The sequence below is a fragment of the Mugil cephalus genome, chromosome 17, assembly GCF_022458985.1.
Source record: "Mugil cephalus isolate CIBA_MC_2020 chromosome 17, CIBA_Mcephalus_1.1, whole genome shotgun sequence".
Taxonomy (NCBI): Eukaryota; Metazoa; Chordata; class Actinopteri; order Mugiliformes; family Mugilidae; genus Mugil; species Mugil cephalus.
The window spans coordinates 313,139-457,317 of record NC_061786.1 but is presented as its reverse complement, the minus strand read 5'-3'; the positions used below and the strand labels follow the sequence as shown (position 1 = coordinate 457,317).

The 144,179-nt window shown below is 40.3% G+C and overlaps 7 protein-coding genes and 1 long non-coding RNA gene across 15 annotated transcripts; 4 read left to right on the top strand and 4 right to left on the bottom strand.

The window, feature by feature from the left end:
- Positions 1-6,818: 6,818 nt before the first annotated feature.
- On the bottom strand, positions 6,819-12,079 carry osr1 (odd-skipped related transcription factor 1). Its single transcript, XM_047611444.1, has 3 exons — positions 11,793-12,079; positions 8,720-9,400; positions 6,819-7,734 (listed from the first exon to the last, which is right to left on the bottom strand). The coding sequence occupies exons 2-3, from the start codon at positions 9,370-9,372 to the stop codon at positions 7,623-7,625; spliced, it is 765 nt and encodes a 254-aa protein (XP_047467400.1). The 5' UTR covers positions 9,373-9,400; positions 11,793-12,079; the 3' UTR covers positions 6,819-7,622.
- Positions 12,080-20,023: 7,944 nt separating this feature from the next.
- On the top strand, positions 20,024-22,325 carry fam241a (family with sequence similarity 241 member A). The gene is made up of 2 exons (XM_047610705.1): positions 20,024-20,412; positions 21,185-22,325. Exons 1-2 carry the CDS (start codon positions 20,275-20,277, stop codon positions 21,479-21,481), a joined length of 435 nt encoding a protein of 144 aa, XP_047466661.1. The 5' UTR covers positions 20,024-20,274; the 3' UTR covers positions 21,482-22,325.
- Positions 22,326-22,976: 651 nt separating this feature from the next.
- On the bottom strand, positions 22,977-35,106 carry LOC125023433 (jnk1/mapk8 associated membrane protein). Of its 7 annotated transcripts, none has more exons than XM_047610704.1 (8): positions 34,964-35,065; positions 34,227-34,258; positions 33,154-33,233; positions 31,700-31,857; positions 29,065-29,271; positions 28,602-28,783; positions 28,411-28,487; positions 22,977-24,087 (listed from the first exon to the last, which is right to left on the bottom strand). In XM_047610704.1, exons 4-8 carry the CDS (start codon positions 31,759-31,761, stop codon positions 23,869-23,871), a joined length of 747 nt encoding a protein of 248 aa, XP_047466660.1. In that variant the 5' UTR covers positions 31,762-31,857; positions 33,154-33,233; positions 34,227-34,258; positions 34,964-35,065; the 3' UTR covers positions 22,977-23,868. The 7 variants fall into 7 exon arrangements, with proteins under 7 accessions (XP_047466660.1, XP_047466659.1, XP_047466656.1 ...); XM_047610703.1 differs by having other exon boundaries at positions 31,700-31,854; XM_047610700.1 differs by lacking the exon at positions 34,227-34,258 and having other exon boundaries at positions 34,964-35,106.
- Positions 35,107-43,522: 8,416 nt separating this feature from the next.
- On the bottom strand, positions 43,523-48,988 carry LOC125023776 (G-protein coupled receptor 135). Its single transcript, XM_047611286.1, is given in 3 exon segments — positions 43,523-43,648; positions 43,651-44,706; positions 48,782-48,988. Coding segments are annotated over 3 exon segments (1,389 nt in total).
- Positions 48,989-71,783: 22,795 nt separating this feature from the next.
- On the bottom strand, positions 71,784-80,733 carry rrh (retinal pigment epithelium-derived rhodopsin homolog). 2 transcript variants are annotated; one of them, XM_047611404.1, is made up of 7 exons: positions 80,495-80,733; positions 79,609-79,799; positions 76,478-76,577; positions 75,631-75,784; positions 73,898-74,073; positions 73,380-73,558; positions 71,784-73,210 (listed from the first exon to the last, which is right to left on the bottom strand). In XM_047611404.1, the coding sequence occupies exons 1-7, from the start codon at positions 80,595-80,597 to the stop codon at positions 73,205-73,207; spliced, it is 909 nt and encodes a 302-aa protein (XP_047467360.1). In that variant the 5' UTR covers positions 80,598-80,733; the 3' UTR covers positions 71,784-73,204. The 2 variants fall into 2 exon arrangements, with proteins under 2 accessions (XP_047467360.1, XP_047467359.1); XM_047611403.1 differs by having other exon boundaries at positions 73,905-74,073.
- A 3,804-nt stretch (positions 80,734-84,537) lies between these two features.
- On the top strand, positions 84,538-89,678 carry LOC125023770 (gap junction alpha-10 protein-like). The gene is made up of 3 exons (XM_047611275.1): positions 84,538-84,709; positions 86,049-87,522; positions 89,201-89,678. The coding sequence occupies exons 2-3, from the start codon at positions 86,086-86,088 to the stop codon at positions 89,237-89,239; spliced, it is 1,476 nt and encodes a 491-aa protein (XP_047467231.1). The 5' UTR covers positions 84,538-84,709; positions 86,049-86,085; the 3' UTR covers positions 89,240-89,678.
- A 14,487-nt stretch (positions 89,679-104,165) lies between these two features.
- Positions 104,166-143,525, top strand: gabrg1 (gamma-aminobutyric acid type A receptor subunit gamma1). The gene is made up of 9 exons (XM_047610882.1): positions 104,166-105,304; positions 106,418-106,578; positions 112,779-112,846; positions 138,245-138,465; positions 138,774-138,856; positions 140,815-140,952; positions 141,149-141,301; positions 142,151-142,347; positions 142,456-143,525. Exons 1-9 carry the CDS (start codon positions 105,228-105,230, stop codon positions 142,732-142,734), a joined length of 1,377 nt encoding a protein of 458 aa, XP_047466838.1. The 5' UTR covers positions 104,166-105,227; the 3' UTR covers positions 142,735-143,525.
- On the top strand, positions 133,161-137,735 carry LOC125023547. The gene is made up of 2 exons (XR_007114639.1): positions 133,161-133,611; positions 137,467-137,735. It is a non-coding gene; the product is annotated as an uncharacterized LOC125023547 (long non-coding RNA).
- Positions 143,526-144,179: the final 654 nt, after the last annotated feature.

Below are 144,179 nucleotides of genomic sequence, written 5' to 3'. Positions count from 1 at the left end.
TAACTTTGTAGCTTCTTCATTCCAACAGCATAGTCAGAGCACAATTTGTGAAGGAGCAACATTCCTCACAGATTCCAGGCCTATGAGACATGGAAGTGGTTCTTGATGAAGTTAGCTGTTTGAGGGTGTTCTTTCAAATTTAGACAGACACATTTTTTCTCTACTCTAAACAACTCTAAACAGTAAGTAAAGTTCTCTTAAAAATAAAATAAAATAAAATAAAATAAAATAAAATAAAATAAAATAAAATAAAGAGTTTCCCTAGTATATGTAGCCATAGCTGCAGCAAGTTTTTCTGTGTGAGGTAGAGGTTGTAAACGCACAAAAGACAGCACATAGTCATTTAAAACAATGCCTTCATGTATTACAGAATTAAAAACTACCCTAATCTTGACTTACTTCCTAGGGTGGTTCCTAAACCCCTTTGTGTGGAATCTGTTTTATGATTTTGGTTGCATCTGCTGTCTCTACAGCACGAGATAAATAAAGTATCTACTTTTCTGTCCACAGAAGACACCTTAATTGATGCAAGGAAAATGTATTGGTAGCAAGACGTGAGTAAAATGGATGGCAGCATGAGAGGAAAAGTTGAAAGGAAAAGTACAATTCAAGACTGGGTGCATGTCACAAGAAGATTTGACTCCTTGTCCTTTCAATTTAATTCTGTTTCATTTCATTTGCATAGTATCAATGACACTCCAAGTTGTCTCAAACACATTACAGAATCAACATTTACGACATAACATCTACATGAGCTTCGGTTAGAATATTGATATGGAATGTGAAATAAAGGGTAGAGGTAATAATGCTGCTGGTGGATGCAATAATGTTGGGCTTACGTGATGGGGAAGACCTTGCAAGCTAGCTCCATCCATACGCCAATAATTGTTTCTGTGGAAACATTCACAGTGGGATACTTATGAGATAAATTGAAGGATTATCTTAGCTTGTCTTAAATGTTCTCTAGCAGTCTGTTTGTAGCAGAAGGGAATACACAGAAGGGAAGACATACATGGCCTATCCTCAAGTCTAGAAATCCAGGTTATGCGAAATCAGACCATCAGATTAAATTTTCTCTTGTGTTGTTCAGCTCTAGTGTGTCATGCTCTGAGTCTGATTATGTTGAGGTGGGAAGTAACAGCCATGATGATTTCAAACCTTTCATCATCGGGTTTGTGTCAATGTGCGACAGTGGGGTGAAGGTGCTGATTAAAATTTTGCATGACACAGGTTCAAGACATTCATTTGTGTTAGAACACCAGCGTCTGATACAGGGGACACTATTCTGATGAGAGGAATGGGGATGCATATGTTGCCCCTACCTGTCCATAAATTGTGGCTTGTATCAAAGCTAGTTCAGAGGGAGGTTGGCATTGGTGTGCGTCTTGCATTGCCTGTTGAGGGGGTGGCTGACAGCAAAGTCTGGCCTGATGTGCCAACAGCCCCTCTGGTCACGACTATGCTGTTGGTGGAATTGTGTGCGGTCAGGCACCCACAGGGTGTTCCCGACGTGTGCAGGGACACATGCTCATCATACTGAGTTATCAGTTCCAGCTGTCTCAGAGTCAAGTCAGTGTTGGGATTTGGAAGCTGTGGGTTTTCTGTCTGTAAAACAATGTGGTATTCATCACCATTTGCTGAACACTTTTTTTATTATTATTATTTTTATTATTTTGACAACTCAGAGCTTATTTTTTATCCCACGTTGCATTGAATGCAGCATCAGCTGCAGCTGGATCTCAACCAAGCTTTCCAATACCCATCCTACTACCACTTGTCCTCAAGGGTCATGGGTGCTGGAGCCTATCTCAGCTATCACTGGGGTACACCCTGGACAGGTTGCCAGTCTATCACAGGGCTAACATAGAGACAAACAACCATTCACATTCACAGTCACACCTATGGACAATTTAGAATCAATTAACCTAACAAGCATGTCTTTGGATGGTTGGTGGGAGAAAAACCAGAGTAACTGGAGAAAACCCACACAAACACAATAAGAACAGGCAGACTCCCCACAGAAAGGCCCGAGTTGGACTCTCAATGTTTTTTAGTCATATAAAACAACATCACGAAACCCAATTCTTTCTGTCTGCTGCATACGGAGGACTGATAGATCAAGTGGGTCCTGCTAATTTGAAATTTGATTTGTTGAAGGGGTATTGGCAGGTCCCACTCTCTGTGCATGCACATGACATTTCAGCTTTCATTACACCATCTGGGCTCTGTGAGTATACAGTCATGAGCTTTGAACTAAATGCGACAGCAACATTCCAACATCTAATGAACACGGTTGTTTCAGAGTTGGGCAATTGTGCAGTCTATTTGAATGATGTGGTGATCTACAGTGATTCATGACAAGCACATGTTTGGGTTAGGCACAGGTTAGGGCTCTGTTCGATAAGAGTCATATCTTATGACCAATCTGGCCAATGTGAGTTCCCCAAGGTCAACCTTGGCAGAGTGGTTGTGTAGGGTTCACATGCATCCTATGCAGGAAAAAATGTGCAGAAGAGAGGTACGCTCCCTCCACCACTAAACAAAGATCTGATGAGGTTTCTTTGGGTTGTTGGCTACTACTGTTTATTTTTTTTTGCAAGAATTTTTCCACTGTGATTGTGCCGTTTACTAACTTGCTTAGAAGCATGGCTAAATCTGTGTAGTCCCCCAAGTGTAAAAGTGCATTTGTGGTGTAAGGTTGCCAACAAAGGCCAAACGGATGGCAACGACCGAATACCTCTCAGTTCGAGAAAACAGCTTCAAGTGCAGAAATGATGCAAAAGCATAAACTCAAACACAAGTCTAAATGAGATACAAAATGAGGAATGTGGTACAAATGAAAAAACATGCTGCAAAAAACAAAGATGGATGCATCATCATAAAACGCGCTGCAAATAGAGAAACGATGCAAATCATGAACGATCTGCCAACCATGACCGTTCCTGCTGTATTTTCAGGCACAGTGGTTCAGCCAGCTGTTAGTGGGAATTTTGGTATTGATCCGATACCAAGTAAATACTACGCTAGTATCGCCAATACCGATACCGATACTTTTCTAGAAACATCATTGAGTAATTTTGTAATTTTTAATTAATTGATTATGATTATGATAAAATACAGGACAAATATTTAGGCAAATAAACCATTTTTCTTAACTAATTACAGGATAAAACAACTTAACAGTACAAAATTAAAGTAATTCCCCTTTTACTACATACAATTGTTTTACAATTGTTCTAACCCCTAACCCCAACCCTAACCCTAACCCTGTTTAAGTACGCGTTTTTGAATTACCGCAACTCACAATAGTTTGCATTATTGACAAAATTGCATACGATACGAACATGCATGTAACAAAAATATAAATATAACAATGTCAACAACACAACAATGGAAAATTAAGTCAGTAATAGTAGTTAGTTGAGCAAATAAGTAATCAAAAGCAATGATGTAATAACAAATATTAAAAATTGCACAGAGAGGGAAATGTTGGCTCATTAATTTTCCACCACAGAAGTGAGTGTTTCCCGAGTAGTTGACTTCTCAAGTACACGTTGCATTTTAATAAGGAATAAGTTCCAGCTGTGTGATACTGCTGTGATGCTAGGATTTGAGTATCAAACTCTGTCCATATCCACCTTTTCCTACAGGTGAGGAAGGAGAAGAAGAAAAATCTTTTGTTAACAGTTGATTAGTGTGTTTCCATTATTTGTTACAGTTGAAGAGCCGGGTCGTAACAGCCTGCTCAAAGTGTTATGTCTTTCTTGTGTCTTTTCTTGAGAAGTTTGGCATCATTAAGGAGTACTTGTGAGTTAAGACATTATTTTATGGCCCAACTAAAAAAAAAAAGACAATAGGGGACTCTATAACAGTCATCTAGTAATTCTGCCCAATTTGAAAAATCCAATATTTTTGCCAAAACTCTTGAATTAAATCTTATGGAAGAAATAGGGTGACCCATGAGAAACAAAATAGAGGAGGTAGATTTATTTATCATACACTTTGAGAAAATAGTCAAAATTTGAGAGATAAAGTCACACTTTGGATGGTACTATATGCTTACAGTACTGTCGGTTTGAAGGTCTACTTTATGACAGTGTATTTAGACTTTTTTTGTGCATGATAAAAAGAAATGTACCTTCTCTAATTTTGGGGTTTATTTGGTGGCCCTAATACTCTTCCGTAAAATGTGACTCTGCAGATCAACAATCCAGATTCAATAAAAGTTAACAAAAGTTAAAATTGTAAAATAAAAAATTCAAATGAAAATATAGCCAACTGTATTTAATAATTACATCTAATATATAGGTAATATGTATATTGTAAATGTATAATATACAGTGTATACTAGAAGCTCAGGGAACAGCGGGACCCTGTGGTGTCAGTCAGCTATGCAGTGATTTCTAGATGCAGTGCATTGAAGAACAGGCTGGGCCTCCCGCCGTACTTGTTGGGGTCATTGGAACTGAGACTGAGACTGGACCGAAGGAAACGCCCCTTCAGCCTCCTGGCTTGGAAACAATGGACATGGTCATCTCTTCCTCTTCGGCTGGAGTGAACTGTCGAGACAGGACGTCAGGTTTCTGATTCTTTGCTCCTGGCCAATGTCTTAAATTTAAATTAAACCGGCCCAGGCAAATATTTAGGCAAATAAACCATTTTTTCTTAACTAATTACAGTATAAACCAACTTAACAGTACAAAATTTAAGTAATTCCCCTTTTACTACATACCATTGTTTTACAATTGTTCTAACCCCTAACCCCTAACCCCTACCCCTAACCCTAACCCTAACTCTGTTTATGGATTTTTTTTAATTATTTTTTTTATATATATATATATATTTATTTGATATACCATCAAATCTGAGTTGATTTTTTTCACTGAATAAATATTATAAAATCACTTATTTCACGTGATATTCAGTTTACTAACATTACTTATAAATCACTTTCACAGACAGTTCTTTTTGGAAATTGTGTAATTATATTGACCATGACACTCCTTTATCTTGCACTCATCTCAGTAAATGACAGTTTGTAAATGACAGATTTAATATTGTAGTCCAACCTCCCCAACTGTTTTCCGTTCATGTATTTTCCTTATTCACTGTAGCTCTACACAGATGCTGAAACTTTGGTTTCTGTGAGATTAATTAGTTTACAGGTAAGTGGCAATCTAAATTCCCTATTGTCACCTTCCTCTGTATTCTGACATATGGTATGTTTCAGTTGATGGGTATGCTACATTTTGGGGTCAGAATTGGTAGGGTCAGGGTCACTGACCTATGCAATAGTCATGCCACCAGTCTAATAAACAAAGGCTTTCCTTCCCCACACATTAGGCTTTTTGATGTCTCATTAGCATTTGACCTCCAGCCCTCCTTTGTCTCGTACCACTATAGGGTCACTTTCTGTCTTTGGAAGAAACATACTGTTCTGTGGTGTGACAACTCTGACTTTCTGGGCTGATACTGTATCTGTTTACTCTGATCAGAAAGTTGACCTGTTTGCCCAATTAGTATCACAGTGTATTGTTTTCCTTACAGTCACCATACTGTAAAGTTTTGCATTTGTATGTATTTAATAAGCAAGTCACGTACACCATCCCTCGGCATCTCAAGCCGCCTGTCTATGAGTGTGTGTGTGTGTGTGTGTGTGTGTGTGTGTGTGTGTGTGTGTGTGTGTGTGTGTGTGTGTGTGTGTGTGTCTTCCTGGCATTTCAGTGAGTTGATGACAGAGTGATGAGTTCCTGACTATAAGAGAAACTGCAAGCAGCAGGCTGGCCATCCGCTAAATTCTTCTCCTTTTCCTCTGGAAAATCAATGTTCTTCCTGTATGGCATACTAAATATGGCAACAAATAGACACATGCACACTTGTCTGCTGAGTTAAATCCAGATAAGCTATACCTGTTCACTTACTTTTTAGTCTGACTTCTTGGCTTTGGTACTGTTAGCAATAATCAACCAATACAGTATATATACACAGAACATACATAACATACATGACTACTACATGACAGGAAAAGCGAATAACATCAACTATCTTGTGACAATTTTCTGCTAGGAATCATTTTGACCTGGAATTTCTTGGATGTTAGTTAAACATGTACCAGTCCAGGCACCCCCAACCCATAGCAATGACAGTCTTTGATGCCAGCATCTGTCCCCAGCAAGATGTAGCCATAATGTATATATACATAATATTGGGTTGTGATATTATGACCACCTGCCTAATATTGTATAGGCCAGAGAACAGATATAGTTTGGATCATCCCACAGATACTTCAGCAGTTTATTTAAGTGGTTTTCATTGATTTATTTTTTTATACATCAGGTTGTTTTGTGGTAATCCTTGACTACTAGATGCTTTTGTTATTAAATGTTTAGTCACATTCATGGTCTTCATAGAAAGAAACATGGTTAACATTAATAGTGTGTCTGATGCTGTACTGTCCTTCCTGGGACTTGCTGCAGTCCTGATGATGGTTGCTTTAACTGGGTATTTTAACCTCAGTGCTGTTTACTGTACCTTGTTGAATATAACATGCAAATGGAAATAAGTAAAAACATGCAGATGTAAGAATTAACTTGACCTGGAATAAGGACCTCTTAATCTCATCTTTTAATATATGACTGTTCTTACTGTTGGCCTGAAAAGTTATGTAACTTCTACAGTCTTCCATTTAAAAGTGGAAGAAATAAGGAATGTAGTAAATAGTTGATCTATCAGTATCATGATAGATGATTACCTCCATTCTTGCCTCCAAGAAAAACATTTCACTTCATACATATAGCAGTCACAGTATAATATTTTATTTAAAAATGATTATTTATTTAAAAATAAAGAATAAAATCCTGTGATATATGTACAGTAAATAGGTTAATAATCACTGTAAAGTGCAAAAATACATTTTGATATAATACATCTATAAGAACATAACACATGTATGCTTTTACAAATAATGGAAATGTACAGTTTGTAGTTAGTAAGACTTTGATCATTCTTATTTTTAAATTATATAAAGGATAATATATCTTTACACACACACACACACACACACGTTTGTATGGCCATCTTTGTGAGGACACTCATTGGCATAATGCATTCCCTGGCCCCTTACCCTAACTCTAACCATCTCAACTAAATGCCTAACCCTAACCATAACACTAACCTTAACCATAACCTTATTGTAGCCTTTACCCTAAAACTGAGTTTTAACCTTCAAAACAGCCAAAAAATGAGGCCAAAAAAGTGAGGACCAGCCAAAATGTCCTCACTTTACACAAATGTCCTCAATCTGATGGTGTAAAACTTAAACTGGTTCTCGGAAAGATAGCTGTACAAGTACACACACACATACACACACACACACACACACACACACACATACACACACACATAGTTGTACTCTTGTAGCCTTTTCACATTTCAAGATTTTAGGCTACAGTAGCTGGGATGTGTATTTTATATTATTCCTATATGGGCTGAAATTAAGATCTCTACCTTGAACAACTGAAATGAAAAAGCTTTTGGCTGAATGTTGTTGCCTTTGGCAATATTTTTCTAGTGTCCTGCTTCGTCCCCTGTTGACCGAATAAATCACTTGATCTTGACTGGTTTCAGTTCTTGATCTGCATGTGCAATGTTTTGTGGACGGCCAGAGTCCTGGACTGACAGAAGCCTTTTCCACACTCCTGACATTTGAAGGGCTTTTCCTTGGAATGAATGTACCTGTAAGGGAAACACAAAGGTGTGGCAAATTAGGAACAAATGCAACAAGACAAAGCCCAAAATGATTCTTGAAAATGTGCTTCTCTCTGGTGAAAACTGTCAATCATCATTAGCTATTCCACATATTCTTCTGTCCATTATCTCTAGTTATTACACAAGTTTATGTAGAGACACAGTAGTCCCAACTTCACTGTAACAACAACTTCAGGAAGCTGTGCACATTAGTTATTGGTCATAGTAATAATAATGAATGATTATTACTATTAGCGTTTCACAATTACATGTCCCTCCATCAAGCCTTGTACAGTTACAGTACATTTGTACAGTTGCACACACATCTGATAGTATATTATTGTAAGCTTGGCTGACACATTCTCAGTTGACACAGACAGAGACACAGACAGTTAACACAGCCTGTGTAGATCTGAGAGTCAATATTTTTCTTTGATTTTTACTTTTACAGGTAGCACCATCTAAACAATCCATGTGATGGATGATATGAATGTTGACCGTGCAAACAACATGTCTTTACTAACATTAAGACATGGACCAATAGACATCCAGGCTTTATTGAGCCTACACAAAACACATGTTGTTGTAGAATATGGCATAAAGCATAAGCAATTTCGTTTGTGGATGATTAAAGTCTAAGTCATGCTGAATAAAGAGACATGGGTATACCAAGCACTGGCCAATTTTACCAACTCAGTGTTCCTCTTGGCAATGTGAACGGACAAAGATCCAGTATACAGTTGAAAGAATAGCATCTCAATGGGGAGTTACCAGAACTATTTGATTTGAGAGTGCCTGGACAGCAGGTTGAGACACAGTTAACTATGCAGTTTAAATTCTCAGGATGGTAAAGCTCATCAAAGCTAAAACCAAACATAGTTGGTCTGGTTTTAGTTTTCCTTGAAGACATCTTCACCACTCATACAAATAGCTTCTTCAGTTCTTAAACATATTTGTAAAGCAGTGCTCTCACCTATGGTCCCTGAGGTGGTCTTGCCTCCGGAAGGCCTTGTGACAAATATCACATGTATATGGCCTTTCGTCTGTATGCGTCCTCTCATGGATCAGAAGGTTGTAGGACTTTGTAAAATGTCGACCACAGAACCTACAGACAAATTCTTTTTTGGTTTTGGAGAGTAGTCGACCACGACCAGACTTGTGCTCTGATGAAGAGAGTTTGGTTACATCCAGTAGACATCCCATAGTGGCTGAGGTCAACTGAAGAGATGAAGCCTGTGCCACACTGGCAGCAGTAGCTGCCATGCTCAATTCCTCCACTTTTCCATTATCCTCCTGGGTGGCTGCTACTGCTAGGTTGGCAAAATCAAAGCGAGGCTTGTGTCTGGAGATATGTTGCAGGACTGCTGAGTCCTGTTTGGGCTGCAGGAGGGTGTGGGGTGACATAGAGAATTGAGGAGGCACCTTGGAGATGCAGCGGGGCAGGGAGAGAGGTGGGTAGCCGAGGGTCCACTGATGAAGGTGTATGGTCTGCAGGGCAGTGAAGCTGTATAGACTTTGAAAATGATCTACTGGCAGCTGTAGACCTGTAGTGCTTTGGAAGAGGGAGCAATTGGCCAGCTGAAAGGATGGGTGGACAGGGACTGCTTGCAGAGCCTTGCTGCTCATGTCTGCTGCACCAAATCCAGCAGGCTATCTAATTGAGACAGAAAATATAAGTGAATGAAAATATGCAACTTCCTGAATGAATTACATTGAACTGTTAATGAAGATTACTTAAGAGACAGCAACAAACAAAACAATACTTATGACAATAATTTTTATTTGTCCTGCAGAATTGGTCGAGGATTTCGTAGAGGTTATCAGAACGTATTCATGAAATATTAATCAGATTAACTTAGCTTCAATGGGGAAATATCCCCTCCTTATTTTATATTGTGTGTTGATGAAAAGAAAAGTTACATTTTTATAGGAATAACAATTAGTCTCAATAGTACCTAACTCATTTAATGAGACGTCTGGATATATATATTTAGACCTTTAATATGCTGTTAAATAAATCTATTTCTGTTTTTAAGGAATTAAACAAATTTTAGATTTTTTGCATGAGGTTGGCACCAATAAACATTTGGTGTGCTCAATCATTTCTGTAAAAATAGTTCTAATTCCAGGTTTTTTCCAGAGTTTTTTTTTATGTATATAAATATATATATATACCTGACACCTACTATGGCTGTCTAGTGTCTTCTGTGTTTTTATAGATGAGAGGAGCTCAGTGCATTAGGTGGTCAGACAGACTGATGAAGCTGTTCTACAGAAGATTATTTTCTGCCTTTAAGGGGTGTTCATGAGACTTTGCTGCTGGTTCAAGTTTACACAAAAGTGTAAAAATTCATCACCTTTCCAGAAACTTCTTGTCCAATGCAATTTTTTGTTTGTTTGTTTGTTTGTTTTTAAGTCTGACCCTCTGTAATTGCATATAGTGAGTCATAGACTATTGCATGAATAAACCACTCAAGAAAGAAATGCAAATATGGAGAGAAAATTGGAAAAAATACATCTCTCCCATCACAATCCAGCGATTTCAAGCACTTAAAATATGGTTGCAACAGGCCCAGAAATGTTAAGGATAGTAAACTGGTTCTGTCTGTACTGTACAGCAACTGTGGAGCATTTGGAATCGCTTGGCTTAGATTAGAGAAGAGAACAGCAGTGGTATACAGTCTTAAACACATTTATTGGTTCTTACCGGCAGTGCTATTTAACAACACTAATATGTAGTCATAATGAGAATAAACAAAATAAGAGAAATCCTCTTCAACTTTGGTGAACCCAAAAGTGAATTTGTTGTAAGTTGTACAAAATGTTGCTCAAACAAATATTGTCTATTTAATAAGAATTTAATATTTTCTTAATAAACACTAATAATATTGTGAATCACAAGAAAGTTTGAAGCTGCTAGTTAACTAGTGTATTTTGTTTTCTTCCTACCATAGTTTCAAATATTTCAAAACATCTCTGTGTAAGGCCAAGTTGATGAATAGAATTTGCCAGACAATGGACAACAAGTTATTTCTGTTATAATGTGGTCCTGTAGCAATTATTGTAGATTAATATACAAAGAGAGAAGTTAACATTCTCTCAGCTTGCTATTTTTTTTCTTTTTGAAATAGTTGTGATAAAAACATTCCTGAGTTCACTCATCCAACAAACTCCAGTGAAGTGGGTTTTAATGCAGAGCAAAGGCGTTCCACCAGCCCCCGATGGTCTGTTCACACTTCAAACCATTTGATGTCTGCATCCAAGAATTTCAAGCTTGTGAAATTTTGCAAAAGGGGATTGCCGTGAAAACCGAAATGTTGCTTTTCACCTTCGCTTCATTTAATCAGAATCACAGTTGGTGTAGAAGCCTCTGCATGGCATATCCGAGAAAACAGTGTGAAAAAAACGCATGTCTTCTGATTTTTATTTGTTTTTAAATATTTATTCATGTTTTGTTTATTTTATTTTTCAATGACTTCATTATATTTAAATGTTACCATAATTATTTGTCGGTCAAATAAAACCGGTTGTGTATCAACATTAAAACCAGGCTGTTGGTCTGAATTCTGGAGACATGTCTAGGCCAATATGTAAATACTGGGCTATGAGTTGACAACATAAGGGAAACTTTACTTTGATAGACTAACTACAGCGGTGGTCTTTCTGAAGAACCAGTTTAGATAGAATATTAAAGAGCCAACGCAAACTTCATCATTTACAAGGTTTGTAATAGAGATACCTGGACATAATACCGAGGTAATGTAACTTTTAAATTGGCCAACGAATGACACCTGTTGCGCTATTATTCAGAATATCTACATTTTAAACTTATTATTTTTTATTTATTTAAAATAATAATATGGGAAATGACACTTCGTGGCTCTGGCTCATCGAAACAGTTTAGAGACTTTCAAATGTCCAACTTCAAACAACGCATGGGACGCACTGACCGATAAAAAAAAAACTCTGTAAACTTCAGGTTTGGGATGTTGGAAAAATTTCATTGCATTTCGATTTTCATCAATAAATAAATAAATAATACTTACCAATAAAATGTATTCTAAATTGCTGTGTCGTCGGACGTTCAACCCACTGAGCGGACTTGTTTACACTGATAGATTAGTTAGTGAGAAGGCCCGAGTGGCAACATGTCCGCCGTTGTAGATTTCTCAGTCACACGGACAGTCACGGATCGGACTGAGCTAAGAATGCACGGCGGTGTGGGTGTTAAGGCTGGGACGACTCTCTTCTACACTGCTAAGCGGCCTCTGCTGCCTCTGGCTCTTTATTGCAGCGGTTTATCCGACGCCTACTGGCGCGTCACAGAACCAGCCCACAGTACTCCTGCTACTGCAAAATGATGCTCTGCTGGCAGGCAGGGAAGAAGTAGTATAGAAGTTCTACAGTATCTCTCCTCCCATCAAAATTTTCCTTCAGCAAGAATTTGATAAATAGTGTATGATGCCTACGCAAAAGAACTGTTTTTAGGATACATTTGGAATACTAGTCAAGTAATTTTTGTCTCAAGTAATAAGTTAATGAAAAGAAAAAATACATTTTCATAGGAATAACAATTAGTTATCTCTTTAACATGCTGTTAAATAAATCTTTGATGAAATATATTTCAGCCTACATTTTTCACACAAGGTCACCAATCAATATTTCACCAATCAATATTCGCTGTACTCAGTCATTTCCAATGTCTTCTTCTTGCCATGTTTCTGTGGATTTAGGCTATCAAAGTGTTTTCTGAGTTTTCTGAGACTTGTGCCATCTGATACCTACTCTTATCTATCTATGTTCTATGTGAGTCCTAAACTGAATGTAAGGGTGCCTGAAAAATGTACATAACTGTGTCTTAGTCAGCTTAGTTGTTTTTCACCATTTTTGCTTTTCTGACAGCAGTGCTGAAGCTGCATGGACATCAGTGCACAACCTGATATACCAACCAACACGATCTGACAATGTTCCAAATAGCTTCTTAGGGTGTCAGTAATGTCGGCTTTTATTAGTCCTCAATTGTTCAATGGGTTTGAGATAATGTGAGTGTTAAGGAGAGTCAATAATGGCAATAATCCAGTCTGTCCTCTACATGTCCATCACCATCTGGTTTGGATAAGCCACCATCACTACAGATCCATTACACCCTAGATGTACTCTGTTTCAATTCCTCCCTTCTGGTAGGTGCTACAGAACACTGTGCCAAAACAGACAGACATGGGAACACTAGATCAGCACATGACAGTCGGACATGTAGCATTGCCCCCAAGAGCAAATCACATACTGTACTTCTACAACAAACTACTCCCATATTTACGCAGTCAGGCATAACATTGACCACCGAGTAATAAATAACATTGACCATCTTGTTACAATGCAATGATCTGTTGGGAAACTTTTGGATCTGGCATTCATGTTGATGTGGCATGCACTATCCACCTAGATCAGACCAGGCAAACCCCAAACTCATAGCGATGACAGTCCTTGATGGCAACAGCCATCCCCAGCAAGATGCAGACTGACACAGACATACACACAAAACATTTGCAGAAGAAAACTAAAAAAACAACCACACATGAAACAGCACAAGGTGTTGACCTCACCTCCAGTTTTCATCTCATCGCATCTTCTACTACCACTGATTCTCACTAGGGTCGCAAGGGTTGCTAGAGCTGATCCCTGCTGTCATCATGCGAGAGGCGGGGTACAGCCTAAACAGATCGCCAGTCTATCGCAGGACTAACACAAAGACAAACAACCATTCACACATACACCTTGGTTCAGTTTAGGGTCACCAATTAGCCTAATGAGCATGTCTTTGGAAGTGGGAGGAAACTGGAGTATCTAGAGAAAACCCATGCAGACACAGGGAGAACATGCAAACTCCACCCAGACCTTCTCGCTGGGAGGCATTAGTGCTAACCACTGACCCACTGTGCCGCCCCTCCAGTTTTTTACATACACAATCTCTATTTCACAAAATCTGTGTTGGAACAAGCCTGATTCACAGAGGCACCTCCCCATAGGATCCATATAACCCAAAGACCCCCACTAACAACATTCTGTTGCCAGACACCATGGGAAGACCCTCAGAAGGCCCATGCCCATTCTTTTATGAGTCAAACAGGTTATGAGTGTATATTGTAGTTTAATTGCACTGACCTTGTCTTTTAAACTTATTTTAGTTGTATTCCCACTTATTTGCATTGATTGCACTAATTGCTGTTACATGTAGATTTACAATACACTTATTTATCTTGCTCAGATTTCCACACATTATCTTATTGTCATGATTATGTCTTGTATCTTGTTTTGAGTTTCCTGTTTTATTTTGTAAGTTTCTGGATTTCCTGTCTGTTGTGCTTCCACATGTGTCTCTTGACTGTTTATTGGTTTTCTCCCTGTGTGTTTCTGTCATGTCATGATGTCTGTCTGTGTCATGTTTTGTGTTTCCTGTTTTATTCTGTTAAGTTTCGTAGTTTCCTGTCTGTAGTGCCTTCTTGTTTTTCTCTTGATGAGTCTCACCTGTGTCTTGTCATCCCTCAGCCCTGGTGTGTATTTATAGCCATGCCTCCCCTTTGTTCCTGCTTTGTCCCCCCCCACACACCCCTGGATTTCCTGCGTCATCATTTGTCCTGCATTTGGGTCATTACCTCTACAATATCCTTGATACTTATATATAACAGTTCTGTCCATATTGTACATCTCCCTTGTGTTACAGTTAAACAGTTAAATTCTTTGTATGCATATGCTTTATAAAGATACAAACCAGCATGTTTCTGAAGAATACAGTCTGACATGTTTTGCTAATTTTCCAGTGCACAAAACTTCCTTTAGAATTTTGGGGGGGAAAAACAACTGTTGTTCTGAAACTGAATGCCAAAACACACTCTCAAACCTGTGGCTTTTCACTGTGAACCAATGCAGAAATGTGCTTGGTAGAAGTTGGTTGCGTTTTTATGTGTCATAGCCATGTTTTAATTCAGCTGTCCACACTGAACATGTACATCCCATATTTGTATCACTATATTGCTTGTGTCAAGGACTCAGGAGAGACAAGTGGTCATTTGACAACTGGCATGTGAAGAAACCAGTGAATCACAAGTGTCAAGCTCAAACGAACTGCTCGACTGTGATGGACCTGAGGCTATCCAGCTCCATCTACATTTGGACTAAGCATTTTCTGTTGAGTGCCAGCTGCACAGTAGCAGAGGGTAAAGCAGTCCAGAAAGTTGACATTACTGTCTAGAAGTTTTTATCCATACCTTCTTAAGTGTGGCTTGTTAGACGAATTAAGTCAACACTTTTTGGCTTGTGAACAACTTTTATAATGACCAAGTCAAAATGAGGGTAGGTTGATCATGGTCGACATATTGGGCATCCCTGAATTAAACCCATGCACCAACCAAGCACAATAGCACCTCAGGGCCAGTGGAGGTGCAAAGGAATAACACCATTGTTTTCACCACACAGTTACAAGTGCAGCCCTGTGATAGCCTGGCGACCTGCAGGGTGTACCCCGCCTCTCGCGCAATGACAGCTGGGATAGGCTCCAGCAACCCCCACGATTCTAGTGAGGATTAAGCGGTAGTAGAAGATGAGATGAGATGAGTTACTGCTAAGTCTTGAACTCCTTAAGAGGAAGGGGCCTTGCAAAAATGTGAAATGTCTTGTGAGAGTTCATTTGTTTGTTATGTATATAATAATTTTGCTGTTTATATTTTCACTGACATCAATTTCAGTTAATTTCAATTCACTTTTTGACAATAAAGACATTCTGTTCTATTCTATGTCTTCCACTACAAAGCCGGATATTCATACAACGGCCTACCTAAGCACCGCCCCCTTTAAATCGCTATTTCCATTGCTGGAAAGTGGGCAGAACGAGGCCAAATGGATACTTTTCTGGGTACTTTTAAGTACCTCCTCTGTGGTCGGTCCGAAGTAAGTGAATTGGGGCCGAAAAGGTGACGTAAAACGCTGCTTACTACTGATTGAAAAAAAAAATCAGTGCCAGGTACAAACCCGGATGTTTTGGTTTTGACTAGTAGTAAGCTGCTCACTTTCAACTTTCTGCTTTCGTGTCGGTACATTTTTAAATGATGACTAGAAAAGTAATGTCCTTCTGGACCAACCCGGAGGTGAGGGCTTTTCTGTCCTTGTTGGGAGAAGACACTATGCAGCGAGAGTTGGACAGGACTTCTCGGAACGACAAGGTTTTCCAGGGGATTGCGGCTGAGACGGTCAAATTTTGCTTTATCAGGATGGTAAAACAAAAGAAGGAGAAACTGAAAATTGGAGGCCAATTATCACACAGCCAAGGGGCACAACAATATGAGCGGTGCTGACCGAACGGTCCCGAAATGGTATGAGGAGAGCCTTGGTCATGAATTTCAGCCAGTCAAAAGGTTTCTCTAGCGAGCTCTACTGAGAACAGGCTGCTTCTGTGTCTGTACCTTTAAATTAAGGATGTCCCGATCAGGCCAGTAATGTGCTTTTCGGAACTGCACTCCTAATTCTTACTCTCCTCCTCTGGCTTCACAGAAGGAAATGTACATTTTTCTTGATGAAAACCAACATCTCTACCTTGCCAGGTTTGAGCCTGTTCCTGTTCTCATCAAGGATGTTAGCGACAGCACTAAAAAGTCTCTCACTGTCACTTTGAGCCTGTGACTGCCTCTCTTGTAGGATTTTCTCAAAGCCGCTGTCCTGGCAGCTGCATGATTCACACCGTGGTGCCTTGCTCACTGGGTCTGCTGAAGAACCCTGCTTCCTCTGGGACTGAACTGGACACCCTCGCCCCCTCTATCTTTGCCACCTCCTGGATGAGATGTTCCTTTGCCAGTGTCAAGTTGGCAGACTTTGTGAAGAAGCTAAAAATAGATAAATGTAACACACAATTCAAAACAACAACATAAGATAACAGATAGCACAGCTCTTCAGTTAGGCAACTGCCTTACACATGTACTCAATTAATAAACAATTAAAAATCTAACCATAGAACCAAATCTAAATTAAAAGGGAAATAAAAAATAAATTGGCCTAATACTGGTGTCTGGTGATGACTTGACTTTATATGAACATGATGTACAAAGGGTGCATTTTAATTTTACTATACTTGCCCATCTTTGTATCTGGGATCTAGCAGAGTGGCAATGTAGAAGAGTGGCTCAGTTTCAACATTAGCAAAGCACTTCTCCACAGCCTCCAGGAGAGTCCTCTTCATGGTCTTGATGGTCATCGTCCTCCTCCCGAGACAGAACACGTCTGAGGGCTAATGAATGAATGAATGCATGCAATGATGGTTTCTTTCAAACAATATCAATAAATGTTACAATATAAAATAATAAATAAAAATACAAATTACCTGATATGGCAGGGATCACATCAGCTGCAGTTGCAGTCTCACGTTCCTGGTCAACTCTTCAAAGGGGGCTAGCACATCAGCTGTCTTCTTCATCAGCTCCCACTGGCTGGCTGTTAGTGTTGCTGGTAGAGTGCGCTCAGCTGCAAAGACACTGAAAGCCCATTTTTGTTCCAGTAGGCTCTGCAGCATGTAGAGGCTGCTGTTCCACCTTGTCTGCACATGAGAAGAGAACAAGATTCACTTTATTTTTGTGCAAATTGGCATAACCAGGTGCAGTGCAAGTAAATCATGAGTTGCCTACTAAATAAAGTGCATGGGAATAAATAATGGAATGATAAAAAAATCAATCATCACCTGCACATCTTGTTGTAGGCGCTTGATATCCATATTCAGGTCCATCTGGATATCTTCAAGGCGAGAGTAGGCCAGCGGGGAGTGCTTAAATGGCCTACAATCCTCCTCGCGTTGGCCAGGATGTCTGTCACACTCCGCTGGGAAAGCAGGCCCTCATTCACGCAGAGTTGGCAAGAATGCGCGGCACAGCCCAAAGTCTGCACTCCCATATCCAACCACAGTAAGAATCGGAGAATTGGATTTGCAAAGAAGTACAGAGATGAGCCACAAAAGTTCTGGAACACAATCTTATGGACTGATGAGATGAAGATTAATCTCTGCCAAAGTGATGGAAAAGCCAAACTGTGGAGAAAGAAAGGAACTGCTTATGATCCAAAGCATACAGGCTCATCTGTGAAGCATGGTGGAGGTAATCTCATGGCTTGGGCGTGCATGGCCGCTTCTGGACCGGCTCATTAATATTTATTGATGATGTAACTGATGATGGTAACAGCAGAATGAATTTCGAAGTGTACAGAAATATTTTGTTTGCCAATTTACAGAGAAATGCATTAAAACTAATCGGGAGGAATTTTATCATGCAGCAGACCCAAAACACACTGCCAACAAAATCAAAGACTCAGTAGGTAGCAGGTGGTCCATGAACTGAAGGGTTAGCGGTTCAATCCCCCAAGTGTGCCATATGCTGAAGTGTCCTTGAGTAAGACACTGAACCCTCAGTTGCTCCCAGTGCAACTGGCATTGGTGTGTGAATGTGTGTGTGCTTGTGTGAGCGAATGGGTGGATGTGTCTCTGACTGTAAAAGCACTTTGAATACCTGGAGTAGGTAGAAAAGCGCTATATAAGACCATCGACCATTTACCACCAGGGGAAAAAGTGGAAGGTTTTAGACTGTCCAAGTCAATCACCTGAACTTAATCCAATTGAGCATGCATTTACCTCCTGAAGAGGAGACTGAAGGGAGAAACCCCCTGAAACAAACAAGAAGTGAAAGAAGCTGTGGTAAAAGCCTGGAATAGTATCACAAATGAAGATTGCAACAGTTTGGTGGTGTCGATGGATCGCAGGCTTGAGGCAGTCATTGCAAGCAAGGGTTATGCCACCAAATATTAGGTTATTTAATAATTATGTGAATAATTCAAAACTAAAACTTAATCACACCAATAGGCATGCAACAAAAACTTCAAGTTAAAAGTAAAAAGTATCAGTATCATATGAGATTGGCCTGGCTCTTATCTTCCCTTCTCTACAGGGTGTGTCTTTTTGTTATGAGACTGGTCTTCGTGCCTTTACTATGATTTATGTATGAATGGTTTCATTTCAAGAGCATTAAATAACGGTTGTACTTCTCACAATGTTAAACTCAGAAGTAGGATGAGAGAGACATGAAATCAAACACTTTCAATGAAATATCATGCCGGCATGAAAACACGTTATCAGAAACATTTATTCATTGCTACGACTTTCCTCAATATCCTAATTCTTACAACTAAACAATAATAGTAAGCAACGCTAATATCAAGAAGAAGAAAGGCTAGGCTAACCAGTGTTGCTTTGTAGAATATGGACCTATTAAAACGCTATAACAGTATTACTTGTTAGAATTACATTCCAAAGACAGATCCTTAACTAGCCTCTGGATGGCAGTATGGTTCCATGATAGAATCTTATGATTAAAATACTCAAATACTAACTTTTTAAATTTTTGGCCTAGAAAGACGAACACAACTGTAAATTGACACAAATCACGAGCTGGGTATAGATTAAACATTGTAATTTTGGTTACAAGTGTACATTTCATAGTTTGTAGTTCTAGTCTAGTTAACAGGTGGTCCAAGATGCCTGTTAGTCTGGTAGTTCTTATATTTGGTGCCTGAATGTGGATTGCATGTAAATGGGAGAAAAGTCTTAAATCCTTGTTCATTGGCACAGGAATGTGCTTAAAAACTTGTTTTATGGTCTCAGAATCAGAAATCTGCAAAGGACCAAAAACAATGCCGGCCATTATGGACTGTCTGGCGAAGTGGCCTCTCCTGTTGGGTCAGGGGAGAAATCTGATGTTTTCCTACATGCATTTAAAGTCAAATGGCTTATTGAATTTTGTTAAAATTGGAATGTCTCCATTGATAAAATCCCACTTTAAGTAATGTTCACAAACAAGCTGTCTTAGCATGGTTATTAGTTTATAAGCACGAGTGCAGTCCTCATTGGTACTATATTTGGAACAACAAGGATATTGTACATAAAAGGAAGTTCCTGTTTTGTCGCTCATGGTATGATAACAGAATTTTGCTTAAATACCAATTATTAAATAAGAATAGCATGTTAATGTCATATTCAGAATACTCATCCAGAAATTCATAATTACAATCACACCTGTAGAATATACTGTCGTCTTCAATGCAATTCCTGCATGTCCTCTTTTATTTTTATATACGTAAATAAGTATGGGTGGAAGAAGAAATGTTCACCCTCCGATACAGTAGGGGGCGGCCTCAAACCTCTAATATACGACTTTGAGCCATTGACTATATGCTCTGAACCATAGACAAACGCATAGAGTGACTGCAATGCATTTTGGGATACAGTACAACTGTATACGCGTGTGTCGTACAGGATATTTGGCCAGTGCAGTAAATAATGTCGTCTGAGTGTTAGTGACTTAATGGAGGTTTTCAAGTTCGTCGCATCCTTATTCTTGTGACTTCTGTCAGGTTAGATAGTATGTTATTTCGGACTGGATTCTTAATCGCTTCCCTCGCATGTTTTGAGTCTTGAAAGTTATTAGTAGTTGATGTACTGGTAGAATGTCTACTGTAACGCCGCATTTAAATGAGCCAAATCATTTTCAGCGAAGTGAATTCGAAGATTCGCCATCAGGAAACCAGAGAAGACGGCGTACTGTTGAACGAGCCGACGGAGAAGGGCGGATACCGCGACAGCGGGTGAAGCAATAATGCTACATGTTGATTTCCTTGTCGCTAGTAGGGCCGAGTTCTTCTCTGGGTAGTACTGGGTAGTTTCTGGGTTGAAATCAGAGAGGTCTCACAGCGCAAAGCTTTTTTCATATTGTAATACGATTGCTCTATTTTGATCCGCTCCCGAGTTAAAGAATGAGAACGCTCACGCATTCTACCGTGTCTGACATAATACACGAATACTTCAAACAAGTAATCCAGAAGAACAAAGTGCTGAAAGTGCCTGTTGGTACCCTGCTGTGTAAGGGGAAGGCGGAAGCAATGTCAAACCAGACTCCTATTGCCTAGTAGAACACAAGTTGGACAGGAGGGGCGTTGTCTAAACAAAGAAACGAGCAAAACTAAACACGTAACATAGACAGACCCACGGAACGCAATGGGAAGAAACACTCAAGTTAAGGACTTTGCAAAGGACAGTGGTATGCGGAGCACCAAGACGTTATTTCTACTAAAGAGGGCAACACTTTCTTATACAACCACAGAAAGATAATAAATCTGTTAATATGTTTGCTTAATATATGATGGATGCTAATTTATCTTGTGTAGTTTGTCAAGTATATGGTAGGGTTCAGTTTTTGCATATGTCAAAAGCCAAAGGGTTTTCATGGGATGTTCTTACCCTTTTAGATGAATATCTTAATATTTGTATTCTATTTAAAATTATGTATATTTTGAACAGTTTTCCTATCTGAGAACCCTAAAATTAAATATAATCTTTTGTTAAACTTTCTATCCATAGGTTGATGTTGGTCAAACCAGACATCGACCTCTAAGTGATTCCAGTGTTGGATGGCCCCACGTGGATGGACCCATTACCAGACAACCTCATTTGGATGACTGTCAGCGGATGGGGACTCTGTTTGGGATGCTCAATAAGTGTTTAAGGGGAATGGGCTTCAGCCAGATGTACTTTGGGGACAAGATTGTCGAACCAGTTGTGATTGTGTTCTTCTGGCTGCTGCTCTGGTTCTTGGGCATTCAGGCTTTGGGACTGGTGGGAACACTGTGCATCATCATTATCTACATTCAGAAGTAATACAGATGGTCAGCGTTAAGACTGCTGATTTCTTTGCTTAGTGCTTGCACATGTGAAATTCATTACTTGCTAATGACTTTATGGATTGTGGAATCTGTTATTTTAATGAAACGCTGGAGAAGGCTGCGCTTCTGTGGCGGTGGTGGTTCACGGATATACTATAGGTGTCACAATGCTGTTAAAAAAAATTTCAGTTATAGAAACAGAGCTTCACAGGGTTGTCCGATATGGGGCTTCTTTGACCTCAGTAGCGCTGTCCTGGCAACAGAGCAGAAGTTACGAATTCCAGCACTCAGGAAACAGAGCTGCACATATCTGCATGGAGTGATTAACTTAGAACTACTGAGTGTCTGTTACTGAGATGTGAAAATGCATAAGTAATATGACTGCAGTAATCATAAGGAACTGAATGTAAACCCTAACATTGTACTTGCAGTATGTGTTCATGAAACATTTTTGTAGTAAAATGTTTAATTTGTGAGAAACTAGGGAGTTCTTAATCACTTGAGCAGGTTTTGTGGAACAAAACTTGTACACTGGATACAGTCAACTTATTGTATCAAACATACCTTTGCTAGTGTGACAAAGCTTCATTGTTGATGCTGCACATAATTTCATTGGTATGTTAAGTATCTGCTGCTCAAATGTATCCATAGAGCTGGTTAATATACTGATAGAATGTCAGTATTACCTTAACAGACAGGAAGGAGTGGTTAGAGGCCATGATTGGAGTTTTTGCACTTGTTAGCTCTTTACAGTCTTGCTAGATGAAACGGCTAAAAGGAACACCTAAGTGTTTGACAGTATCTTCAAACTCAGAGGTTTTTGTTTTGTTTTGTTTTTTGTTTTTTGTTTTTAAAAAAGCACCATATTTTATGAACTATAACGGGTGCAAAATAAAAAGCCTAAAACAGGAAAGAAAATTAAATAAGTCTGTAGTAATCACACAATAAACTGTGTTCACCATTGACACACTTCAAAAGGTTTTCTGTTGCCTGTTTAAACTTTAGAACACATGGACATTAAACTAGCACAGTGCTTGTTTTGAGTTCTGCCAGACTTTTATTTTAATGAAAACTTTGTCTGTGAAGACCAATGTTAATGGACACAACATACAAGGTCCCAACAAACATGATCTATAGATATCTGGCTTGCTGAATAAAAACCCTCAACTCTGAAATTATGCAACAAATCTGTTTTAAGTTTTTACTGAATGAGCATACCCACAAAACAAACTACAAGTATATGGGTACAGGTTTCTGACACAGGTATGTGTGGCTAGAGATGGATTACATTTAAGATAGGTAATAATGTCAGTGGATTCCAATAATATCAGTATGACTTGAAAATCTTGGATTTATGAAACCATACTGTTTGGCTGTGGCAGATGATATATATTTATGGGACGTGTTAAGGTGATTCATAAATAGTTGGTTTGAACTCATTCTGACAGGGTGCACTTATATGATTCAATAACAATTTCTATTTCAAGAAATTATCCAAGTAAAGGCTTTATGAACTTAAGGGCACTGTTTTTCAAAGTGAAATCTTAACTTGCAATTTGAGCTTGTGTACATGAAGCAAATCTTACAGAATATTCACAAGGATACATATATTTACAAAACAGATAGCACTGACAGTTTCACATTAAAAGGAAATCTGAGAAATTACAGCCACACAAGTCCAATAACAGATATGTGCAGTTACATACACCAATCAGGAATAACCTTATGACTACTGTTGAGTAAATAACAGTGAGCGTCTTGTGACAATCCAATGTTCTACTGGGAAACTTTTGGACCTGGCATTCATGTGGATGTTACTTAGACATGTACCCCCACCCCATAGCAATGTCACTCCTCGATGGCCGCAGCCATCTCCAGCAGGATGCAGCCTGACACAGTCACATACAAAACATTTTTAGAAAGAATGAAAAAAAAAAAAAAAAAAACAAGAAAAACAGCACAAGGTGTTGACATGGCCTCCAAATTCACATTCTGTTACCAGGCATCACAGGACAATCTCAGAAGACCCATTGAACTGTTATGAATGCATAAGGAAGACCTACACAAAATTTGGGAAGGTGGTTATAATGTATGTGTATATTTTATCTTGCTTAATTATCCCAAAACAGAATCTGTAGTATGTGACTAAGTCAAATAAGTTTTCAGCTTCTTTACAGTGGTTTCTTCGTTTTGTATCACTGTACATTGACTCTCCAACTGGATATGGACTGTTTGTAAAACTAAATATCGCATTTGAAAAACATCATTTTGAACAGTGGTAGCATGGCGTCACCCACTGTCATTGTCTACTTTGGTGGGAGAACAAAAAATGTATTTAATATTAATCTACTGAATTCCTGCTGAATTCCTTCTTAACCCAGATCAGTGTCCGTTGCCGCTCTCAGACAGGATGCGGCTGGGCTCAGTGAACTTGGCTGTGGCGATGTAAAACAGGGCAGGACCTGGCACTAGGGCCAACATCGGTAGGTCCTGGTGCATCTTGTCCAATCGGGAGATAGAGATGATGCCATAAGCGTGGAGCAACCAGTGACTGAACAGGACAACCAGACGCTTCTTCTTGGCAATGAGATTCTTAAAACACTGTGGTGGTGAGGAGTGAGGACACAAAAGAAAACATGTAAGAATTAAGATTTCTGGGAAAGCGAATGCCCAATTGTCTTTGTACCAATGGCTTTACATTTCTCCCTACAGTAATGTGAAATCAAAAGCCACTGAGGTGGCACATTTTCTGGGAACCACTCTCACAGACCTACAGCACTTTACTGGATCTCTTAAATGAATGTCTTTCCTGGCAAGCACTTGACTCTTGTAGTTAATAATGCTCTAATAGCCAAATGTGAAAAACAATGTTACAATTACACAATTTATGAATTGGTCTTAAAGGGAGGTGTTTGCATAATTAAAAACTGATTTATGTGTTAATTTGTAGGGTTATCCTGAATGATTACACTGAAAAACTTAATATTTAGCCCTATTCACAGAGGACTAGTTTGACCTGGTGACCTCTAGTCGTGTAATATTAATCCTGTGCAAATCACCACACCCGTAATTTGTTACATAAAAATCACAATGCAAATTACCTTTCATATTTGTCCAAACAGAGATGTCCTCTTATCATGACAGACCAGCTGAATGTAATAATTTGAATAGTAATGTCAAGTTGGACAATAATTTAAATTGAATTCTGTAGACCTGAAATGATACAGTCTTCACTGAAATCCCAGCTCTATTTGTGCTAACACATTTAGTTCACCTAATTGTAATTCAGTTTTTGTTTTTATTTCAATCCTATTTTATCTTTCTTTTTACATGTGTTTTTTAGGAGTGTTACTTTTATGTGCAGCTAAGCTACAGTAACTTCCATTGCAGATTATTAAAGTCTGCCTAAGTCTAAGTAATTCAGATGCAGCTCTTTATTCAATTGAACTGCCCATATCTACACTCTGCTGCAGTGGTCATAGCAAGAGTTGCTATGTCAACAACATGCATAGCCTCATCTCTACCTGCACCCACAAGCAAACAAAATGAGACTGCATTGCTTCCGATGATATTGGGGTAGTATTGACTGATGATGTGGCAGAAGACAGAAGCCACCCTAGGAAGTCCAAAGTGTATAGAGATTTACTGTCAGCTCAGATTAAGCCCAGTGAAGCAAAGTTGATTGTATATTTTTTATATTTGTTTATGTTTTGTATATTTTAGTGTGTATATGTTCATGATTTATTTTATTTTATCTTATTCTACATTTTTTAATGCAACAAACACCAAGACAAACTCCTTGTATGTACAAATATACCTAATAATAAACTCTTTTCTGACTGGATGATGCTTCTTCCTCTAATTTAGCTGTGAATACATTTAAATTTAAGGTTAGAGCCTGCCCTTTAAACTCATATGTATTATGTAACCATAATCTTGCAGAAAATTGTGTCTGTATCCAAAAATATATGCACATCCAGTTTAAATTTCAATTCAATTTTAAATTTAAATATTTTTTATCTAATTCTCTTTTTCAATGTAATTATGAAAGTGAAACCATACGAATTTAAAAAGCGTGATTCAATTTGATTTCGTTATGCAATTATTCAACTTGAGAAATTCCAATTCGTCTATAAATAATTAAAATTTTAAGTGACATAAACTTCCTAAACCTCCTACACCTCCCTAGAAATGTAACTATGCATACTGCAAGAGCTGTGATTGCTCCGCTCAGTAGTAGCACGTTTCCACTGTAGTATTTCCAACTGCTTTTCCATCTTCACAATTTTTGAATTGATTGTTTTGGATCAACACAGATGGAACACACTGAGGAAGGGTTAACTGAGGAGGTTATACAAACATTTGTATAACTCGTCTTCTGCAAAGTTTTGGCGAAAGTTTTGAAAAAAGTTTCACGCGTCAATGTTGAAAGTAAAGCAGGAAGTAGAAACAAAAATTAATACGACTGCTAAAAAATACACAGCAGGGATAAGTGGCACGTGCACGTATAAAGAACTTGCACCGGTGCAGGCTATGTGCTGCAGTACTCTAAAGAGCATTCAGGCTTCATACCAACCGCTTTCATTTCATCCCTTTTCTTTTTTTGAGTTTGTAACAAATCACATTAGCCTAACAAATGCACTGTGATCATGTAAAACAGGCTCCAACTGGCAGGTTTTATTATTATTTATCATTTGGCTACTTGATGCCGTGGTGAGCAGACACCTGTTGCAGCAGCTCCTGAGTGCGTGCTTCTTGTGTGTGTTTTATCCACCTTTTTCCGTACTTTTTTTGTACTTTTGTGTCTACTTTTTTACCTAAACTGGAACTAAATACTGTGCAGCAATGGTTTTTGTGAATCTCAGTTTTTTCCTTTCACTTTTACTGCTACTTTCGTTACTCTTTATAACGGAGTGTTATGGACAGAGAGGCATGGCCATTGGTTACACATGCGACCAGCTGGTTACGCTGTGTAAACCTGTACTGCCGCCTGGAGCCAGGCCTGGAATCCCTTACGAGGATGGGCGAGCAGGGCTGTGAAGAAGGTGAAAGCTAAGAAGAGGAGATACAAGCCAGCCTGGGATCATCATGGGTAACGTTCGCTCTCTCGCAAACAAGACAGACGAGCTAGTGGCGCTGATCAACACCCAGAGGGATTTCCGCAAGTGCAGCTTATTGTGTTTTACAGAGACATGGCTGCAGTCGCACAATGCCGGACCGCAACATCGCAACATCTGGCTTTGCACCTGTGCGGGCGGACATTGACGTGACTTCTAGGCGTAAGAAGGAGGGAGGTGGGATTGCGCTGTATGTGAATGAGTGGTGGCGTAACCCTGGACACATCTGCGTGAAAGAACGTCTCTGTACCCCAAACGTGGAGCTACTGGCTGTAGGGTTGCGTCCTTATTATTTGTCGAGGGAGTTCACATCCGCCATTCCGTCCACTTCCCCCCCATCAGCCGACGCCGAGGTGGCTGCTGACGTCATCAACACCACTGTCTCCCGTCTGCAGACATAGCAGCTGAACTTGTTTATGGTGATCAATTGGGACTTCAACCACGTCACCTTGGACAGAACATTTACAGACTTCACCCAGTATGCTGATTGCCACACCTGTGACAACAAAACACTGGATCTGCTGTATGCAAATGCCTGCAATACATACAGTACAACTGCTCTACCCCCCACTAGGCAGGTCTGTCGTACCCCCCCGACTGCCCTAATAAGCCATGGATCACCAGCAACCTGAAGACTCTGCTGAGCAACAAAAGGAGAGCCTTCAGGTCTGGAGACAAGGAGGAGCTAAGGAGGGTACAGCACCAACTGAGGGACAAGCTGAGGGAGTGTAAGGACTCCTACAGGAGGAAGCTAGAGGCCAAACTCCAGCAGAAGAACCCCTCCCCTGACTGGCCAGGTGAGGAGACAGCTGGAGAGGCTGAACCAACGTAAGGCTGCAGGCTGGTGATTGACTTCAGGAGGAAGTGAACAGCTCCTCAGCCACTCAGCCATCCTTGGCAGGGATGTGGATGTGGTGGAGGAGTACAAATACCTGGGAGTGACCATCGACAGCAGACTGAACTAAATGACCAACAGTACAGCTGTGTACAAGAAGGCCTGCAGCAGACTCTAATTCCCGAGGAAGCTGAGATCCTTCAACGTGTGATGCTGGAGATCTTCTACCAGTCTGTTGTGGCCAGCACCCTTTTCTCTGCTGTGGTCTGCTGGGGGAACAGCATTGCAGCCAATGATGCCAACAGACAGAATAAACTGATCAGGAAGGCTGGCTCTGTCATTGGCTGCACACAGGAAACGTTTGAGGTGGTGGTGGAGAGGAGGACACTTAAACTGTTATCATTAATGGATAACCCTGACCACCCTCTCCACCAGATGACAGACAGACAACAGAGCTCATTCTCCAAGAGACTCAGACAACTTTGTTGTCTCAAAGAACGCTACAGGAAATCTTTCCTGCCTCAAGCCATACACCTGTTCAACTCCTCATCTGCATGTGACAGATAACACTCTGTACATTACTTATTTTCCCTCCTTGTATACACCTTTTCCCCCAATTCACTTATTTTTATTATTCTGTAAATAATGTGTATATAGTAGACTGTGTTTTTCCTGTTATATATAGTACGTATGGTGTTGAGTGCCTGTACATTGCTACTGCAACGGTGAAAATTCCCAGTTTGGGATTAATAAAGCAAGCATGCATCCATCCATCCATCCATCCTATTAATTACACTTAGCTTTCTCAAATCAACCTGCAAAACAGCTTTTTATTTTACAACATGTGTGCTCTCTGCTGCGTGTCAGACAGAATTAAGAGGCTACAAGCTTCAGAGAGCCTTCAGAGAGGTGTAAATTTTGGACCATCTTTAACAGTGTCACAAAAACCCACAATACTGTAACTACAATTACCTGAATCTCTGAGGCAGACATGTACACAGCCAGTGTGACCAAAGACATTACCAGTATGATGTAAGGAAATGCGTAGTCTGAAAGACAAAAAATGCAATGCACTGTTTTGCAAAAAGAAAGCACAAAGAACTAAATATAACTAACTATAACTAACTATAAGCTATATTTATCTGTTGCCACTTAAAACTTACAGAGCAGTCCTCCTCCGACAGCCTGCAAAAGAGTGAGGATGGGGAAGAAGTACAGAGCCGCATAGATGCTCTTAAAACGGTCAGATTTGCCCAGACCGCATGCCATTTTCTTCACCAACAAAGGACGCAGCAGCATCATCAGTACCAAGCAGAATGCATAGTAGAGTAACACAATTGTGTAGCTGCAAAAGAGTATATTTGTAATGACAAAGTCATTAACAACATCATGGCAAAATGAGTTATTTTCCATTTCCTGTCACAAAAAAGTCACAAACAACAATCTTCCATTATATTAAATTTATGCTAGATGTTAAAGACATTAAGAAGACCCTCAAATCTTTTGAAAAATCTGTGCTAATAGCTGTTTTATGTAGCCCATGTTTGTGTGTTATTTGTTTCATTCTTGTGCTAGGCGCACAGGTCTGTCTGCCCAGTGTCTTAAATTCATGATGTTAGTACTTACAGTGGGTAGACAGCTTCCTGTGTGCAGTGTAATGTGTTGACATAGTCTGGACTGGGGTTGTACAGCATGGTGTACCAATCTGAAAGCATCTGAACTCGACAGGAACGGATACTGAACATTCCCACTGGTTCTGTGACCAGCAGAGTGACTACAGCTGACAGACTGCATTCCAGCATAGCTGTCACATGCTGCAGCAGAGCACTGGAACTAGATAGATGACAACAGACAGAACAGCACAAGATTAGCGGTGGACAGTATGAACAGTATAGAAGGTGCACTGGTGTGAATTTGCACTTAACCATTTACATGGTTAAGTGGCAATGACATACAGCTACTGCATCTTTGGTAATGCACACATACATTGTTTTCCATATACTAATGCAGTTTTACAAAATAAATGTTTCTAAAACACTTCTATATTTTGTGGAATGCATCTTGGTAATACAGTGCAGTAATAGCTCCCATGCAGTGTCCATAAACAATTATATTGAAATTTTATGAAAAGCAAATACACAAAAAGCAAGTACAAAGGTAAGTACTGAACTGCCAGAGGTTAAAAAAAAAAAAAAGGTTTGGTTACCCAAAACTGAAAAATAATGTACATTTCAGAATTATACAAAAAGGCCTTTTTCAGGGAACACAAAGTGAGTCAACAATTTAAAGCTGTTCTGCAGCAATGAAGGTTGAATCAGCCTTTAAAGCTGGTGCTACTAATTCCTAAAAAGCCAAGCAACCTACCAGTGCCACACATTTATGGGAACTTCTGCAACAGACTTAGATTATTTGATTTCTATTGTAGAAAGAATGCCACAAGTGTGTTCAGCTGTTATATCTGCCAAAGGTGGCTACTTTGATGAGTCAAAAGTTTAGAATACATTTTGGTCTATAAATTGATTCCATGATTTCTTTTTCAACTCAAATTGCTTATTTGTTCTATGCTTTCATTTCAGAGTGCAATGACACAATAAACTGAATAATTTTCAGTAAAAAAAATGGAAAAGGTGTGGTGTTATAGAACTTTTGACCGGTAGTGTATATTGTAGTATTTACTATTACTGTGTTTCATATAATACTGTAACATACAGTACCAGTCAAAAGTTTTGGTTTAGTTTGTTGCTTGGCTTTCACTCTTCTGTCCAGTTCATCCCAAACCAGCTCGATGGGGTTTAAGTCTGGAGACTGTGCTGGCTACTCCATGTTTTCAAGCTTATCATCTTGTTCTTTTTTCCTGAGGTAGTTTTGGCATAGCTTGGACTTGTGTTTTGCATCATTTTCTTGCTGTAGGATGAACCTCTGACCAACTAGGCGCATACAGAGGGTACTGCATGGTGCTGCAGAATGCAGTGGTAGCCGTTTTGGTTCAGGGTGCCGCTCACTCTGTACGAGTCACAGACCCTGGATCCAGCAAAACAGCCCCAGACCATCACACTTCCTCCTCCATGTTTGACAGTTGATGTCACACACTGTGGAACCTTCCTCTCGCGTATTCGATGGCATACGAAGATCCTGCGTGACGAACCGAAGATTTGAAATTTTGATTCATCAGTCCATGATACCTTCTTCCAGTCTTCAGTAGTCCAATGGCGGTGTTTCGTGGCCCAGGAGAACCTCTTTGTCTTATTCTGACATCTTAGCAATGGCTTTCTTGCTGCAACTCATCCTGTCAAACCTGCAGCTCAAAGTCTTCTCTTCACAGTTGAAACTGAGACTTGCTCACCACGACTACTATTAAGCTGTGCTTGAAGCTGTTGTCCTGTAAGCCGCTTATCACACAAGCTGTTAACCCTCAGAAACTTGTCCTCTGATTCAGTTAAGGCTTTGGGTCTGCCAGACCGGTCTCTGAGCCTTTAGATGGTGAAGAAAACTGTACTCACTGACACTTGACTTTCTTTGCAATTTCCCCGTAGGAAAGACCTACATTTTTAAGTGTTATGAAGGTCTGTCTCTCTTCCACTGTAAATTGCCTTTTTCTTACCATTTTTGTAGCAACACACTACTTTCTGCAGTACAGTACTGTTCACCTGATGCTCATGAGGGTCTGGTACCACAGTGTGTTACAACACACTGCTTTTATGCAGACAGAGGGGGTTGTAAGTAATCCAGAAAAGTTGGAACACCTGTAGGAATTAGCAGCACCAGCTTTCAAGGCTTATTCAACTTTCATTGCTGCAGAACAGCTTTAAATTGTTAAATCCCTGAAAAAGGCCTTTTTGTATAATTCTGAAATGTACATTATTTTTCAGTTTTGGGTAACCAAACATTTTTTTTAAAAAAAAAAGCTCTGACTGTTCAGTACTTTAGTACCATTTCAAGCTATTCATTGGGCTTGCATGACTTGAATTGCAATAAATAACTGGAAAAATTAGGGTGTTCTAAAACTTTTGACCGGTAGTGTACATTTTGTGCCAGTCCGACAAGCCCTATACAAGATCAAAATACAGAAATACTAAAAAGATTATCCTTACTACAAACACATTCTAAAATGCATTTTTTTATTTGAACAGACCTCAAAGTAACACATCAAGAGAGAAATATTAATAATATTACAGCAAAAATAAGCAGTCAAGCCAAAAGCAAAAGAGAATTTTAGTTGCATGTTATATAGCAGCTGGAAGTGTGTGTAATCCTGGCTCACCTCTTCTTTCCAGAGTACCACTCAATAAAGAACCAGTGAAGTACCAGAGGTAACATGGCCATGAAGCCCAGATACAGCCAGTCATAGAGATCGGGAGATCCAGTACAGAGTTCACACACTTTTTGAATGTTGGCTCGTTCTCCACGGGGACAAACCTGCTAAGACAGACAAATGGTGATTTAAAATTGTTACTTAAGAACTCATTGCATGCCCTAGATCCGCACTGAAATTTCCTTGATGAAAAAAAGAAAATGGTGGGAAAAAAAATTGGAAATGTAGGTTTTATATTTTTTGCAGCTCTGCCTTGCTTGACTTATGAGATCAAAGGGGCCCTGTCTTGAAAAACATCCCTTCTATCAGGTTACAGCTCCTCTCACCCGATGCCAGCTGGGATAGACTCCAGCAACCCCCGCGACCCTAGTGAGGATTAAGCAGTAGTATGAGATGAGATGAGATTAATCTTAGTCTGTTAATGGTTGTTTTTCGTCTGACTTGTTGTTGTTTTTTTCTGTGCGTTGAATCAGTCAAAATGTTTTTTGGTTGTTCTTGTCTTTTTGTGCTGTTTTTATTTTGTTGCTGGCTATGTCGTTGGCTGTGGAGTTCAGCAGAGCAGCCATTGTGTCCGTTGGTGTCTTACAGAGATCCACTGAGCTGCCCGAAGTGAGGCCTAAGATTCCAGCTGAACTTCAGAAGAACCGCTGGGGGTGTCAGGCTTTGTTAGATGTTAGAAGTTAGATGTGGCGGAGCGGCAAAGGAAGTGGTCTTTGGCAGCTGAATGGATGGACTGTTTCCGCTTGATGGGACCCAGGGGGAGTGTGTCATGAGAAGTGCTTTGGAGACCTGGTTCATACTGACCACAGTACGTCTGTGCCCGGCTTCGGGACTCTATGTGTTGACAGACTCCATTCCAGCAGGAAAGGAAACATCATGGGACACGATCCATGCCACTGTTGCTATGCAACTGGCTAAACAACCACATCATCTTGGACACCGTTTTGCCAACTTTTTTTGTACATTTGTTCATAATGCTAATTCTGTAAATTTTTTGATTATCTAATTTTATTTTATCTTTCTTGTAGTTTTTATGAGTGTTTACTTTTATGCGCAATGTAATGACAAAGTAATTTCCCTCATGGATCATTAAAGTCTGTCTAAATCTAGGTCTATAATAAGCCCACGGGATACTGAAGAGCAGGTCTGAAGTTAAGACATAGAGTGCTTGACCCCACCCCTCTCAGATAATCTAAAAATGACCATGATAGTTCTACTTAATGTTTAATGAGTCGCTGACCCTGTACTGCCATATATAAAACTGGAGACTAATGTGAAACAAAATCTAAAAATCTAATTATTACAATCCCTCTGTCTATGCATACATAAATGACACACAGCCCTATGTATGATGTAAATAAACACACAAGCAGTCAGGCAAAAAAATTATATTTAGTACTCACACCACACTCCCCCTCCACCGATCCATTGATTATCAGTCTGCCACAGTAAAGGCCTGGACACGTTGGACTCTTGGCCACAGCTGTAAGGGGAAAAACAAACTTCTTTATTTATTTTAAAGATACCAACCTATGCAAAACTAAAAACAAAAAAAAACAATGTAACGCAGAAAATATCAAAACCCCTACTATAACTGTATAAGTGTACATACATTTTCATGTTAAGATAAGATAGTATCGATAGATAGATAATCTCTATAACAAAAAGTAAAACACCAAATTAATACAAAAATAAAAGAAAATCAAACACTATAGAAGTGAAGGGCCACAGCCCATTAGGGCACACACACAGCCCCCCAGTTGCATCTGTGACTAAATTATTATACATAAACTTAACTAACATATATTCATACTAATGCATCTGAGCTAAAACAAAATCACAAAGTCAATATTTTAATTTTAATCATTTCAATAACCCCCTAGGTCCCTTGTTAAAAATGGTTTGGTTCACAGTTCGCTCTTCCTCATGACGTGATTTAAGGAGGCGCGAGCAAGTGAACTCCAGCAGACAGAGAGGAAGATCAATTAAGATGATGGACCCAAAAAACACAAATCTGAACACCAGGAAAGACTTGAGAGGGAGGCCAATAGTAGGAGCAGCAGAAACCCAGTTGGTTTAATTTTTTGTTTCTACTCCCTGCTTCACTTAGAATAATTGTTACTGAAATTTTCAATGAAATTTCACCAGAGATGAGTCATACAAATGTTTATTCCTGAAATCGTTCACTCACTCCCTATTCCGTATGAAGGGTTGCACTATATAGTGCACTCTGACAGTATATATCTTCTGCTCAAATTGTTCCTCCTGTTCCATTAGTACTGATTCAAAACAGTCATTTCGTAAAATGCGGAGATGGAGAAGCAGCTGAAAATACTAAAGCAGAAACACACTACTACCAAGCGGACCAATCACAGCTCTTGCACTCTGCGTCGTCAAGGTGCGTAGTTTCATTTCTGGGGAGGTGCATGTCAGCTACAGCTCTAGCGTCTACGTATGCTCTACGATGCCGCCGTACCTTCTGCATCAATTTGAAGAAGTCTGAACCACCTATACACAAAAACAGCTGTGAGTTGTAAAAGAAGTAAATCAATTCTTTTAGTGTTGTAAAAGAAGTTAATAGTACTGGTGCCTCAAAGCACCATGTTTACTGTTGTAAAAGAAAAACAGTATATATTTTACAGTCCCAGAATTGACTGTTGATGTCCAACTGTCAAATTCTCAATTATTCCTCTCGCTTTATATGTTAAACTGTCAAATCCGTTTCATTGTAACTAAGGCAACAATGAAATCTCTGCAAAATGGAATAGCCTCCTGCACAATTTCACACTTTCACATTCAGCCTTCTTAGGATTGATGTTTTTTCATTTCCACCAAAAAAATTATGATGTGTTCGATACTTATTGTACCCGATGTATATACACGCCTTATATACGTATAAACGTACAGATTTGGTGACAAGCAACAGCACAGTGATTCAAAGGTATGCTTGATGTCCGTATTGCCAAGTAAGCTTTACATAGACAAACACCGAATCCTGGCAACTCGTGTAGACAATTACTTTAACACCGGTCTAAGTTGAGACTGACATAGAGACAAACATCGGTTTAGCCGGCTAGTTCAGCGGTGCTAGCTACTTCTGCGGAGCTATAAGAGAAAGAAAAGCATGTGCCACACTACGGTCAGTTTGTCTTGAAAAAAAAAAACTAGTTATCATTACACAAAAACTCAAAATTACACGCAACTTCAACTTACACATCATGGGCCGAACAGCAACTTTATGTGTGCTATCTTGCCAAATCAACTGTATGTTATTTTAACACCGGAAGAAGGCAAATAAGATAGACTTCTTCTTTTCGTTGGTAAGATTACCTATTGGCGTACTACTGCCCTCTACCGCTTACACTCCTCTTTTGGCTATATCCTCTTCAAAAAAAAAGTTTTTATTCACGACACTCTAAGGAACACGGAAAGGAAAATAAACAATTGAATTCATAAAGTCAAGCTAAGCACACATGAAGTATAGACGAAAGAAGAAACTAACAGACTGTCAAAGACAAATTATAAATTAATATTATATTCCTAACTAAAGCATACAGCTTTGCAGGGCTTCAGCAGGAAGCAAGCAGTAGGAGAATGATACACTTTTTTCTTTTAATATAAAATAACAACTAATGTAATTAGAGGTAAAATTATCGTAAAATTGACATCTCAGAAGACGCTGAGGGTTGCCTCAGTAATGTGCTCTCTGGTACTAATTGCTTTTTTAGTTTTTTCCTATTACCATCCTTAACAGGACCGTCCCCACAGTTGATTCATTCAAGATTCCTAGGATCAACAATCTCTCGGGACCTGCAGCAGCGGCATCGTTTGGGTATGGCAAGGTATGGCACTTGCATTACCTTGACTTTGGTAGAAAACGTATGGAACGGAGTATGCTACTGGCTATTCTAAATTGTATACCCTGGTGTACCGGGACGTACTCAGTCCTGTTCTAATTCTCTCTGACCGATTTGTGATGATGACGGCTCTTCCACACTGAACGCCGCTGCCACTCCTCCGTTCTCTGCTGCTCCTCTCTGTCTCTCACTGAGGGGCGGGGCTGCCCCGCGCTCAGCGCTCTGCATGCTCTTTCCATGCATCCATGGCTCTCTGACATGTACGTACGGCGTGCACGCCGCTGCCTCGTCATACTGTGCTGCAGACAAAAGACGTGCAAAGACGTGCATGTGGACCGACTAAAACCTTTGTGAGCTATAAAGTCATACACGACTTAAACAGGCTTAAATATTAGTCATATTTCAAAAAAATACCCATGCCTGTTTGGTTAACACTACTTGTCAATCAGAGCACAATGAAATGAAAGCTTGAGAAACATTGTGAATCTGTTGCAGTCAGCTTGCTAAAAACAAGCTAATGACAGCTGCCTGTGGATCCTGATCATCTTGCAACAAATCACAAAAACTTCTAGCTAAGTCAAACCAGCCCCAACCCCCTGTCTAACATATCACTCATTTAGCTCAATCTAGGTGAAAATTTTAATTTGTTTCCAGATACAGACTTTATTCTGACTACAGATAAGGATAAGGAAAGGTTTAGAAGGATGGTACTCCCCTCTGATATTCCACCAATCGGAGAAATAGGCAAGCAATGTGATGTTTGCCCACCAAGGTGGAAAGAGGTTCAGGAGATGGTGAGGCACGCAAGAGCCTCTTCAGCCCCGGGATCTAATGGAGTCCCGTATTGGCTGTATAAAAGTGCACCAGATGTATTGAGATTTCTGTGGAAATTGATGAAGGTAGTGTGGAAGAAACAGGTAATCCCCAAGGCATGGCGTAGAGCAGGGGGGATTTTCATTCCCAAAGAGAAGGACTCAGTAGAGATAAGTCAGTTTAGACCAATTAGTTTGCTTAATGTTCAGGGGAAGGTGTTCTTCAGTGTTGTGGCACAGAGGCTGTGTAGGTACGTGGAGGAAAACGCGCCCTGAGCGCGCCCTGAGCGTTCCACAACAGATTGATACTTTGGTGCAAAAGCCTGGAATCCCCAGGCACCAAATCCAGTTAGCAAAGTGAGAAAAGAGAGACCTGCATGCTGTATTTCTAGACCTGGCTAATGCGTGTAGTTCAGTTCCTCACACGATTTTTTTAGAGTTCCAGGCAGTATTAAAGGCCTAGTCAAAGCATACTTTGCAGATATACAGCTCTGCTTTACTACAGCAGAGTATACCACAGCATGGCAGCAGCTGGAGGTAGGCATCATGGCAGGTTGTACAATCTCTCCACTAGCCTTTACAGTGGCAATGGAGGTGATTATTGGGGCCTCGAAATGGGTGGTAGGTGGAGAAAAGCTGCATGGAGGGCTTCGTCTCCCCCCAATTAGGGCCTACATGGATGACATGACGACTGTGACGTCTACTGCTCCATGTACTAACAGAGTGCTGGATAAGCTAAACAGCAACTTGCAGTGGGATAGGATGAAGGTGAAGCCAAGTAAGTCTAGGAGTATCTCAGTTGTTAAAGGAAAGGTAGTACATAAGAAATTTGTTATAAATGAGGAGGTGATTCCCACAGTGATAGAGAAGCCAGTGAAGAGTCTGGGAAGGTGGTATGACGCAAGTCTCAGCAATGTAGCACAGTTTGAGGGATTGAGACCAGATATGATCCAAGGCATTTCAAGCATAGACCGACCAGGGCTCCCAGGAAAGCTGAGATCATGGTGCATGCAATTTGGGTTATTGCCATGACTAATGTGGCCACTGACAGTGTATGAGGTCCCTCTGACAAATGTTGAGAAGCTTGAAAGGATGATTATTTCATCAATTAGGAGATGGCTTGGTGTCCCAGGCTAGTAGGATTAGATTTATGATAGGGGCAGTTTATGATGTGCTGCCATCTCCCCAGAACCTAAACCAATGGCTAGGGGAGGATGACATAACCTCATGTCATAAAGTGCTTATGAACATTTGTCATTTCTTTTAAACTAGTTGAGTGGTTCTTGTCATGATATGCTGCCTGCCCACTTTGTTCTTGTGCAGGTACGCTCAGCCACATTTTGTCAGGTTGTAGGGTTAGTCTCTCCCAAGGTAGATACACCTGGCGCCACAACCAGGTTCTGAAATGCTTAGCAGCTGCAATTGAGGAAAAACGTATTGAAGCAAATTCCTCAGCTGCTAGAAAGGAGAATAAGCATATTATGTTTGTTCAGGAGGGAGATAAGGCCAGATCAGGGAGGCGCAGGCATAATGTAGGGCAGCTACGTGTGGGCGGAGCCTGGGAGCTGAGGACCGACCTAGATGGCGCCCTGAGTGTTCCACAACAGATAGCCTTGACCCTTAAAAGACCAGACGTGCTGTTGTGCTCTGAGAAAGAAAGGATAGTGTATTTTTTGGAGTTAACTGTCCCGTGGGAAGACAGAGTTGAAGAGGCGAATGAGCGCAAGACAGATAGATATGCGGAGTTGGCATTGGAAGCGGAGCAACGAGGCTGGAGTGCCCATGTGCGCCCAGTGGAGGTTGGCTGCCGTGGATTTGTGGCAAAATCCGCCATTGCTCTCCTGTGTGAGTTGGGCATTCACGGAGCCAGTGGTTGTGGCTACAGAGGAAGCATGCTAACTGGGGAGCATGCTAAAGGTAAGGCTAGCTATGTGCTAACATTAGGTAGCAGTTGTAGTTAGATTAATCTTATCTGTTGGTTGAAAGGCACATGGTGGCGCGGTGGCTGCATTGAGGGGGGTGACTCCGGGACGCTGGAGCTCACTGTTAAGCCTTCTTGAGGTGACGTGGGCCTAACTTAACGAAACATTTGTGAAGGGAAGGTGCCCACTTGAAAACCCCAGTGATGTGCGGCACACTGCACACTGCACACTGCCTACTGTTGCTAAAAGGCTCGTTCACTGGTGTTTTCTTGTGTGTAACTTCTGATCTTGGCAGAGGGGAGGAATGTTGTTTGAAGCATAGATGCATGTCCCATCATTTCTTACTTACTATTGGCAGTTAGGCTAATTAGCTGGTGTTTTTATTTCTGTGGTCAGGTTAATTGTATCTCATTTCTGACATAGGCAGAAGGATGAGATGTCCTGGTCTGAGTGTAGTTGCATTCCCATCATCTCTATTACCTACTGCTGGTGTCTAGGCTAATTAGCTGGTGTTTTTTTTATTTCTGTGGCTAAGCTGACCACTGGTCTGCTGGTGGGTTGTCCAGTTGGACCTGGCTTCTAAGGGAGTTTTGCCTTAGATCATAGCACAAGGGATTGTAACATCTCGTCCTGTGTATTAATGAATATTCATGAACCCCTAATTCCTTGTGTTGTGGCAATTTTGGTTTTGGAAATTGTGTTAATTTATTGTGAGCCTTCCATGTTGGATTCCTTTTTTAGGACTCTGTGTTTCTCTTGGTCCTTCTCAATTTCTTGAAAAATTGCTACATAAATCTATTGTAACTACCAATTTATGAACTGATGAATTTCCCCATCGTCCTTACTAGGGATACATTCAAGATGATGTGATGCAGTGAAAACAGAACAAACTTTTAGTGACATGTTAGATTCATATTAAACAAACACACATACACAGATACAAATACAAAGTAATATCATTTATTTTTACAGATTTTTTATTTTTACATATTGGAAGCAGATGAGGCCAGCATCTCCACAGCTGTGCAACGAGAGGTGCACAGATTCAAGGCACCTCGGGCTTGGCTGACAAGGGATGCCAGTCTGGCTGCATACCGACCAATACTGTGCTGGAATCCAAGATATTCATTGTGAATACAATGAGGGATATATGCAGTGGAAAACTGACATCAGTGAAATTGTTACTGTTTATTTATACATTCTAATAGTGTTATTAGTCTTGCACTGGAGGGGAGATGCTCTCTCCAATTTCATTGTATGCTGCTGAGATATACAATGCCAATATTCTATTCTATTTAAAAATGCTCAGTTAGCGGACACCTTGAATAATTGACATGACAAGCGATAAAAGACAACCTGAAAAGAAAAGTTGAAGTGCACTACTATTGCTTATCTTGTATTATTGGAGGACTTTGAGAGCCATGCGTTTTCAAAGAGTGTTAATTAATCTGATCTGTTCAACACCGCATATGCGGCATTTTACGGCCGATACTAAGCAGAATCATTCTAGCAGAGTTGGATGAAATAATTTCTCTGGCCTCAGTTTACAGTCACCATACAGATATCACAGACAAGCCCAAATTAAACGAGGATTTCGGGCCATTGTCCGATTCCCAAACATAATTTAGAGCCAGATTGACCCACATCGCAATAAACTACACAATGAATTCAATCAATACACAAGTAATGGGAGATGCAACCACGTCTCTATTAAACATTTCTGTAGAAATGCATTTCAATGTAAACATCAAAAACTCATCCAAACTAGAGAGAGGATCATACAAAGATTTTAGGTCAGTCTGCCTGTTAGCTGGTGTTTGGAATGTGAGAAATTTCTCTTTATTTTAATTTGCTCTAATTAAATTTATTTAACATTTAACAATATTTTCGGTAAAGTGTCTGCGATGTTGGTCAGATGATCCCTTGTTTCATGTATGGATTTGATGGGGTGTCTGTGATTTTGCAACAATGATTTTCTTCCAACTCCTCCACTGCTTCCAGCTCCGGCGCGCACGAGTCTGGTGGTTAAGAACAGGTGGGAGTTATCATCACAAATTACTTATTAATGTACGTAGGACCGGTGTCCGCACGTTAATCTGGATTTTTTTGTACTTACACACATTCTAAATTTCATTCCTACGTCAGAATTTAGAACCTTTTACATGCAGCGTTTGATAAATGAGGCCCCTAGTCTTCATTTCCTCATGAGAGCCAGTTTCATCGTTTAGTTTTTACTGCACTTGAGGACATGTTCAAAGTTTGTGAAACTGACATAACCTCATGTCATAAAGTGCTAATGAACTGTCATTTCTTTTAAACTAGTTGAGTGGTTCTTGTCATGATATGGATTAGAGCAACAGTCAAATAGGGTTATTCAGTATAGAGAACTGTGTACCAACTACACAAACCACAGACAGCCTATGTGTCAAACACCATCAACCAGTAGGCAGGAAATTCCACAAATTCACTCTTGACAAGACACAACTGTTCACTGAAAACCATTTTAGGTGTTGATCTCAAGAAGCAAATGGCTAAAGTGCACAAAGCTGCCAAAAAAGCAAAAGGTGGAAAAATCATCCATATATTATGCTTTTTAAGCTGTTTGCTTAACATTTTTTGTTAACTTCATAATACCATAAATGTTCATTCACAGTTTTGGTGTCTTTGGTATAATCTTTAATCTAGAAAAAAAAAAAATAAAATAAAGCAAAACATTGAATGACAAGATGTGCCCAACCCTTTGTCCAGTACTGCATGTAAAAAACATGATGATTGTATTAATCCTGGGTGAGTAGTCACAAATCACTTGGTAGTATTTAATTTTAATTTATGAATACATGAATACATTGTAAAGGGGACTGCCATGCATGTCCCATCATGCTTTGATGTTTTACCCTGTAACAACATTCACCTGAATGTAAACCATGTTTGTATCTCTTTTCAGCCATCATAAAAAACAAATTGTGAATTATACCAAGATGGATGACGTGAAGCAGCACTGATGTGATTGTATTTATTATTGCATTTAATCACTTAAGACTGTATTCATCTTGGAGAATTGATGTGATTATTATTATTCTTATACATCACATCATGTTCATGTATAATTTCTATTATTGATCCGAATCTGCAAAGTAACTAAAACTGCCCAAAAGTGTACAAAAAGTGTAGCGGTATAAAATGTATAATATTACCTCTGACATGTAGTGGAGTGGAAGCATGAAGCAGAAGAGACATAACCAGGGACAAAGTCAGTATATTTGGGTAATACATGCGAATGTGCTACAAGAAACACAGATGTAGAGGGCTCGTTTCTAAATCACATGCTGTCCCCAGGTAATACTAATTCTGCAAATATTTAGTAGTACAAGTACTAAAGGACTTAGTCCTATGTCATCATGTAGTTCCATGGTCCTATTGCTATATATGACTGAATAGGAATAAAACCTCTTTGACCTTTGGGGTCACCAGGCAATAGACCTATGCAAATAGGATTTAAGTTATTGTTTCATTACATTACACGCATAGGCTGTCATATCGTATGAATGTCTGAGATATCATATGCACAACATGAATTCTGCATTTACGTCGGAAGGAATTACTCAAACCAATGAGCCTCGTTGTCGACTTCCCAAATACACATACTAAAGCTTGTATAAACAAGATCAAATACATTTATATTATGTTTCCAAAATCCACTCTAGGACTTCAAAATCACATAGCTTTTAATTAAATGAATGCAGTTAATCATGTTTGACAAACTGCCATAACTGTGGGTTCATACAAACGTGACCATGAGCATTTGCTTGCCATTTTTTTGTTTGTCAAGGTTTAGTTGTTTTCACTTCAGTAATCACTGCCATAGTCACAATAAAACTGACTAACCACAGCTATGAGTGTTGACATTGCATTGTGCAGAGCTGATAATTTATCATAACACTGCTCTACCAGGCTGCTTCACAAGCTTACAGCAATATGTAAGATGAATGCCAGTGTTCCACTTGCTAGTCTAACAAGAACATTCCAGATTCAATATAATTTTTATTGCCTTGTAATGTCTTTTTCAGTAGTTGTTATTCCAGTGAACCTCATGCAAATAAGTGTGAGAATTGGCATGTGTTGTTGTTTTCTCCAGAAACGTTTTGGTTCTCTTCTATGCTCAATCACAGAAGGTGTACAACAGTTGCTTATACTGAGTTTTCCCCTTCATAACTAATATAGCTGTCAAAACTTCAAACAGTCTTACTGATTCCTGGAGAAAATATTTATATGCTACTAGGGATGTCACGATTACTCGATTTCACAATAAATCGTGGTATTAAGCACTACAATTAACTGATTGTAAGGTTTCCTGAATACCCTCAGAAAATATGATGCCGGAACCATAGTTATGGGCAACTCAAACGGAACGAAAACAAAGTTACGCAACACCCATGCAGTGTTTCCTCTACATTAATTTAGGTGCGGGTCGCCAAATTAAAAAAAAAATAATTATTGACACAAATACACCACTGCCACGTCTCCAGCATGTCTCTCGGGTACTCGCGACCTCTAAGGTAAACAACAGATAACTATCTTACTCAGTATCTACTGGAGTCCTTAATCTACCGGTTACCACCAGTCACTTTGTAAACTTCCTCATGTGTCTCGATCCGCTGGACGGCGCTCGGTTTATCAATAATAAATGAAGTTATTGTGGCCCAGAAGTTTAACACCACATGTCCGTTTCTGTTTATAATCTCTTCTTTTGAGCGCTGACATTCTCGCTACACACTGGTCTGTTGACAATATCACATGGTGGTGACCGACGCTACACAATAAATTATCCGGCGTGGTTTTCTTTTTACTCAGGTGTATGTGTCTACAAATACAAATACTGGATCACATAATTAGCCATATAATTATATTTTCACATCAAAAGATAGAAATAAAGGAAACTTTAAGTCCTTTAAGGAGTGTTCATGTGCATTTTATATATGAATAGATGTGTGAAATCAATTAACGCATAATAATCGTGATTATCGTAATATCAGGATAAATTCTCTGACAATAATCGTACTAAGCAAAACTGTAATCGTGACATCCCGATATCCTACACATTCCAACTGTGTGTGATCTGACATATGGTCCTTCAAAAATCTACATCTGCACAAATGAAAACAGACAGGATCATATAGAATCTCACAAGCTGGTGTCAGCTGTCTTTATCTTTGGAGTGCAGACAGAGTTGGCTAGCGTTCCTGTGCCATGCTGGGTGTCACTGCAGAAGAACATAGCAGGGTTTTTACATGCCCATGTTGCCATGACCCCACTCCTCCTACTTTTCCAGGACTTGAACTCGACAGCACACCTACACGACTAACAAATCGGTCCCTTATTCTTTCTGATTTGTTAATACGAATTTCATGGTTTTGAGTTTGGCTTGAGAGGTATACAGCAACATTTCTTGTTCGATAGCCCTCCTCTCTGCTGCGTCCCAATAACATAGATATATTGGGGTTCCTCACAGCGTAAATCAGAGGGTTGATGGCTCCATTTGCCCAGGCTAGCCAGATGGCGACCATGTCCATTGCTGGGTTAAATGTGTAGTTACCTACTGCTGTGACTAATCCCATTAAACAATATGGCCCCCAGCAAAAAATTATGAAAACTATCATAATCAGAACTGTGGTGGCTGTTCGCATTTCACTATAAAATCGTAGTAAGTATGCGTAGGTGGTCACTGGCCTGACTCGTATTTCAGAAAGTCTAACAGTCTTACAGATATTATAATGACAGAAACACATAAGAGAAAAGGGCAGTAAATAATATATAACAATAAGGCAGATGCTATAAGCAGCCCCCATCCGAGAGGTATCAGAGTGGAACACATGCATACAGTGATAAAAACCTTGTTTATGGATTTCTGACGGAATTCGAGACAACAGATACCGGGGCAGAGAAAAAATCACTGCAGTTAACCACACGGCTATCAACAACTGAGTTGCTTTCTGGCGCCCAATTTTAGCATGTGGCTGTCTGACTATGGCATAGTACCTGTCAAAGGAAATCAAAGTCATAGTCAGGGTGGAGATAATACCAAAGCAGGTGTTGAAAAAACCATTTGCAACACAAAGACTATCCCCCAACACCCAGATATCATCCTTACTGAAGAGCATGACAAAGGAATATGGCAGACACAAAACAGCAGTGAGAAAGTCTGATAACGATAGTGACATGATGAAAGCGTTGGTCACTGTTCGGAGCTGTCGATGTTTGATGATAACAATGACAATGGCAGAGTTACCAAGACTGGAAAGTAGGAAGATAGATAGCAGTACCAGAGCCTGAGCTGTCACTGCAATCCCTTGCAGAACAGAGTTGCGCTACGCAGTGCTCAGCATCGAAAGGGTGGATATCTGATGGATCTGACTGCTCCCTCTTTGGTCCTTGAATGCTGATACGTTTCCTGTGGTCCGCACTGTGGCTTCTGTGGAAAACCATGATAGTTAGTTGAGATACTTCATTTTGTCATTGCTTAACACTTCATGTATAACTCTAAAAACATGAAATCACCTGCCGTTGCACATTTTTGAGAATATGATCATTTCAGGGACTTCGCACCTACTTTATTTTGAGTTGAATGGAATTGCTGAATTGCTTTTTTACTGGCAAAGCCAAATATCAGACAGCAAGGAGTTCAACAAAAAATTCACTGTTTACGTTTTCCAGCTTGAAATAAAATGTGTACAGCAGTGGAAAATTGAACAGTGGCCAATGGAATGCTGACCTTGGTTTGGTGCCATTTCATATTGGTAAAATCCTCTTGGCTGGTGATAAATATGTTATATTTATGGATAATGTAGTTTAAGCAACACAAATACACCCAAAATAAAATAAATAATAAAACTTTAAGCCTCTTTTTGGGTTGTTGGGTTACATGCTCATGAAACCTCTTATTTTAGAGTAAATGTAATTTACAAGACAGAGCAAAGACAAATTTAGCGCCATTTGTTATTTACAAGGAATGCTTATGATTCCACTCTAGGACATAGGACATACCACCTCCCTCCACACAAAAGCATGTAGATTAGCATTATCTCATACTTAGTGCATCTGCTTGTGCTACATAGCCAATAAATATAGAATAAGAGGTAACTGTATTAAAATACATCCAAGAATAAGGTACAGCATCGGATGTACTTTATTTAAAACCTTCAGTATCATCCACCTCCCTAAAAGTGCAGTGTACTGTCCCAATGATTACAAGGCAGTTGCCCTGGAATAAAGTAATTCAGAAGTAGTGACCGACCAATTATCGGTCACAGATATATCGGGGCCCGATAGGACGGCTCCAGTTCTATCGGGGGTTCTATCGTATCGGTGGAATGTTGCGCTGATAGAAAAAACAAAGTGTGACAATGACAAAAGCACCGCTGGTGTACTGATTTATTTTATCCAGTGGAGCGCACTGTGCTCACCCAGATCAACTCAGCTCATATTTCAGTGAGACCCTCCCCCGCTCTACACCACGAAACCTCCCAATCATCTGACCAGTCAGTCAGTCAACCATCGGATTCAAGGGTTAGACATAACCAATATCCAAAAGAACATTCTGAACACATTAGATTCCTTAGTATGCCTACTTACATTACAATTAACATACATATTGCACACAGTGCCCTCACATTTAGAGACCAGGATCCATTACACGAGAAGGCGTTTTATTAAGAAGTCCCTTCATGTATGACAGTGCTGCCTAGTTAAATAAATACTACACTGGCTCTTCACTTGAGGACATCAAACGAGTCATCAACAACAGCTCACAGGATCGTCACTTGCAAACATCAGCATCACTTCCACAGGAAAGTGGACTTCTTGATGACTAACCTTTTCACACTGACATAAACAACTTTCACATACGACTTACCAACTATTAATCGTAATTCCATGTGTTTGCTCATTGCTGTACAAGTGTATTGCTGTATTCAGCACAAGACATTTTATGACTCATTTGTTTTGGAACACAAAGTCACAAGGACACCCTGGGCATTAGGTCATTATGCAAAAATACTAGAGCATATTTCAAGCATCATTTTATTATACAAGTCTGATACATTTTAATATTCTATAAATATTTGTTGATATTTTGGGTATTCTTATCTTTCTCTTTTGCTGGGTAAGAGAAAGAATTGTATTACTATGCAACTGAATGTTTGACTGTACACACAATTAACTCATAATTTTGTAATTACAAAATTAAGAGTTATGAATGTTGGCTGTTCAAAAGTTCAAAATATAGAAATGAAGGTCAAAAAAGCGTATTACCTTGGCACGCTAGGTGAGACATTGTCAAATTGGTTGATGAAGCTTGGACTGGAGAAATTAGCTGAATAGTTGCTGCTACTGCTGCCCAGTAGGGCAGTTCTATCAGGCCTATCCATTGATACAGCACAAAAACAAGACAACAAAATCCATCCCTTGTCTCAAATCCACACATTCAGAGATTGGAGTCAGTCCATGCAGTTTTGCTGGATTCAAACATAGCTGCTGACTAATCCATTTGCAACTTTCTAATTTTACTATCTCCACTTCCATCAACAGAAGAAAGAAGGACATTGGCATTCCAAATCCATTTTCATATGCCAAGGCTGATGATCAGACACCAATACTTGACATGACATTTGAAAACAGTCAATTTGCTATGTGAATAATTAGGCCTACGTCCAATTGAAATGAAGCTTACAGCAAGTTGCTTTGCACTGCCTATAATGTTTGTATTTCACGAGGCTACTCAGTGACCTTCCTCTACTGAAACCTAACAATTAGGAACAAATGGACACTGACTGATGCTATTATTAAGAGGGAATCCATAATAAAATTGTATGCGCACAAACACAGCAATTGTCACATAAATTCAAAATTGTTGTCAGAATTTATTTGTTATGCCATGGGTTATATGTGTTTTTGGTCAAATGTGCTCATACGTTTTCCCTTTTAACCTACAAGAAATTACCAATATTCATAGAACAACAGCTAATATATATTACAACATAGGCCTACTTAAGCAAGCTGCTTTGCCATTGATATAATTACTATAGTAAAACAATACTGTATTAATGATTTGTAACTGGCAGACACAAAGTATTGCCTTCTATGATTGTATATTCGCAACACAAGACTAGCTTTCAATTACAGCAGTTTCAATTGTAGCCTTAAACTGATACAACAAAGCTCATGGAAATCTGCATTGAAACAATAACATCACAAAACCTCACCTTAAGTCCCTCTCCTCGCCCCTTTCCCAAGGAAAGCCACGCGTGTCATTTGTTTACATTCTGTAATGCAGTTATCAATCGTTAAATTGGCATTTAAAAGTACGACATACGTCTATAAAAGCTAATTATTATTTTGTTTCTTATAATCAATTCACACCAGCATCCAGACAGAGAACCTATTTCTCCTCATCGATCACTGTGGTCCAAGCGATATTTTCCTACGTTTTCAGCTTTGGCCCAATTAAGCGTTTGCCTCTGCCTGCACACCAGGCTCAAGATCCAAAGAAAGGCTCTACACAACACTTTCGTGTCGTTACTGCTGTCCGGGTTTTGGCTTTTACGGCTAGCAAGAAGGAACAACAAAGTCAGACCATTTTATCTATTTTTTAAGCAACGTTCTGCGCCGCTACGTCGTCGTGGGCACGTGGCTCTACACTATTGGTTTAGAAACAACATCAACAAGTCTCCTACTTGTCTTTAACTCCATTAACGGAAGGTCCTCTGTAATCACAGAATTAATGCTAATGAAATCCCAGCCGTGATCAAGATTCAAGTGCAGGTTCTCATCTTCTCTCTCCTTTTCCCTCCTCAGGGTCTCCACAGTCCACAAACGCTTCCTCACTGAAGCCACTCCTTTGTTCCAACGCCCTCATTTATGGTGGACAAATTCTGCCATAATTAGAAATTAATAAATAAATGAATAAAAAAATACGTACACATATATGCCACAAATAAATAAATAAATCACGTAATACCTAAATATATATGCCATAAATAATTTATTAAATAAATATCTAAATGTATACATAAATGCTATCTATTTATTTATTTATTTATGCACACACTTCAGCATGCAAATGTAATGCAGATGAGGGGGTTGTCCACACACTACTATATTTCACTTTGAATACACAAAGGTAAGCTAACTTAAAATTAACTCTCACACCCTCCATTGGCAAATGCAGGTGGTCCAACAGCACAAGGTAAGAGAATAGTACAAACAATGTTAAGCAATTATGAATTATGATGAGGTGTAAGAATTTCAAGCACAAATACTGTATGTTTATACAAAAGATTTGAGTAAATCAGTAGAGGCGGTCCTGTCTCCCCTTGCCCCAGAGCACTCCAGACTTATCTCTCATATTCTGCAGTGGGGAAAAACAACAACATTAAAAAGTTTGACCTCGAGCTTCTTCAGATCATCACTTAAAGGCTCATCAAATGCCTCATAGGAGAAGTGACTCTTTGTGGACCTCAGTCTCCTCTGTTGCAGAACAGCCTCAACATTCATTTCTTCAAAAATATCCTTGGCTGACATCTGTGCTGTCACAGAGCTTTGAAGATCTTTCTCAATCCTAGTGAGGAGACTGACTGCTACATCAACTTGCATGCTGGGAGACTGCATCAACTTGCTCACATGGTGTGTCTGGCTCAAGATGTCGTACCACACCACTCTACAGATGCTGAAGCGGTAGGATCCTACCTCCTCCGACAAGGATTGGGCCTCAGCTTGAGGGTCTCAAGTGTGATCTCTCACCTCAATTAGTGCCTCTCTCAAAGCAGCTGCCTGATATCTTAGGGGCTCAACACTCTTCACTTTACTTTCCTACCTTGTGTCAGTCCACATCTTCAAAGTGATGCCCACATGTTTTCAGTATGGCCCATCTCTGAGTGCAGGCCAAAAACAGGGTGAAAAGCTTGTGTAAGATGCCAAAATAATTCATGGCATCAGAGGAAGCCTTAGAAGCATTGGCCACAACCAAATTCAGGACAAATTTGGACAAGGTGTGGCAATCGATCACCCCCTCCTGTGGGGTCCAGGGGGTTTTCCCCCTGCGGAATTGTTTTGAGCATCGTAACTTTAAATGCAGCAATCTGTTGCGATTTAAGAGCAAAAACAAGAAGCTTTAGACTATCAATTATCACTATCAATACTATGAATTGGATTATACTCACAATACTGCACACAGGGGTTCACAATATAACTTTTTCTTTTACCAACAACAGAAGAATGAACTAAAATATCCAGGTAATTTTGGGCTGGTTTGACTTAGCTAGAAGTTTTTGTGATTTGTGGCAAGATGATCAGGATCCACAGGCAGCTGTCATTATCTTATTTTTAGCAAGCTGACTGCAACAGATTCACAATGTTTCTCAATCTGTCATTTCATTGTGTTCTGATTGTCAAGTAGTGTTAACCAAACAAGCATGGGTATTTTTTTGAAATATGACTAATATTTAAGTCATGTATGACTTTATAGCTCACAAAAGTTTTAATCGCTCCACATGCACGTCTTTTGTCTGCAGCACAGTATGACGAGGCAGCGGCGTGCACGCCGTACGTACATGTCAGAGAGCCATGGATGTATGGAGAGAGCATACAGAGCGCTGAGCGCGGGACAGCCCCGCCCCTGTCATCAAATGACAGGGGTTAAAGCTGTCATCGATGCCTTTAATATGCTTCTTAATATCTTGCAAAAATAAATCAATGTTTCCTTCATTTGCAATATCAGCAACATATAGTTTCTGGTAAAAATCAGCTACATACTGGGAAATATATTTTTCATCCTCATATGCTTGGTTATTAATGTTAGGTTTACAAAGAGATGATGTCTCAAAGTTCCCCTTTTCCAAGTTAAACAAATATTTGGTGCACTTTTCGCCTTGTTCTAGCCACTTCCTTTGAGACTTGACAAAGGCTCCTCTGACTTTTCCTCATATATTCTGTCCAGTTCAAGTTGTAAAGCTGATCATTCATTTAGTTCTTCTCCAGACAAGCTTAATTTCTCTCAAATGCGTTTGGCCTGCAAGATATGTTTGAAACTTTAACATGTGACTGATGAGAGATCTCTCACTGAACAGAAGAGTTTTACTTACTAAGGCGGAGGGGATATCTCGAGCAGCATGTGTGCCCTTAGCACTGGAAATGCTTGCTGCAATATACAAAAAATTTGATAAAATTTTATTTAATTTCATTTGGAGGAACAGATCTCATTATCTAAGGAAAGATGTTTTATGTAACTCGGGAAGGGATGGCGGTCTTAAGTTTTGAAACATTAAATAATACTTTCAAAGTAAAATGGTTAACTAATCTGATCCAAGAAAAAGATAATATATGGAATACTTTCTCAATATACATTTTTAACTCTATTGGTGGTCTGGAACTTCTGTTAAAGTGTGATTATAAAATTGATAAATTACTGGTTAAGTTAGGCAATTTTCACAAACAGGCACTGCTGGCATGGAAAATGGTGTACAATCATAACTTCTATAAACTTCTTCTATAACTACTATAAAAAATAGGTTGAAAAGGATATTGTTTCAGTTCAACAAATTGTGAATGCTGAGGGTCACTTATTAAGGTATGTTGAGTTTCCTTGATAAATTCAGGTTGCCAGTTACCCCAAAAGAATATGCAGTGGTCTTTGATGCCATACCGAGAGCGTACTGCAGCTGGTTAGAGGATCAGCTGTCTCCATGACAGATCCACAAAGTCATGGTCTGTTCCTTGGAGGTAAAGATATTATTAAAAAGACATGCTCCAATATATGTATCAGGAGCCTCATGCTAACAGCAACTTTTTGGACATCAAGATATGATGATATTGACTGGAGGAAAATTTGGTTAGTTGGGGATAGGTTTTGTTTGAATAATAAAATTAAAGAAGTTTCATTTAAAATAATGCATAGAATTTCCAGCAAAGAAAACCCTTGTGAGATTTAACCTTGATATTGAGTATTCTTATGTTTTTTGTGAATCTGAGGAAGAAACCATTTGCCATCTGTTTTATCACTGTATGCACACTAAAATATTCTGGAGGGATGTGCAAACTTATATTAACAGGAAAACTGGACAAGCAATCCAATTAAAATACATATATATCTTTATCTGTTTTGAAGAGAAACAGAAAGAAAAAGATTTTATTTTTTTGAACAGCTACTTCTTTTTCTAGGAAAATTTCACATACATAAGAAAAAATGTGCTGACTACAAACCTAACTTTGACCACTTTCTTCCTCAGGGTTCTGTGCTAGGACCAATATTATTCACATTATACATGCTTCCCTTAGGCAATATTATTAGAAAGCACGGCATAAACTTCCATTACTACGCAGAAGATACCCAGCTATATTTATCCATGAAACCAGATGAAACTAATCCGCTGGTTAAACTCCAAGGATGCCTTAAAGACATAAAGGCTTGGATGACCTGTAATTTTCTCCTTTTAAACTCAGACAAAACTGAAGTTATCGTATTTGGCTCTAAACATGTCAGAGATTCATTATCTAATCACCTGCTTTTGTTGGATGGCATTACCATGGCCTCCAGTACTACTGTGAAAAACCTTGGTGTTATATTTGACCAGGATATGTCCTTTAATTCTCACATAAAGCAGATGACCAGGACTGCTTTCTTTCACCTTCGTAATATCCTCAAAATTAGGAACATCCTCTCTCAGAGTGATGCGGAAAAACTAGTTCATGCATTTGTGTCTTCCAGGCTGGATTATTGTAACTTGTTATTGTCTGACTGTCCAAGTAGCTCTTTAAAAAGCCTCCAATTGATTCAAAACGCTGCAGCAAAAGCACTGACAGGAATTAGCAAGAGAGATCACATTACTCCAGTCTTAGCTTCTCTTCATTGGCTCCCTTTAAAATCTAGAATTGAATTTAAAATCCTCCTCCTTACATACAAGGCCCTGAAAGGCCTAGCTCCATCATATTTGAAAGACCTCAGAGTACCATACTGTCCCAACAGATCACTACGATCTCTAAGTGCAGGTCTACTTGTGGTTCTTAGAGTTTCTAAAAGTAGAATGGGAGGTCGAGCCTTCAGCTATCAGGCTCCTCTCCTATGGAACCAGCTCCCAGTTTGCGTTCGGGAGGCAGACACAGTCTCTACGTTTAAGGTCAGGCTTAAGACTTTCCCTTTTTGAAAAAGCTTATAGCTAGGGCTGGACTTAACCATCCCTTAGTTATGCTGCTATAGGCCTAGGCTGCAGGGGGGCGATGCACTGAGGACATGTCCTCTCCTCTTTCTTCTCTGGCTCCTGTCCTCTAATATCTTATCATTTTATTTTCTATCTCTTATAATTTACTAACCACTGTGTCTTACTCTCTCCCCTCCGCTCCCCTCCCCCTCCATCATCTTGTGAGGGTCTCTGGTCTGGAGTGCTGAATATCTGACCTGTGGAGTTCTAAGCTACATCTGCAGCCGTGGCCTCATCAACCAGCCCAGTCTTCATGGTCTGGAGTGCTGTGTATCAGACCTGTGTAGCTCCATAAACTACATCTGTCCCAGTCATCATGGCCTCCTCCAGTTGTCCACTCCTACCTAGATGAACAATTCACCAACCTGCCCATAATTCCTGTTATACTCACAAACTGTCACAGATCATCAGCTATGTGTTATATTACTAGACCCTACATGTTTCCTTCCGCTTGATGTATGTATCAATGACAGAAGTTTGTTTATCTTGTTTCTCCTGCTCTTCTTTTCTCTCTGTCTTCTCTGTTTCTAACCGGCTGGCCTTTGGCAGATGGGTCCCTCCATATGAGCTGGGTTCTGCTCAAGGTTTCTTCCTGTTAAAAGGGAGTTTTTCCTTGCCACCGTCGCCCTCAGGCTTGCTCTGGAGGTTGCAGGCTGGTTTTTGTGAAGCGTCTTGAGACGATTTATATTGTTATTGGCGCTATATAAATAAAACTGAATTGAATTGAATTGAATTAAATGAACTGAAGCAATACTGCACAGCTATTAATGGACTTAAGAGCAAGAAGGTTTTGAAAACAGAGTCTGTTTTGAACAAATATCATAAGTTTTGATGATCGCCTGGACGACTTATCTTTTTCTCTTACTATACTTTCTCCTACTTCTTATCTGGTATTTATTTTGTTATTGTTTTTGTTGTTGTCGCTGTTCGTTTGTCCTTTATTTTGTGGGTGTTTTGTTTTAGTTTGTTTTGTTTTATTTTTCGTTCTTCTCGAATCCCCTGGCTGTAAAATATTAATATATATATATATATATATATTTTTTTTTTTTTTTTTTTTTTTTAAATGTTATATATATATTATAAATGTTCGGCCCTTGGATTGGATCCGGCGCTTCCGGATGACGTCACTACCTGTCAAATGCATGATCGTGAAAATTCGACCATGTTCGTATTCATTCGGCTCGTCCTGCAAGATCACTACAAGGTCTTTATTTACAATTTTTAACAACACCAGTATATTAATTTATTTTTCCCAATATGTTTGGAAGAGATAGCTCAATTTAGAGTTTATATTTTTTAATTTTGCACAAAGCACAAAAAATACGATGACAAATACACGTCCGGGCTGCGAACGTGCGACTCGGCGACTTTTATAATTGGCTGGACACTAGAAAAGCGTTGTTGGCGGTTTATGTTTTCTTTCTCGAAAATAAAAAATAAATAAAAAATAAAAAATGACAACACAGGTGATGTGGTCTTCTCCCTCATTCTCAAAAATAAAAAAACGACACAACACGGAAGAATTGCACATATACTTATAAATAGTTCATAGGAATTTTCATGGGATCAATACTGTGTGCTACCATAACTTAACTAATGCACAGATTGGAATATATAAATCTGTTGGCATTTATATTCATGTTGATCCTCATTTTAACCTTGCTCGTTTACTAGTCTGTAACAACTTTGAGGAAAAACAAAAAAAAATCAAAGCTCAAATCTATGTGGTACTACATTGTTTATGTGATAACATTAAAATGATCCAAAGTGTAAATGTGTGATATGTAAAACGTCTGCGTATTCGTGTTGTCTAACAGCGAGCCAATCTCGCAAGCCGAGCCGAATCAATAGGAACATGGTCGAATCTTCATAAATATGTATTTCACAGGAAGTGACGTCATTCGGAAGCGCCGGATCACGGGGCCGAACATATCTGGTACCGACCTGGCACCGACACCTGTCACCACAAGTGGCATATTTTGCCATACCCAAACGGTGGAACTGCTTAAAGCCTTTTGTATTGTACATGTAGGAGGACACACACAATAGCTACTGGTTAAAAACTGGTGGCGAGCTCAGATCAGATATATTTTGGCGCACCCCACTTGGGAACCACTGTCTTAGAGCAACCTCGGAAGCGTCTAAATTGATACGAATAATCATCCAGGACAGTAGGTGGCGGTGCGCGACGTGTTAGTGATCTGCAGCGAGGAGATGACAAATGACCTTCGATGATAAGCACTTCCTCTCCATCCTGTACGAGTTTTCCTCCACTTGATTCGAGAAGACGGTGTTCCGTTTAAACCGATCAACATGCCGGGGATTCTGATGACTGTCGCTCGCCGTGCCGCTCCAATTCTGCGTGGACACATCGTCGCGCAGAGGGCCAGTCTTTACACGAGACCGGCCAAGGAAAAAATTGGCGCAATTGTAAGTCTGTTATTTCGTTCAACTGCCGTGAGTTAAACGGTGGCTAGCTGCGTAGCAATGACTTGCTGTCCTTGGCCGACGAGGTCATAACTTGCACGGTTGATTGGGAGCGCTTACACACACTTACTGTGTTTTATAATTGTGTGCGTTAACACTGTAATGCATACTTGGCACGTTGTTTTCATATTAACAGCAGTGTGAAGACCCATGCGCGGTAGACATTTTATCTCCGTATTGAGTGAAATAAAATTGAATTAAACAAATGCTCTTGATGTGAGGGAGCAATTTTCAGAAACAGTTGACACTAATAATAATAATAGGATTTTTATCAATAGTTCCCATGCCATGTGACCCGCTGATTCTAAACCTATGGCGATTTATGCTAATATACAGCGCAAATAAGACACACTTATTTGTATTAGTTGTTGCGGATCATTAGGAGGGAAAAGGTTACAAAACTGCCTAAGAAGAGTTTGGAATCAGCAAACTTAATGTCAGATGTCAGAACAAATGGAGAAGATTTAAGACGACTGTTGCCCTCCACAGGAATGGTTAAGCAGTCAAGATTACTCAAAAAGCAAGACGCATTATAGTCCCAAAGAAACCCAAGTTAACTTCAAAGCAACGAAAGGCATCTCACATTTACTAATGGTAATGTCCCTGAATCCACTATCAGGAGAATGTGTGTGGAAACCCACCATAATCTCAGAACTGACTGTTCTGTATTAAGGAATGTTCTAAAATGACTGAAAATTTGTATCTTGCTAGTTCCTGAGATAGGCTACTGAAAACAATGGTTCACTTACTTTTACATCTCACACACATGTACAACATTAATGCTGAAATGTCAAAATTTAGGAGGGGTGAAAATTTGGTATTGTTTTTTTGTGTATATTTCTTACATAATTCTGTGCTACTGTCACAAGGTAATTACCTATAAGTGAGATATAAAAAAAAAAAAAACATCGTATGTCTTAAATACTTCATGGCAATTGCTGGAATCTTGGGCAATTTATGTTGCAGTGACAATGCTGTCAGCTGACTAAATACACTCTGTCTCTTGCTCAGGAGACTGTTGCCGGAATTGGAATGTTCTCTTTGGCCATCCTGGGACCATCTGGATGGATCCTGGCTCACTTGGAGGACTACAAAAAGAAGGACTAAGGCAGCCCTTTTAGCAGTTCTATCTCCAGTGATGACCTTAGACCATCAGCGTTTGTTTTACTGCAGAGAAGAATATGGAGCAAGTTTACCTACACTCTTACTACCTGTTGGACATTCCACTCCTCATCCCAGATACAAACCAACCAATTCTTAAAACCTGTTACATTGATTACACTGAATGTTGTAATGTACATCTTACTGCTGAAAGAATATGTAAACTGAATTAAAACTTAAACACAAATTTGTTACTGTTTCTCCGTATTATATTCATATAATCGTATTATGTAGAGGTCTTAAAGAAGAAGAAGAAAATTAGGTATGTTACAAACATGCTTTTAATTCTACATGTTGACCACACAGTCAACGCATTAAAGTCAATGCAAGGTCATTATGCAGTAAGGTCCCTTTCACAGTTAATGAGCAAGTTTGTGTTGATGGCTATGACTGTTCAAAGCCCTTTCATTGAAAATTATTGGTTTATGATTTTAAATACAATGCTAATGGAATTGACATTTAAAAACTGCCTAATTCTGTTGGGTTATAAATTCATTGGTAGAACAGAAGAATAGGAAAATTACATGTCAGATCTTTCTCTTCTAAATCTCTTTTAGTGAATGACTTGATAATCAGATTTTTTTGTTTGACTGAAAGATTGCTGCAGGATGATAAATATCCTACTTTAAATGAGTCCACATCATCCAGTCATGGGAATCATTGCATTCCTTGAATCGCAAGCAGGCGACAAGTGGCAACAACCTTTTGTTCTATTAACCTTAGACCTAAGTAAAGCTTTGGAAAGCCATGGTCTCACTGGTATGTAGACTGGATAACACAAACTGATTTGTTTTCTTATGGTGAATGACACACCCGCTCCTTACTCTTGAGTTTTTATATGATTCAGTGCTTCATTAGGTGATTATAGTAGGTGACTTTAACATCCATGTTGATGTTGTCAAATCCGTGCACTACAGACAGCCTAACCCAGGCGGTGTCGGTACCAGATGTGCTTGCCATTGACATGGATAGTATCGGCTCGGCCCGCGAGGTCAGCTCGTGGTTAGACAACACGAATACGCAGACGTTTTACGTTTCACAAATTTACAGTTGGAATCATTTTAATGTTATCACACAAACAATGCAGTACCAGATAGATTTGAACTTTGACGTTGGTATTTATATGTAATATCTTTGTTGTTTTTCTGTTACGCGTTGACGGTTAGGGTATAAAGTGGTGTAGGGTGTGATCGTTTTCATTCGGCTCGGGCTGCGACCAATTATGAAACGCGCAAAATGGAGTGGCGTGGAATGGAGCCGAACAGCCTGAACGTGTATTTTTCATCCTATTTTTTGTTTTGTGCAAACTTAAAAAAAAATAAAATAAAAACTTGATTGAGCCATCTCTTCCAAACATATTGTGAAAAATAAATTAAACTCGAGAGCCAAATGAAAACGAACATGTATTTAACCGGAAGTGACATCACCCAGAAGCGCCGAATACTAGGGCCAAGCATTTAAATGCAATTAAATGTTGCGTCCCGTATTGAACCGATGCAGGACGCGATTTGTTCCATATTTTCATAAATGTCCCATACACGTGTCTGTCTCACACATATGCACTAAATCTAACAATACTGAGCAAAATAAAACAGGAAATACTGCGTTGTGGTAGTACTTTGTTGTGCGTGTGGCGGTGTCACGGTTGCCTAGAGACAGACGCTGCTAAAAAAAAAACGCGCCTTTTAAAAATGTCCACTGCACCCGGGACTCCACCACGTCCTCAAAAGCGAGTAACAAGAAGTACTCTTGGAAAAAGAAGTGAGGAAAATCTGTTGACTGTTTAAATCTGGTCTACTCCACAGACAAGAGAAACACAACAGTTTCTGATGAACCCAGGACTGTTGAGGGAAGGAGTTATGTTTTAAGGCTTTATGTAGGCTTATTAACAGCACATTGTATGCAACAATGTTGTACAATAAAGAATGTGTTCAGCATTTCAAGATTTAAGATAGATAGATTGATGCTTTATTCATTCCAAACTGGGAAATATGAGTAATTACATGAATTACTGATGTGTGGGTCAGTAAAGTTATTGTACTAAACTAAGAACTAAGAAGTTTTAATACATTGTTTTTGGTACCCGTTTGCCATCAACTTTAGTGTGTGCGTGTGTGTGTGCGTGTGTGTGAATTAAATAAGCTGAGGCATTAACGTAAAATTCACCGTTAAAATGTGCTTTAAAATAGTATTTGTATTACTTCACAGCGCAGCTTTGACTCCTCCAATATGGCGGACACGCAGTTACGTCACATCAGCGGGCCACACCAGTCAAGAGGCGTCTATGTATTAATGTCTATGCCACAGTGACATGACAGCGACAACCTCCAGGTCTGAGCGATGAAACCCATGCGGAAGTGCAAAAAATTGCAGTACATCAAGTGGCCACTTGAGACTGGCTGCAAATCACCATAGACCCCCATGTTAACAAGCCCAACTTTACAGCATTATTAAATATGTTTACAGCCTGGTGCAAAAAAACAGTTTTGGTCACCATGGTGTATTTCATTACTAGTGACAACTGTACGGGGAATGATTTATTTTCTAACTCATTCGTTTACTTTTTATTAATGTTTAAAATTCAGCATAATTAAGAGCGTTCCCACTTTAAGTGACAGGTGAGGTATGGGTGCTGCCAGAGGCCACTAGCTGCTAGCCTTGGCCTCTGCTAGTTCTCACCTGAGCTAATGACAAAATTTCGACTGAGTTTGAGGTTTTGGTCCATTTGGATCATTTGGATCATAAATTCAATTCAATTTTATTTATATAGCGCCAATAACAATACAAATCTTCTCAAGACACTTTACATAAACCAGCCTGCAAACTCCAGAGCAAGCCTGAGGGCGACAGTGGCAAGGAAAAACTCTCTTTTAACCCATCTGTCAAAGGCCAGCTGGGTAGAAACAGAGAATATAGAGAAAAAAGAAGAACAACAGAAACAGCTAAACAAACTTCTGTCATAGATACTTATCAAGCTGAAGGAAACACGTAGAATCTAATAATGTAAGACATAGCTAATGATCTTATGTGACAGTTTGTGAGTATAACAGGAATCATTGGAAACTTGGTGAATTGTTCATCCAGGTAGGAGTGGACAACTGCAAGCCATGAAGACTGGGTCAGATGTAGTTTATGGAACTATTTAGGTCAGATATGCTGCACTCCAGGCCAGAGACCCTCACAAGAAGATGGAGGGGGAGGGAGGGAGGGACGGAGGGGCGAGAGTGAGACGTAGCGGTTTGTAATAGAAAATAAATGATAAGATATTAGAGGACAGGAGCCAGAGAAGAGAGAAGAGAGGACATGTCCTAAGTGCATCGCCCCCCTGCAGCATAGGCCTATAGCAGCATAACTAAGGGATGATTAAGTCCAACCCTAACTATAAGCTTTGTCAAAAAGGAAAGTCTTAAGCCTGACCTTAAACGTAGAGACTGTGTCTGTCTCCCGAACTCAAACTGGCAGCTGGTTCCACAGAAGAGGAGCCTGATAGCTGAAGGCTCTACCTCCCATCCTACCTTTCTGTGATCTGTTGGGACAATGTGGAACTATGAGGTCTTTCAGATATGATGGAGCTAGGCCTTTCAAGGCCTTCTATGTAAGGAGGAGGATTTTAAATTCAATTCTATATTTTATAGGGAGCCAATGAAGAGAAGCTAAAACTGGGGTAATATGGTCTCTCTTGCTAATTCCTGTCAGTGCTCTTGCGGCAGAGTTTTGAATCAATTGGAGACTTTTTAAAGAGAGCTATTTGGACAATGAGACAGTAATGAGTTACAATAATCCAGCCTGGAAGACACAAATGAATGAACTAGTTTTTCCGCATCACCCTGAGAAAGGATGTTTCTAATTTTAACGATATTACGAAGGTGAAAGAAAGCAGTCCTGGTCACCTGCTTTATGTGAGCATGGACATGTCCTGGTCAAATATAACACCAATGTTTTTCACAGTAGTACTGGAGGCCATGGTAATGCCATCCAATGAAACCAGAAAATTATATAATGGATTTGTGACATGTTTAGGGCCAAATACAATGACTTTTGTCTGAGTTTAAAAGTAGAAAATTCTAGGTCATCCAAGCCTTTATGTCTTTAGGGCATGCTTGGAGTTTAACCAGCTGATTAGTTTCATCTGGTTTCATGGATAAATGTAGCAGGGTATCATCTGTGTAGCAATGGAAGTTCATGCCACACCCTCTAATAATATTGCCTAAGGGAAGCATGTTTAATATCAATAAAATTGGTCCTAGCACAGAACCCTGAGGGACTCCATAGCTTACTTTGGTATATATAGAAGAATTGTTTACATGGACAAACTGGAATCTGTCTGACAGATATGATTCAAACCAGTCTAATGCAGATCCTGTAATCTTGATCACACTTTCAAGTCTCTCCAGTAAAATACTGTGATCAGTAGTGTCAAATGCAGCACTAAGATCTAGCAGGACAAGTATAGAGACAAGTCCATCGTCTGAAGCCATGAGGAGATCATTGGTAACTTTAACCAGAGCAGTTTCTGTACTATGATGAGCTCTAAACTATTCAAAGAAACCATTCCTATTTAAATGATCAACCAACTGATTGACAACAACCCTTTCTAAAACTTTAGAGATAAAAGGAAGGTTGGAAATTGGCCTATAGTTGGCTAAAACATCTGGGTCAAGAGTGGGTTTTTTAAGTAATGGTTTAATTACAGCAGTTTTTAAAGACTCGGGCACATATCGTGTTAATAAAGATGAGTTTATCTAATTTAATATGGAGGTATTAATTAATGGAAAAACCTCCTTGAGCAACTTAGTCGGGATGGGGTCTAGAAGACAAGTTGATGGTTTAGATGCTGTAATAACTGAGGTGAGCTCTGGAAGATCAATTAGAAAGAATGAATCCAAATATCGACTTGGTCCTACAGAGGTTTCTAATGTCACTCTACTTACATCTTTGACAGCTGGAAGGATGCTATGAATTTGATCTCTTTTTTTTGGTCTGCATTTGTCTACACAGTTGAACACCACAGGGTGTCAACATTATATGAGGTTGATGCAGTTATATTCTTGCAGCTGAAAAATGTATTACTTCAGTGCATGTGTAAGGGTGTCTCAATAGATGAGAGAAGCCTGCGATAGGGCACGTAGTGATAGAGTGAAAAAAGAAATCCCTAAATATGAGTGAGACCATTACCAGGGCCCAGATACCGTAGATCCTTTTATGTTAAACAGTCCCTCACTGTCCAAAAAAGCGTTGAATAAGGTCAGCTGGACTTGTAGTATTTCTTGAAGATGTTTTGCCACTCATCCAAGTAGCTTCTTCAGTTCTGATAAACTAGTGGGAAACTGAGGTTTAAATAGGAATAAACTCTGTGGGTAACACCCACCCGAAACTTGCTTGACCAGAAACTGGGGTCACTAGTTACCATAATGGCTGGTACTTACCTGTCCTGGAATGGGGGGAACTGTGTGCCTAGGCTACTTATCCTATGAATAGAGCCCTAACAAGGCTATTGTCCATGGGAGCCTGGAGGCTCAAAGTGTGAATGTTGTTGAAACTTCTTGGGGACAGAAGTCAAAACTGAATTATAAATAGTTGGTAAATTAAATCTCAGTCCACCTCCTTTGTTTAGAGAAGGTTTTTCCACTTTGACATAGATGGCTTCCTTTACTCCTCTCTCAAACCATCTGTCCTCTCTGGCCAGGACTTTGACGTTGGTATCCTCAAAGGAGTGTCCTTTGTCCTTCAGGTGGAGGTGGACTGCTGAGTCATTTCCTGATGAGCTGGCTGTCCTGTGTTGGGCCATGCGCTTGTGGATGGATTGTTTTGTTTCCCCAATGTACAAGTCTGTACATTCCTCACTACACTGAACAGCATACACTACATCGCTCTGTTTCTGTCTAGGTGTTTTGTCTTTGGGGTGGACCAGTTTCTGTCTTAGTGTGTTTCCAGGTTTTAAATAAACTGGGATGCGGTGTTTACCAAAAATTCTTCTCAGTTTCTCTGATACACCAGCTATGTAGGGGATGGTGATGTTCTTCCTTTTGTTGTGTTCCTCTTCCCTGTCCTTCCTGGGATATCTTTTTGAGCCTTTGACAAAGGCCCAGTTGGGATATCCACATGTTTTGAGGGTTTGTTTGATGTGTTGTCCCTCCTTGTCCTTGCCCTCCTGTCTAGTGGAGGACAGGGAGGAGGAGCAAATCTCAGAAAAAAAGAGAGCAGAAGAGAATAACCAACCATTAATATCCTAAGCTATGAGTTGACAGCAACTAAATGGAAAAAAAGAAAAACAATACCAGCTGCCAGTACCACTCACAGTTTAGGTAAACCAAATTAACATAAACAACAAAGTACATAAGTAAATGACATAGCCGAATTTAAACCAAAACAACTCACAGAAAAGAAAATAAACTACCTAAACAAACGAAACAAAACAATAACCCAGTTAAACCATACATCAATATGACCAAAAAATAAATAAAAATAAATAATAAATAAATAAATCTGAAATTTGACCCCACAGTCCATTCAAGCGGGTGTTAAAAGGATAAAAGAGTCAGAGTGAGACCCTGTTGACCACCACGCGCACACTACTAGTGCCACTGACTAGTATGCGGTGGCGTTCACAGCCGGGCATGCAGCCTGAATGGCGATCAGCTGCTGAAACACGGCCCAAAGAGCAGCGCTGACTGCCAACCACAGGACCGGACAGTGCCGCCGGTGTGAAAGGCTAGACTGGAGAACAGCGGAGTCAAAACAGCAGGGTTTCTCAGCTGCCCGAACACAAACAAACAATTAGAAAAGTAACACTCATGCTTTGAAAATAAATCTAACAGGCTATCATGAGATGCGCATACCGATAGGTAATTATGATTGGCTGATTAAGCCACACACCCCGGAACTGGGCAAGGCTCCGAGTCAAAGAGCAAGAGGGAAACAAGAGCTCCCACTGCCACATTTGTATGATACCATGTGGAAGTTATCTCTAGTTAAATGACTGACAACTCAGCATTACTTTTTATCAAGGGTCTTTATCTTTTAGCTCTCCTGTGACATACACTTCAGTATCCCTATATCGCTCGGAACTACTTTCACAATGGTCTAAGTAACATGTGAAACCCAAATCAGTGCGCATGTAAACATAATTCTAATTAATCTACAGTGTTGGCTAGTGGAACACACAATAACTTAAATACACATTAACTGATGCTTCACTTGTCAGCCTCTTGTAAACAAGGCAGGAATATACTGTAACACTATGTAACAAAAATAACATCAACTGTAACAAGAATAACATTAACAGTGTACATCAACATTCACTTCCTTCTTTAGTCTTTTTTCCCCCCCTCTCTCTGAGGTTATGGGGTAGACCATAGACATTAATACATAGACGCCTCGTTGACTGGGTTGGCCCGCTGATGTGACGTAACTGCGTGTCCGCCATATTGGAGGAGGCAAAGCTGCGCTGTGAAGTAATACAAATGGGACTTTAAAGCACATTTTAACGGTGAATTTTACGTTAATGCCTCAGCTTATTTAATTCACACATACACACACACATTCACACTAAAGTTAATGGGAAACAGGTATCAAAAACAATGTATTAAAATTTTTTAGTTAGTACAATAACTTTATTGATCCCACACATCAGTAACTGATGTTTCATCAACTGTAAAGTAGTGCAAAAAACAGTGTGTTACACTTTAATAATATATGAATAACAATAAATGTAAATTAACCCCCCTACACACACAAGAAAAAAAGATATTATTTTCATTTATTATTTGGCCATTTGGAGGCAGTGACAGGTCCTTTCCAACTATAAATATGTTAACTGGGTTGTTATTAGGGTTGCCACCTTTCAGAAATGAAAAGAAGGGACACCCACCACGGTTCCTTGGGGCCATGACCACCACGGCCAAGGGAGAAAGCAATTACTCATATCTCCCAGTGTGGGATGAAAAAAGCATCTATCTATCTATCTATCTATCTATCTATCTATCTATCTATCTATCTATCTATCTATCTATCTATCTATCTATCTATCTATCTATCTTAAAGCTTGAAATGCTGAACACATTCTTTATTGTACAACATTGTTGCGTACAATGTGCTATAAATTATCCTACATAAAGCCTTAATTTGAACTTTGAAAATATAAACTAAATAAATTGAGAACAAAAAAACAACAAAAATATTTGTAAACATATGTCTGCTTATTCAAGAATGCAGAAAACAGTGCAAAACATAACTCCTTCCCAGTCATGGGTTCTTCAAAATCTGTTGTGTTTCTCTTGTCTGTGGAGTAGACCAGTTTTAAACAGTCAACAGATTTCCCTCACTTCTTTTTCCAAGTGTACTTTTTGTTACTCCCTTTTGAGGACGTGGTGGAGTCCCGGGTGTGGCGGACATTTTTAAAAGGCGCATATTTTTTTTTGAGCAGCGTCTGTCTCTAGGCAACCGTGACAGCACCACAGGCACAACAAAGTATTACCACAACGCAGTATTTCCTGTTTTATTTTGTTCATTATTGTTAGATTTAGTGTATATGTGTGAGACAGACACATGTGTGGGACATTTATGAAAATACGGAACAAATCGCGTCCTGGTTCGGTTCAATACGGGACGCAACATTTAACTGCAAAATAAAGGACGATTCTGTATTTTACGGGACGGGTGGCAACCCTAGTTGTTATTAACTATACGTTATATTTTGATTATTAGATATAATACCATGAGCAGACTAAAGTAAATACCATTAAACGAATAAATGAATTCTGTGCGGGAATCCATGGTATTTTCCATAACATTGAGAAGTTACTGTCCATGGTTGTAGACTGCCCATAACCTCCATAGCTGCTGCAAATTATTGCTGCTCCATTTGTTGGCAAGCTATGTGTTAAGTAAATACAAAGTCAGGAGGACGGATGACTCTTCCTCTGGAAGTCACCAGAGCCTGACCATGGAGATGCTCCCCAGGCTCTGCTGGAACAGTCTCTCTGACCGGTGAATCTGGAGGTGAGCACAGGGGCAATGATAGTTGCTTGCTCGCCTGTGTGCTCTCTGTCTCGTCTGGTTGTTGAACAGGAGGGAAGGTTGGGTGCAGATGGTGCCTGTTCCTCCGCAGTGTTCTACGTTCTGTCTGGATCAGGTGTCCTACCACACTTGGTGTTGTGTGTGGCTGTTGGACTGTCCCTGCTGTCTTCCATCCTGACTCTCCATTGACGTTGATTTCACCGCCACACTCTCCCCTTGACTGAGAGGTGGGAGTGCTCTGACGCTGTGGCACCTGTTGTAAGTGCGTCTGTAGTTCTCTTTCGCCTTGGCATCAGCTTTACGCACCTTTGTGAAGTCAGGCTACTTTTGAGTGAGGACTTTGTCGACTGTTGGCACGGTCGTCTTAATCTGACGGCCCAACATCAGCTGGCTTGTAGTGGTGTGGCTGTAACTTGTGAGGGCGAGGAACGAGTCAGCCTGCCGGAGGATCCTTTTTGCCGTTTACACTTCTCTCTCAGCTTCACCATTGGACTGAGGGTGGTAGGGACTGGTGGTGATGTCTTTAAAGTCATAAGCCACAGGAAAACTTTGAAACTCACTATTTGAAAACTGTTGTCCATTGTCTGTGTGTAGCTCATCTGGACACCCCCACCTGGCGAAGATGTTCTTCAGTCGTGCACAGGTGGTCCCGCTGGTCATGTCAGGTAGGTATGCTATTTCCAGATAGTGAGAGAAATAGTCAGTGACAATCAAATAGTTTTTCTTTGCATATTCACAGATGTCTAATCTGATATTTTGCCATGGCCTTTGAGGTAGCAGTGTAGTCATCAGAGGCTCCTTCCTCTGTGTTGGTCCGGTTTGCATGCATTCAGGGCATTTTGTCACCAGCTCTTGGATCTCCTTTTCCAGCCCAGGCCACTACACACACATGCATGCCCTCTCGCGACACTTGATGATGCCCCGATGCTCATCGTGCAAACGGTTGCGTATGTCACCTTTCATACTGCGTGGGATGACAATGTGATCTCAAAGTCAACAGGCTGTTGGCCATTGGTGGTACGCTTTTGCCTGTACTGGGACGCTACTCATATGTTTAGGCCATCCCTGGGTCACCAGGTTGCTCACCACCTGCAGGTCATGGTCTGTGCTTGTCTCCTGCTTGATCTGCTCCAGTTTGGAGGGTGACACAGGCCATGTTGTGTGAGCTGTGTCCTCGAACACTGAAACATCACAGGTCAGTTCTGATATTTCACTCTGTATTACAGGTAGTGGCTGTCTGGAAAGTGTGTCAGCTACTGTCAGTTTTTTTCCTAGCACATACTCTGCAGTGGGGTTGTATCTCATCAGACGCATGAGCAGGCGTTGGCACCTCAGGGGAACCGTGTCAAAGTCTTTGTTATTGATCAGTGGGGCCAGTCGCTTGTGGTCTGTGTGGACTGTGAAGCTGCCTAGTCCGCACAGGTAAATGGAGAATCTCTCACAGGCTCAAATGACTGCCAAACACTCTTTTCGATCTGCGCATAGTGCTTTTCTGCATCGGTCAATGTCCTGGAGCAGAAAGCTGCTGGTTTCAGTCCCTCGTCATGGTGCTGTAGCAGCACACCACCCAGCCCGAAACTGCTAGCATCTGCGCTCACTATTGTGGGTTCGTTTACGTCACGGTGTGGGCACTGTGGAGATGAATCGTTTAACCTTGTAGAAGGCATCGACTTGCGCTGTGTCCCAGGTCCATGCAGCGTCACTTTTCAGCAGGTTTAATCACCTCTGACAGGTTGGGTAGGTAACCTCTGAAGACCTGGCATGTCACCTGGCGGCTGCAGCTCTGTGATAGCGCCTACTTTTGAGGGGTCAGGTCATATGCCATCTCCATCAATGTAGTGCATCAAGATAGTTCAGCTGCTTTTGGTGCAGATGGCACTTTCCATCATTGAGCTTCAAGCCTGAGCTCTCCCGGATCTGCAGGACGTTCTGGAGTCTCCTCTCATGTTCCTTCTTGTCCTTACCATGGACAAGAATGTCATCTGGCTGTTTCCCTCTCTAGCGGGATTTGCCAGAAGCCACTTGCTGTGTCGAGCAAGGAGAACACATGGGATTCAGCCAGTCGTGGCAGTATGTCATCTATAGTGGGTAAGACAAACCTCTCCCTCTTAACAGCCATATTCAGTCTCTTCAGGTCAACACAGATTCTCACATCAGCTGTTCTTTTTTGGGCACCATCAGAGCGTACCCCTCCGTTGGTTCTGTGACTTCCACGATGACACCATACTTCACCATTCTCTCCAGTTCTGGGGAGCATGGGTGCAGATACTCTCTTTGCAGTGTTGACACTATATGGTACAGAATCGTCTCGCAGGCATATTTTTACAGGCTTCATCTTCAAGAGGCCCACATCTCTACCAAATGTGCTTTTGTGTACTCTTTTCACCAGTCCCATGGCCACTGCGACCGCTTGGCCCAAAAGGTTGCTGCAGCTAGATGTTTTGACCATGTGGGTGACGAACTTGTATTGTTGCCTTTGTACTTTGTTAAAGCCGTGAACTGTTCTAGACCGTCGAGTTTTCTTGCGGGGCTGTCAAAGTCCATGTCATCACTTGCTAACTGGGGCATATCAAACTGATATCAGCACCGGTGTCAATCTTGAAGGTCACAGGGGTGTCTCTGATGGTTAGTTTTATAGTCCATGGTGCATTGGAGTCTGCAATGTAGGTGTACTTTGTTTTGATCTCACCCAGAAAATATCTGCCACTGTGATCAGCCTCCTGTCCCACTGGCTGCACAGGCTGCATGTTTGGAGTGATCCTTACCGCACCTGAAGCACTTGATCTGTTTCCCCTCTCTGCCGCGATGTCCCGGACCCGCAGGAAACTGCTGTGTCTTTTCCCCCTTCCTCTGTGTTGATGAGAGGGAGCTGCGCATGCATGCCCTCAAAACACTTTTCTGAGGTAGCTAGCATCAGCCGAGCAACTGCTCTGACTGTATCACAATCTCCACTGCTTTTTCCAGTGTCAGGTTCACTGTCAACTGTAGTTTTTCCAATAAGTCCTTGTCCACAATCCCAATGACCAGTCAATCACGAATATTCTCCATTTTCGCTGGAACAAATGGACAGGTTTCGGTCAGCTCGTAGAGGGTGCGAATATATTCCTCTGCTGATTCGCCGTATTTTTGTGCTCTGAAGTAAAAACGAGCCCTTTCGTGGATAACGTTCACTCTCACTATGAAGTAGGTGTTTAATTTTTCCAACACAGTCTCATAGTCATCATCAACTTAGTCTTCCTCAAACACAAAAGTGCTGAAAACTTGCTCAGCCTCCTTGCCAAGTGCATAGAGCAGCATGCTAACCTGTACGTCCCCATCTTCCAGGTTAAGCTTCATAGCCATACGGTACTGTTGAAACCGTTGCCGCCACTCTGGCCACTGCTCCGGTCAAGTAAAGTCCAGTTTTTCGGGAGGATTAAACTTGGCCATGATCCACGCCTGAGTCGCTTTACTTCTGACACCATGTGTATTATCTCTTGTTGAATGACTGACAGCTCAGCATGACTTTTTATCAATGTTCTTTATATTATCTTACATAAATAACTCCCCTATTGTTATTTTTCAAAAAATAACAATAGGGAGCACACAGCACATCTATGGAGTTTGGGGAGTTATGGGCGTGAGACAGTTCTAGACAAGAGGCAGAAAAGAGTGTAAGACTGCAACTTTGCCTCTTGGGCTGAATTCTGGGTTGACATTGACTGGGTTGGCAAGGGGCCATCCACCCCATACTCCTAGAGCACCCCCCACAGGATGCCCCTGGGGACACGGGTGTAGGCCTTCTCCAAATCCACAAAACACATGTGGACTGGTTGGGCAAACTCCCATTTCCCCTCCAGCACCCTAGCGAGGGTAAAGAGCTGGTCCATGGTTCCACGCCCAGGATGAAAACCGCATTGTTCCTCCTTGATCTGAGGTTCAACCATTGATCGGACTCTCTTTTCCTGCACCTTGGCGTAGACTTTCCCAGGGAAGCTGAGGAGTGTGATCTGCCTATAGTTGGAACACACCCTTATCCCAGAGATTGGACGGTCCAACCCCAGGCCCTCCGGCTCCGTTTCCCCTGTGGAATGCATGTTGGTGGGATTGAGGAGCTATTCAAAGTATTCCTTCCACCATAGTCCCAGGAGACGTCAGCAGCACCCCGCCCTTACTGTGTGGGCAAGTTGCCGTCTTGAGACGCCGGATGGTTTGCCAGAACTTCTTTGGAGCCCATCGATAGTCTTCTTCCACAGTCTCACCGAACTCCTCCCACACCCGACTGCCTCAGCGACTGCCCTGGCCACAGGCCATTTAGCCATCCGGTACTGGTCAGCTGCTTCTGGAGACCCACAGACCAACCATGTCCTGTAGGCCTCCTTTTTCAGCTTGACGGTTCCCTTCACCTCTGTTGTCCACCAGCAAGTTCGGGGGTTACCACCACGACCAGCACCAGCAACCTTGCAGCTGCCTTGATAATGATGGAGCGGGACATGGCCCATTTGGACTCAATGTCCCCCACCACCCCCAGGACGTGGTTGAAGCTCTGTCAGAGGTGGGAGTTAAAGACCATCTTGACAGGTTCTTCCACCAGGCATTCCCAGCAGACCCTCACGATTCGTTTGTGCCTACCAGGTCTGTGTGGCATCTACCCCTGCCATCTGATCCAACTCACCACCAGGTGGTGATCAGTTGACAGCTCTGCTGCTCCTCTCTTCACCCGAGTGTCCAGAACATACAGTCGCAGGTCAGATGATACGACTACAAAGTCGATCATTGACCTATGACCTAGGCCGTCATGGTGCCAAGAGCACCAATGAACAACCTTATGTTCTAACATGGTGTTAGTTATGGACAAACTGCGACTTGCACAGAAGTCCAATAGCTGAACACCGGTTGGGATCAGATCAGGCAGGCTGTTCCTCCCAATCACGCCCCTCCAGGTCACGCTGCCATTGCCCACGTGAGTGTTGTCCCCAAGAAGGACAGTGGAGTCCCCAGTTGGGACACAATCCAGCACTCAACCTAAGGTCTCCAAAAGGGCGGGCACTCTGCACTGCTGTTCGGCGCATATGCACAAACAACAGTCAGGACCCGTTCTTTTACCCGAATGCGTAGGGAAGCAACCCTTTCGTCCATCCGGGAGAACTCCAACATACAGGCAGAGAGTCTTGGGGCAAGCAAAAAGCCCACCCCAGCCCTCCGCCTCTCACCCGGAGCAACTCCAGCAAAGAAGAAAGTCCAACCCCTCTCAACGACTTAGGTTCCGGAGCCAACGCTATGTGTCGAGGTGAGGTCGACTATATCTAGTCAATAATGCTCCACCTCTTCGCTCTGGGTCCTTCCCCACCAGTGAGGTGACGTTCCATGTCCCAAAAGCCAGTTTCCAAGCGAGGATCAGACTGCCAGGGCCCCCACCTTGGACTGCCACCCAATCCACACTGCACCGGACCCTTCCTGGACTTCCTGCAGGTGGTGGGCCCACAGGGAGTCGATACAGTTCTTTCACTCAAAAGATTCGTTGAACGACCCAACACCAAGCTGTAGTTCATTCAACAAGAAACAAGAACAGTAGGATCTGCAAAACAGCACACTAACCAGCATCTTCTCTTCTTCGTGTGACTTGGTAACGTAACTGGGCCTAGTTAGCTTATCTTGCACATACCTTGACTAAGCATAGAATACTTCAGCCTTGCCAATGTAGGTATTGATTGAAATCAGTGAAATGCTTGAGCTTGTTGCTGTTTATAGTCTATGGTCAGTTTACTAACTTTTAAATCCTTAAAATTTGCTACTATTAATAAGGTAAATTGTTTGTGATTATTAAGCTAGTTATTAAACAAGGTTCTGTTTAATAATAATGTTAATACTTAGCATACTCACCTTTATGAGACTGATGTTTGGTAAATTGGCTGTCTGGTGCCCCGAGGTGGATTTAATGTTAATTAAATCCTATTAAATCTTTTATGCTAATTATTAATATTTTTCTAATTTGATAGCCAATAACCCACCTAAGTGCACTGTAAATAGCGCCCTCTATGTCAAATAGAGCCCGGCACTTATAGTGCATAACCTTGATCAGCACCACAGTGTATAATCCCCAACATAAATGGTGCTTCCGTGAGAGGCAACATATTCTTGTGCCAAAGCACAACATAACTGACATGCACAGCAATTATGGAACACTTGAATCAGTTTGGTAAGATAATATGGGGAAAAACATTGATTTATTGATTAATAATAATAATTTTTAAAAAAAGAATGGACAGAGGTAGCATTTAAAATAGCCTTAGAAATGTTTAGTTGTTATACAGAGTGTACAGTTACTGTTATAGGGATAAACAGGAGAATAGGCATAGAATTGTCAGTGACAATAGTAGTAGTAGGAATACAAGATAAGCAGGTTGGAGAATTATGAATTCAGGTAGGAATGGAGAACCATTAGCCATGAACGCTGGGCAGGACCACAGGTGAGTAGTATGCAGCTTCACAGTTCAGAAACAGCTCCAAACCAGGGACATTCACAAGAAGACAAGTTTCACAAAAACAGAGGAGATGGAGGAAGCTAGTTTTAATGCAGAATAAAAGCTATTAACAAAACAAAACAAAACAAAACAAAAAAAACAAGTTGCTCAACAGAGGATAAACTAATGGCAATTCAACAATTTAACCAAAAGTGATTGCTAGTTCTCATTTACTCTTCTGTATCACATGGTGGTCACTCCTGGCAAGGGAGGACAAACAAATAATGTTTTTTTTTCTTTTCTGTTTTAGGATTCTTAATACAATATCAAATAAATGAAAGATACATGAACTATCACCTCGCACCTGTCCATGTCCGGTGATGATGAGGATCTGCAAAATATATTGTGCTGCTTTGGGACTCGAGGTTGAATGGACACAGTTCAACACGTAAGTTAGGCGTGGCTAGTCAGTGTCGTGTGTTATTGCTCTGAAAAACCCTCTGCTCCTCCTCCCTGAGAAAAGCTTGTCATGATTCTCCATCATCACATGGTTGAACACTGGGCCTCAATTTCATATATGATCCTTTGTCTCTAGTGTAGCCATGTTGTACTAAGAGATTTTTTTTTTTTATCATTACAAAATAAATAAATTAATAACATACACTACCAGTCAAAAATTGAAAATTGGCATATGTGATCTTTAATAATATAACGTTCAATAGAGTTATATATAGATAAATTCTGATAAATGATCAGGAATATACAAATACTGATATTATTTTTTTTAATGATCTACTAATCTGGATAGTAACCATAGTGAGAACAGCAATCACAGATATGAATATTTTCATTAAATTTTTTTGACTGTGTTTTCTTTCATTCATTCTCGTTTTTATGCAGAAATGTAGAAAATTCTGAAGTACACAAAAACTTCTACAAGACACTGTACATATTTGAATCTATATCTTGAATCAGTGATCTATATACAGTATATTTGAAAACACCATTTGACAAAAGGATAATGTGAACACAAAATAAGGCTAAGGAATTGCAAAAATCTAGATTCATCTAAAATATATTTGTGTGTTTTTAGTATCTGTCACTTTCATGTCAATTTCGTGTAAAATTTTCCAGTGATTGTGAGGAAAGTATGTCAATGTTAATTTATTGAAAAAAAATCATCATCATGTAATTTGTCATTAAAGTAACTACTAATAACTACTAACAATGACTACAATATGACCACAAATTCAATCTCCACATCACAATGGTTATTCATTAGAAAGATGACGAAAACAGAAACAGAAACACTTTGTGATTCATGTTATGTAATTATATCAGTGCTTTAAACAGTGTTCAATGTCAGAGCAGAATCATGTTGAGGCAACGTTACATTCATATGTGTATGTCACTGAGTCAGAGGTTGTTGGGAAGTTGTCATGGAAACCTGGGTATTGATGGTGATTTGCTGCCTGGTTTGACATCTAATCATCCCCATGATGGCTCTTCTAAACCTACAAGAAAAAATAATTATGCCCTTTACACCATCAATACTACCAATAGCAAAACACATTACAGGATTTTAATAACACATACACAGTCATTTCTCACAAGTATTTTTCAATAAATTCACGTACACACACATTTACTGTTATAAAAGTAAAACAAAGATAAAACACTCACTTTTTGTTGGCAATTACATAAATGCATGGGTTGTAAAAGGTGGACGACTTCGCAAAGAGTGGAGCAATAATAGCCATGGAGGCAGGTATCGTCTTTGGATCTCCAAACGATGCCCAGAGACACACCATGGAGTATGGGGACCACGCAACCAGGAACATGGCAATCATTACAATGGACATCTGCCAGCAGCAAACACCAATTGTTAAAATAAAAGAAGAATACGGTATAACACTCTTTTGGAGAGATTCAAATTATTTTGATAAGACTCAGTCTCCATATTCATTTAACAGATATTCTAGATATATACGTGGAGTGGGGTAGGGAGTTTATCTTATTTAAAGAGCTATTTAAGTAGTCAACACATATCTGACACATAAACTTGTTAATTTTTTAAATTATTATTATAATCAATTTTTGGAGGTCAAATTCACCCCCAAAACTAAAAAGTGTTACTGAAGGTAACAGGAGAGTTAAAGCAAATATAGGTACAAAGGTCTAACTATTAAAAGATGGCTTACTTTTTACCTTAGTGACATCCATCTGATCTGACCAGTCAATGTTCATGTTGTCCATGCAGTTGCTGGCTTTGTATCTCTTGACAGTAACTGACACATTGTAGTAGCAGTAAAACATAACAGACAGAGGAACCACAAAGTTCACAGCAATCACTGTCAAAGTGTAGGAGATGAAGGAGCTGTGGATGAAAAGTAGTTGTAGTTATCTCACGCGTCTCATCGGTCAAGAATATATTCTTGTTTTAGGCCTGGCAGCATGTGTATTTATGTCATCATGAATATAGTTTTAATGTTTTAGAAGGTTAGAAGGTTTTCAATCATACACATAATAATTCAATAATTCAATTCCTAAATATAATAATTCAAAACAAATTACTACAACACCAGCTTTTTATTGTTCTAAAAATGTATACTATATTAGGGGAATTACTGAATTGTTTTACTCTAATTACCTCAATATTTGTTCAGTCTGTCTCAAGCATGAGTTGTCAGGATGTAGCTGTGACTTGCATAATAGACTTGCCCGATTTCCGGGTTGACCTATTACGCAATATAATAAACTAGAGTCGTCCATGCGGCGGACCGGCATCTCAACCAGACGGATAATACTACATTTTTAATCTTGTACATGATGTTCGCGCTGGTGCAGGTAAGATCTGCGCTATCCCTCAGAGGACTCCGTTTCTCTTCTTCTTCTTCTGCCATCGGCTTTCTTGGACGTTTTTGTTCCGGGGTCACACGCCAGTGCAGCGGTCGTGGAGCATGCGCACACGCATTATCCGATTGAAAACTCCGATTCAATCGCATTATCTAGGTGTCTCAATTGGATAATGAGAACTCCGACTTGAATCGGAGTAACGTGTTTACATGCATTTAAATTCTCCTGTTATAGTCCGATTAAGTTAATAATTCGTTTTTTCCACTGTCTGTTAGGGATATGCGACACGATTCTTCCTACCAAGTACCAACTAAGACCAAGGCTAATCTGCTGATAGCAATATCAATCATTTTAGACGTCTACGTGTGTATATGAAAATGTTGACTTTTACAATGACCATTTGTGAATGTAATTATGAAAAATGTTTCATACCTCTGTATAAGAATTAAATAAGCTGCCAAATGTCAGACATCTCTTTAATCAGAGTACTTAAAGACAATCTGTGCAAGTCTCAACTGAAAATCTGAGTAAATCATATGAAAAAACAAACAAACTCAAATAAAAAATGAAAATAAGGACAGGCCGAGAGGTCTTCAGGTTAGAACTTGCCAGAACTTGAACTTTGACAATAAATAAAACATTCTACACTCTCTATCATTCCCCATCTTTATGTTTTTATTAAGAAACAACAGCATATTGACATGATCTACATGTATATGTCTGTGATGGGCACTGTGATGTATTTTCACTGTATACGTGGATATTACCTGCCTCTCTGAAGCATTTCCATCATAGAGATATGTCTCAGGTGCGGGGGCATTTCCCTGCGCTCCCTCTTTCTCACACGTATTTTGATGTGGAGTCTAAAAAACATACGTCTAAATTGGACATATAGATACATCTGAATTGATATGCACATCCCTAGTCTCTGTGTTGGCTCTGTGACAGACTGGCGACCTCTCCAGCTTGTAACTCGCCTCTCGACAGATGACAGCTGGGATAGGCATCAGCACCCCCTGCCACCCCACCCCCTTCCAATCACCGTAGTGCCGTAAGATTCGCTCTTTTGGAAACTTACACATCATTCTGTCTCCAGTTGACGGTGCATGTAGCTCCAGTGGGGTCGGGGGCGTAACTGGCCCAGCCTGCTATTGGCATTGAAGACCAGAACACAGCATTCAACCATGCTGCCAGAATTAGAAGTTTGTATGACTGAAGTGTCATTTTCTGCCCTGAAGAGAGATATTACATGTACAAAAATAACAAAGATAAGGAAAGTCAGCATCGAGGGCGAAAATCATATCAGATTATTACACATTAAACTTGTATTTTAGCAAAATGGGAAAAGGCAAAAAATGTTTTTTTATATACCTACAAAGGCCCAACACTGTTTTTTTTTTTTTTTTGTGTTATTCTGCTAACACAAAAACACATCCCTGTAAGTATCACAGCAAGACACTCCACACACTACTCCACTTTGGCATCCTTGCACAGGATTAGAGCTGACCACCTGTGAGTGTAACCTAAACTCAATCCCATCTTCACCTACTACAACATTAAATGGGGACAAACGCTCCACCTCAACAACTTCAATCAAATGTTGATTAATGTGCATTGTCCCAATTCAGTAAACTATTACTACTAACAATCATAATAATAAAAATACAAACTAAAATGGCTGGAGTCAGGGGATAAAAGCAAATATATGATGGTAAATGAAAGGACATGAGATCTACCGATATAGACGTGTTCAAAGGAAATAAAACTTGATAGTAAATCTTTTGTGAGGTACTAGATGTCAAGGGGATGCCCAATCACCAACCTGGTGACTTATAATTTAATCAAGTCTGTTTAAGCTAAAAAAAATACATGCTATACATATCAGTCAGATAAACACAAAGAGCAGAGCATCTATAAATAGATACCTATGTCGGGTCTGCAGATCGTGAGGTAGCGATCAATCGCCACCACAGTCAACAGGCCGATACTGGCCATGCCAAAAAAGATGTTGAGTGCAGCATATATCTGAAGACAGAAACATGGAAACACAGAAATGTAAATTCATTGCTTATGTAAAGGCCATGATACATCACCCTGTAATTTCTATGCTTGCTTGTCCTGATGGTGCCTTGAGACTCATTGCTTTCATACTTGTGACAAATGAAGTTAGAGAAAAAGGTTCATGTATAAGTTTAGATTTTCTGTTGTCTACAGTTAAATTGCAGGATGAAGACACAAAACTTTTGTTGTGTCTAGTTGATATTAGAATGAAAGAGTGTGTCTATGGGCCTAGAATTACTGTAAATTAGTGTAATCCCATAGCAAGATGGCCTGTAGTAAGAAATGCCTATCTACTGAATGTCTGTTTGTCCAGTGCAACTTTGGAAAAAAAACTGTTTTGTGGAAAGCTGACATAATTTTGACACCTCTGGTATACAGTATACTATACACCAATCAGGCATAACATCATAACCACTGACAAGAGAAATTAATAACATTGACAATCTTGTGACAATACAATGTTCTGCTGGGAAAACTTTGGACCTGGCATTCGTTTGAGTCTTCAAAACAAATGTATTCATGGATAGCTCCTTAAGATGAATGATCTCGTTTTCAAGGGGGTCCAACATAGAAACATAACAACACAACAAAACAGTCACTTAGAAATGGACCACACACCTAGACCACACCAGGCAACCCCATCTCATAGCAATGACACTCCTTGATAGCAGCAGCCATCCCCAGCAGGATGCAGCCTGACACAGGCACACACACAATTTTAGGAACAACTCAAAAACATGAAAAAGAGCACAAGGTGTTGACCTGGCCTCCAAGTTCACTAGATCCCAAACTGATCAAGTATCTATGGAATACACACAGGGAGACCCCTCCCCTCAACCCATAGGACCCAAAGGCCCTCACTAAAAACATTTTGTTGCCACAGGACACCCTCAGAAGGCCCATGCCCATTCTCTGATGAGTTACAACTCTTTTGGAGGCACAAGGGACACCTATAGGAGGAGGAGCTGTGGGTTAGAGGTGCAGTTTGGGGGCCGAAGGGTCACAGATTTGCTTCCTGCCCTGTCTATTACTGTCGTGCCCTGAGCAACCACCTAACCCCCAATTTCCTCCCCAGGTGCGCCCTACCTGAGGCTGCAGTCGACTGCTTTGACTGTATACACTACTGTGTGAACGAATGGATTGGTCAAATGCAGAGAAGAAATTCCCCATAAGGGGTCAATAAAGGAATAATAAAATAAATAAAAATGTACAATATTAGGCAGGTGGTCATGATGTTATGCCGTATCGGTGGATATACAGTCCCCTCCAAAAGTATTGGAACAGCGAGGCAAATTCCCTTGTTTTTGTTGTTCACTGAAGACATCTAGGTTTGAGATCAAAAGATAAGTATGAGACAAGTGTTCAGAATGTCAGCTTTTATTTCCTAGTATTTACATCTAGATGTGTTAACCAACTTAGGATATATAACCATTTGTATAACACCACAGCATTTTTAGGTAAGCAAAAGTAATGGAACAAATAATCTTAAAGTAAATAACATTTTATATTTGGTGGCATAACCCTTGCTTGCAATGACTGCTTCAAGCCTACGACCCATCGACATCACCAAACTGTTGCATTCATTATTTGTGATACTAATCCAGGCACCGCAGCTTCTTGTTTGTTTTGGGGGGTTTCTTCCTTCAGTGAAATGCATGCTCAGTTGGGTTAAGGTCAGGTGATTGACTTGGCCAGTCTAAAACCTTCCACTTTTTTCCCCGATGAAGTCCTTTGTTTTGTTTAGACAAAATGTTTCAGAACTGCTGTGGCTCACCTCTGTACTTCTTTGCAAATTTCAATATGGCCTTCCCATTCTTACTACTGATGAGTGGTTTGCATCTTTTGGTATAGCCTCTATATTTCTGCTCTTGGAGTCTTCTTCGATCAGTGGATTGTGATACCTTCACCCCTGCACAGTGGAGGTCATAGGTGATGTCACTTACTGATGTTTTGGGGTTTTTCTTCACAACTCTCACAATATTTCTGTCATCAACTGTTGTTTTCCTTGGCCGACCTGTTCAATGTCTGTTGCTCAGTACGCCAGTAGTTTCCTTCTTATTCAGGACATTCCAAATTGTTGTGCTTGCTATGCCCAATGTTTGTCCAATGGCTCTGATTGATTTTCCTTCTTTTCTCAGCTTGTAAAAGGCTTTCTTTTCTCCCATAGACAGCTCTCTGGTCTTCATGTTGGTTTATCCTCTTTAACAAGAAACGCATACTTTATAGGTTTCAACCCAGGCCAAAACGTAGACTAGTCATGCAGAGCTATTTAATGTTTCAACAATCAACCTTAAAGGCAACACCTGGTCAACAAGAAACACCTGTCAGTCACATGTTCCAATAGTTTTGCTCACTTTAAAAATGGGTGGGTAAAAAATAAGGGTGGTATGTCTCAAGTTGTTTAACACATCTAGGTATAAATACCAGGAAATAAAAGCAGATATTCTGAACTCTTGTCTCATACTCATCTTTTGATCTCAAACCCAAATGTCTTCAGTGAACAACAAAAACAAGGGAATTTGCCTTACTGTTCCAATACTTTTGGAGGTGACTGTAAAATATAAAAAGAGAGTGTGTTTGGCACTAGCATTCACGGACCCTTTTGATTGTAGATAAGTATCATTGTGCTCAATACTGCATCCAATAACAACACCAGAGAGGGGTGAAACATTTTCTGCTGAAAGAATAAGAACAATCAACATGTTGCAATGCAGCAGTGAACCATCTGCTCACAGTTTTTTTTCTTGAGAAGTTCAGGAAACTTGATGGCATTGAAAACAACACAGTTTTGACTTTGAATATTGATATTTGATAGGAATGTGAGAATATATATTTAATCAAAAATAATGAGCACAGAAAGAAAGAAAAAACATCACAACAGAAAATCCAACCTGAGGTGTGGTTCTATATATATATATAGTTCATCTTGAATACAAAAAAGACAGGTTGCTATATCAATGGATAATGCACATCTATGTGAAGGTGTTCAACCAACCTGGCAACCAGTGTAGCCAAATTTCCAGCTCCCGTAGATGTCTGATGCAGCTGACATGGGATAACCAATACCAGCCACTCCGATGTCAGTAAAAGCCAAGTTGATTATTATGAAGTTGGTGGCAGTGCGGAGTTCCTTAAACTTGGCAAACATTAAAAGCACCACAATGTTGCTTGCTAAACTGATGATACCTGAGAAGAAAAAAAAAAGAAATAGTGAAGGAAAAAAGGGCAAACATTTAACACTTAGTTGTTTTAAACAAAAATTGTATTGGCTGAGGAAGCAAAAAGAAACAAACAATTGTCATTCACCCCCCTCCACAGGTGTTGTGATATTAAACTCTTACAACTATTAAACTCCTGTGTTCTGGTAATTGAACAATGTACAGTGCATCCAAAGTGGAAGAACATGCCGAGGCCAAGCTATATTAGATAACACAGAACAGCTTTTGAAAGGATTTAGATTAATTTGTTTCACAATGGATGGTCTAAGCCTACTCTAAACTTAACTATTTATTTTACATCCATCTTCTTTTACACGGAAAAGTATCATGCTTTCATAAATGAAGAATATGTTGAAGGAGAATAAACATACAGTAAAACAGCAGCTTCACAACAACCATGAGTGTTTAAACCTTATGATTTAAACATCCTGATTTTGTTGAATTTCCCTAACAGTATTACAAATTCTAAAACCAGGTCATAATGAGTGGTTTGAAATTCATGTCAGAGCTGTGTAGTGTGTAGACAATGACAGAAGTTCTCTTTCTTGCACATGGTATCTCTAACAAATAGAAATCAGTATTTACAAAATAACAAACAATGTTATAAAAAAAACAGATCATATAAACAACACTGACAAATAATGACATTTTTCTGATTGTTACCTGCAGTAATAAGATACCCAGCCACTATGTTGTGCTCAAGTTGAGTAAAAGCACTTTTCCCCGCATAAGATGCAGAAATATTAATGCTTGAGTCAGTTCCCATTTCCTGTGTTAGTTCTTAAAAAAAATCAAAAACAGATTACGCTTAACTGAAGTAAGCAGGTATTGAAAATTATGGAGAATCCCACAAAAAAATCAAAATCTAAAGAAATACAGAGAGGCAGTATTGCTGCCACTAACCAAAGTCTGATGTTGTTGAAGAGGGGTGGGGTTAAACATAGAGGGATGGGGTGTAGGGGATTATTACATACCACTGCTCCTCGCAGCTTTCTGGACGCAACACTCAAAGCAAATCTCCACAAGAGGATTACCATTCACGTGGAGTTGCTTGCAATTTGGGCTCTAGCCAGTAAGCCTCTCTTGCCACTCTAGTCAGTGGCAGAACGAGTCTGAATTTGAGATAGAAACACCTCTTTCTCTGTTCAATTCACAGAGGAGAAACACACACACACACACACACACATGCACAGACATACATACCCACAATACAAAACCAACTCAGTCAGACATTTGTATCTTGCCCAGGTGTTCAGTTCAGTTCAGAGAGACGGGCAGCATCACAAGGACCGACAAGACAACAAACAATATAAAACGGGGAACGGTTGCCCTCCTCCTCTGTGTTGTGTGTTGTTGGTGACAAAAAGCAGACAAAGCTCTGACAGGGTGTCCAGTCTTAGAGCAGACTTTTGTGATGATAAGTAAGCGTTTCCAATCTTGCAAACAAATTGAGAAATGGCTTCAAATATTTCTTGAGCCTCAAGGTCACAGTCTAATAAGTCCAAAGAGTGTTGCATCAATGGGTAAAAATTTAGTGCATAAAAAAATGTCTTTTAAATGTCAGGAACAGTAACTGAACAATTTGAGTTGTATAGTTTTTCATAAAAGTCTTTAAGAGTGTTTATTTCTTCTGGATCCGAGGTTTGTCCTTTCAGTCTACATCTGCTTGATACGCCGGAAAAGTTTACCAGCCCTCTTCCCTTGTTCATAGTATGTTTGTTTTAGCCTCAGTTATTTTGTTGCCTTATCTATAGATAGAACATTATATTTTGATTTCAGTTTCTTAAAAAAGAACAGTCAATTTGAAAGTTTTTCCTCCATTTTTGTAACCTCTTTCTTCAGACTCTCCATTTCTTGTGTGTACTGTTTGTATTTAGAACTTGTGAAACTTTTAATTTGAAATCCCTCAAAAAGGATTTAAAGGTTTCCCACCCCACAGAAACAGATGGCTGGCCAGTACTGCTTTCAAAATATAAATCTTTTTGTGTTCCAGTATACACTAGGAGGCTTGGCTCCTTTAGCCAAATAGATTACAGTCCTCACCGTGTGTGTTGAGATATACCATCTGAAAACTGACTATGTAAAGAGATTGGGGCATGGTCTGAGATCAATATTCTATCCTACGAGCAAGTTAAAACCCCAGGTACCAAATCAGCTGAAACTAATATTATATTATTATAATCAATTCTTGAAAAACTTTGGAATGTATTAGAGTAGGAGGAGGTTAATTGGTTAGTGTGGCAAGAGGTGTGGGGGTAAGATTTTCTGCCCCAAATGAACTTAGACAACAATACAAAGATACAAATTAAAGACATAATGAACTTCTCCATAAAATATAAAGGAACCAAAAATACCTACCACACTGATAGTTGTCTGGAGGGCAAGCAGTACAGCCAATGTAGTTGCTGTGCAAAATGAGTTGAGTTCAATGAAAAAAAAAACACTACTATGCCTAAAATATCTCTAAATATAAGTGAGATAATGTTGTCCTGATTGGTGCTGACTCAGTCTTCCACCACTGTTAGTCATGCTGAAAGTTTGCGAAGCTCACCCTGTAGCCCTTTAATCGCACCCAGGAGGCTGTCAAATCTCCATGCAAAGTTATTCAGCGTTTGGATCACAATTGATATTTGAATGAGACCAGATGCCATATCATCCGTCATGCGCTGGAACTGCTGCTAGCATCGTGGTTAGCTTGTTTTGCGAGATTCAGAATATCATAATTTTTCGCCTGCTTCAATGAGTGCTTCAACAGTTTTGGTGCCATTTAGATGCGGATTTGCTCATGTCGAGATGGCTGCCCAACCAGCAGTTGGAACCAGAATGCAAGACACTCAGACTCAGGAAAGTCAATAAGACCAAGTTTAATACCAAACACTGGCAGGTAAGAACAAAAATGAAAATCCAAAGGGGAAAAAAATGAAATGAACAGAAAGCGCTGGAAACTCCAGGAGAAAAACACAATCGGCTGCTTGGCAGGAGACTGGGTCGGCACGGAGGCACTAAAAAGAAGAAACCAGAGTCAATGAGAAAAACACGTTTAACAGGAAGTTTGCTCTTGTTCGAGACATACCGAGATATGCGGAATTGTCTGGCGCTGGAGGTAAGCCACAGCCATGGTGATAGAAGAAGCGAACAGAGGGAGAGAACAAAAACATGGAAAACGGAAGCAACAGGAACAGTAGGAACATGACACATGTTGTAGTAAAGTGTGACTGTTTATTTTCATACCGTTGCTTAGCTGGCCAAGACATTTACCCGTGTGACCCCAGCATACCACCATTTAGCAAAAGTAAAAAGATTTTAAAAAATAAATTCACTCCTGTGCAATGGTAATTAATAGTGGAATTAGCTCCTTGCCTCTCTGTAAAAGGTTTACTTTAGCTGTAAATTTGAAGATTTTAACGTGGAGTGCTGTGGGAATTGACTACTTATTGGAATGAGCCTGAAGTGGATTTGAGAAACTGCAGGCACTTCTGCGTTGCCTTCCTTGTTCAAACCAAGAGGCTCACTTGTGTTTCCGTGACCTACATGACATGCAAATTATATGCATGCATATTAGACACTAAAACAGCAACAGTAACCGTTGAAACTGAAAACATAACATGATGTGACATAAAAAAATACAGACATCAAACAAAACAACTGTGTGTGTGTGTGTGTGTGTGTGTGTGTGTGTGTGTGTGTGTGTGTGTGTGTGTGTGTGTGTGTGTGTGTACCTATGCAAGGCCTGCCCAGACTGCTAAGTTGTCATTCAGGTAGTCGTATAGCGCTGCTGATGAAGTTGGTTGTGTAACACAATGATCCTCGTGTGACATCTAGCATTTGGCCTCAGCAACCACTGCAGCAGTTTCTGAAGGGAAAATCAAATCAATGCTCCATTGACTCTGTCAGAGCGTGATGGAAACCTAATTAAAGGCCCTGCAGGCACAGCTGGTCATTTTATGCAGCCAAACACCAGGGCTCTAAAATCAAGCCAGTAATATGTACTACTGTGTTTGCTCTGTGCACTGAGAGAGAGGATTTGTAGGGTGATAGATGTCTAAGAGATAAGAGGAAATTAAAATAATTAAAAGCATCATTCTGTATGAATGGCACAATATTAATTCAGAATATTTTTTCTTTAAAAAATCAGAATTTTCAGAAGGACAAACTAATCGAATTTGATGCTTTTACAGTGTTGTTAAATACTTGAATGAAATTTACAAAGAAAGGGTGTCAAACATGCATTACACAATTGCCTGAAAAGACATCTTTCTTATTTAAAGCTGTGTGGTAGGCTGTGATCCATTTACCATGGCACACATGAATTAATATTTTTTTCTTATTTATTTATTTATTTTTTAAAGATGGGACAAAAACATATTACAAACGCAATTTAAATATGTACGAGAGAGATTAATTTTGGTGAACTTAAATACTGAGGTCTCTTTGGCTCAGCTCTATCTTTATGTTGGGATTACCAGAGGCAAGTCCTGTATGAAAGGCTAACAACAAACAAATATTACCAACTGCTCTCTGACAGAAAGAGTAATATTGATGGCACTGGTTGGAGTTGGCACTGCTGGCGTGGTAGAAGGGAGTGGGTTGGGGGCATTGTCCCATTGGGAGATAATCAATATGCACATCCTGTGAACCCTGTATTTAACACGGGAGAGCAATACCAAAGCACAGACAGCCGCAGAACAGCCACAGAGGGAGAGAGAGAGAGAGAGAGAAAGAGGAGAGAAGAGGGATGTGAACTGGAGTTTGGGACCAGCACAAAAGAACTCCATACACTACAATGGGTTAGCCACAGAACCAGTCAGTTCCCAGGATGCTTATATAAACATAATGAAGTGCATTAGGAGGCCAGTGGAGAACCCATACCAGTGATATGTAAGTCCTGCCATAATGGTTTTATTTTGTTTTTATGTCATGCTTGGAATGTGTGCAACACATGTGGAATGAATCATTTAACCATCTAAACAAAAAAAAAATCAATTAACCTATTTATTAGTTATTTTAAAAAGAGATCCGTGTTTAATTTCTTGCCATCTAACAAATACAACAAAACTGTCTACACACTGGTTTAGACATTTACTGTCCACATATAGACAGGAACATGCAACAAAAGAAAAAGACTTAAAAACTGACATCACCAGAAGCAGAAACCATTAAGCTTGATGTATAGAGGGATATAGTATTGTTGTTCACTGGATAACAATGGGTTAGTTTGCAACACGTTTTTTTCATGTTGGTTGACTTGCACTTAATTTAAGTGGTTGATATCGTTATGGATGGTCTGAGGCCATTTTGTTTTACAAAACAAAGATGTCAACATGCAAACAAATGTTGAAATTTCAACCTTAATATTACTTAACACAAAAACCTTTCACTGGGAAATATGAAGCAGTGAAAAATGTATGCACCATCAAACTCATCATCATTGTTTAATGGCTTATACTGAGTTATACTCATATGAGTGAGACAGTAATAGGTTCCATTCCTTCTATTCAAATGATTTCTACTGTGTGAGAAGATTTGCTGGGGCTCATAATTCTATGCTGAACCTTCTGATAACTACTGTTCAGCTAACATTCTAATCACATTTCTTGTTGTTATTTCACACACTTTGCTTTTTGAGTAACACTGGCAAAATTATGTCCCCAAATTTACTTGAAAGATGCAGCAGTGCTAAAAAAAAATGACGCAATTTAGCAACAAACACAGGATAATCTGTGATAACCTACAGGAACACCTTAAATTAATTAGCTAATTAAAAACACTGGAAGGAAAACAGATGCACAGAGTGAAGTTACAACCTACCTTACAACTCAACATTATGATTGAGCTTCTAGTACTATAGTTGGGAGCACTGAAGATTATTAATGGCATGATTATTACATTCAGTCAGGTTATACCAAGAAAAAGGTTGGCGATAAACTCAAAGGTTACCCTATTTACAGTTTGTTTGATCATGTGACTGCTAGTGTTTCTTTGTGTTTTTTGGTATTTTAGTGATGTGCAGAGTATAAACAGTAATCACTACCTGCAGTCAGTACCCAGTGTTATCATAAGTAAATATAAAATGTTATCATTTTTTTAGCATGAGTTATAAAAATATTACCCCAGTTGTAACATACTGAATTCCTTTAGATTTCAATTGTTTAACAATTTCCATAGTCCCCTCCTTTATGAGACTAATGAGCTCTTGTTTCATGCTACGTCCCCCCAGTTTGACTATGTTGCAGTAAAGTGGTGAGCAACTGACCATGGGTGACTGGAACCTGCTGGGCAGCATCCTGGAAGAGGTACACATTCACTCTACCATTGTAGGAAAGATATGGCTTACCATACTCTTTATATTTCGCATGCTGATCCTGGGAGCCGCTGCTGAGGATGTATGGGATGATGAGCAGTCACAGTTTGTCTGCAACACTGATCAACCAGGCTGCAAGGCGGTCTGTTACGACAATATGTTCCCCATCTCCCTCATTCGCTTCTGGGTTCTGCAGGTGATCTTTGTATCTGCACCTTCACTGGTCTACATGGGCCATGCTCTTTACTGCATTCGTACACTGGAAAAGGAACGCCACCGCCGACGGGCCCAGCTGAAAGAGGACATGGACGATTCTGAATTGGCACTGGAAGAACATAAACGCATGGAGAGGGAGCTGAGGAGGCTGGATGAGCACAGGAAGGTTAAGAAGGCTCCTCTCAGAGGCTCACTGTTGAGAACCTACATCATCCATATCCTTACTCGCTCTTTGGTGGAGGTCTGCTTCATCCTGGGCCAGTATCTACTCTATGGGGTTCAACTGGAACCACTATATAAGTGTGAGAGGCTGCCTTGCCCAAACAGTGTGGACTGTTACATCTCCAGGCCCACAGAAAAGACTATCTTTATGGTCTTCATGATTGTCATTGCAGCTGTGTCACTTTTTTTAAACATTTTAGAAATATCCCACTTAGGGATCAGGCAAATCAAACAGACTCTTTGTGGAGAGAGGTACACAGAAGAAGATAGTTTGATTTACAAGTCCAAGAAGAAGGCATCTTTACCACAGCTCTGTGTAATGACAAATGTATCACCTGTTAACGGGCCTTTAACTGGGACCTTCAGCATGATTCCAGAGGTAGAAATGAAGCCTCCCCATTACAACAGTGGACTCAAAGCCAACCAGGTGACACCAAGACTCAATAGCTTAACTCATGTGGGAGCCAGTCAGACCAACTACTTGTGTCCCCAGCCTAGGCTGGCCCCCATGTTTGGCCAGAATTGTGTTATCCAACCCCCCAAAAAAGATGAACAGTCACAAACCGATGCAGCTATAATGGACCATCATTTAACCTGGAATTCTGTTGTGTCCACTGTTGAAATGAATGTGACAAGTTGTGAGGATAATCAAGTGATAGATGAGCATCTTCAACCCAGTCATTTGGAAGTTTTGCTGTCCAGTAGAACATTAAAACCCAATACTGTCAGAGATTTCAATGAACACAAGAGGAAGGATTCAAACGAAAGCAATGTCCTTATTCCAAACCCCAGGAAAACCAGCTTCATGACTAGGCCACCTTCTGAAAGCTTGTCATCTGTGAGCAGCTCCACAAATCCTTCGTTACATACCTCAGAGGAATCAGATGAACTTGGATCCCTGCAGGGGGACATGCCTGTGATGCCGCCTGGTGGAGGCCGGAGAATGTCAATGGTAAGAAAAGAATAAATGCGTGCAAATAAAATACTCTGAAACATCAACCTACATTTACATTTACATTTACCATTTGTTTTTCAGAGGTTAAGTATTGCATCATTGGTTGTACTTGATAATGTAAGGGAAAGAATATCCCCAACTTGGACACCATTTGGTATTCTTGTCTAGTCTTGTCTAGTCTAGTCTAGTCTAGTTTTTCATAGTTGTATATATACTTGCAGTTATTACCTTCATATACAGTCACTGGTCACTTTATTAGGTGCGCCTGTTCAATTGCTTGTTAACACAAATAGCTAATCAGCCAATCACATGGCTGCAATTCAATGCATTTAGGCATATAGAGGTGATCAAGGCAATTTGCGGAAGTTCAAACCGAGCATCAGAATGGGGAAGAAAGGAGATTTAAGTGACTTTGAACGTGGTGTGGTTGTTGGTGCCAGACCATTCCCAGATGATAGAAAGGCAACAGTAACAGTAACTCAAATAACCACTTGTTACAACCAAGGAATGCAGAATACTCTCTAAATGCACAACAAGTTGAACCTTGAGGAAGATGGGCTGCAGCAGAAGACCACACTGGGTGCCACACTCCTGTCAGCTAAGAACAGGAATCTGAGACTACAGTTTGCACAGGCTCACCAAAATTAGACAATAGAACATTGGAAAAAACATTACTTGGTCTGACGAGTCACGATTTCAGCTGCAGCATTCAGATGGCAAGGTCAGAATTTGTAGTGAACAACACGAAAGCATGGATCCACCCTGCCTTGTAACAATGGTTCAGGCTGCTGGTGGTGTTATGGTGTGGGGGATATTTTCTTGGCACACTTTGGGCCCCTTAGTACAATTTGAGCATCATTGAAAATGCCACAGCCTACCTGTGTATTGTTGCTGACCATGTCCATCCCTTTATGACCATAGTGTATCCATCTTCTGACGGCTACTTCCAGCGGGATAATACAACATGTCACAAAGCTCATATCATCTCAAGCTGGTTTCTTGAACATGACATGAGTTCACTGTACTCCAATGGCCTCCACAGGGACCAGATTTCAATCAATAGAGCACCTTTGGGATGTGGTGGAACGGGAGATACGTATCATAGATGTGCAGCCGTCAAATCTGCAGTAACTGCGTGATGCTATCATGTCAAAATGGACGAAAATCGCTAAACAACACCTTGTTGAAAGTATGCCACAAAGAATTAAGGCAGTTCTGAAGGCAAAAGGGGGTCCAACCTTTTACTAGCAACGTGCACCTAATAAAGTCGACGGTGAGGGGCCGATCAGATTGCTTAACATGATGTATCAGTATCATTAAGACTATGAACATATTGCATTTTAGCACAATTAACCTCACATATTAATCATTTAAAAACCTGGAGAGCTATGGAGCTGAAATCTCTGAATGGCATTTGTACATGAATTACCAGCTTCAGTATAGTTGTTCAATGAAATGAACACTGGATACCTTAATTATCATATATTTAAGGGACATAATACTCGCATTGAGGTGATCTATGTAATAAAATCTGTTAAACAGCAAATTTCATCTGTATTTCATTTCAGAGATGTAATGTTAATGCTGATTTTACAATTTTACATGTTTTTCTGTTATCTCAAATGTGAAAATTGTGCCTGTACTGTATGTCAAACCATTTTTGTGTCTTTTTCAGAGTATGTTTCTGGATATATCTTCTATCATGAAGAAGTGAAGAGACAAAGCTAAGATCATGGCAATAGAAACCCTGCTGGGTCTTAACAGTGGAGAATCCTTATCAAAGACCCAGCCATCAACACTGATCAACTGCTCAAGTCACATGAGACCAAAGTCAGTCAGTCGGGCAGTCAGTCAGTCAGCTATGCTGAGGGAGCAGACTTAGTGCCATAGTTCAGTATGTTTTGGAAGCACCTTACTGAATGAGAAAAGAACTGAAAGAAAATCTTTCAGCATGTTATCTGAAAATTGTGAAAGGTTGTACAGAAATAACTATATTAATTATGGAGCATACTCCATATACTACACTTCATACCTACGCTTCTGAAACACGGACTTTAAAATACTTTAAAAAATAACATTATGCATGTATATGTGTATAGCTATTTATATAAGTCACTTCATGAGAAATTATTTAACTTCAACAGATACTTAATCCAAATACATCCACTATAAAATTGTCATGTGTTTTTGTTTTATTTCTCAACAAAAGAAGACAAAATGGTGTGTGTGTGTGTGTGTGTGTGTGTGTGTGTGTGTGTGTGTGTGTGTGTGTGTGTGTGTGTTTATTTAAAACATTTTTATGACAATTATTTTTATGTCAAGACATGGTATAACACATGATATTTACAAAACCAGGTCATTTAAATAATCAAAGACACAAATCTAAATGAAAACGCTGATTCTAGATGTAAGAGTCATGTGGCAGGGGAAAAAAAATCACAATCTGAAATTCAATTGATTCACAATAACAGATTCTTTAAATTTTGAATAAATAGATCCTTTAGTCTTTCACTACGCACTGGATGTGCATTTTTTTTTTTCGATTGGAAAATAACTAATAAAAATCTGCTCCCCCTTACCCTGAACTTTTTACATAGTAGTTCACATAATAGGTACTGAGGCTAAAGTAGATATGCATTTACTGTGATGACATAAGGAAAATTAGTCAGATTTTTTCTTAAATCATCCTGCTGAGTTTTTCCACCTCAAACCAAAATGCATGAAGTGAAGAGATATCTTTTCAGTTGCAAGGGCCAAATGTTTGTCAGTCAACGCAGCTCATTGTTAAATACGTAATTAAAATCAACTGCTCAGTGTGAGCAGATAGGTGGTCACAGGATTAGCATGACCTGAAAATTACAGCAGAAGGGAAATCTACACCACAAAGTTTAACATCATAAATTCAGCAAACAATCAGAAACTAAATAAACATACGTACATACTATAATGCACTCATGCAATGATCATTGAGCTTGGTAATAGACTGAAATTGCTTTTTTCTCTCTCTCCAAGGACCTACCAAATAGACAACTAAACTAAAAGCCATAGGATATAGGGGACTGCAGTTCTTATTGCATACTTATGCTCAGCCAATCTTGCCTTCAGTTTATGCTTTGTTCTCCCAATGTAAAAATGACCATATGGGCATTCAAGTCTGTAACCAAGGCATGAAGTATTGCAAATTATAAATGAATTTATGTCAAACTTATGACCAGATGTAATGTCAGTAAAGTAGTTGGCATTTATCATATTGCTACAGTAATTACAATGTCCACACTTGTAATTACCCTTTCTGCTGGAGAGACAGGTTTTTTTTTATCTGAATTTTGTTGATCTTTCTGTGTAGAAGAACAGATGTTCTCTAGGGAGACATTTTGCATTATTGTGAGCTCTGGATATAGTTCTTTGTTGATTGCCTCTTGTCATAAATCTCTGTGACGTTCAAACACAACATGAATATTACTCACTAGAAAAATCTATTAACCAACTACACCTCAATGGAAGTGTCAACGTGTTCATTAATTCTTCTGGAAAGACCACTATTACGACTTCTCGCTGTCAATTAAAACTGTTTATACCATGGTCTGGGTGAATCCTCGATTCTGATTGGCTGCGGGGTGTACATTAAAAAATTAAAATGGACACCCATAAAGACGTTCCAGTCAAATTACCCAATGACAGTTCTAAATGATTACGCTGGCTCAAGCACTTAGGTAACTGTGACAACAAAAACACTGAACATACGTTATTTCACAGTTTATTTATCACAACGGCAATACAAAAAAATTGTGATTTTATAGTTAACTTTAACCTATTTGGTGAATTTGATCATTTTGAAGACTGGGATGCAGCAGAAGAGAAAGAGAGAATAGAATATGAAAAGAAGACACAAGGAGGTGACACCACAGGAATTGGAGAATTTAGAGGATGAAAAGGATGAAATTAACACAAAGAAAACCACAAAATGGGCAGTTAAAACAGACTCAGAAAAACATGGACATCAACTTTGAGAGCTACACTGCCACTACACTCAGTGACATTTTGCGGCTGTTTTATGCCTTTGTCCAGTCGACCAAGGAAGGAGGAGAATACAGTGTTGCCAGTTTTAGGAGTCTGAGAGCCAGCATTAATCGCCACTTAGGAGACGTAAACATCAGTAGTGACACGGTGTACAAGACAAGTAATGCTGTTTTCAAGGCAATGCCGAAGCGCTACAGGAAGAGTGGGCAAGACACCAGCTTCCACCACCCTTGTATCCCTGAGTCGGAACTTGAAAAACTTTAATGTTTTTCTCAAATTCAAACATACATAGTAGATAGAAAATTAGACTGATATAATAAATTATAAAAAAAAAATATGAATTACAACTTAATCCTTTTCTTAAAAAGGAAATTGTAAATGCAGTGTAAGTGGACATACACTTAAGGCCTTGATAACCTTTTTTTAAATGTACATATTACCAAATAAACCACATGTCAGTAAATTACAGTTTAACGCTTCTTTTCTAGAAAGGGATATAAATAGTAAATGAAAGAGTGAAATAAAGTAAAAGAGTAAAATAAATAGGCAAAATGTGGTAGGACACTGAATTATACAATAAGTATATGGAAGTTTTTCTGTGCCATCAGAGTTTGAATATAAATTGCTAGGTTAATGTAGTTTACATAAAAAAATCAACATCAAAAAAGTTCAATCTCATAAAATTCAACAATAAAACAATCAACCTAATAAAATTTAACATAAAAAAAACAGCCTCAAAGATACAACCTCAAACAGTTCAACCTTTCAGCTTTAACCTCCAACTTTCAACCACAAACCTTTAACCTCCACTTTTCAACTACAAACCTTTAACCTCCAACTTTTAACCTCTCAAAAAGCTGGACTTAGTCATTGCTGGATTCCCAAACATAATTTGGAGCCATAGATTAACTCACATCTCAATAAAAGCACATGACGAATTCGGTTACGTGTATATGTGAAATTATTTTATTCTATCAATACCCAATCATGTGCGATGCAAAGTGAGAAATTAATTTCTTTATTTAATAAATATTTTATTTATTCAACATTTGCAATGCGCATGCATCAGTCTGTATTGGTGACTTGTTTATTTGCAGTAAAGTATTTGCTCAGATGATCCTTCGTTTCATTTAGGGATTTGGTGGGCTCTTGTTGATTCTGCAACGATTTTCCTCCAAAGGCGGTACAGCGGCATGGTGGTTAGCACTGATGTCTCCCAGGGAGAAGGGTCCGAGTCCAGCTCGGGCCTTTCTGTGTGTGATATCCATATGTGTTGTTGATTCTGCAACAATTTTCCTCCAAAGGCGGCACAGTGGCATGGTGGTTAGCTCTGATGTCTCCCAGGGAGAAGGGTCCGAGTCCAGCTCGGGCCTTTCTGTGTGTGATATCCATGTGTATTCGTTTTTTTGGCTCTTCCTTTCTTCATTTATAACCTACTCGTTTCTGTTCTGGGGCCTCGTTTATCAAACGATGCATAGAAAATGCTCTAAATGTGTACGTGTGTCAGTACAAAAAAATCAAACGTGTGGACACCAATACCTTTAAGAATGCGTGAAAGGATTTTTTTTTACCCTCGCCGAAATCCAACCCGGTACAGTTTCACGATCCACGGGTTGCGAAATCTGATTGGCTAGACGTTGGATTAATAGAGACGGGGATTGATTGCTTCTCCCTGCTCACCTGGAAATTAATTCAGATTTTTGAGAGGTTAAAAGTTGGAGGTTGAAGGTTTGTGGTTGAAAATTGGAGGTTGAAAGTTTGTGGTTAAAAGTTGGAGGTTAAAGTTAAGAGGTTGAAATTTTGAGGTTGATTTTTTTACGTTAAATTTTATTAGGTTTTATTGTTGAATTTTATGAGGTTGAACTGTTTTTGATGTTGATTTTTTTATGTAAACTACATTTACCTAGCAATTTATATTCAAACTCTGATGGCGACCAAGCAATCTGATTGGTCAATAAGACATTTAGAACATGCTCAAATCAGCATTACAGCATGGCTGCCTCATCACTTAAAATATTGCTCCTCCAAGTCTGTGGCATCATTGTATCCATCTCCATGGCAACACGGTAACTGTCAGAGCTGGAGCTGGAAGATGGCTGAAAAATACACTACAAAATGGATCGGAGCCAGAGAAGAAAGAGGAGAGGACATGTCTCCAGTGCATCGTCCCCCTACAGCCTAGGCCTATAGCAGCATAACTAAGGGATGGTTTAGTCCAGCCCTAACTATAAGCTTTGTCAAAACGGAAAGTCTTACGCCTGACCTTAAACGTAGAGACTGTGTCTGCCTCCTGTACCCAAACTGGGAGCTGGTTCCATAGGAGAGGAGCCTGATAGCTGAAGGCTCTACCTCCCATTCTACTTTTAGAAACTCTAGGAACCACAAGTAGACCTGCACTTAGAGATCGTAGTGATCTGTTGCACAGTATGGTACTATGAGGTATTTCATATATGATGGAGCTAGGCCTTTCAGGCCTTGTGTGTAAGGAGGAGGATTTTAAATTAATTTCTAGATTTTAAAGGGAGCCAATGAAGAGAAGCTAAGACTGGAGTAATGTGATCTCTCTTGCTAATTCCTGTCAGTGCTTTTGCTGCAGCGTTTTGAATCAATTGGAGGCTTTTTAAAAAGCTACTTGGACAGTCAGACAATAACAAGTTACAATAATCCAGCCTGGAAGACACAAATGCATGAACTAGTTTTTCCGCATCACTCTGAGAGAGGATGTTCCTAATTTTGAGGATATTACGAAGGTGAAAGAAAGCAGTCCTGGTCATCTGCTTTATGTGAGAATTAAAGGACATATCCTGGTCAAATATAACACCAAGGTTTTCACAGTAGTACTGGAGGCCAAGGTAATGCCATCCAACAAAAGCAGGTAATTAGATAATGAATCTCTGACATGTTTAGAGCCAAATACAATAACTTCTGTTTTGTCTAAGTTTAAAAGTAGAAAATTACAGGTCATCTAAGCCTTTATGCCTTCAAGGCATGCTTGGAGTTTAACCAGCTGATTAGTTTCATCTGGTTTCATGAGATAGCAGCACATCATAAATTGCCCCTATCATAAATCTAATCCTACTAGCCTCCATGCTCCACAGCTATCTCTACGACACCTTCCTTTTCTCTACACTCTCCCAGTTCACCCACTGTCCTTGCTTAGCCTGCGACACTGCCTTAGTACATGTCATTGCTTCCTCTTGCCTATAAATTTCCTCCACTATCATCTTCCTCTTCTCCGCTGGCTGGCTCCTAAGAGGTTTCTGTGCACAAAGTCCCAGGCCTCCACACCCTTGCTGCACATGCCCCATGATATCCCTAAGCCTGAGGGCAGTTTGTGCCTCCTGAACCGCATCTCTTGGGTTCCACTTCCTCCCTGTTTTAAACGTGGGGGCTGTCTGCCTGACTACTGGATCATTTGACTGAATAAGAGTCATCTCCAGTCTAGCCTTAGCACACTTAAACTCCTCTGTTAAACTAGTTACTGGGACCTCCAGTATGCCTTTCCCATACAAGGTTGCACCGCTTAAGCAGTGTGGGACACCAAGCCATCTCCTAATTGATGAGTTAATCATCCTTTCAAGCTTCTCAGCCTTTGTCAGAGGGACCTCATACACTGTCAGTGGCCACATTAGTCAGGGCAATAACCCAAATTGCATGCAACATAACCTCAGCTTTCCTGGGAGCCCTGACTGGTCTATGCTTGAAATGCCTTGGATCATATCTGGTCTCAATCCCTCAAACTGTGCTACATTGCTGGGACTTGCGTCATACCACCTTCCCAGACTCTTCACTGGCTTCTCTATCACTGTGGGAATCACCTCCTCATTTATAACAAATTTCTTATCTACTACCTTGCCTTTAACAACTGAGATACTCCTAGACTTACTTGGCTTCACCTTCATCCTAGCCCACTCCAAGTTGCTGTTTAACTTATCCAGCAGTCTGCTAGTACAAGGAGCAGTTGACGTCACAGTCATCATGTCATCCATGTAAGCCCTAATTGGGGGGAGACAAAGCCCTCCATGCAGTGTTCCTCCACCTACCACCCATTTCTAGGCCCTAGTAATCACTTCCGTTGCCATTGTAAAGGCTAGTGGAGAGACTGTACACCCTGCCATGATGCCTACCTCCAGCTGCTGCCATGCTGTAGTATACTCTGCTGTGGCAGAGCTGTATATCTGCAAAATATGCTTTCGTTATGGGAAGCTCCAGGCAATTCCAGGCAGTATCAAACTGTGAGGAACTGAACCAAACGCATTAGCCAGGTCTAGAAATACAGCATGCAGGTCTCTCTTTTCTCGCTTTGCTAACTGAATTTGGTGCCAAATCATGCTGGTGTGCTCTAAGCATCCAGAAAAGCCGGGGATTCCAGCCTTTTGCACCGATGTATCAATCAAGCCATTTTCCTCCAAGTACCTGGACAGCCTCTGTGTCGCAGCACTGGAGAAGACCTTCCCCTCAACATTAAGCAAACTGATCGGTCTAAACTGACTTATCTCTACTGAGCCCTTCTCTTTTAGAATGAAAATCCCCCCTGCTCAACACCACGTCTTGGGAATGACATGTTTGTTCCAAACTACCTTCATCAATTTCCAGAGAAATCTCAATACATCTGGTGCACATTTATACAGCTGATACGGGACTCCATTAGGTCCTGGGGCTAAAGAGGCTCTTGCACGCTGTGTAGCGTTCTTCCACTGCCTCTTAAGCATTCTCCTTTCCTGTATAAGTCTATCGATTTACTGCTGACGCCTAGACCTAACTACAATCTCCCTCTGGTTTCTTCCGCTTCTCACTAATGCCAAATCTTTCCTTAACATAACCGTAGATTATATCTACCCTCCTCTCCCACTTATTCTCTACCGTCCCTTTTAGTTTACCTAGCGCATTGGCCAAATCATTATTGATGTCCTCCCACTTCCTAGTTTCAGCTGCGCCTGGCCACTTCACCCTTAGTTTCTGACCACTGATCTTCGCCCTCCTTGGCTGGCTACGCTCTTGTTCTGCCTCCATGCTAGAACCTGCTTCAATGTTACGGATGCTGATATCCTGCGAGCTGTGGGTTACTTCCTGTCGCTGGACTTCAACCGACTGACTTGATACGCTTCTTAAAAAGTAGCTATCAATGCAGGTTCCCTGTGTTTCTTCTACCAAGCACTTTTTCCTCCCTTGATGGATTCTGAGGCCCTTTACTGTTGTTACTTTCTGCCAGCCACACACACAAACCTGCTGCTTCTTTCCATTTCAATCTGAACCACTAGATTCAATTAAAAAGTTTTGCCTATCCGTAGTCAATTCCGTTCCAGAGTCAATAACCGTATTAGCCAATGGTGAGTCATCTTCCGCCCCTGCTCTCGCTGACTCTAGGGGTATTTATCATTATTCAAATCTGTAGCTACATAGTGTGCAGGGTCCTACTACTCTTCCTTTGTGTATTTGTAACTGTAATAACATAAAGGTACCTGTGTGTTTGTGTGTGCATGTGTGTGGCGCGCCTGTGTTTATATCTGTAATTACAAATTTACCTCTGTGGGTGGGGAAGTGTGTGTTGGTGTGCATTGTTGTAACATAAATGTATGGGACACAAGGATCAGCTCTATTAACAGCTGAGACAACTGATTAATGAATTGGTCTCAGCTGTGGCCCAGAGCTCCGGCTCAGGGGTTGCCGTGGCAACTCACAGTGGTCGTCAATGACAAAGGAAGCGCGCGGAGCCCGGACACAGAAAAGAGCTGGATTTCCCGCCTTTTTGCTGGTCTCACATTTGGGCTTACTGTGACGAAACGGTAGCTCCTATCAGAAAGCCAAGCAGACCGTGGGCATCGTAAGACCTTCCTAAAGACTTCGATATGTTTTTCTGTCCTTGTAGAGTAAATATTTTGGACACTTCTCCTTTTCTCAGAAAATCTTTTACGGTGGCCGTCACAGGGCAAATGGACGGCAACGACCCAATACATCTCAATTCGAGAAAACAGCTTCAGGTACAGAAATGATGCAAAATCACAAACTAAAACACAAGTCTAAACGAAGTACAAAAAGAGGAACGTGGTGCAAACGAAAAAACGTGCTGCAAAAAATCAAAGAAAGGTGCGTCATCATAAAACGCGCTGCAAATAGAGAAACGATGCAAACCATGAAAGGATCTGCAAACGAAAAATGCTGCATTATTGGTCACTACAAACGGACGTTCTCCAAACCTGAAGGGGGCGCTCCTAGCGTAACAGCTCAATGGAGAAACACACAGGGCAGATCTATAGAGTAAAACAGAGTTGTGACCGTATTACAGTTTTCCTCAGTTACTTTGGTACATTTCTCAAATTCTCATCATTTGCAAAACAGTAAGTGCATTTCTCAAATTTGTACAAATAACAAAACACCATGGATTACCTGCAAAAGCCACTCTCTTGCTCAAAATCCTTAGTTCATCTCTCAAAAGTAAATATCCGTGTCAATGAACATGTCAGTGCCATCAGAATAAAAAGTCCTTGTGTCAAGCAATGTGACTGATAAGACAGTCACATTGCTTAGTCATGTTGTCAATACAACAGTGTACTCTGGAGGGATGTTCTGATGTAAACTATGGCTAAAATTTTGATGACATTTATTGTAAATTGGAGGTTACACCTTAGTGTATGTGGGAGAGACTGGACAAGATTTACATTTACGCTTTTGTTGTTTGTACTGTAGGTTGTTGACTGACCATGTCATTGTGATACAGAAAGGAAAAGACAGCACTGCATAGCACAAAGAAAAAAAATTTTAAAGTAGAAATGTGAACATAGGACAATCTCCTTAGGGAAAACTGTACATGCAGTGCTGTAGGAATTACAGTGCAGTCTTCCTACTCCTGACGTTCCTATCAGGAGGTGTTTGTTGGGCCACAAATTCTCATCCACATCACAATGAATATATTCTCCTGCGATGCAGCGTGGAAAAAATCTTTTAGAGTGTCTTATCCAGCCTCTGCGGGCATCTGCTGTGATGTCATCACACGCTGCATGCAGCCAGAAGGGTCATCTGTGTATGTGGCTGGAGATCATATACTTTCCATCTCCATGCTGAGAAAATTCCTCAATGGGATTAAGGAATGGGGAATGGGGTGAGAGGAACTCCTTCAGCATCCTGTTGTGGGCCGCAAACCATTGCCTGATGTTGCTGGAGCGATGGAAACTGACATTGTCCCAAACTGTCTTTGGCAGGTCATCTCCAATCTGGCCCCTCTCTTCTTTAGGGATGGGATTCCCGTAGAGTGTGTCTAAAAAGGTGATTACTCTTTATTGTATGGCCCAATAATGGGAATATGCATTAGCACACCATTCTCAGAGATAGCAGCAGCCATGGTTATGTTCCTGCCTGTTGGTCTGGCACATCAACTGTAGCTCTGTGGCCAATGATATTTCGACCACGCCTTCTGCGTTTAGTTCGGTTGAAGCCAGCCTCATCCATGTAGATTAAGCGGTGCGGTGGTTCACTTGCTTCCAGTTCCATTATACGCTATATCCAGAAGACACAAAATGACTTTGATGAATTACATGCATTTTAATTTTGGGCAAGATACAGTTACAGCAAATGTATACAGGACATATTGCATCTTCTTTTCTACAGCCATAGCAAATGTGTAAGAGTCACACTTACTGTACTGTATATCACTATATGATGTTGTATTGTTTACTGCGAGGTACAGTTGCTGCATGCTCATACATGTTTTACCTGTACATACTGGTAGCACAGCTCCTTCACTCTTTCACCATTTCTTTCAAATAGAGCGGTGTACAGCCACTTCATATTCATTAGGTGCCTTTTCAGCACCCTGTCAATGGTTGAGATGCTGACTGTTAGGATGTTATCAAAGATGTTGTCCTCTATAATGGCACTCTGTATCTCCCTTAGTCTTATGGCATTGTTTTCTACAACCTTGGTGCAAATAGCCTCCACCCGTTCAGGTGTGAAAAGGGGCCCTCTGCCACCCCTGTGAAGTTGTCTTACAGTCCTATGTGGAAGACATATAGTAAAGCAAAACAAAAAATTGAGTAAGAAAAAATGTCACTGTTTACATAATGTGGAATACTATAATATTGTATGAAGCATTACAGAAAGTATACAGTATTACAGTACAGTGCCTATTGTTAGATTACATACCTGTTCTGTTGACGAAAAGTCTGAATGATTGAGGACACAGTTGTTCTCCCAACATTTGTTTGCACCCTTCGACCAGCCATTGTAAGCCCATGATTGAAAACATGGTCTACAAGTGTGGCTCTTATCTCATCAGGAACGCACATATGTCCTTGGCCTCTTCTGCCTTTTCCTCTTTTTTGCCTCGCAACTCCTCCACCACGCAGCCTCACACAGCCTTGTGGGGGGTGAAACTATTCAACAGAGATCCATTATAATACATTTTGATCAGCATGACATAAGCAATTGATAACGTAGGAAACAGAAGAGAATTGTACATAATCATTTGCATGGATGTACCAAAGCATTTGCAACTTGTTCAAAGACATGAGAAACTGCTTTTTTTTTTATGTGCACAAGTCACACAATGATGTGAAGATTGAACAGGTAGTTTTGAGAATTTCAATCCTGATCTCAGAAATGTACCAAAGCGACTGCGAAAAACTGTAATGTCTATGGTTGCGACACGCTTTGATCACGCCGCTAGGACTGTCAAGTGGCTCATGTAAGCCTCAATAATTCCAAACAAGCTGCCATAGCTGTCATTGTTAAGTATGGGACAGAGTGAGCTATTGCTTGGTAAATATCAAAATAAAACAACACACACGTTTTTTAACCGTTTTTGCACTATTGTATGTATGTTAGTGTCAGTTATGCTGTAACGGCTTGCTTGTCATTCAAAATTCGCTTCAGAAGATGATGTTTTGTAAAATGTCAGCTTTTCCAAAGTATGTTTTGTCTTTATTACCAAGTTTAGTTATTTTAAAAAGACATGTAGTATGTGACACTGCTGAAGGAGCAGAAGGACAGAAAGACAAATGAGACATGTATCATTCTCTTCTCCAACTTGCTAAGAGGTCAGAAAATGCTGCAAAGTCAAATTCAAGTCGTGTCTCTCTCTACACCCTGTTCATGATTATTACGCTTGCTCAAGGTCGTGTTGCTGGGATTCAATATTATACTTTTCACTTTTCTTCTGTTGCTAAAATTGTACATCTGTGAACCCATATTACAACACGTCAAAGTGTCCAGACATCCCTTATACATAAACAAGTCAGCAAGCCAAGGGTTCAAGCCACTGCATTCCTAAGCAAAACTGGCTGTAAGTGCTGAAGAAGCTACAATTAGGCAGCACCAGCCTACAGCACATCAGCACATTTACCCTCATGTCTGCACTTTTGCTTCCATTTGCCACAGATCAGCACAAGCATCACCTTGCCCAACCCTGACCATTTACTGTACAGTGAAATTAAGATCCAAGTTTTTGCAAATTTTGCCCATTAGCAAAGGACCAAAGCAATACAATCAGGATGTAATGCATGAGATTCCACATGCATCTGTAGACTCTCAGTACTAGGTCATAGTGCAATCCTAAAGTTAGATAACAAGCAATTGTGCTTAGGTAACTTGCTGTTGTCTGTGATGTGTTGTGTTTGAGTTGCCTGTTCTGAGCCAATCAGTGATTGACTTGTATGTGTCCTGTTCAGGAAAATAAACTAAGATAAATGACATGCCTAACAAACAAGTCAGTTGCAATGAAGCATAGGAGAGCATGTTGACAATTAAGTACTATGTGAACTGGTATTTTAACTGCAGTCGCACTCAACTTTATATAAAATGAAAATCATCATCACAAAAATATATTCATATTATTAAAATTCAGAGGGTACTACAGCTTCTTACATATCTTCATGTTTATGAAGTAGTTGATAACTGTATGGGAAGGGTGTGTTTTATTATACATTTGGCCATGTATTTCACTGTTATGTCATTACCTCTATTTTGAAAGTATACATAGTGTGTTTTAATTGCGTAAATATGTACAAAAAAGCTGCCCTTGATTTTAATGAGCACAGGTCTGTCGGTTTGTCCTTCATAGATGAATAAATCTTACCAAGGAAAGGAGACTTCAGGGATCAGAGGTAGTGAGAAGGAAAACTTCATTGCTATGGTGGCCTGCTGAGTGGAAAAATTCACATGGCCAATCAGTGGTAGAGTAATTTAGCTGTGAAGTTCAAGTTGCCTCTCAGTTCAGTGTATTTGCATGAATGTAAAACATGCTAACTAGGCCAGATTCTCGTTGTTTCACAGTTTAGTTCTACATTCCCTTCGGGGATCCGTCTGTCCATCCATCCATCCATCCATCCATCCATCCATCCATCCATCCATCCATCCATCCATCCATCCATCCATCCATCCATCTATGCAGACAACCTGTTGCTATAGGGTTAATTCCTGAGGATTTTCAATGTGCGCCTACAAACTGGCAGGGTCCTGGTGCTGTGGAAAACATCATGTCTGGTCCCAGTTCCCAAGGTTGGGCGACCAGCTGTTATCAACGACTACAGACCAGTGGCACATTATGAAGACACTGGAGAGGCTGTTTCTCCGACTCCACAGGTGGATCAAAGAACTCTAAGAGACTGGACAGACTGGTTAAGAAAGTGGGGTCACTGATTGATGCATCTGGGGACTATTGTTGAGAGACGCACATGCAACACAGTGCAGTCCATCTTGGACATCATCAGGCACCCCCTTCATGACATCCTGGAGGGGCAGAGAAGCAGCAACAGTGGAAGGCTTCTCTCACTACAATGCAGGACTGAGAGGTTCAGGAGGTCCTTTGTCCCCACAGCCATCAGACTGTACAACTGTTTCAATACTTAAATACTCATTTGTAAATTGTTCAACTGTACATAGTTTTCACAAGGTAATTCATATTAACATGTTAGTACAGCCCTATATTTACATATTTTTGCTGATGTCTGTGTATGTTGATGAACAAGCTACTGGACACTCAAATTTCCCCCAAGTATTTTTCTATTCTATTCTAACTTCTTTTCATGGACTGAACCATGTTGCACTGTCAGTTGCATCTGTGTAGTACTTTTTTGACTGTTTATTTGCTGCTTCATTTGCTTTCCGTGGGCCTCTTCTATGAACTCTGAATTTTAGTTCTTTCCATAGATTTTCAATTGGATTCAAGTCAGATGATTGGCTGGGCCATTCTAGCAGCTTTATTCTCTTTCTCTGAAGCCAGTTGAGAGTTTCCTTGGCTCTGTGTTTGGGATCATTGTCTTGCTGAAATGTCCACCCTCATTTTATCTTCATCATTCTGGTAGATGGCAGCAGATTTTTCTCAAGAATGTTTCGGTACATTTTTCCATTCATCCTCCCTTTAATTATATGTATATAAGTTTTCCAGTACTGTGTGCAGAAAAACAGCCCCACACCATGATGTTCCCACCTCCAAGCTTCACTGTCAGTATGGTGTTTTTGGGTTGATGTGCAGTGCATTTTGTCCTCCAAAAATGGTGTGTGTTATGGCATCCAAAGAGTTCAATTTTGCTCTCATCTGACCAGACTATGTTCTCCCAGCATTTTGCAAATGTTGTACAGCAAACTTTAAATAAGCTTTAGCATGCTTTTTCTTCAGAAATGGAGTCTTGCGTGGTGAGTGTGCATACAGGCCACGGCCATTGAGTGCATTGCTTAATGTTATTCCACCTTCCTTTCTGCGTGTGTTCAATACTTTTTCCTTCTCTTATTTTACATTATTACACATTTGTGTTGGTTTCTACGTATGGATTACTAGGGTTGTTTCCAACACCTGGTGAAAATTTCATGTCAATAGCACCTTTAGAAATATGTTTACTATGAAAAATTGTGATGTGTTCAGTACTTATTTTACTGACTGTATATTTTTAGATTTGGCAACATTTCTATAAGGATGCCACATTTTATGACAAATAATAGAGCTTCAGATTTACCAAGTGTTTCTTTATTAACAAGCTTTCAAAATACACTTTTATCAGAGACCAAATTAAAGTGTGACAATTTAGTGAAAAACTAAAATATGAGCCATTTAAGAAGGAAAAACAATCTAAAATAAATCAACCCAAAATGACCTGAAATTACTACAAAATCTCAAAGCTCTCAAAAGCTCAATGTCATACATACAACATAACCTAAATTCCAGCCATATAAATAATGCATACATTATTACACTCTCGCACTTTGTCGTAAATTGAACTCAAGATACAATTTCATACTTTCACTAATATTGGCTTAACAGTTCATTTGTAAACATAAGTATATAAGAGTTACATATATTAGCAGACACACAGAACTAAAATAAATGTTTTGTCACCTTGGAGGCTGATGAATTAGTCTATGGCAGTGTTTCTCAATTCCGGTCCTCCGGACCCACTGCCCTGCATGTTTTCAATGTTTCCCTCCTCCAACACACCTGATTCAAATAAATTACTGTTTTCAATGTTTCCCTCCTCCATAAATTACTCCTCATCAGGCCACTGCAGAGCTTGATGATGATCATTTGAATCAGGTGTGGTGGAGGAGGGGAAACATCGAAAACACGCAGGACAGTAGGTCCTGAGGTCCGTAATTGAGGAACACTGCGCTATGGTAATTATAGTTTGGTCAACTAAGCTAGGAATGTGATATTAGAATAGATGCCTGACTCTGCATATTAGAGACACCAATTAATGTTATTAAATTAAATTTGGAATCTGTGTTTGAAGGCTGCTTTGCAGAACAAGACTGGGATAACACTGGTTGAGATTCATCCTGTGCTCTGGAAGTGTCTTCACAAATCCAATGCCACTCTTGTGTGTCAGGCTGCCTGTTAACATTAATCCAAGTCTCATGAGAATAACTCAGTCTGACAACAATCCAGTTAAAAAAATAATTTCCTATATTAACAAGCAAAATAAAAAGCGATTAGTTCACAAGATGGACATGGATAAATAATGATCATATGAACACGTGTGTCTTCCTGCAATGCAGTGGGAAAAAATACTGTTAAAATACAGTTTTCTTACAATAATGTCCTGCATTTAAATATAACAGGATTATACTATTGAAATCACAATGTAAATTTATAGCAATTTCTAACCGCACCCTGCCTCTGCCCAATGACAGCTGGCATAGGCTCCAGCAACCTCCCACAGACATTCCCGAAAATGCTTAATACAAAAATGTAAAATCCTGCTGACAAAAAATCATAATGGCCTCTTTTAAAGCAACTTCGGCAAGGGCCGCTTTTGATTTGTCACCGTGTGGAAAGCTAAGGTGTGGGTCTGCATAAAGGTTACTGCATTGTAACTAGAACGCACAACGCCCATGGGTGATACAAAAAAATCTACACAAAATACTTCCTCTGGTGTTCAAATCGGCAGTGGGAATCCCTACATATAATTGTGAAAGTGTCCGGTTCTGTCTTTTAAAAAAGGACCCCTTTATTCGCAGCCATATCAGCATCTGTCTTCACAGGCTGTTAGCGGCACTGCAGAGGGAATACAGTAGTGTCCACTCCCCGGTCGCCACCTCACTCACTTTTCCACATCTCACCCTCAACGCGCACCATTGAATCATCTCACGTCCGACTTTCGCGTGCATACCTCACCTCAACGGCAGCCGAACGTGACCTGACGACAGGAATCCCTCGATCTGCCCGTTTTCCCGTGGATTGTGATCTAGAGGAGACAATGAAATTGCCTTATTTCACAGCAGTGGAGGACAAAACCATGAATCCGTGGCTGCTATTCGCGCTACTCGGCCTCTGGTAAGCGTTGCTAAAAACGAGTAACGATGTGTTCGTCATAATTACAATCATATACGCTGACAACAGCTGCAGATTTATTTATTTATTTTTATTTTTATTTTTGGTTGTCTCGTTGTCTTCTACCTGTTGTCGCATATCGTGCGAGCTGGCCTTGAAGATGAGAATGTGCTGATGCTGCGATCCTGTATTTCGTTGGGACATTTTAACGAACTAGTTCGAGTAATACGTTTATTTTTACAATCTCTGGATTTGTGCACTTGGGGCTCATACACGATGGTTTTACAACATTTGTATCGGAACTCTGTAGGTTCAGAATCCGTGATAACCTTTAACATAAAACCAATTTGTCTGTGTGCCTGTGTGTGTACACATTTCTGCAAAGTAGACAAAAAGAAATCGAGCCAACAAATTAATGAAAAGATTTATTATTGTACAAGGAGTACCACACCCCTGTCTAAGATAAGATGCGGTTCTAAAGGCATGCAGTGTTTTTAAAAAACAACATTTTTTATTATTGTTATTTTGATGTCATTTGTCCACAAAACATTTTTCCAGTAGCCCCCTGCAGATGGGCAGAAATGTTCTTTATGGAGACCAGTGGCTTTGTCCTTGACACTCTGCAGAACACACCATGGTTGTTCAGTGTTTTCCTGATGGTGTGCTCATGGATGTCAACATTAGCCAGTCTCATTACATTAATTGGAAACATTTCTGAACAGACTGATTCCAATATGGAAATTGAAATTAACTTGCATTTACATTTGCACACCACAGATAGTAATATTGACTGGGCTCTCGTTGTGTACTATCAGGACTTTTGTAAAAATCCACTAAAGTTTTGAACCATCTTTATGCAGATATGTTGAAAATTTGGAGGAGTGCAACAATCTTTATGAAAGGATGTCATCAATGTATAATGAACTGTTGTGCTTACCAATATGTAAGAATGGCAAATGTTCCTAAATAAATAAATCCACAAGTATGTCATTTTTATTTGTTTGATTGTATTCTCTATGTCTGCTTACCTAAATATACAAATACCTTAAATATGTGAGCATATGTGACAGTAAATACAGTTTTGATTCTTACATTTTTTTTTCCCCCTCTACGTAGCTCAGCATTTGGACCCAGTAAACAAGAAGAAGAGGACTACGAAGATGTGCCCATAAACAAGACCTGGGTCTTATCACCAAAGGTCTATGAGAGTGATGTGACTTTGATCCTTAACAAACTGCTGCAAGGATACGATAACAAACTGCGACCTGACATTGGAGGCAAGTGAATTTGATTTTTGAAAAAAAATTATTCGTTAATACTTTATTAATGCTAAACACGCAACATGCAAAGATAGCATTTTGTGGACAGTGAAGATCATTATGAAATGACAGCGGGAAATGATGATGATGCTGCTGTCTAGAAGACCCTTCACTTTTTAAACTTTTTTAATCACTGAAATGTTTAATTCATAGCCAATAAAAGTTCTGGTTTCTTTTCCAATTTATTAAGACGAGCAGTAGCAGACTATGGAGTCAGCAGTTGTAGCCACTGTTCATCAGAGGGTAGATAGTTTCGCTTTAACAGATGTATCAGAGTTAGGTTGTTTCATTAGGTCTTTCTTTAGGTCTTTTCAATTATAGCATCTAAATCATCAAGATGTTTTCAGATCCCAACCCGACTAAATTTCTCAAGGAACATATAGAACAAAACACCTACATATTAAATCCGAATTTATCTTTATTAACAGGACATGTGCCCCTGTCTTTTAAGACTGCTGTAATTAAACATTTAATTAAAAACTACTTTAGACTCAAAGTTTTACAAAAGGTTGTTGCCAAGAGTTTCAGAGATTCTGCTCAAGGTTTTCCTTGGCACCATCGCCTTCAGGCTTGCTTTCGATGTTTCAGGCTGGATTTTGTAAAGCATTTTGCTGCAGCAATTTGTATTGTTACTGATGCTATATGAAGAAAATTGAACTGAATTGAATTGAATTGATTTAGCCAGGTGAACCAAAGTTTAGACAAATAGGCAGTTGTTAGAATAACTGGCAAATTAAATGATTTACTTCTCTAGGACTGAAGCAGGTAGTTGAAACAGAGAACTGGATTGGCTCAAGGATGCATCTTAGACCAGAGGCGTGTAGCCCAGAGGCTTGAGGTGGTAGCAGATTTGAGCAGGGAGAAAAGTGGAGGAAAAGCTGGCATAGAGTGGCTCAGAGAGCTGGAGGGAATTAGATTAGGCTCTAACACAGAGGCCCAAAAGGGAAGACTGGAGCATCGACAGAAAATACAGAAGAGAATCAGGAGTTACAAAGGACACTGATCTAACAGTGAAACAAGATGAATAGTCACAATGTCAACAGACGTCATGAGCCGAGTCTGCATTCCAATTAAGCACACACAACCAGAGAGAGGAAGAATGGCTGAGGGCAAGGAGAAAGCGGAGGTCATGACACAGTCAGTGCGTTTACATGCACGTGAAAAAAAAACAAATTATTGCCTTAATCGGACTCTAGCTGGACAATGTAAGTGCATGTCAACACATTACTCTGACTAAAATCGGAGTTCTCCTTATCTGATTAAGACACCCAGATAATGCGATTGGAATTGCTATGCTGCTATGTATACGCTTGGTCGGACTACAAACGGATAACTCGTGTGCACATGCTCCACAACTGCTGCGCTGGTGTGTGACCCCAGAACAAAAACTTCCAAGAAAGCCGGTCGCAGAACAAGATGGTAAACAGAGCTGGTAGAAGAGCCACCGGAGGGATAGTGTATATCTTACCTGCACCAAAAGTAGCGCGCAGTTATTCGATTTTCTCCATTGCATGTAAACTGGGACAAGGACTGTAGTCAGAAAGTTGAATTTTGAGCATAGCTCGATTAAATTCTGCATGTAAACGCACTGAGTGACTTTGCTGTTTGCAAACATTTGATGAAATGTGGTATTTTTTACATTCTAGCCCTTTGATATGCACAGTTCAATGCAGTGAAGTCTTTGCTATTTCTACATCCCATATAAAATCTGTCATAAGTTGGTTTATTAAAATTGCCATTCCTGTTTAAATGGTCAACCAACTGATTGGCAACAACCCTTTTTAAAAAGGAAGGTTGGCCTATAGTTGGCTAAAACATCTGGGTCAAGAGTGGGTTTTTTAGGTAAAGGTTTAATTACAGCAGTTTTAGAAGACTGGGGCACATATTCTGTTAATAAAGATAAGTTGATTAAATATGGAGGTATTAATTAATGGAAAAATCTCCATGAGCAATTTAGTCGGGATGGGGTCTAGAAGACAAGTTGATGGTTTAGATGCTGTAATTATTGAAGTGAGCTCAATAAGATAAATTAGAAAGAAAGATTCCAAATATTGACTAGGTCCTACAGTGGTTTCTGTTACCACTGTACTTACATCTTTGACTTCTGGAAATTTTCATTGGATTAAGGATTAATTAATTCTCGGTAAAGAAGTTCATGAAGTCATTACTGCTGAGGGCTGAAGGAATAGATGGCTCAACAGAGCTCTGACTCTTTGTCAGCCTGGCTACAGTGCTGAAAAGAACTCTGGGGTTGTTCTTGTTTCTTCTATTAATGATGAACAATATGCTGTTCTAATCTTAAAGAGAGTTTTTATATTATAAGTTGTTAAACTATATTTCCAGGCTATGTGAGCTTCTTCAGAATTAGTGGAATGCCAAATTCTTTCCAGCTTTCGAACTGCCAGCTTTGAACTGCACAAGTAAGGGATAATGCCCGACGAGGTGTCCATTATTAGAAGTGAGTGGACGGTTGCTTCTGCAAAGTCCATTAATTTCTGATAATGGACACCTCGAATGGCATTATCCTGGTTATACCATGGTCACTTAAGAAATAAATAAATATTAGGTCAATTATTAATACGTTAATGTGCTTTTTTTTACCTGATCATCTTCTAAATTGTCCAGTTCCTCCAGTGTCACCTCCATGTGTCGCATCTCCTCCTTCTGTTCATATCTCTTCTCTCTTTCTTCAAAATGATCAAATTCACCAAATAGGTTAAAGTTAACTATAAAATCACAAATATTTTGTCAACTGTATTGCCGTTGTGATAAACTGTGAAATAACATATGTTCTGTGTTTCTGTTGCCACGGTTACCAAAGCCGCAATCATTTACTACTGTCACCACGGCATTTGACCACAACGTCTTTATGAGTGTCCATTATAAAAGTGTTATACCATGGTCCAGGTGAATCCTCGATTCTGATTGGCTGCGGGGTGTACATTAAAAAGAGTTATACCATGGAGCTACCCTCCTCCGATTTATGACCTTTTTCAGCAAACAGATTTAAGGTTGTACTAAGTGATGCTTTCATGCTGTCAATGCACAAATCTATTTGTGTTGGAGTTAAATTGTGGTTGCTGTCATCCACATTACTTACATTAGGCACCGAGGTAAACAATGAAGGATTAACTCCTTATATCTAGTTACAGCATCATCGGATAAGTGTCTACCATAACGAAACGTCTTTCCAATTTCAGTGTATTCTATTATTGTAAATTCAAATGAAAAGCCAATTGAGTCTAATAATGACATAAATGAAGAGCTGAGACTGTCACTGCCAACATCACCATGGATGTTAAAGTCACCTACTATAATGACTTTATCTGTTCTAAGCACTAAATCACAGAAACTCAGTATTCGGCTAAAATTTCAGAGTAAGGAGCAGGTGGGCGACACACCACAACAAAGAGAATTGTTTTTTGTGTTTTCCAGTCTGGAAGAACAAGATTAAGAGTAAAGGCTTTCAAACGAATTAACCCATAAGGACCCACGGTGACACGGTTGTCTCATGCCCTATTAATGCTCTGGATGGTTCCATGTTAAGTTAATCCTTGATTTTTCACTCATGAAGTCCCAGAGTAACACACCTATAGCGCATTTATGATAGGTCATGTGACCAGTGGGGTGATCATGTGTCTCCATACCAACCGACTGAACTTGACTGAAAGTTGCATGTGGAAAAACCAGCTACCTAGCTAATTTGAAGCTGCTCTTTCTGAGGCTAAAAGTTAAGATTGATCCAATTCAAGGATTGCAGTGTTTAAACATGATGCTGTTTGTTAAAAATAAACTATTGTTTACACATTTCTTGAGGAACTTTGTATAAAATGATCAAGTAAATATTGGTGTGACACAAATGTCACATCGGGCAATTAGCCTAAAAGTGGTTGAAAAAAATTGTTGTGACTTATGTGTCACAATAAGAAAACTAATCATTATGTGATCAGTTTACTTGGCTCATTCAATTATATTTAGTTATATATTGTTTATTCTAGTTTAATTGAACCAATATCAGTTATATAATTTTATTCATGGGTTGCAAAAGGACCTGTTGGGCACCAAGTAGCTAGCTACTAAAATGGCAGGTCTAGGACTACATCATGACATCAGCTGCAAGGCATGTTTACCATTTTTTCTCTCTAGATGAACAGGAAAAAGAGATGGGATTGGGATAAGCATAGCCAGTTGATTCTGGACATGATTCAGAATGGAGATGAAAGTGAGATTGAAGGATTTGGTGGTACCAGCTCAGATGAAGACGATCCTGTTGAAGATCCAGATTACACTCCCTTGAATCAGGAGTCAAGTGAGTCTGAATGTGAGTCAGAAGGGGAAATACCTCAACCAGAAGGGGAAGTGTCTCAACCAAGAGAAGTACCTCAACCAAGTACCCCAACGAAGAAACATCCCACTGGCCAAGAAAATAAGTTCTCTTGGAAAAAGAAACCTTTTGAAGCCCCTGACTGCACTTCCAAAGGAGAGAGTGTCACACCTCCAGACAAGCCTTCCACTCCCCTGCAGGACTTCAGGAGGTTCATTACAGAAGAGATGATAGAGTCAGTGATGGAGCAAACCAATCTGTACAGTGTCCAAACCACTGACATGCTCAAGAATGTGAACATCACAGTCAAGGAGCTCGAAATCCTATAAATATATAAATACTGCCTTATTGGGCTGCACGTTCCTCTGAAAGACACCATTTGCTCATCGATAGAGTTGTACTCTTCAGGGGTGATCTCAAGACATTGTTTGCGGAACATATCAAGCCATGGACGGATCTTCCAGCATTTGTCCCCTTCTTGCCTGTTTGATGAATCCGTATTGTCAGCGAAGTGAAGAGATGCGCGGAGGGTCTGAAAATGGTTGTGTGACATATTATCAACTACCATGGCACACCTTGTGTTGTTTTCCCAGTAGGTATGGTTTCCTGGAAGCTGGCAAATACCCATGTGCAGGTACATGCCAACTAGGATTTCCATACCTGTTCTGGCACAGTATCATGCTAGCCCTGGTCAACGCGTGGCTGACCTGCTGCCGTGACTGCAAGCTGCTTGGTCAGAGGCCACTAAATCAAAGAAGATTCAAATTCCACAAATGTTGTTGAGCTTTTAGGTTATTCATTGTGGAATTACAAATGTTATGACTCTGGTGAGCTTTGACACCCCGTTAGAGAGTAGAAAAGGATCAATAGTGATCAGTGGTGTGAAATGGAAGGTAGGGAGAGTGTTATTGATATAATTTCCTTCCATAATTATTAAGATAAGCAGCTAAACCTACTCTTTGAGGCATCATGTGTTTTTCATTGTTCAGATGGTACTTTTCTTGTTGTTGATCTAAGAAAATGTCTAGACTAAACCTACAAAGAGTTTTTTTTTCATTATTCAGATGGTATTTATGTTGTTTGATGTTGATCTGAGGATATACAAATAAAAAGACAAAGAAATACATTCTCAGGGTGATTTATTAAAAAAAAATTTAAGATTAAGGTTTAACCTATAATTTAAATATTTTACGCCCGGAGTGACACCTAAGTCACTTTTGAGATCTTTGCCAGCCAGTGGCAGAATTTTGAAAATTTTGTGAAAAATGTGTTCTATGTGATCTATTTAATCTGTTTTATGGCCCCCTTAATTTTCCTTGCGGTAGAAATGGGTCCGGGTCTTTATGGGTTAAAGCTTTGCTTTTTTTGCTGGTCTAGGGTTAATAGATGAATCAGAGTGGAAGATTGCTGCCACATATTCATTATCCTGCAGCCATGTTTCAGTCAAACTAAATGGATCAATCTGATCAGTCACTAAAAGTGATTTAGATGAGAAAGATCTGACATTTAAAAGACCACATTTAATTTTCTTATTTTTCTGTTGTACTAGTGAATTTGTATTGTTCTGTATAAGTTTCGCATAAATAACTCTTCTACTGTTTTTGATTTTAAAAATCTGTGAGCAGACAGAACATCTGTGAATATTTTTACAGACACTTGAATCACTTGAATGAGTCTCCCTTGTGGTTAAATATTGTCGTAATTTTCTTTCTTTTTTTTCATCAAAGAACACTTTCAGTGCTTCTTAAATTGACAATATAATTTTTATTCCAGTCTTATTAAGTATTGAAACCCCATTGTATTTAACCAGTGCTGTGATTTTTTTGTGTTACAGTGAGGCCAACAGTGATTGAAACAGCAGTGTATGTCAACAGCATCGGACCAGTGGATCCCATTAACATGGTGAGACTGCTTCTTTTGAATACTCATAAATTACTTAATATTAAGTTGTATTTTTCCATAATTTTAAAATTAATTCGTTTTTTGCCATGATGAGAAATTATGAAAAAAATGCTTACTACTACTACTACTACTACGTACTACTTACTTATACTACTTCAGTCATTCAAGGTAATTTAGGAACAAAGCGTAAAGTAACTTAACTATTGAGTTGTGGCAACACAACAAACCTTGTGAAACACCTCAGGTTAAATCACAACATATTTGTAGTACAGTCACCGGCTACTTTATTAGGTACACCTGGCTAGTAAAACGTTGGACCCCCTTTTGGCTTTGTGTTGGAAATATACCTCAAATCATACTTTATTTATATAGCACTTTTCATGCAAAAAAGAAAATGCAACACAAAGTGCTTCAGAAATAAAACATTACAAGAAACAAATCAAGAATAACCCCCCTCCCTCCCCACCCACCCGCACACACACACACACACACACACACACACACAACCCACACCCTCCATATATGCACATACATACATACATTACACAGGTACACACCCACACCCATATACATACTAAAAGTTGTTGAGACATGGCAGGGCACTGAGGCTTGAGGCAAGGAGGACACTACCGTCCACGCAGAGAGGGGTCCCAACTCCTTGACCATAGGGACGCTGCCGCTCTCCCTGACCCGGTCAGAGAGGCGGGCCCCAGACCTAAGTGCGGAGTGTCCAACCACCCAGGCTGAAGGGACCACATCTTACTGTTTACTTAAAACAGTAAGAAATCATAATAATAAGAATGAATGAATGAATGAATAAATAAATAAATAAAAAATAATTAGGTAAATTAAATAAATTAAATAAGTAACTTAAAACACTGATGACAAAAATAAAAAATCAAGTATGATAAATAGAATTGAGAAGAGTTAAAATCATTAAATGTGACAAAAATAAAATCATGCAAAAGCCTGATTAGAAAGATGAGTCTTGAGCCTCTTGCCTCTTTTTCAAAGAGGTTCTCCGAACCGAAGGGTTAGCAGTTCGATTCCCAGAATGTGCCATATGCTGAAGTGTCCTTGAGTAAGACAATGAACCCCCAGTTGCTCCCAGTGCAACTGAAACTGGTGTGTGAATGTGTGTGTGCTTGTGTGAGCCAATGGGTGGATGTGTCTGACTGTAAAAGCACTTTGAGTACCAATAGGTAGAAAAGCACTTTATAAAAGCAAGACCATTTACCATTTACCCTAATAACTGAATGTCGTCTCCCCGTGTGTCTTACATCTTGTAATATGATTAAAAGGGCGGTGCCGGAGGACCTCAGGGTTTGCAAGGGTTGATACAGTAAAAGTAAGTCAGACTGATAAGACATTGAAAAACTACCTTAAAATCTGAAATTGACTGTAAAGGCATGGCGAGCCAATGCGGAGATTGTAAAACTGGTGCAATGTGTTCCTGCTCTCTAGTGGGTGCAAATGGTCTTTTTGGGAAGACCAGAGAGCAGAGCATGGTCTATATTGACATGATAGCATCACACAGTTGCTGCAGATTTGTTGGCTGCACATCTATGATGTGAATCTTACGTTCCACTACATCCCAAATGTGACTGGCTGATTAGGTATTTGTGTTAACAAGCAATTGAACACATGTATGTAATAAAGTGGCCAGTGAGTATAGTTCTCCTTAAGTAACAATAATAAAACATTAATTTATTTTAATACTCTTATCATTATACTTATTCTTTTTTTAGTGTTTGAAACACTAAACACAACATATTTTGTATGATATAAGGTTAGGGTTAGGGGGTTTTGTATGATAGATTTTATAACATTAGCTTGGCTATAAAGTAAATGAGGCCACTACCTCAATATACTTCTGAGTTTAAAATAAATAAATAAATTACTCTGATGTCTTGTATACTTATATAGGTATACAAGACATCATACAAGACACCTTATATAGGATGGTCATCCCCGAGAACCCCCATACACAAACAAAGAACGACGAATAACTTCCAACCGCAGCACAACAACCACCCCACAAAGAGCCTTAAACGGTGTGTCCCCACAGCAACACTGCACAGTCCCCACGAGCAAACCAGCGCACTATAATGTGAAAAACTCACCCTGTATATAAGTCGACTGATGCGGGAGTCAGCTCCTCAGGACTGAAAGCAGATGCTGAGAGGCCACAAACACGTCCAAGTTTGTGACGCCAAAATTGTTGTATATTGATGTGCTGAAGAAAGAAGTGATCACTGCTGACAAGTCTTATCTTGCATTTAAAAAGGTTTATTTACAAGAAAGAACAATGTCAAACTCTTGCCGAATCTGAGAGAACCTCTGGCCAATCGTCGAATCCCCTCTGCCATTCAGCTCCCACAGTCACCTTATATAGGATGGTCATCCCCGAGAACCCCCATACACAAACAAAGCTTTAGGTTGTATGTCCTGGCTCGTTTTACGAACTGGCATCTGGTAAATGACCTTTTGACCTTTTGACCTTTAACTTTATACACACTTCACAACCCCCAAACACAGGAAAGGGACAGAAGAGAAAAACAAGAAGATAATATACTACATATTTCCCCCCTTCGAGGCTCCTAGAGTCTCGACCACCAAAATACACATACACACATTCAAACACAAAAACATATTCATTGTTATAACAGAATGATATGTCCTTCTTACAGTGCCAGTTACAGCACAACCCTTAACGATACAACAAATTCATGGAGTGTGAGAGCGAAAACCTATCAGACAGTCATCTTTCTTAAAATGTCCACCTTTCAATCTAGACAGGAAATTCTCTCACGGCCCCTCTGTCTAAGGCGACCACACAGTAGTACTCCAAGCCTACTAAAAAGAAGGATTTCTAAAATTTATAGGGAAATATCTTAAGCAGAGTATATATATGGATACCTCAGCAAATAAATCAAAACCATATCCAACATCAGGCTGGTCGACCCATCGGACCCTCCATTGGACCTTTCCCTTCCTAGCATTACTTTCCTTAAACACCCCGAAAACAAAAAGAAAACAACTGAGGTTCCAATACATCCACTTTCTTAACAAACACATAACTCAATTACATTCATTACAACATTGACAAAACAAAAGTATTTTGCACTGTGATTCTTTTCCACTTTGCTCCATTCGTTTCCCACTGGCACTGCAAAGCTTCATCACAGTGTCCTAGTTCAGGGTCCTTCAGTCCCCGAACACCCAGCTTCTTGCAGTGATCCTCCTTCAATATCCTTCTAAGTGGAGAAAAGACAGCACACCAGTATCTTTGCACACATTAAAACAAATAGACACAATATATTTAAAAACAAACATCAACACACACACATTTCTCCCTTGACTCTGTGGATGATAAACTGCCCCTGACGCTGTTTAATCCCCAGTTTCTGTAAAATCAATTTCACAGTCTTATCCACAAACTCCTTCCCGTTATCCGAAGATATTCGATCAGGAAGTCCCCACCTGCTTATGACCTCCCTGCACAGAAACTTTGCAACTGACTGAGCATCCTTTCGCTTAGTTGGACAAGCTTCAGGCCATCGTGAAAATCTATCCACGACGACCAACATGTACCTCTTTTACCTGCAACCGGTTTTATCATATCGACAAAATCCACCACCAACTCACGCATTGGACCCCTTGGCGTTGGAATATGACCTAGAGGAACTATCACACCCCTCCGAACATTATTTTTCAGACAGATAGTGCACCTGCTTATAACATAATCAATTTGCTCAAGCAAATATGGTGCCCAAAATCCATACTCTTTTATAATCTTCCTCCTAACTTCCCCCCTTGCAACATGGGCTAAGCCATGTGCTTCCTGAATCATCAATCCCAACAGGTCTGGAGGTGCTACTATCAGTCCCTCATGATTTCTCCAAAGACCAGTAGAATCCTGTGTTGCCCCTCGATCTACCCACAACTGTTTATCCACCTCAGAGACAGCTTCCTGCATTAAGACCACATCTTTCACTGTAATCTTATCCTCCAAATCTACTTCATGTGTGACCAAGAAAACTTTACCCAACTTCTCAGCTCCTGTCACTGCTTTTGCAGCCTCATCAGCCGCTTTATTACCCTGAGTGACTCTTGACACATCCTTCTCATGTGCTGCACATTTAGCTATTGCTATTTCTTTAGGTTTCATCATAGCATGGAGATGTTCCATTATCTGAGTGTGATGCTGTATTGGGGAACCATCTGTTTTCTTAAACCCTCGATTTTTCCATACCGATCCAAACAAATGACACACATTATGAGCATATGCAGAATCTGTATAGACCGTCACACGCTTGCCTTCCGCTAAAAGACATGCTTCAGTTAACCCCACCAATTCAGCAAGCTGCGCTGATGCAGGCTGCGGTACCACTTCCGCTTTCTCAACAACAAATCCTGTTCCCTGGGCTTTTACCACCGCATAACCAGCACTCAAATTATCTCCCACACGATAACAGGACCCATCTGTCCAATACTCTACATCTGCCTCACGCAGTGGGAGAGCTTTCAAATCTGACCTTAATCTTGAGTATTTCTCTGCTTCTTGAACACAATCATGTGGTTCACCATCTTCTGGAGTTGGCAAATTCTCAGCTGGATTTATCGTAACACATCTGACTAATGTGACATCCTCCTGTTCTAAAAGCCTATTATAGTCTCTAAGTCTAGGCATGGTCAACGTATACCTGCCATAGTTCAAAAGATTTCTGAGACTATGATGAGTAAGAATTGTCACTGGATATCCCCTCGTGACCGAAGATGCTTTGTCATACATTAAATAGACTCCCACCATTGCTCTATAACACAGTGGTAGTCCAAGTTCAACATCTGAGTAAGCAGTAGAATAATATGAAATAGGTTGAGGACTGGTCCCTGTACCGGTTGGCTGACAAAGAACTGCGCATGCATATTTTCCTTCAGCTGAAGTAGATACGTACAACAGAAAATTCTTAGAATAGTCTGGAAGTGCTAACGCTGGAGCTTCTTGTAACCTCTGTTTAATCGTTTCAAAGGCTAATAAACCATCCTGTGTCCAGAGAAGATTACAATGAAGTTGAGTACTCCCAGTATCTTTAATCATAGCCCTTAAAGGTCCTGTCAAACTTGCATAATCTTCAATCCATGCTGAAGAGTAACCAGTGATACCGAGGAATGTCATCATCTCCCTGACTGTTCGGGGCTTTGGAGCCTTTCGAATAGCCTCTAAATGACTGTCAGAAATACTTCTGTGGCCCTGTGATATTGTTTGACCCAAATAAACTACCTTCTCCTGACAATATTGCAACTTCTTCTGTGAGACCTTGTGACCATTTTCTGCCAAAATCTGCAACAGCTTAATTGAGTCTTCATGACATGTTTTCTTATCTGGTGAACAAATAATAATGTCATCTACATATTGAACCACTGTACTTTTTAATTTTTGATCTAGTCCTGCCAAATCATCTTTCAATACTTTATTGAAAATATGAGGACTATGTTTAAATCCCTGTGGCAACCTTTTGTACACATAAAACTGTCCCTTGTATGTGAACCCAAACAAACCCTGACTTTCTACGCTCAGTGGAACACTGAAAAATGCACCACATAAATCCAGTACTGTAAAATGTGTAGCATTTGGGGGAATTTGAGCTAACAAAGTATGCGGATCTGGCACTTCTGCTGGAAAATCGGCTACTACTTCGTTCACAAATCTCAAATCATGAACCAAGCGATAGGAATCATCTGGTTTCTGTAAAGGCAACAATGGCGTATTGCTTATAGGATTTTGAGTTATCTTCAGCACATCTGCTCTCAGAAGTCCTTCAAGCTGTGATTCAATCCCTTGAACTGCCTCTTCTTTCAGTGGATACTGATTCTTCCAAGGAGGTCTGGCTCCAGGTCTAAGCTCCACTTTCACTGGTTGAGCTGATTTAACAAGACCAATATCAGTACTGTATCGAGACCACAAACATTCAGGTACTTGCTGTAACATTTCTCTCCTCAAAACGTCTGCGTCCATTTCAACCCCACATATCGTTTCATGTGTCATTTGGACAACTTGTGGTCGCCCATGTCCGTGAGCAGATATCATAATCTTGAGAAACCGCTGATCCTCACTCTTCCAGATGGCAGAATTCCCCTCTACTGGTGCAAAAACAGCTTTTACTGCTTCCGCCATCATTTCTCCTATATCTTTCTGTTCATATTCTTCAGACACCATCAAAATCACATGTGGTACACTCTCTTTGATTTTATATTCTTCGCTCACATATTCATTCATATCAACCATCATTGCTGCTCCTTGTGGTCCCCAAATTATACAAGACGAGGTGAGTTCAACTTCTTTTGGTTGATGACTTATCCACTCCACACAATTTGACTGGGCAGCGTCCTTAAAATACTTGACCCTCCTTCTTCAGGGAATCGCGAGATCTTCAGGGAATCGCGAGATGCTGTGATCTCACGAGACGGGTGAGGTTTTGAATTGTTACATGGCGGCATAACGCTGCACGATTAAACCGATTAAATCAAGACTTTAGAGGATAACATCAACAGAGATCCGCGGTCTCCACTCGCAGTCGAAGAGGCTAAATTAAAACATTGTAATACCGCCAGAGTGGAGTCCCTAGAAAACTTTATCGACGAGTACTACCTGCGGTGCGTCATGGAGCCTTCTGACAATCCGGCCAAGAGAAAGAAAGCTGACTCCTCCACGGACACAAGCGATCTAATAACAGCTGAGGTATCAGTACTTGAGTCTATTAATAAAAAACTAGATCTGCTGAGCCTTATGCACCAGGAGATCAAGGATCTCAAGTCAAGCTTAGAATTTTCGTACGATCAGATCGCTAATCTTCAAAGAGATAACGCCGAGCTGCGAGCGGACGTCACCTCCATTTCAGTGGAGGTAAACCAGCTCAAAAAAGAAAATAAACAACTGAAAGAGACTGTCCTGGACATACAATCAAGGAGTATGCGGGACAACCTTATTTTCTCAGGGATCTCAGAGAGCTCCCCGGACAATCCAGAGGCCCTGATAAAAAAATTCATGACCACCGCTCTCAAGCTGCCAACGGAGACGGTGAATAACATCTCCTTTCACCGCGTCCACCGGCTCGGAGCCCGAGGAGGAAACCGTCCGCGTCCAATCATTGCTAAATTTGAACATTTTCAACAGAAGGTACTTGTGAAGAGCAAAGGACGCGAACTCAAAGGTACCACTTTCGGAATTAACGACCAGTTCCCGAAAGAAATCAACGAGAGGCGTAAAGTGCTGTACCCGATCCTTAAGGATCATCGGCAGAGAGGAAAGAGGGCCGCACTTACAGTGGACAAACTTTACATCGACGGTCAGCTGTTCCGGGATGCAAACATCACCCCCTGGCTCTACTGATGGATAAGTATTAAGAAAAATAAGCCATGTATATTTGTTATTTGTATGTATATTATAAAGATGTACATTTGTATATATAAATATAAATACTAAGAATAGGGTAAAAAAAAAAAAAAAAAAAAAAAAAAAAAAAACCTCACAAAACGTTAATGTATGTCACTCCTCTTACCTTCTCACTCACCTCATACATCCCCCCCTGCTATTCTTCTTTCTTTCTTCTCCTTCTGTCCATGTCTCCCTGCCCTCCACACTTACCTCCACTCACCCCTTCACCCCCCCACATATCTCCGACACAATAATTTCCTTTCTCGTGGTGCTAATGTTATTAAGTTAACAATCAGTTTTCCAGGAACTGATGCTATTGTTGATATGTCTGTATGACATTGCTTGTACCAGGTATAATCAAGTATTCCAACACTCACCTCCTGATTTCTCTCCATTGTCTGTACATCCTTTCATGCTGACAGCAGCAGACGACCCCGTAAAGACGTACAAAATCCTCTACCAACACAACATACAAAGAAGGACTGAATGCTCTCAATCTCAATGTCGCAGTTAACTGTTGTCTCTTGGAATGTGCATGGCATTCGCTCGCAGGCAAAAAAAATTAAAATTATGGATTATATCTCCAAATTACAAGCCGATATCTTACTCATTCAAGAAACTCACCTGCAAGATTCAGAAAAAAAATCTCTTATAGATCCAAATTTTAACCAAGTTTTCTCTTCCTGTTTCAACAGTAGACAAAGAGGAGTCTCGATTTTGGTCCATAAGAGACTCGTGTTTACCTTAAACAAATTGATAACAGACACAGAAGGTCGATACATCATCATTCAGGCATCAATCTTTAATAAATTATACACAATTGCAAACATTTATGCCCCGAATGACGATGATCCGGCCTTCTTTCACAAAGTCTTTTCACAATTATCTGACATAGCCGTCACACCCTTTACAATTATTGGAGGGGACTTTAACACAGTCCTGAATCCCTCTCTAGATCGGTCCCATAATTCGATACACATAAAAAAATCACAATCAGCCAAAGTCGTCAAAGAATACATGGATGAATTTGGACTTGGCGATGGTTGGAGAATCAAAAACCCCACAAAGAGGGAATACACTTTCTTTTCCCCCGTACACCACTCCTTTTCTAGAATTGACTTTTTTCTGACAAACAATTCTATTGTACAAAGAATCAACACCAGTATACACCCTATCATAATCAGTGATCATGCACCGGTGTCCCTCCACCTTCAAATAGAACCCTCCCTAAAACCATCACCCACATGGCGCCTTAACACCTCATTACTGAGAGACCCTGAATTTGACTCATTAATAAGGAAGGAATGGAAGGGGTTTTTGGAAATAAATGACTCCCCAAATTTATCCCCATCTCTGATTTGGGAAACAGGGAAAGCCGTAATCAGAGGCAAAATTATATCTTACTCCTCTTACAAGAAAAAACGGGACCAACAAGCAGAAAAAAACATCGAGGATAAGATTAAAGAAATAACAGAACAATACACCGCAAACCCAAATGAACAATTATGGACCCAACTACAAAATGCGAAACTACAATTAGAAAATATCTTGACCAAAAAAACAGAATTCGTACTTCAACAGCTTAGATACCAAAATTTTGAGAATAGCAATAAATCAGGCAAATTTCTTGCGAATCAACTCCAACGCAACAGAGAAAAATCTCTTATAAATGCAATTCAGGACTCAAGTGGCAAACACACTCAATCACCACAGGAAATTAATCATATCTTTTACAGCTTCTATGAAAAACTATATTCAACAACTACCAACCCGAATCCTGACGACATTCAGGCCTTCCTCAAAAAACTCAATCTACCCCAACTGACGGCAGAACAAAGAAACATATTGGATTCGCCACTGACCATGGAAGAACTATTAACAGCTTTAGAAAACATGCCTATGGGCAAAGCTCCTGGGCCGGATGGTTTCCCTGCCGAATTTATGAAACAGTTCTGGTCAGATCTGGCCCCCTTGTTCCTAAGGTCTGTTACAGAAATCAAAAACACAGGTTGCATAAGATCCCAAATGAATACTGCTGCAATTAAATTACTTTTAAAACCTGATAAAGACCCAACACTCCCTTCCAGCTATCGCCCTCTGTCATTGATTAATACAGATATCAAAATTATTTCCAAAGCACTAGCATCTAGACTAGAGAAAGTAATTTCATCAATAATTCTCAATGACCAAACAGGTTTCATCAAAGGCCGACAATCTACAAATAACGTTAGACGGCTCCTTAACCTGATCAGCATGTCCCAGCGTAGAAATACAGAAGCCATTGTTTTATCACTGGACGCTGAGAAAGCCTTTGATAAAGTTAACTGGGCTTTCCTCTTTGCCACCCTTCAAAATTTCGGCTTTGGAGAGTCATTTATCCACTGGGTTGCTGCACTGTATAATTCACCTAAGGCCACAGTCACCACCAATGGTTTCACATCACAAAGCTTCACCTTACAGAGGGGAACCAGACAAGGATGCCCCCTGTCTCCCCTACTGTTTGCTATATTTATTGAACCGCTCGCATCAGCAATACGTCAGAACTCCAGTATCCAGGGTATCCACTCACCCATCTCTGAACATAAGATCAATCTATATGCTGACGATGTTTTACTTTACTTGCAACAACCTCAGAGATCATTACAGGAAGCTTATAATTGTATTTCAAAATTTTCAGCCCTCTCTGACTACTCAATCAACTGGTCCAAATCAACAATATTACCAATAACGGACAAAGCATGGGATCCTGCAGACCATAAACCCCAACTACCCTTTTCCATAGGTAATATCAAATACTTGGGCATAAACATCTCACCTAAATTGTCAGAGTTAGTGCAACTGAACTTCGATCCACTCCTGGAGAAAATCTGTGATGACCTGAAGCGCTGGACCAATCTTCCTATCTCTCTGATGGGACGCATAGCAACAGTCAAAATGAAAATTTTGCCACGAATTAATTACTTATTTTCCATGATCCCATTCAAACCCACAGCAAAATGGTTCCAGAACCTAGATTCTGCAGTCACCAAATTTTACTCAAAAAACAAACAGACAAAAATTAGCCTCACCACCCTTCAAAAAAATAAATCAGAAGGAGGACTAGATGCACCGAACTTTACAAACTACTACCTGGCAAATCAGCTGCAATACATCACCAAATGGATAAACCCAGAGGCAGATTACAATTTGTGGCTAGAAATAGAACAGGCCGACTGCCACAACATATGCATTTCGGACCTGCCCTTCATTACAATCACCCTTAAGCGTCATAACTGCTTCCAAAACCCCATTATTGCCGCCACCCTGTCGGCTTGGTGGAAGAGTCTAGAGACCACAGGATCCCTGCTGGAACCCTGTGGGTTCTCCCCAATTTGGCACAACCCTGACTTTGTGAATAACAAAGTCCCTCTTCACCTCAGCACTTGGAAGCATAAAGGAATAACCCACCTCCATCACCTCTTCCAGGGGAACTTACTTATGAATCACAGAGATTTATTTGATACGTTCGAAATAAGAAATGGAAACTTCCTCCAATACCTACAGGTGACCAAGACAATCAGAAAGAAAATCCCAGTGCTCCAGAACTGCATACAGCCACCACAATTCGTCACCAACATTAAAAAACTCATACCGAAAAAGAAGAAAACCCTCTCTTTAATATATAAGCTGCTATCAACCACACATTTAATACATGTACCAATATCAAAATGGGAAGCCGATCTTTCCCTGTCTACAGACTTTGATTTCTGGGCTCAGATCTGCCAAAATATATTTAAAATGACCAAAAACTCGAATTTACAGCTGATCCAGTTTAAAGTACTCCACAGATCACACACAACTCAATACAAGATGTATAGAATGGGCTTCTCCCAATCCGACAAATGTACGCAATGCACCCAAAACTATTCAGATTCTTATTTCCACGCTCTCTGGCTCTGTTCTCCGGTACAGCACTTCTGGTCACTTGTAACACAGAAACTCTCCTCAATTTTGGACTGCAGAATCCCATTAACCCCTAACTTGTGCCTCATTGGTGACCTGGAAACAATCAGTCTTCCTCACCATCTATCACAATCTGTCCTTGTAGCTCTCACCATCGCCAAGAAAACAATCCTTATGAACTGGAAGAACAAACAGTCACTAAACATTTCCCAGTGGTTGAACCTTCTTTCCGATTATATATCACTGGAGAAAATATCTGCTACCCGGAAAAATCAGTTGACTTTGTTTGCCAAAAAATGGTCTGTATTCTGCGACTCCCTCAACCTTAATTTGCATCTTGACTTTGCCTGCTAGCTTTTGCCACTTCTGTTCCACCTACTGTAATGCTATAATAATATTTCTCTTACAGTGATGAATGTCGTTATGGAAAAGATTTTATTGCCCTCTTCATCCAGGTTCACTAAGGAGGATCCCCGGACCACAACACCTTGAGCATGCATTAGGGGTGCCCTACTCCTTCTCACCCCTGGGTTGACTTCCGGCCCTGAGCGGTTTACCCGGCTGGCCTCCCTCTCCCCCAGTTGGGGTGGCGCTGGTGACTTGCCTGGGGTTCCCTGTGGCTTCGGCGCTTGCTCACTTTCCTGGGGTCGTGGTGTATCGGTGGCCGACTCTCCCTGGATCTCCTGGTGGGCCTTGGCGGTCTGGGCTGGCGGGCTCCCTGTCCCCTCCTCTCCCTCCCCTCTGCGGCGCCCTCCTCCCTTCGCCCGGCTCCTCCTCCGGCCCCTCCTTCCTTCCGCTGGTGGCTGGGCCCTCGCTGGTCGTGGGGGGCCCTCCTGGGGTCCGGGGGGCCCCGGCGGTCGGGGCCACGCCCGGCGCCTTGGGGTCGGAGCCGGAGGGTGTGGGGGGCTGCCTGAATACCACCCTGGGCATGTCCGGTCGCTCCGTCGCGCTGGGGCTGGGGGGGCTGCGGGGGGTGGGGTCTCCGTCCGCCTGGGGGGCACCCCTGCCACCGCGGGGGGTGGATGGGGGGTTAGCTGATGCCATTCCTCGGCTGGTCGGTGATGGTTCTTCGGGGTTTCCTGGGGGTCTGTCGCATCCTGGTTGCTGTTCTGGGCTGGGGGCGGGGTCTGGTCGGGGGACTTCCTGAGTCCTGGGGGCCCTCGCCCCGTCTGTGGGTCCCATGGGCTGCTGTTGTGCCTTGGCCCTGCTGCCAGGGACTTGGCCCTCACTTGCCTGCCTCCTAAATTGCACTCACCTCACACTCCACCATACACTATGTCGCCCATTACAACCAAGGCTAGATACACCACACACACCCATCCCAAGTTTTTAATGCACCTCACCTTAGGGGTCCACCCAGGATCGGTCAGGGTCAGGGCAGGCTGCAGGACAGTAGTGTGCTGCAGTCCTCTGACCCTCCTGTTTGCCTCCTGTTTGCCCCCTGTCTTAATGCACCACACCACATCCAGGGTCACAGGGTCACGGTGTAGGGGCTTGCTTCCTCATCAGGGACTGAGGAAGCACAGTAATAGGGACACTGTCACTTTTCATTATCCCTTGGCATGGATGGGGGGCCTGGTTCTCCGCTAGCAGGGGGATCTTGGGCTGGCGGTCTGTGGCCCCACGGCGGTTGGTAGGGGTACCTACCTAGGTTCTCTGGTGTCCTCTTGGCCTGGCTTTGTCTCCCGGTGCTGCGTGGCGACGGGTTCGTGGCGGCTCCCTTGGGTGCCCGGTTGTTCCGGTATCGACTGGTTCGGGTGGTGGCTTGGTGCTCTCCCTCTCCCTTCGATGGGGGGCTGGGGTCTCTCCCTGGCGGATGGGGGTTCCCTCTTCCCGTGGTCTCCCTGGCCTGGGTGCGCCAGGGGCACGGGGCCGGCACCTTGGCCCCCTGCTCGGATGGCCCGTCCCTGGTTTGGCGCTCGGCTGGTGCCCGTCTGCGGGGGCTTTGCTGGGCTCCTGGGGGGTCCTCTCGGCTGGAGAGGTGTCCATGGCTGCCCTGCGGGCGGGGGTGGGGTCTTTGGGGGGGGTGTTGGCGGCGGTGGGTGGACGGGCTGCAGTGGCTGGGGGGTGTGGGGGTATGGGAGCTGCTCTGGCCTGCACCGATTTGTGCTTGCTTGGCGGGTCTGGGGGTGTTGGTCGTCGGCTCGCCTCTGCGTGGGGTGTGGCTTGCCCCGTGGCTACGGTGGTTCTCTGGTCCTGTCACCCATGCGCCACACTGGGGGTGGGAGGTTCTCGGCGCTGGGGCTTCTGACCTGACTCTGGGCCCTGGTAATGGTCTCACTCATATTTAGGGAATGCCCACATGCATGTGTGTTGTCACCTGCCAGCCCGTGCTGGATCACATCAAAAAGAATTGATGAGTCCCGGCTATTAAGGGCTGGATTTTCGCTTTCACTCTGTCACTACGTGCCCTATGGCAGATTTCTCTCCTTCCATTGGGACACCCTTACCCCCCCTGGACTCTCTCATCTCTCCAGAGATGACTGTACCCAGTCATACTTGAGTGAGGTGACTTGGGAAGCACAGAACCCTGTACTCCACTAGTTCCTACTAGCACCACAATCAATCTCCTCCACTGTCCATCCTTCTACATATTTTCTTTCCTTTGTTCCCCCCCTCTATTCACTGAGGTGTAGCACTGCCCTCCCTGCCACACAAGGTCACTACACTCAATAAAGTTCAACAGGACAGTTCTCAGGGAGGGCTGGTGATGGTCACACTCACGCACTGAAGTAATAAAGCTTTCAGCTGCAAGAATATAACTGCATGAACCTCATATAATGTTGACACCCTGTGGTGTTCAACTATGCAGACAAATGCAGACAAAAAAAAAAAAAAAAAAAAAAAAAAAAAAAAATACTTGAGCGTACAATGAAGCGAATAGTCTGGAAGTTTTGCATCAGGCATATTTGCTACAATGAACTTCTCCCACAATTTAACAGGTTCCAAAAACTCTGCACTAAGATCTCCAATCCAGCATACTGAAGAGGCCTCCACATCTGTTGTCATCAATAGTTGGTAAGCAGTATCAGATGGCATCTCCACCAAACAGCCGTCGGGTGTACACTTAATAACACACTTCAATCTGCATAAAGCATCTCTTCCTAACAGTACAATAGGTGTGTGTTCTGAAACCAATATAGGTATTGTAGTCTTTTGATTTTTATAACAGAGCTCAATTGGTTTTGTAACAGGTACCAGCTGTTTCACTCCCTCAAACCCCGACCAGACATAGGGAGGTGTATAGCATCTTCAGGCCGAATACAGGTGAAAGCCGCTCCGCTATCTACCATCACTTCTAATGGTCTATTATTTACTTTCACCATTATTGTTGGATCTTGTTCCGGCCCTGACACTACCAGCTGACACCCCCCTTTCGAATTTTCCGGGCACCCCTAAAATCCTTGCTCTGGACCCCTATAAGGGTTCGCCGGTCCCGGATTATCAATTGCTGACCTCTGAATCCTCCTCTTGCATTTCCCCTGAAGTTTCCTCTGAAATTTCCTCCTGGTCTATCACACTCACGAGCAAAGTGTCCAAACTGTCCACAGTTATAACACACTTCTGAGAACTGTTGGAAATTAAAGTTTCCTCTTCCTCTTCCAAAGGTTCCTCGACCTCTTCCTCTCCATATTTGCAGCTGGCCAAAAGTTGGTTGTGTTATAAACAACAGGGACCACTGGGGACGGTTGAGGTGATTGAAACTGAACCTGGTTTGGCTGCAATTGTGGTGGCGGCTGATTTTGTTCAGGCTGGCTCTGTAAAACTAAAGCCTGCTTCTTCTCCTTCTTCTTGTTATCCACCAATTGTATTTGATTGAGTTTCCGAAGAGTTTCTTGATCTTGTTCCTTCTGATCATACTCCTTCTTTCTATACAGGTCCACTTGATGTGCTACATGGTCTGTATATACACCCTTCGCCATATTTCCAAAACCAACCACTTCTGCCAATTTGCTCCGCACTGGTAGAGGTAGCCCCTTCTGTATCTTGGCTCGCAAAATTGATTGCTCCATTTGACTCTCCTCTGGATCTTTCCTGTGACATTTCTCCACACTTGATAGGCTCTTGACACATAGGCTCTCGGATTTTCTTCCTGTCCCAGTGGCTCAATGAGAATGTTGTCGGGGTGTATATTTGTCGGAAATGTATCTTTCAATGCTCTCCATACTCGACCTCTATTTGCTGCAAACAGCTCTGAATCATTTACAGCAGTTTCCACATAACGGTTTAATCCAGCTCTCTGCAAAATCTCCCCCATGGCTGGAACCCCAAGTATATTAGCCAGCAATCTCTTAATGTCTCCTACTGCAGCTTGCGTCCCCACCATGATCTCTTCCAACTTTGAGATCCAAGGGTGTGCTCCATCTTGAAGAGTAGGTAACTTCTCAAGTATATCTGACATGTCAGTACTCTGCCAAGGTTTATACTCCAAATTCTGACCTCTTATGACAACTGGACACATCTTACCAGGCTTCTTCTCTTTCCTTGAATGCAGTTCATATTCCTTGTCCAATTTTTGGGAACCTGTTTTCGCGCCCTTTTTTCTTCTGAATCTGCAGTTCTTGTAATTGGTCTTCTAATGCCTTTCTTCCTTTTGGTGTATTGCATTTGTCCAGACATCTACAGCATCGATCTATATTCTCTTCAACTTCTCTTAAAATCTGTCGTCTTTCTTCTTCTCTATAAGCAGTTTTTCTCTTAGCAAGAGAAGGACTCTCGCTTTCTTCATCACTGTCCTCATTTTCAATCTCATTTTCACTTCCACTTTCACCTTCAACTTCACTTTCATCTCTCAGTTCCATTCTTCTTCCTGTTGTACCTCCTCTTCTTTCCGCTCTGGCCAGTAGTCGTCTGACTGCTGGATCATATCCTCCCATGGCTTCTTCTTCATCACTCTGATCCTCCACTTCTCCAAAATCCATCCTTTTAATTCTCAATCGTCCTCCGGTCTCCAAACGTGTCGTTTTCTTTTTACTTTTTGTACTTGGATACATCCTAATAGTTGTCTCTGCTTTCCCCACTCTATAACCTGCTCAGCCTCATTCTTAATGTGGTAATTGCCCTCTTGACTAATTACCGGAAGCTGAGGATAAACTTCCCTGAGCTCCATCTCCTTCTTATACGGCGGAGGTCTCTGTACTGGAACTACATGTGAAAAGGGTGCATCAATCTCTGCCATTAACTTCTCTGTTTTCTTCACATTCTTTTTCATTTCATCTACCGTCTTCTCTTCACAGTCTTTCTTCATCTCCATCCATTTCTGTCCCTCCTTCTCAAACAACTGGAGAATGCCAAGCTCTGTCTGTCTCTTCTGTTTACGTCTTTCACCTTTTCTTCCTTTCTTTTCGTCTGCCTTATATGTGGTCACAAGCACCTGTATTGTTTTTATTACTTCTGGATTAAAGGTTCCTATCACTGGCCATGGTTGCTCAATTTCAGGCCAACGCTTACACCATTTCTGTGACATCATTGCAATACCTTTAATTAAAGAATTATTCTTCTGAACTACCTCAACAGGAGTAGTTACTTTTGAGTTATCCATTTTTGATATAATAGTAACACCCCCTTTTTATCTGTAATCAAATTCAACCTAATTAAAAATTACCTTAACTCTATTCTATTATCCTATTATTATGTTTATTTTAATTGATACACTATTATTATTACTACCTATATTCCCCCTTTTTATCACAATCAACAAACAAATGAATAAATTTGCCAACTTCAGAGGATGCAAAAACAACCCTACAGATGTAAGAGCAAACAACGCCAGGTCCACACACAATATCAACCATATACAAACAACCGATCAAATTGCAAGGTACAGCTTCCCCAACTCAGCAGAAATTAAACTCTGTTATTTGAATGGTCAGTCATTGCCAAGCCTCAAACTGCAACATACATGCTATGTGCAAACAAATGAATATACTGTAATTGTCCCAAATCTGATTACCAATCAAACAATATATGTATCATCAATATCAACCATTAACAAATGCATAGAGGTCAAAAAGCAGGTAGGTTAGAAAGAGTCTGTGGATAAAATCACACTGGCCTTATTGCTGGGTTCAGATGCGTGTGCTGTCATCTGCAAGCCTCAGGTTTCCTGTGAGGTAGACCAGCTGTTCTCTCCTCTGCCTCCAGACACCCCCCTTGTCCTTTTGCTTCCTTCTTGAACTCTCACCCCATAAAAAGAGACAACAGGCAAACACTTTAACATTGTAGAAAACCACTAAGTACAATACACTCTTCAATGTGACTAACACATTCCTGCCAACACTTTCCTTTATTATTTCTTTAAATATAAAGTCCTTTTTCTGGGGCTCATATATTTTAACAGTTTCCAAAGTCCTCCAAGCAGAGGCTCATAGTATTTTAACCAAAAAAGTCCCCACAAAAGGCTCATACTATATTTATCAAACGTCCTTTACAGGCTCATATGTTTATCAAATGTCCTTAAAAAAGGCTCATAGTATTTTAGCAAGTACTGAATATGTAAGTATATTATTATTTTTATTGCCTTAATCTCCTATTTCCTAATTTTATTCGTTTTATTCAACATAAAATCTAACATATTACTTCATAAAACCGGTTGCCACACAAACAACAAGGATCCACAGACAACACATACAGAACACACAAATTTAAAGTGATCACACATTTCTCTTCCAAATAACTAGGCCTCTAACTTCTCTCTAACTTCTACCTCTAACTTTAACTTCTAACTAACTTCTTCTTTTAACTAACTACTATTTTCCCTTTCTCTGTTAACTATTCCTATTTTCTTCTCTTTTCTTTTTTAGGCGATTCTTTCTAGCGGTCCTAGACCTGCCCTAGTAGCCTCAAGCTATAGAACCCCTTTTTCTCTATTCCTTTTTAACTCTTATATCCTCTTTTCTTATTTTCCTCTAAATTTACCTCTTTTTTAAACAAAAATTCAAATGTTCCTAATTTCCCCTGGGCCCAGGAGTTCTCTCTCTCTCTTTTTTATCCTATTTTTACTTTAAGCCAATTCCTTTAAAGCCAATAAAGCCAATTTTCACACTGCTACCAAAGACCATGTGTCTTACTAGTTACAGCGGTAAAGGGCCCCTCCACTTAACTTTGCACGATGTGAGTTCAGCGCCTCATGCTACTAATTAGGCTTTTCTACTCTTATTTCTTCTATTCCTTTTCTATTCTCTTCTTCACTTTTTCTCTATTTGTAGGCCTACTCTTATTTCCTTTCTATTCCTTAATCCTAACTTCTCTTTTTCTTATCTTCTTATTTCCTTTAAATCTATATCATCCTTACCCCCCTTTTGCGTTGCCAGCAACGCAAAGAAACCTCAAATTTAGAAATTTAGAACGACGAATAACTTCCAACCGCAGCACAACAACCACCCCACAAAGAGCCTTAAACGGTGTGTCCCCACAGCAACACTGCACAGTCCCCACGAGCAAACCAGCGCACTATAATGTGAAAAACTCACCCTGTATATAAGTCGACTGATGCGGGAGTCAGCTCCTCAGGACTGAAAGCAGATGCTGAGAGGCCACAAACACGTCCAAGTTTGTGACGCCAAAATTGTTGTATATTGATGTGCTGAAGAAAGAAGTGATCACTGCTGACAAGTCTTATCTTGCATTTAAAAAGGTTTATTTACAAGAAAGAACAATGTCAAACTCTTGCCGAATCTGAGAGAACCTCTGGCCAATCGTCGAATCCCCTCTGCCATTCAGCTCCCACAGTCACCTTATATAGGATGGTCATCCCCGAGAACCCCCATACACAAACAAAGCTTTAGGTTGTATGTCCTGGCTCGTTTTACGAACTGGCATCTGGTAAATGACCTTTTGACCTTTTGACCTTTAACTTTATACACACTTCACAACCCCCAAACACAGGAAAGGGACAGAAGAGAAAAACAAGAAGATAATATACTACAACTTAAAAACAATTTATAAGTTCAGCTGGTCTTGTGTAACTCATTAATAATATGATTTCTAATTTCTTTGCTTCTGCTCATGGCTGACAAGGCTTCCTGCTGCGCAGCTCCAATGGAGTAAAGAAGAAAAGATCGGGGAGATTCCATTTCTGATACCTGGGTTAAACACGCTACTGTTCAGCCTCTCCTAAAGAAAACAAATTTAAGTCCCACCCTTCCCATTAATTACAGGCCTATCTCCAAGCTGCTCTTTGTGTCCAAACTGCTACGGCTATCTTGGAAACTCGTATGACCCCCTTTCAATCTGTTTTTTTTTTTTTTTTTTTTTTTTTTCCAACAGAAACAGCTCTGCTTGAAGTTGCAAATGATATTGTGATAGCTGCTGATGCTGGGAAATGCTCTTTATTGGTGTTACTTGATCTTAGCTCTGCTTTCAACACAGTTGATTACTGCACTCTAGCTAAACTAAACCAGTTGGATGGACGGATGGATGGATGGATGGATGGATGGATGGATGGATGGATGGATGGATGCTTTATTAATCCCAAACTTGGAAATTTCACCGCAGCAGCAATGTACTCAACACCATACATACTATATATAACAGGAAAAACACAATCTACTATATACACATTATTTACAGAATAATAAAAATAAGTGAATTGGGAAAAAGGAGGGAAAATGAATAATGTACAGAGTGGCATCTGTCACATTCAGATCAGGAGTTGAACAGGCGGATGGCTTGAGGCAGGAAAGATTTCCTGTAGCGTTCTTTGAGACAACAGAGTTGTCTGTCTCTTGGAGAGTGAGCTCCATTGTCTATCGTCTGGTGGAGAGGGTGGTCAGGGTTATCCATGATTGATAACAGTTTAAGTGTCCTCCTCTCCACCACCGCCTCAAACGTTTCCTGTGTGCAGCCAATGACAGAGCCAGCCTTCCTGATCAGTTTATTCTGTCTGTTGGAATCATTGGCTGCAATGCTGTTCCCCCAGCAGACCACAGCAGAGAAAAGGGTGCTGGCCACAACAGACTGGTAGAAGATCTCCAGCATCACACGTTGAAGGATCTCAGCTTCCTCGGGAAGTAGAGTCTGCTGCAGGCCTTCTTGTACACAGCTGTACTGTTGGTCATTTAGTTCAGTCTGCTGTCGATGGTCACTCCCAGGTATTTGTACTCCTCCACCACATCCACATCCCTGCCAAGGATGCTGAGGGGCTGAGGAAGAAAGTGATTCTCACTGAGTGTTGAGTTGAGCTGAAGGCCGCCCCCTCTGGCTGGTTACATCAGGGTCGGGTGTGTCTCCCAGCCAGGAGGCAGCTGATTAAGTGCACCAGGTGGAGACAATCTGGAAATCAGGATGGTTTGGAGGCACTCACTCACAGGGCATTGAGGAGCGAGGAGTGTGTGAAGGAACTGGTGCTTGGGAAAAGGAGACTGCAGGATAGAAGAAGGAGCCGGTGAGCTTTTGATTATTTTGCATCTTTGCAGCCTTGCCTTGGGGTTGAGTGGTGGAGAAATCATATGACCAAATATAAGTCAAAATGTGCTGTGGTGAATTATGTGTTTAAAATGCAAGATAAAATGGTATATATTTAATATGATGTGGATTTAAAAAGTGTTCAAGCTAAAAGTAATTAGTAAATAAGATAAACATGAGTTGCGTGTATTTACAAGAGTTAAAAGCCGCTAAAGTTTGTAAGGTTAAAATCATCATTAAATAGTGCTTTAAAATGTATTTAATTCATTTTTGGGTACTTTAAATATGAGTATTTTCCACTTATTTTGGGGTTAAATTTCAGTAGATTAAAAGTTAAGTATTTGATTTTTTGATCTACTTTAATCTTTATTTCGATGTTGATTGATTATGGTTTCTTGGGTACATTTTGATCATTTATTTGTTTGTATTTTAAGGTTTTTCACCTGAATTTGCTTTGGACAATTTTCAAAAATAAAAGGAAGAAAAGAAAGAAGTCTGAATCTTGGTCATTGAGTGAATTCCAGTCTAATCTTCTGAGCAAGTTGCCTTTTCAAGTGGGGGAGCTGCAGTTTAAACTTCACATAAGTGAAAGCCACTTGACACTGAGCCTCCACCACCATCCAGGTGTGAGTGAGTGAGCTGCAGCAGATTGATGACAGCGTCATCCAACCCCAGACTGGGCTGGTAGGCAAACTGTAGGGGGTCTAAAGACGATCTCACCTGTGGCCTTAGGTGGGCCAGCACCAACCTCTCCAGCACCTTCATCAAATGGGATGTAAAGGCCATTGGACGGTAATCACTGAGGCCAGATGAAGACAACTTCTTGGGAACAGGATTGAGGCAGGAGGTCTTCCAGAGATGTGGCACCCTCTCCAGGCTGAGGCTCAAGTTGAAGAGACGTTGGAGAACAGCAGACATCTGGCCGGCACAGGTCCTCAGTGTCCTGGGGCTAATGCCATCAGATCCTGCAGCCTTGCGTTGGTCCAGCTATTGATGGTCTGAGGGGGGTGTGACAGAGTTCTCACAGAATTTGATGTATTCTGTGATGCAGCCATACTGCTGATGTCTTTCCCATGAGGCTGACACAGGGACCTCCCAGTCGGTGAGCTCAAAGCAGTCCTGTTATCTGTGTCCACCTCCTTACAGTCCTTTTGGACACAGGCTGCTGTTGGACAAGAGGGATGTACTTTGGAGTGAGCAGGACAAGGTTGTGATCAGACCTGCCTTTTGTTGTCACGGGTGTGGCAATTAACATACTGGGTGAAGTCTGTAAATGTTCTGTCCAAGGTGACGTGGTTGAAGTCCCCATTGATCACCATAAACAAGTTCAGCTGCTATGTCTGCAGACGGGAGACAGAGGTATTGATGACGTCAGCACCCCTAGGCGTCAGCTGATGGGGGGGGGGGGGGGGGGTTGTGGATAGAATGGTGGACGTGTGAACTCCCTCTGCAAATAATAAGGACGCAACCCTACAGCCAGTAGCTCCATATTTGTGGTACAGAGACGTTCTTTCACGCAGATGTGTCCAGGGTTGCACCACCATTCATTCACATACAGCGCAATCCCACCTCCCTCCTTCTTACGGCTAGAAGTCACATTAATGTCCGCCCGCACAGGTACACAATAAGCTGCATTCGCGGAATTCCCTCAGGGTGTTGATCAGCATCGCTAGCTCGTCTGTCGTGTTCGCAAGAGAGCGAACGTTCCCCAGCGGCTGGCTTGTATCTCCTCTTCTTAGCTTTCACCTTCTTCACAGCCCTGCAACCACGGCGTCTCCTCCGTAACTCATAAGGGATTTCAGGCCTGGCTCCGGGCGGCAGTACAGGTTTACACAGCGCAACCAGCTGGTCGCGTGTGTAAACAATGACCATGCCTCTCTGTCCATAACACTCGTTACAAAGAGTAACGAAAGTAGCAGTAAAAGGAAAAAGCTGAGATCCACAAAAACCATGGCCGCACAGTATTTAGTTCCAGTTTAAGTAAAAAAAAGAACACAAAAGTATGAAAAAAGGTGGATGGAACACACATAAGAAGCATCACTCAGGAGCTGCTGCAAATCTGCTCACCACGGCGCCAAGTAGCCATTGAATAGCTGGAGTTGTTGGGAATCTCTGGTTTAGCTTTAGACTGGTTTTCATCTTACCTCACTGACATGAGTTTCTCTGTTACTGTGGGTCAGGTTACATCTGACCCAGCATCTTTGTCATGTGGAATTCCCGGGTTCTGTTCTGGGTCCCATGTTATTTTCTTTATATACTTCCTCTTGTGGTACAGTGGCTCTGTGGTTAGCACTGATACCTCCTCTGGGTTTGAGTCTGACTCTGACCTTTCTTGGTGTCTGTGTGGGTTTTCTCTGGGTATTCCAGTTTCCTCTCACCTCCAAAGACAGGCTTGTTAGGTTCATCAGTGATTCCAAATTGAGCCTAGGAGTGTGTGCGAATGGTTGTTTGTCTATGTGTTATCCCTGTGATAGACTGGCAACCTCGCCCGATGACGGCTGGGATAGGCTCCAGCATCCCCTGTAACCCTAGTCAGGATAAGGGGTAGTAGAAGATGAGATGAGATACTACCTCTTGGTCAGATCATTAGACAGTGGCTCATACCTTTTTTATGCTGATGATGTACAGTTTTACTGCTCTTTTAATTCTAATGAGACTGACTAACTTTCTATTTTAAATGAATATCTGGATGCTATTAATAGCTGGATGTCTGACAACTTCCTCCAGTTGAACACAAGAAAGACTAAAGCTCTCATAATCACTCCAGATCATTCAATTTCTGTGATTAAGCAGTCAAGTCAATGGGCTTTCTAAGTGCGTACTCGAAACATAATGTTAGAAATTTAGGTGTCGTCTTGAACCAGTCCCTGTCCTTGGACAAACATGTCAGCCAGCTCCTGCACTCATGCTTTTTCCCTTTGAGGAATATTGCAAAATTGAGATCTGTGGTAACCAAAACTGAGATGGAGATGATTGTACATTCAATGCTTATTTCTTCTTGTTTAGATTATTGCAATGCTCTGTTTGAATCAGTCCTCTGTGAACCATCTCCAAACTGTTCAAAATGTAGTTGCTTGCCTTTTGGAAGATTTGATAGGCTTTTGGTTGAATAACAGTTTTTACCTTTGTTTTTTTTTTATTATTGTCCTTTGAGCCCTGTATTGTTTTGTGTTCTTTGCCTTAATGAACATTAATGTTTTTTTAATTGGGAAAAAAAAGTTTGGACACACCTTCTCATTCAGTCTTTTTTTTTTTTTTTTCCATTTTCAATACATTCTACATTGTAGATACGCTTACAAACCCTTGGCCTTCTGTCACTGAGCTTCATGATGTAGTTACCTGAAATGGTTTTCACTTCACAGATGTGCCTTGACATGGTCAATTTGTGGAATTTCTTACTTTCTTAATGGGGTTGGGACCATCAGTTGTGTTGTGCAGAGTCAGGTTAGTACACAGCTAACAGCCTTTTAGAGCCCAGATACATGCCACACAGAGTTGTAGTAGCAGACACATCTCTACATCAACTGTTCAGAAGAGACTGCACTGGAGGTTTCAGTCTTTCGGTTTTTGTTAAGCATCTTGAAACATTTTGTATTGTTTTTTACGCTATATAAATAAAACTGAACTGAATTGAAATCAGGCCTTTATGGTTAAATAGCTGCTAAGAAACCACTACAAATGAAAAACAAGAAAGGAAAAGGTTGGTTCCCATAGTGAAGCATGGAGGAGCCACTATGATGGTGTGGAAGTGCTTTGATGGTGACACTGTTGTGCATTTATTTAAAATTGAAGGCACGGTTTGCGATTGGTTGAACCATCATTTATTTTTCAACAGGAAAATGACCCCAAACACACCTCCAGGGCTATTTGACCAAGAAGGAGAGATGAAGTGCTGCACCAGATGACCTCGTCTCCAGTCACCTGACCTAAACCCAATCGAGATAGTTTGGGATGATATGAATTACAGAGTCGAGGCAAATGGACTGTTGGAAAATCATTTCAGATGAAGCTCATTGAGAGAATGCTACAAGTGTGCAAAGCAGTAATCAAAGTGAAGGGTGGCTATTTTGAAGAATCTAAAATATAAAACATGCTTTGAGTTCTTTCACAAGTTTTTATTACATAACACATACATACTACATAATCCCATATGTGTTCATTCATATTTTGATGCCTTCGGTGAGAATCTACAATGTAAATAGTCTTGCAAATAAAGAAATACCATTAAATGAGAAGGTGTGTCCAAACTTTTGATTGGTGATGTCAATGTTAGGGGTGGCTGCGGCTCAGTAGGTGGGTTGGTAGGGTAGGTATGCGTCTGTGATGTAAATTGCAACTGGTTGAGATGGTTCCTATAAATGTATCTAAAATATAAAAGATTCCCTTTGGTAATAAAGAATATTCACCCAAAAATGATACTAATGACCTACATGAAAAATGGGTACTATGATTACACTTCATCCTGGGAAATGATGAATAGCAGAATAAAATGTGCCCATTTATCCAAATTGTTCTTCCTACAGAATTCTTATAGTAACTGTTTGCATGTGTCTTTATGTATTGGTATTATTTTTTTACTTTACGTTACTGGCATGGGTTTTCTTTTGTTACAGGAATACACCATTGACATCTTCTTTGCTCAGACATGGTTTGATAGCCGACTGAAGTTCAATAGCTCAATGAAGCTGCTTATGCTTAACAGTAACATGGTAGGCAAAATCTGGATTCCCGACACTTTCTTCAGGAATTCCAGAAAATCAGATGCTCACTGGATCACCACTCCCAATCGCCTCCTGAGACTGTGGAGCAATGGGAGAGTAATGTACACACTGAGGTAGGAGAGTTTTTGGGCCAGCTTGCTCACCAATATTGCACTATAGATTAACAATTATCTTTTGTATGTGAAACTTTAGTGTGTGTGTGTGTGTATATATTTTTATTATTATTTTTTTTTTTTACACAGTTGTTTTCTTCTTTTATGTGGCCCCAGTTTGTCAATGCATATTTAAATGGTCATTACCTCTGCTGTTTGTTAATGTTATTGTTAATGTTATAGAGAGACCTTAACTATGTCTAGTCACACTTGGTGGGGAAAATACTGCTGAGATTTGTTTTTGTCTGTCTCAATTCTGTTTTTGTCAGGTTGACTATTAATGCGGAGTGTTACCTTAAGCTGCATAACTTTCCAATGGATGAACATTCGTGTCCACTGGAGTTTTCAAGCTGTAGGTGGTCAAACATATTACCCTTTCATTTTTGAATATGCCATCTCAATTTCAGCTTCTGTAACATGCCCAGAAAGAGAGGCTGTACTAATTTATCATCTTCCCACCAGCAGAGAGAAGAGGTCACTCAGACCCATTTTCTCTGCCATCCTTAATGAGTTATGAACCATTTCCCTGTCTAATTCGTGGTGTCTGTGTCATTTATTTTGTCTTACGCATTATGCATTGCTCTTATTTTACGCACATGAAAAAAATTGTTAGTGCTCTTCCATTAAAGAAAGGAAGACCCACAAGGGTCACTAAAATAATTGAAACTGACAAAAGTATTGATAAATAAATATTTACTGAAAATTAACAAGTGTAAATCAGACATCAGTTTTGAATTGTGGTTCAACAGAATTGTTAAAAAAAAAAAAAAAAAAAATATTGAAACTGGCCTGGGCAAATATGATGGTACCCCTACAAATGATTCATAAGGTTCCACCTGTCCTGTAATTAGCATAAAAGATGTCAGTCGGTAATCATCAATATCCCTATTTAAATGGTGAAAAGTAGTCATTGTACTGTTTAGTATCATGGTGTGTACCACATTGAACATGGACCACAAAAAGCTAACGAGAGTTTTGTCTCTGGAGATTAGAAACAAAATTATAGGCAATCATTATAGCCAAAATTTAAAAAGCAAACTAATGAAACTGGCTTTAACAAAAGTTATGTTACCCTTAACTTAACATTTTGTTGTAGAATCCTTTTGAGGCAATAACTCCTATTAAGCAAATTCTGTAACTCTGAGTGGGACTTCTGGACCTGTCCACAGGTATTTTGGCCCACTCTTTGAACTGCTCCAGCTGTCGCAGGAATCTGCAACACCTAGGTACTGGACAGGAGTTGCAAAATCTTTGGTTGATTACACATTTATATATATGTGAGTGTGTATATGTGTGTGAGTGTGTGTATATGTGTGTGAGTGTGTGTATATATGTATATATATTTTAATTTTTCCCCAAATTTAAATTTCTTTAAATGCACATCAACATGAATCCGTATATTCGTAAAGAATAAATATTCTATTAAAGGGATAAGTGGAGGCAGAAGACATTATCTTTGAGTCTTTGGAAGTTGTTCTGCACCTGTTGTTTAGCATTCATATTATCCTTCTCTTCAATTTGTCATCATCAATTTTCCTCTTGTGACCATGTCCAGGGGGGGGTTGGCTACAGTCGCGTGGAACTTAAAACTCCTGAATAACATGTGAAACTGTAGTCACAGGAAGATCAAACTGCTTGGAGAGGTTTACTTTTCACCCTTTAAATAGGCAGACTAATTGCAAGTGAAGACATCTATAATGCTATTGACAGGACTCACCTCATGTGCCTCTGTTTTTTTTTGTTTTTTTTTAATTATTCTGTTGAGCAACAGCTCAAAAGCAAAGCCTGATTTTCATTAGTTACTTTTGTCAGTTTTCAAGTTTCAGTAACCATGTGGGATTTATTTCTTTAACGGAAGGGTACCAACATTTTTGTCCATGTGAGTATCATGATCTTAACTATGCTCATCTTTACTATGCACACACATACATGCCAAGACCCTCAATGGAGTCAAGGACTTGTCAGAAACATTGCAACCACACAAATGTCTACCAAGCACCTTAAAGCATCACACCATGTCATGTTTTTTTACTACCAGTATTGGGTTCTTATAATGACCTCAATCTAGCACAATCTAGCAGTCAATCCCAGACATTTGCACACTGTCATTTGAAGATATGTCAAGAAACATGCCAGGTCAGTTACATTTTGAATGTTCATCTTTTTCTTGTAAGGTTTCATTCATTGTATGGTATCTGCATTGTTTTCTCTTAGGTATTATAGACGTCATTGAGGTTTCTAATTTATTTGTTGTGTATGTATATATGTTGGGTGGGTGGGGGTTGGGGTGGGGGTGGGGGGGTTCTGTAGATGGCTATCCAAAGAATGAGATCACATATCGGTGGCAGAGGAGGGCAGTGGAAGTTGCTGACCAGCGGTACTGGAGACTCTACCAGTTTGCTTTTGTAGGGTTGAGGAACACCTCTGATGTGGCTCACACTCAGTCAGGTTAGAGATTATGTTTTCTGACATGTTGCCAGTCATAGTCAGTTTTGTGTGTGTGTGTGTGTGTGTGTGTGTGTGTGTGTGTGTGTGTGTGTGTGTGTGTGTGTGTCAGTTTACTTTCATTAGAAGATTAGAAATAAAGTCTAACATTGTCACATAGATTTAATTTGTTGTTGTCACGCATTTGTTAAATTCTCAGGGGAATATGTTATCATGACTATCTTTTTTGACCTGAGTCGGAGAATGGGCTACTTCACCATTCAGACCTACATTCCCTGCAGCATGATTGTGGTCTTGTCCTGGGTCTCCTTCTGGATCAACAAAGATGCCGTTCCAGCCCGCACATCACTGGGTTTGATACTTTTACTTTATACTATTTATGGACAACCAGCACATAGTTTTAACATAATCAGTGCAATAGTCAATTTAAAAAATAACATTGCTCGTATTTAATGGTATTCAGTGTGTTAATGACAGTTTTGTCACCACCAGTACTGACAATTTTGCATTGATAAACACTAGAGAGCAAACCAACTCAACTGTTAAGGTGTTTTAAATCATTCCTGTAAAACCAATAGTCGTAGTCCCATTTTGTGAGTGTAGATGTTTTTTGTTATAGACATGAATGGGTTGAAAATAACTGTAATAAGGTATTACATCATCTGTAAAAATGTTATTACAATATCAGTCAATATATTACACTGCTGGTGAAGTTATTACACTATTGGGTTGCATTACATTTTCTATCAAGTTAAGTGCAAATTGTATTACATTTTCAGGCATTATTACATTTTCAGGAAACTACAAGTCTGCCCCAGACAGCTGTGACTACTAGGTAGTTTAAATGATTTGCTGCTTGTTTAGTCAGTAATATTGCCAAGTTTCAAGTGGCTTTAAAGTATGCTTCACACAATCGGTGCCTCAATATCAGGAAGATATTAATGTTTGACACTCAAGGTCTTCTATGTACAGAAGTTTTGAGGCGTGTTGTTCTATGCCGATGTAAGGTATGCCTTGGGGATATGACAAGCTAAAAAACAGTGAGTCATTGAGACACTTTCTGTAGATAGTATTTTTGTCAAAATAATTCTTGCTGCTGTAAAATTAGTCAAATTTGTGGCTGCTATATATTATGTGATAGTCAGTCAGGCAAATATTTAATATTCCACCAAATGAATTGGGTTTGTGATTGTCTGTTTAGGTATTACTACTGTGCTTACCATGACAACTCTAAGCACCATCTCCAGGAAGTCTCTGCCAAAGGTTTCATATGTCACTGCCATGGACCTGTTCGTCTCTGTCTGCTTCATCTTCACTTTCGCTGCACTCATGGAGTACGGTACTTTACACTATTTCACCAGCAACAGACAGACCAAGAAAGCTAAGGCCAACACAAAGGTACCAAGCATTAACTTTCTTTCTCTTTTTGTCCAAGATGTGATTTTATTTTGAACCCCCTGAATTTATGAGTAACATGTTGAAATGACTCTGTTTTCTACACCACAGAAATCATGCAGTATGGTCAATATCCAGCCTTGCACATCCCTTTTGCAGATGAACAACATTGTGCCCTGTCATGAGGAGAATGACTATGCTTATGAGTGTTTAGATGGAAAAGACTGCACTAGCTTCTTCTGTTGCTTCGACGACTGCCGATCAGGAGCGTGGCGTGAAAACAGGATGCATGTACGAGTTTCCAAGATTGATTCTTATTCACGAATATTCTTTCCTACTGCTTTTGGCCTTTTCAACCTGGTTTACTGGATAGGTTATCTGTATCTATAAAACCTGCTTTTGAAAGGACAGCAGTGGTTTTACTATGGTCAAGCATTTCACTGAAACATGAGAAAACAGGTTAAAAAAAAAAAAGGTATAAATTGCCATACCCGGCTGCTGACCCCCAAGTTGCAATAAAGCATGACAAATTAGGTATAGCAGTCACTCTTCAGTGTGTCATTCATCTTGATATTGATGACCTTTGGTAACCAGGAAACATTCTGAGCAGAGGTTGGGAACTTTTGACAGATGTTGAATTGTTATTCGTTTTAACAGCCAAATGTCATAATCTGTTGTTTCTGCAACACAAGGAAATAACACTGAAATGTGTTAAATATTGTCTTAAAATTGCCCTGTGCAACATTTCATTGTGTATTAACAACAGCTTTCAGTAGTAATGTGTCAGTATCACAGAGGGACAATTAACAACATGAATTTAGTTGTATTTTCACTTCAACGATGCATCCTTATACAGTTATTGAAATATAGTACATAAACTATTTTTAATGGCATACACGTTGTATCTTGTATTCTGCATTACCTTATTCATGCTGAAGTGAAAATCCTGATGTACTGTAACTTATTTATCTAATCACCATTTAAATCCATACCAATAAGGATCCCATTTTAACAGCATAATTTACTGACTGTCATCAGTTGTTTAGACAATGCATATTTGACCCAAACTGCTTCTGGTGCTATAACAGCCGCTGTTTAGGACCTAGGTGTGAAAACAACAGGCATGCATGAGTTTCCAAGATTGATTCAAATTGATTGATTAAAAATATTTTTACCTACTACTTTTGGACTTTTCAATCTGGTTTACTGTATTGCTTATCCAAATCTATAAGCTCTGTACTCAAAGGTGTTATAACATGTGTAAGCATTTCACTGAACCACATCAGTGTCTAGGGTCCAGAGACCGCAAATTGTGTATGCTGAATTGTAGGTGAAGCTGTAACTTTGTTGTTTAAAAAAAAAAAAAAAAGACATGTAGTAAAAAAGTGAGATCCCATTATACTGTCAGATTGTCAACTACATCATCATGTATTGTCTCTGCTGTTGAATACAGGAAGCATAAGGGCTTTTGACAGTCAAGGACTGCCTCTACATGTAGTATGGGATCTTTTTTTTTTTTCTAATACACCAATGTGCAAACCATAAAAGTAAAATTTGAAATTAACCTATGCCATTATTGAAGAATATTTTTTGTAATTACATTCTTTCTTCATTTAAAGTTGCTTAATATTTATATACAGGTGCTGGCCAGTAAATTAGAATATCATCAAAAAGTTGAATTATTTCAGTAATTCCATTCAAAAGGTGAAACTTGTATACTGTATACTTTCCTTCCACACATAGTGATATATTTCAAGTGTTTATTCATTTTCATTTTTATTATTACAACTGACAGCTAATGAAAACACCAAATTCAGTATCTCAGAAAATTAGAA

Bases quoted from the DNA above. Each gene is read 5' to 3' on its own strand.
- osr1 (XM_047611444.1), bottom strand. From the start codon at position 9,372: ATGAGCAGCAAGGCTCTGCAAGCAGTCCCTGTCCACCCATCCTTTCAG. The intron at 7,735-8,719 runs GTGAGAGCACTG...TTTCCCTTACAG, and splicing joins GACCACCTCAGGGACCATAG to GTACATTCATTCCAAGGAAA.
- fam241a (XM_047610705.1), top strand. From the start codon at position 20,275: ATGTCTACTGTAACGCCGCATTTAAATGAGCCAAATCATTTTCAGCGA. The intron at 20,413-21,184 runs GTGAAGCAATAA...TTCTATCCATAG, and splicing joins GGCGGATACCGCGACAGCGG to GTTGATGTTGGTCAAACCAG.
- gabrg1 (XM_047610882.1), top strand. From the start codon at position 105,228: ATGAAATTGCCTTATTTCACAGCAGTGGAGGACAAAACCATGAATCCG. The intron at 138,857-140,814 runs GTAGGTGGTCAA...GGGGTTCTGTAG, and splicing joins TCCACTGGAGTTTTCAAGCT to ATGGCTATCCAAAGAATGAG. The intron at 141,302-142,150 runs GTTTGATACTTT...TTGTCTGTTTAG, and splicing joins TCCAGCCCGCACATCACTGG to GTATTACTACTGTGCTTACC.
- rrh (XM_047611403.1), bottom strand. From the start codon at position 80,597: ATGGGAACTGACTCAAGCATTAATATTTCTGCATCTTATGCGGGGAAA. The intron at 79,800-80,494 runs GTAACAATCAGA...TTTTCTTCTCAG, and splicing joins TGGGTATCTTATTACTGCAG to GTATCATCAGTTTAGCAAGC. The intron at 76,578-79,608 runs GTTGGTTGAACA...TTCTGTCTTCAG, and splicing joins TTGGCTACACTGGTTGCCAG to ATATATGCTGCACTCAACAT.
- LOC125023433 (XM_047610698.1), bottom strand. From the start codon at position 34,162: ATGAAACTACGCACCTTGACGACGCAGAGTGCAAGAGCTGTGATTGGT. The intron at 33,234-34,107 runs GTAGTAGTGTGT...TTCCCCTTACAG, and splicing joins AGCTGTGATTGGTCCGCTTG to CTGTGGCCAAGAGTCCAACG. The intron at 28,488-28,601 runs GTAAGTTTTAAG...TTTGTCTTTCAG, and splicing joins TGTCGGAGGAGGACTGCTCT to ACTACGCATTTCCTTACATC.
- LOC125023770 (XM_047611275.1), top strand. From the start codon at position 86,086: ATGGGTGACTGGAACCTGCTGGGCAGCATCCTGGAAGAGGTACACATT. The intron at 87,523-89,200 runs GTAAGAAAAGAA...TGTCTTTTTCAG, and splicing joins GAGGCCGGAGAATGTCAATG to AGTATGTTTCTGGATATATC.